Source organism: Nicotiana attenuata, chromosome 6 (genome assembly GCF_001879085.1).
Source record: "Nicotiana attenuata strain UT chromosome 6, NIATTr2, whole genome shotgun sequence".
NCBI lineage: Eukaryota > Viridiplantae > Streptophyta > Magnoliopsida > Solanales > Solanaceae > Nicotiana > Nicotiana attenuata.
This window is the reverse complement of record NC_031994.1, coordinates 40,839,222-40,979,151: the sequence shown is the minus strand read 5'-3', so window position 1 is coordinate 40,979,151 and position 139,930 is coordinate 40,839,222. Positions and strand designations below refer to the sequence as shown.

Genomic DNA, 139,930 nt, shown 5'->3' with positions numbered 1-139,930 from the left:
AAGACGACCTGTGTGACAAGATATGGGTCGTACGACTTCCTGGTCATGCCGTTCGGCTTGACCAACGCCCCAGCTACATTTTTGCACTCTCATGAACCAAGTCTTCCGAGAGTACATCGACGAATTTGTGGTGGTCTACTTAGATGACATTGTGGTATATAGCCAGACTTTGGAAAAACACCTAGTGCACTTGCGGAAGGTCCTAGCTCGATTGCGGGAGAATGAACTATATTCAAAGTTATCCAAGTGCTCCTTTGCTCAGAAGCAAATTGACTTCCTCGGACATGTCATCGAGGAAGGACGCATCAAGATGGACCAACAGAAAATTCAGGCCATCACAGATTGGCCGCCGCCTAAGGATGTCCATGCCTTGAGGGCGTTCCTTGGCCTATGCAACTTCTACCGGCGGTTTGTGAAGAACTACTCCCTTATCGCAATGCCATTGACAGAACTCCTCAAGAAGGTCACACCTTGGGATTGGGGACCAAGGAAAGCGGAGGCCTTCAACACATTAAAAGCGCCTATGTCTAGTAGCCCCGTCTTGGCCCTCCCTGATTTGGCCAAGCCGTTCGAGGTACAAACGGATGCATCTGACTATGCCCTCGGCGGGGTCTTGCTACAAGAAGGGTACCCTGTAGCGTACGAGAGTCGGAAGCTGAAGGATGCAGAGCGGCGTTACGCCGCCCATGAGAAAGAATTATTGGTTGTCGTCCACTGCTTGCGCCTTTGGAGGCACTATCTGCTGGGAACCCCGTTCGTGGTCAAGACGGAAAACACAGCTGTCAGCCATTTCATGACCCAGCCGAAGCTGAATGGTCGACAGGCCAGGTGGCAGGAACTCCTAGCTGAATTCCACTTCAACCTGGAGTACCGCAGTGGAAAGACTAATCATGTTGCTGATGCGCTCAGTCGGAGAGCTGATCTAGCATCGGTGTGCCTACTCCCCCCCCCCCCCTAAAGGGGAGCGAAGTAGCCACACCCATCAAGGACCAGATACAGGATCTACTCATCAAGGATCCTACTGCTCAGTATTTGGTTGATCTGGTAGGACAGGGCAAGACTCGCCAGTTCTACATGGAAGATGGTTTTCTGAAAGTGAAAGGGAATCGACTTTATGTTCCTAAAGGAGGAGATTTGCGGAGGAATCTTCTAGCGGAATGTCAGGATACTCTGTGGGCCAGCCATCCCGGTGAAGAACGCACCTTGGCGTTACTTCGTCGTGCCTATTATTGGCCTCAATGGCCGATGATGTCGCTCAGTATGTGAAGACTTGTCTAGTATGCCAGAAGGACAAGTCGGACCGCTTGACACAAGCGGGACTCTTGGAACCACTTACTGTCCCAAAGAGACCTTGGGAAAGCGTTTCCCTGGATTTTATCACCGGATTGCCCAAGGTCGGAGATCTCACAACCATCTTGGTTGTGGTGGACCGGGTTTCCAAGTATGCCACCTTTATTGCAGCCCCACAATATATATCAGCAAAAGATACAGCTCGACTCTTCTTCTCTCATGTCGTCAAATATTGGGGCCTACCCAAAGACATTGTTAGTGACCGCGACTCATGCTTCACTAGCAACTTTTGGACCCAACTCTTCAAGTGCCTTGGGTCAAAATTGAGTCACAGCTCAAGTTTTCATCCGCAATCTGATGGCCAGACGGAGCGGTTCAATGGTATGTTGGAGGAATATCTCCGCCACTTTGTAACCGGATCGCAGAAGAATTGGGTGAAGCTTCTGGATGCTGCTCAACTGTGTTTCAATTCACAAAAGAGCTCTAGTACCAACAAAAGCGCTTTTGAAATTGTTACCGGACAGCAACCGCTACTCCCACACACTGTGAATGCACCAAACATGGCTAAATCTCCTCGAGCTGCCAGCTTCTCAAAAGAGTGGAGGCGGAATTTGGAGATAGTGCGGAGCTACCTTGTCAAAGCCCAAAAGCGGATGAAGAGGCATGCTGATCAGAATCGTCGCTTTGTTGAATATCAAGTAGGAGACAAAGTGATGGTCAAGATTCCAAAGCGGTACTTATTTGCAGGGGTCCATGACCCTCGCCTATTGCAAAAATACATTGGACCCTTGTCCATTAAAAAGCGTATTAGGAAGGTTGCATACCGGGTGGATACCCCAGCTTGGTGGAAAATTCATCCTGTCTTCCATGTCAGTCTCCTGAAACCTTTTCGGGAAGACACGGAGGATCCTTCAAGGAGCCAGCTCACAATACCCAGTATTCGAGGTCCCAATTCAACCGGGAAAAGGCGTGTTGAAGCTATCCTTGATGACAGAGTGATTCATGCCTCAAGGAAAGATCACCAAGAGTTTTTGGTGAAATGGCAGGGCTGTTATGCAGAAGAGAATACTTGGGAGAGGGGAACAAACCTCAAATCCTACAAGAGCCTCATTGAAGATTATTTTGCAAGTAAGGCGCCGAGGACGTCGCCAACTCAGGTGGGGGAGAATGTCATGGGCGGCTTTCCAGCCATGCCCCATGACCCCTTGGGTGCACCCCGTGGCGTCCTAGCGAACCTCCCAATGTCTAGCGCCACGGACGGCCCCGTGGTCTTGGCCACGCCAAGTGACAAGCGCGTAGGTGCCTCTGTCGCCCCACCGATATCCCTCGCGAGCGCCAAGCCGCAGGCAGACGCCAACAGCGCCGCACGCGCATACCGTGATGCCAAAGACACTGCTGCTGATAACGGACCTACTGTTGCCTTATAGAAAACTAAGTCATTTTCATTGTAAATATAGAGTAGTTTTATTTCATGTACTTCCATTATGTTTCTCTAGCGTAATCAAGTCTAGTCGTGTAACTTTGGATTATTTTTTTTAAGTACTATTAGGGGGGATCAAGCAATCAAAACTTTATAGCAAGCAAGCAATTCTCTGTACTGGTGTCTCTCTTTCTGTAATAGCTTTCATTAATGCAATCGAGCTTTCTTTCATTCTGAATTCTCATTTCTGTTCTCTCAATTGCTCTTGATATTGGTTTTCCCGTACGGCACTGACAATCTCGTCTAGCGTACGGAGGGGACCTCAGTTGGCGGACAGCAACTGCACTGACATCAGTTGCCTAGCCTTACGTCGCCCTTCCAAGGAATCTCAGGAAGGCGCCACGTAACACTAAGTACGTAACTAGTTCTCTGTTAAGGTATTTGATAAAGATGTTAATGTTCGTAATATAGTAATACATGCATCTTCATGCATATGCATTTACCATCGAGCTACAGCCGGTTGGGCAGTTACATATTTACCACCGTGCTATGGCCGGGTTGGAAGACATGCATTTACCACCAGGCTACGGCCGGTCGGACAGTTACCACCGGTTGGGCAGTTATGTATCATTAGTTACCACCGGTTGGACAGTCATACAACTACCACCGTGCAACGGCCGATCGGGCAGTTACCGCTGATCAGTTGGGCAGTTATGCATCATATGATATGGATAATAGTTTCAAAGAGAAGCATTACATGTAAGTATAATAAGTATCTTTATACGGTGGCACTTGAGAGATTCAGGTTGATTCTTGTATGTCTTTAATTAATTTTGAATTATGGTTATGTTTCAGTTCTGCCTTACATACTCGGTACATTATTTGTACTAACGTCCCTTTTGCCTGGGGAAGGATCGGTAAGACTTCATCTCAGTCGGAGTGCAGCCGAGTCTATGAGTCATCGTGTCAGAGCTTTACTACATACTTATGGGTCAGCCGGTACCCTGTCCCATTTGATGTCAAATAATCTTAGAGGCTTTATATTTCTTACTATAATATACTTTACTATCATGGTCGTGTGGTATATTGCATAGCACTAATACATAAATACGGGATATTATAGCTTGGATTGTATTTTATCACAAAATGTCAAACTTTGGCGATACTTAATTTCTTCAATTCGTTAACCCTCTGACCTTTATAGCACTTACTTATCACTTGATACGAATAGCATAAATGCTTATAACCTCAAAAATAATCTCAATCCCGATTCTACGTCGATTAACTTACGACGAAACTTTAACGTACGAAATGTGGGATGTAACATCCTTCCCACCCCCCTAGAAATATTCGTCCTCGAATGTATAAACTTGCAAGATGTACATAACATACTCGTCAGTTATAAATGTATATACCTTCCTGGGCTATACTCCAATGAAACAAATATCAGGCTCTCACGGGGTCAGGAAATCATCCCTCCATAAAACTACTTCCTAATCCATTCGTCACCTACGATTCTGTTAATCAATCTTCTAGGCGTTGGCACCTACTAGTTGTAATCTTTATAATCGTGTTCTCAACTTTATATTCCATTATACTAACTTTCCCCAAATCTTGCGTACTATATGTTGTTTCCTCCTTTGGGCGTTAGAGCTATCGGAGTTCTAACTTCTTAATGTCCTAGGTTACTCCCCTTTCCTCCATTAGTCCATTATCCTCGGGTTCTTACAATTCTTTCAAGCTAGCCTTGGTTTCCCTCAACCCTTCAACCATAATGCCAACTCACTCTTATATTAATCATATTAATTGGGCAATTTACGTTCATAAGATCGAACGTTACCCATAGTCACTGTACCTGACACATCATCCGGTGTAGCCTTTTGGTATTGATGACCTGCCAAAGCATACATGCAGTTCTGACTACCGCCGGAGCTAGATGCTCTACCCCTGCCTCTACCTCTACCAGTTGAAGAGGAAGAAACTGTTATAGATCTGGTAGGTTGAACCATCCCGCTTCTGTCCTTCATAGGACAAACCCTTATGTAATGACTAGGGTCTCCATAGGTATAGCATACATTAGATCCCTGACGACATTGTCCAGAATGAGCTCTGCCACATTGACTGCACCGCGGAGGAGGCGCCCTCATCTCGGTTGAATCCCTCTGATTCTGAAAACCTAAAATTCTCGAGCCCTGGCCTGATTCAGAATAGACAGATCCCTCATAATGCGGCCTCTGCAACTGTCAGACACTATCAATAGGATATGGTGGCATAGGATCGCTCGGAAAATCCTGAGGTTGTCTAGCAGACCTAGCCTTCTTACGCTGACCCTCATCACGATTCTCGTATTGCTGCCGTTTTTGATCCCCCAGATTCTGAGCATAAGCCTGGATGCGGGAAATATCCATACTATCGAGCAGAGCGGCCGTAATTAATCAGGTGCGGCCCAAGTCCTACCATAAACCGATGCACTCGGTCACTAATCTCAGCCACAATCGAGGGGGCATACCTCGCCAAGGAATCAAACTGGAGACTATTGCCTCGCACACTCATATTCCCTTGTTTAAGAGCCAAGAGCCTGTCTACCCTTGCCTGACGAATCTCCGCCAGCAAGTAATGATGCAAGAAAGCCCCTAAGAACTCTTCCCATACCGTCCATCTAGACAATTCCCAAGTTTCATACCACTGAACCGCAACGTCCCGCAATCGGTAAGAGGCCAACTCTACTGACTCAGTGTCTGATGCATGCATCACCCTCAAAGTCCTCTACATCCTATCAATAAAGTTTTGCGGGTCCTCATCATTATTGGATCCGGTAAACACTGGAGGGTCCAGGTTGATGAAGTCTCGAACTCTCGCACTAATAACCCTGTCAACGTAACCAACACATGTACATGCCTGGCGCTGACCCTGAGCAGCTACCAATCTAGTCAACAAATGTACTGCACGCTGCATATCCATATCCGCATCCTGAGCAATAGGTGGGGGTACTAGGTTCCTCCTTATCTGTTCGGGTGCTAGCTAAATCGGAGAACTATGCAAGGGTGTCACACTTCCCCTCGGGGCCTCGCTCTGGCACTCACTAGACATTGGTGCTCTACTCATGCCCTCATCTACCACCGCTTTATCCTTCTGACTAGCTGTAGCTTTCCTGGTCATAGGCAACATTGTATATATAAAACAAATCAAAGGTCAAGGGCTTTATTCCCTACGACTCTGCTTTATTGCACGATCTAATATTAAGAAGGAAGGATAACCGGTCCCTAAATGACCTGTAGTTTCCTATTTATACAACCTGGTGCACAACACATTTATAAATAAGACTCTACTAGACACGGCTTGCAGACAACCCTAGGACATATCCGCTCTGATACCAAGTTTGTCACGACCCAAATCGAAGGGCCACGACTGGCACTCGGTGCCTACTCAACCGAGCGCCACGTACCTTATCCTTCTTTACTATAAGACTCGTCAAGGGCCATGATAGGCCACATCTATGTATATAATTAACAATATTAGAACTTAACTCACATAACTAATTCAAAAGGATTGAAATAGATACATAAGGGCCGACAAGGCCGTTGACATGTCATACCTAAAACTAAACACAGGACACTATCTGCAAAACCTCTAAGAAAATATGACCATAATATATAATTCGGGATAGGGTTCCCGACATCCACATAAAACAAAATAACAAATATAGAACGTGACTCGGCAATACTCCAGGAAGAAGTGGAGCTCACCAACCAAAAGTTGATATCTGGAGGCAGCCTACAGTGGATGGTCCTCACCTCGCCTATCTACACCTGCGTGGCATGAAACACAGCGCCCCAACGAAAACGGACTTCAGTACGAAGAGTGTACCGAGTATGTAAGGAAGAAATGAAACGTAATAATAAGATACTATCTCGGGGAGGGATAAGAGTCAACTTATAACCTTTGACTTACCGCTGAGGCCATAACTTATAGAATAAGACCCATCTCGTATATATAAATAAAACTACAATATAATAGTTCTGATTACACCATTCTCGTGACATTAACTGCCCAACTGATAAGTAGTAACTGCCCACCGGCCGTAGCGCGGTGGTAAATGTATGATTGCCCAGCCGACCGTAACTCGATGGTAAATGTGTAACTGCCCAACCGGCCGTAGCTCGATGGTAAATGATGATGCATATAATACCATTATAAACATTAACATCTTTAATAAATACCTCAATAGGGAACTAGATACATACTTAGACATGCTTGAATACCATTTAACAATAATGAATAATGTAGACTTTCTTAGTTACTAATAGTAGAACCATTTATGAAATAACATTACGTTTACGTATCGTTGCTTGGATCATGCCAAAAGAAAGAAGGATTAGCCTTAACATCCCTGAGCTGGTTCTCTTAACAATCCCTCTAATACACGTCTTTGCAAAAAACACGTCACGGCCGATCGAAGTAGGGAATAATAATAATCCTTAAGATATTTTTGATATCATAGCACGTTATTTCTTAGCCGAATAATATTCACTCCACGCTCTACATCATCAAACAATTTTATTTCGGCCTTCTTCTGCCATGTATTCCCAAAAATTCCTCCAAGTTCATTACCAATAATGAAACCAAGACAAAGGAAATTATCAAAGACAACATATGTGTTATTCCTCCAAAGACAACTTATGTTGTTCCTCCAATGTGTAAACAAAGCCACTTAGGTGTTATGACTCATTATACACCTTGGTGCCACAAAGTTACATGGCTTTAAGAGTCATTAATTTGGAATTGGGGGGGGGGGGGGGGGCTGCCTCGTTAGGCCTTGTAGGCCTTATTAAAATTTTAATTAACCTCCCACTAAAACTCATAAATTACCCAATTATCCACATAATTAAGAATTATTTAAAATTACTTAAAATACTACTCCTTTTTTAACACACTTTATGTTTCTTACTATAATATACTTTACTATCATGGTCGTGTGGTATATTGTATAACAACTAATCCATAAATACGGGGTATTATAGCTTAGATTGTATTTATCACAAAATATCAAACTTCGGCGATACTCAATGTCTTCGATTCGTCAACCCTCTGACCTTTATAACACTTACTTATCACTTGTTACAAATAGCATAAATGCTTATAACCTCAAAAATAATCTCATTGCCGAGTCTACATCAACTTACAACGAAACTTTAACGTATGAAATGCAGGATGATACAATTCAGGAGCTTGAGGAAAATGAGAACATCAAAACACCACCAAGGAGCTCGAAGCCATAATGTTATTTGATCACTGGCCAAACAAGAAAGTTTATGTTGGAGAAAATTTGATCCCCAAGATAAAATTAATTAAATTTTTACGTGCTAACGTACATTGCTTTGATTGGTCGCACTCAGATATGACAGGTATACCAGCGGAGGTGATGACTCATAAATAAATGAGGAACCATTACACCCGCCTGTCAAGCAAAATAAAAAAAGCAAAGATCCTTAAAAATTAAGTGATCCAAGTGAGGTACTGTCACGACCCCAGTTCACCCTCCATGAACATGTCGTGTGGCACCTAGTTCCTACAACTAGGTAAGCCTAACAATGCGGAAATTAATATCTTGCAGGAACATTTAATTAAATTAAGCAAAGCTAGAAGAAAAACGGTATATATGTGCCACTTGGCATATACAACTCAAAAACAGAATGCGGAAGTCTACAATCTCATCCCAAAATCCGGAAACTCACGGGAACCACAGGCTAATATAAGTACTGTAAATGCTCTAATCTCCAGAGTGTCTACATCAAAAGTATGATAGAATCTAAACTCTACTGATGGAATAAGGAAGGAGACTCTTCGGTCTGCGGACGCTGCAGATATAACTCGAAGTCTCCGTAGCTCTCCCCGCCTCAAGGATAGTGCGCCTGAGTGGAGGTACCTGGATCTGCACATGACAACATGCGCAGGAAGGGCATGAGTACACCACAACGGTACTCTGTAAGTGCCAAGCCTAACCTCGGTTTGGTAGTGACGAGGAAGGTCAGGGCCCTACTGAGCTAAAATATAGTAATAAATTAACAGTATGAAAAATAAGCAGTAATAGTGAGTACAACAGTGAGATAAGACAGGTTAAACAAGGCAATAGCAAATACACAAAGAACGGAACTACCACAGAATAAGTACAACTCAATACCAATGGTAACAATGAGGATCTCCCAGGATACCGTCCTGTAGTCCTTTTCTCAACCGTCCAGTGGATCTCCAAGGATACCGTCCCGTAGTCCATCATATGTGTATATCCGAAGGATCTCCTGGGATACCGTTCCGTAGTCCAACTATCAATGTGCAAGGGGATCTATCGGGAATCTAACCCGCAGTCCCAAAGTAAAAGTGCAGGGGGATCTACCGGGAATCGAACCCGTAGTCCCAAAGTAACAAACAAGGGGGGGAGCTACCGGAATCCCACATCCATAGTCCCAATGTAAATGCGCAATCACAACCAGAAGATACACAAAAATGAAGTACAAAAGACAAGCAACAGGTAGTACTAGCCTAGCATGCTTCACGTAGTACAGTCAAGGCAACTTAAGCAATTAGGCAAGTTAAATCAACTAAACATGCTTTCCTAATCTAGCACAGGTTATAGTTGCAAGTAGAATAAAGCAAATATGAAAGTAACTCAATCGCAATATCTTAAGTAAAACCGGATTTTCAACAATTGGCTCAAGTACGCACTCGTCACCTCGCGTGCAAGGCACTCAAAATACCAAATAACAATATCCTAAGGGGAAAGGTCCCCCACACAAGGTTAGACAAGCCACTTACCTCGAACCGGCTCAAAATCAACTAGAAATCACGCCTTTGCCACGAGTATCCGACTCCAAATGGCCCAAATCTATTCAATTCAATTACATATTGTGAATAACATCGCAACCAACTGGTTTTACTATTAAATTTAAAGTTACGGCGTGAAATCAGGTAAAATGACCAAAATGCCCCTTAGGCCAACGCATCGGAATCGAAAAATTCTCACATTTTCAGAACCCTCGTACTCTCACGAGTCTAACCATATAAAAATCTCCCAAATCGGAGGTCAAACACCCACTCAAAAACCCAATAGTTTAGCCTATGAAGTTTCACCCAATTTTCCAATTTTTGATCCCAAATTCGAATTTTAATGATGGATTTAACTACAAAATAATGAAATATAACTATAAGGGATTAAAGAAACGTTACCCAATAGTCTTCTCTTCAAAACCCTCTGAAAATCGCCCTTCCCCGAGCTCAATTTGATTTTTCTAACTTATGAAATCTAACCCTCGGAATTTCTATATCTGCACAGGCATTTCCGCTTCTGCGGAGCAAGAGCCGCTTTTGCGGTTTTCATTAAAAAGGTGGGGACCGCATCTGCGATAAAAGGGTCGCAGGAGCGACACCACATCTACGGGGGAACATCCGCTTCTACGGAAACTAAGGAGATACAGGAGCCCGCATCTGCGATGCCTGAGCCGCTTCTGCGGCTCCGCTTCTGCGAGAATAGTGCCGCTTCTGCTATTTCTGATGGAAAGGGGCAAAGCCACTTTTGCATCCACTTAGCCGCATCTGCGGTTCGCAAGCCGCAGATGCGAAAATACCAGAAGAGGAACACTTCAGCTGCTGCAACACTACAAAATTCTTCCGTTAACCACCCAAAATCACCCCGAGGCCCTTGGGACCTCAACCAAAAGCACCAATAACACCTAATACCTCATTCAAACTTGTACCAATCCTTAAACCACCTAAAACAATGCCGAAAACTCGAATTAAAGAAGGATTTGAGCCTAAGAACTTCAATTTTTATCAAAATACGCTTTCGATAAAAAACCTAACCAAAACACGTTCAAATGGCCTGAAATTTTGCACACACATCCCAAATGACATGACGGAGCTACTGCAACTTCCGGAATTCCAATCCGACCCTCGGATCAAAAACTCACTATCGGATCAGAAACTTCAAAAATTCAAACTTCGGCATTTCAAGCCTAAATGAGCTACGGACTTTCAAAATACATTCCGAACACGCTCCCAACCCCGAAATCACCTAACGGAGCTAACGGAACCTTCAGAATTCCATTCCGAGGTCGTCTTCACACTGTTCCGACTACGGGCCACTTTTCAACACTTAAGCTCTCATTTAGGGACTAAGTGTCCCAAAACTCTCCGAAACCCAACACCGAACGTCCCGGCAAACCAAAATAGCAGAAATGAACTTAGGGGAAGCAGTTAATAGGGGATCGGGGCGCTAATTCTTAAGACGATCGGCCGGGTCGTCACATCCTCCTACACTTAAACATTCGTTCGTCCTCAAACGAGCATAGAGAACATACCTGAAGTAGTGAAAAGATGAGGGTAACTGCTGCGCATATCCTGCTCGGTCTCCCAGGTCGCTTCCTCGGCCAGCTGAGCCCGCCACTGAACCTTCACTGAAGCTATGTTCTTTGACCTCAACTTTCTGATCTGCCTGTCTAATATAGTGGCTCCTCAACATAGGATAGATCCTTGTCCAAGTGGACTGAACTGAAATCCAACACATGCGACGGATCACCGTGATACCTCCGGAGCATCGAAACATGAAATACCGGATGAACTCCGGCCAAACTGGGAGGTAAGGAAAGCTCATAAGCAACCTCCCCAACTCGTCTCAAGATCTCAAAAGGGCCAATAAACCTCGGACTCAGCTTTCCTTTCTTCCTAAACCTCATGAAGCCCTTCATAGGCGAAACCCGAAGCAGAACCCGCTCACCAACCATGTATGAAACATCACGAACCTTCCTGTCCGCGTAACTCTTCTGTCTGGACTGGGCTGTATGGAGTCTATCCTGAATCATCTTAACTTTCTCCAATGCATCCTGAACCAACTCTGTGCCCAATAGCCTGGCCTCACCCGGCTCAAACCAACCCACCGGAGATCTACACCTCCTACCATATAAAGCCTCATACGGCGCCATCTGAATGCTAGACTGATAACTGTTGTTGTAAGCAAACTCCGCCAATGGCAAGAAATGATCCCAAGACCCTCCAAACTCAATCACACACGCACGGAGCATATCCTCAAGAATCTGAATAGTGCGCTCGGACTGTCCGTCCGTCTGGGGGTGAAATACTATGCTCAACACCACCCGAGTACCTAACTCCTGTTGCACGGCTCTCCAGAACCGCGATGTAAACTGAGTACCTCTGTCCGAAATGATAGAAACTGGAATACCATGCAGACGGACGATCTCCCGAATATAAATCTCCGCCAACCGCTCCGATGAATAAGTGGTACACACAGGAATGAAATGAGCGGACTTGGTCAGCCGATCCACAATGACCCAAATGGAATCAAACTTCTTCAAGGTCCGTGGGAGTCCAGATACAAAATCCATGGTGATGCGCTCCCATTTCCACTCCGGAATCTCTATCTGCTGAAGCAACCCACCCGGGCGCTGGTGCTCATACTTCACCTGCTGGCAGTTGAGGCATCTAGACACATAACCAACTATATCTTTCTTCATCCGCCTCCACCAATAGTGCTGCCTCAGGTCTTGATACATCTGCGCGCACCCGGATGTATGGAATATCGCGAGCCATGGGCCTCGGCTAGAATCATCTCTCAAAGACCATCAACATTGGGCACACAAATCCGGCCCTGCATCCTCAATACCCCGTCATCTCCAATGGTCACATCCCTGGCATCTCCACGCTGAACCTTGTCCTTAAGGACAAGTAAATGAGGGTCCTCGTACTGCTGCTCCCTGATACGATCAAATAAGAAAGACCGGGAAACCACACAAGCTAGAACCCGACTGGGCTCTAAAAGATCCAATCTCACAAACTGGCTGGCTAAGGCCTGAACATCCATCGCCATAGGCCTCTCTGAAGCTGGTAAATATGCCAAACTCCCCAAACTCTCCGCCCAGCGACTCAAGGCATCCGCCACCACATTGGCCTTGCCCGGGTGATACAGGATAGTGATGTCATAGTCCTTCAGCAGCTCTAACCACCTCCTCTGACGCANCTTTTAAGCTTTTTTAGACGCGTACTCAGGATATAATCAAATAAAAATAGATCCTTTAGATGAAAAAAAACTTCCTTTATCACAGACAGTGGGACTTATTATTACAAAGTCAGCCATTTGGCCTGAAAAATGCTGGAGCCCCATATCAAAGATTGGTGACGAAAATGTTTCAAGAACATCTGTGAAAACCCATGGAAGTCTACATAGATGATATGTTAGTCAAGTCAGAACAAGCGGGAGATTATTTTCAACACTTGTTAGACACCTTTGAAATTCTTCGCAAGTACAATATGAAGCAAAATCCGGAAAAATGTGCTTTTGGCGTGGCTCCGGGTAACTTTTTAGGTTTTCTTCTTTCTAACAAGGGTGTTGAAGTAAATCCTGCACAGATCAACACTATTGAAGAAATACAATATATACTCACTAGCAAGAAAGAAGTGTAGAGATTAACAGGCAGGATAGCTTCTCTCGGAAGGTTTATATCAAAATCATCAGAAAAAAGTTTTAAATTCTTTTCAGTATTGAAAAGACAGAACCACTTTAAATGGACTTATGAGTGCCAACAAGCTCTCAAGGATCTAAAGTCATATCTATCGAATCCGCCTTTATTAGCCAAACCAAAAAACGATGAAAGATTGCTCATTTACCTTGTTGTGTTAGAAGTAGCGGTAAGTGCGGTGTTGGTATGAGAAGATTAAAGGTAAGCAATCCCTAATTTATTTGGTGCAACCGAACCATAAGGCTGCCTACGTATCTTGTGGTGACAAGAATCAGGTCGAACATAGTTCAAAACTAATTCTTGTTTTGTTTTTTGGTGCTCTTTTTCTTTTCTTTTTTTTTTCTCTTTATTTTCTTTTCTCTCTTTTTTTCTTTTTTTTTTTGGAATGAACTTTCTAAAACAAACCTTATAGGGACATGATTTTTCTTGATATATTTTTTTAATGACTTTAACTTGATTGCAAAAGAGGTGAGGTCAAAGAAATCAGTACAGGCTCAAAGGGGTATCAAAGGGTATAAAGTGTTTGGATAGCTGAAAGAGGACCTCCCAATCTCTAATAATACCAAGTATAACACATGCAACTTGAAGATGAAAAATGAAGATCATGCATAGCATTTCTTTTGCAGCATCGCAATTATCCCTTCTTGAATTATTCTTTCTATTTCCCTTTTCAAAGCACGACAATCTTCAATGCTATGACCTAGGACATTAGAGTGGTACATGCACCGTATAGTAGGTTCAAAACCTTTTGTATATGGGTCCGGAGTATAGCCAAGGAGCGACTCAATCAGGCCAGAATGTTTTAACTTTTCAAACAAGATTGTGTAGGATTCTCCGATTGGCATGAAATTATCTTTTTGCCTTTGTTTCCCTTCAAGCCCCAGTTTTCTAGGGTTGTTGGATGCCCAAAAATGTTGTGAAGGCACACGAGAATTTAGGGATGCCGCTGCTCGCCCTAGGGAGTGACCCATAGGCTGGACAGATGGCCGGACGTTGTTCGGAGGATAATATTAGGGTGAATTATGTGGAGCTCGGGGATATTCATGGGTTCGTTATTGAGGCTGAAAGCGATTAGCAGGAATGCCCACTGGATCCTGTCGTTGGCGGGGCTCAGCAACATCTTTTCTATCAATGGGAGGACTGTGCCGAGCAACTTGTTTGTTCCATCTGAACCAAAACTCCCTAAAACCTTCCTTGGGTTTCTTTTCCATCTAAGATAGGGAGGAGCGGTATGGGATAATGTCTTCATTGTGCTGATAGTGCCGAACAGAATCTTGAGCCATGTCACCCCATGTATGCCACTTACTGACATCTGACGAGTATACCATTCCAAGGTTGCCCCATCAGGCTCTCACTGAAATGCGCCATCAGCAGCTCATCTTTCCCGCCAACACCTCTCATTTCGCTGCAATAACCCCTCAGATGGGCTACTGGATTTCCATGCCCGTCATACAAGTTAAACTTTGGTATTTTAAATCCTGCGGGCAAGTCAACGTCAGGGAACATACACAGATCCTTGAAGGCAATACTCTTCCAACCTGCCAACCCTTGCATGTTTCTTAAAGACTGCTCTAAGATTTTCACCTTCCTGGATATCTCATCTTGCTCCTCTTTTCCTGTGAACATTTCCTTTTCAACATGAGGCTCATTCCGAGGGCTATGATTGTATGAGTCGGGGACCTTGTGGGCAACCTCTGAGGGGTAATATTGGGCATCATGAGTTTTTAGTGGGTGTTCATTGTCGGATCAATGAATGAAAGATTGCTGAGAAGTTGTGATCGTGGGGATAGTGGATATGACAGGAGGGCAATTTTGGGAAAGGTAGTTGGAGGACAAGTGATGGAGCTACTAGGGTGGTTGGGAAAGCTGTAAGCGAGAGAATCTGGAGAGCATGGTGGATCATCTAGCGTTATGACCGGAGGTTGGGTAAGGGTAGCATCAAGGAAGCTAGGTGGTGGCGGGGGTGGTGCCTTCTCAGTCATCCAAGCTTGATACATGTCCGACATGTGTTGTCTTAACATCCCTACCTCTTCAACCAACCCATTGCCTTGTTCAACCAATTGCTTTTGGGCACCAGTATCAACCAACTCAATTCTATCGTCATCTGCCATTGCCTTCCGACTTTATGTTGTAGAGAAGAGTTACCACTTTAAACACCACAAACCAACCACCCTTCTGCTATAATGAAGATAACAAAGAGGAACAAAATAAAGTCATCACGTTAGCGTTAGGGCATTTAACATAAGATAATCTCACATTATGTGCAATGCACCTAGTCATAATTATCAGTTCTAAAATGACTTCGAGGGTATGAAGGTCATATGGCATCATCCCAATTTCACTCTTGTTGCCCCGGTTCCTCTTCATTTTCGTTTCTAGCACCGCTTGGTTTTTCTTTTGATTATCGCTCTTTTCTTTTGATTATCGCTCTTTTCTTTCCTCTCATTTCTCACTTCCCACAACTTTATTCTCTCTTTTTTTCTCTTTTTTTTAGAGATTATTCGATCGAACCCTATGTAGGTTGCCTACGTATCATGTCCCTTATGAATCAGATCAAGCGTAGTTCTGAAAAATCGAGAATAGACTAAATAAACTAACGTTCTCTTTTTTTTTATCTTAATGACTACTATGATGAGAAAAAAGAAGAAAATCTCTCTCTTTTTCTTTAGACTTAATATTCTATAATCTATTCTAAACTCAATCTTAAACGAGCATATATTTTTTCTTTTTCTTTTTTGAAACAGATACTCTATGAAAAATTATTAAGGAGAAAACCCTACAAGAGAAAAATATTTTTGATTCTTTTTTTTTAGGAAGGAAATCGAAAGAATGAACCAAAGAAAAATATTTTGAATTTTCGTTTGGTATCCTGAAGAAAGATTTCGAAACAAGAAATGAAAAAATAAAAAATATTTTTGGATTTCAGTTTCTGATTACCTAAGGGAGAAACTCTGAAGATAAACCAAAGATAAAGTACGTTGCTTTTTTCTTCTATGTACAATGTCCTATTGTTCTAGTGAAAATAAAAAGAATATTTTTTCTGTTTTTCATTAATTTCCCAAAGAAGAACCTCAAAAGAAAATCTTTTTGGATTTTTGGAATTGATATCTTAAAGAAAACTTCTAAAGAGGTATCAAAAGAATTTTTTTTTTTTGGAATTTTTAGTCTTAATATACTAAAGGAAATATAAAAGAAATTTTTTTATTTTGAGTTCTAGATTTTAATTTCCTAAAGTAAAACCACCTCAAATGAATTTTTTCTTTTCAATTTCTAGAATTAGTATTCTAAAGAAACTCCTAACGGAAATATAAAAACGCAAAATTTCTTTTTCTTTTTTGGATTTTTGATTTATAATACTTATTTTTCAAATACAAAATAGGAAGTACAATAACAAAAGACTCAAAAACATAACTAGACTATGAAAGACTCTAATTACTGTACAAAACTAGAAGGTGAAAGACGACATAAAAAGAAAAACAGACTCAAAACATAAAAAATAAATAAATAAATAAATAAATAAAATCTACTTAAGCAACTCCTGAATGAGCGATCCTGACTGGATGGTCCTGGAGCGTCTGACATGCTCAAACTCCGGTAAGTAGATCCACACCTGTATGAGAAAATTAAGACCACATAAAGTTAAAGACCTAGAACACTATGTGAGACAATAAAACTTCCTATCGGACACATGCAAGATATGATTGAAGCTATTTTTGCAAAATGGCTTATGTGGCCAAAAGGTGGCTAGAAGTGCAAGATTTGGCTAAGACCCCGCGAAGCCAAGAACCTAAGACTCACTAGGAAGACCGGACCCTATGTGGGCTGCCTACGTATCCTGCCCCGAGAGACGAGAATCGGGTTCGCGTAGTTCGGGAGGATTGGATACGGGCGGAAATAATAAAAAAAAACAATTGATTTGAAGAAAACACATCTTTTGTCTTTCTTTTATTTCCTTTAAAAAAATGATGGGAAAGTGCAAAATCTTTTTGGATTTTTCATTTTTCATTTTCTTTTTTCTTTTCTTGAAAAAGTTGTGAAAGAAAAATATAACTGGGCCCTACTTGCTTCATCTTTTGTCACGACCCAAAATCCACTAAGGGTCGTGATGGCGTCGGACTCTACTGTCAGGCAAGCCAACAATAAATAACTAGTAACTTCTCGTTTTAAATATTTCTGAAATCACTTCTTTTATGCGTTTAAACAATACGTGATAAATTCCACTGAATAAATGATTGAACATTTAACAATTTTAAATTTTTGAATAAACCCATAGACATCCCCAAAACCCGGTGTCACAAGTGCATGAGCTATTTCTAAGAAATAATACAATACAACATCCGTCAGGAATACAAATGGGCAGAAAGTAAATACAATATACTGGAAGGGACTATACTAGCTGCGGGCTGCCTCGAGGAAATACAGCTCACCTAGTCCCAGTATCATCCATGCTGCTATGCCCAGTAGGCCACTAGTAGTACATGTGCCTATGCAACAAAAATGCACAGAAGTGTAGTATGAGTACAAAAACAACGTGTACTCAGTAAGTATCCCGCCTACTCTCGAAGAAGTAGAGACGAGATGGCAACTTCGACACTTACTAAAGGTCCAGTAATAGTAATATTAATGCAATGACTCCCGAATTTATTAAGAACAACAGTAGATTCAAGTAAATTACTAAACAGGTAAGAGTTCCTCTTAATTAAAAGTCTCCGGATTCATAATCCATTAATTAACAATTATCTCAAGTCGGGAGAGCAGATATTAGTATCAACAAATATCAAAGCAAGCAATACAAGCATGCGCAACTCATGCCGAGGTCGTACGGCCCGATCCAACAATATTTAAAATGTGCACTGCCGAGGGTCGAGCAGCCCGAACCATAGATGCATCTATTACCCCGCTCGCGAATCATACATGCGACGCGGTCAAATTTAAATAAAGAATCATCCTGATCGCGTACCATACATGCGACGCAGGTACACATAGAAACACATGCTCAACAGCAAATTAAGAATTTTACGGGGAATATTCATCCCATTAGAAGCCATTTCTCTTTTAATGATTTAAGGAATAAAGTTTAAATCTCTCAGAATTTTATTTACTAATTCGATGGGATTTCAGCAATTCATATTGTCACTAACATAACAAGAATTCCAAGTACAGTATGCTTTTGGGTCCTAGACTACCCGGACAATAACATAATAGTGGCTACGCACGGACTCTCGTCACCTCGTGCGTACGTAGCCCCCACAAATAGGAGCACATAATTAATTATTTTACCTATAGGGACAATTCCCTCTCACAAGGTTAGAAAGGAGGCTCACCTCGCTACGAAGATCCATAACCGGCATTCCACGCCCTTCCGAATACTTGAATCGATGCTAAATACTCCCAAAACTAGCCAATGATTATGCAAATTCTTTAATATACGATAAACTACTCATATTAATCCAATTTATAACAATTCCTAACCCCGATCGAAAGGTTGACAAAAACGCCTTCGGGCCCACGTGCCCGGATTCCAAAATCTTTTGAAGATTAAGCTTACCCATGACTCCATGAAATCAAATATATGATTTTCTCTTAATTCCATACCCAAAATCATGGTCAAATTCCAAGAATATCACTTTTCTAGGTTTTCCCTCAAACCCCAAGTTTTCTACAAATTTCCATGTCCAAATCCGTATATAATCATGTATTTAACTCAAAACTAACATAAATTACTTACCTTATGCTTAGTGGTGAAAATTGCACCTCAAAGTTGCTCTAAATCGGCTCCAATGGAAGAAAATGGGGTTGAATTGAACTTAACCCCGATTTAAAAGAACCTCACTGCCTCCAGCATTTCCGCATCTGCGGTCAGGGGACCGCATCTACGAGAAATGGGCCAAAGACCTGGGACCGCATCTCCGGTCTCCAGGCCGCATCTGCGGAGCCACTTCTGCGGCTTGGGAGCCGCATCTGTGGTCTCGCACCTTCGGTCCACCAACCGCAGGTGCAGTTATGACAGAAGCAGCAACTTCAGCACTTCTCAAAATTCCCATTTTCGATCCGTTAACCACCCGAAATCCACCCGAGGCCCCCAGGGACCCCAACCAATCATACCAACTAGTCCCAAAACACATTACGGATTTGCTCGAGGCCTCAAATCATAACAAACAACGCTAAAACCACGAATTGACCTCCAATCCAAGCTTTATGAACTTTAGAATTTCAAACTTCTACTTTCGATCGTTAAACCTATCAAATCACGTCCGATTGACTTCAATTTTTGCGCACAAGTCATATTCAACATTACGGACCTACTCCAACTTTCGGAATCGGAATCTGACCCCAATATCAAAAAGTCCACCTCCGGTCAAACATCTCAAAAACCTTCAAATTTCTATCTTTAGCCAAATGACTCCAAAATGCTCCACGGACATCCGAATTCACTTCCGATCGCGCTCCCCACTCCAGAATCACCATACGGAGCTACTCCCAGATTCGGATTCCCAAACGGACATCGATAACACTGAAATTCACTTCAACCCAAACTTATAAAATTTCTTCCAAAATGCTAACTTCCACAACAGTCGCCAAAACACTCTCGGGTCATCCAAAACTCGATCCGGGCATACGCCCAAGTCCGAAATCATCATACGAACCTGCTAGAATCCTCAGATCCCGATTCTGAGGTCGTTTTCTCTGAAATCCAATCCTAGTCAATTCTCTCAACTTAATGCTTCCGAAATGAGAATTTCCCCTCCAAGTCAACTCCGAACTTCCCGAAATTTAATTCCGACCACACGTACAAGTCATAATGCCTGAATTGAAGCTGTTCATGGCCTCGGACTGCTGAACGGCGCGCTAGGGCTCAAAACGATCGGTCGGGTCATTACATCCTCCCCCACTTAAACATACGTTCGTCCTCGAACGTGCTAGGAACTATGCTGGGGTTGTCTGGAATCACTGCTTAATACCTCGTGCACCTACCCGTGCTACCAGAACTCAGTTGGGCACATCAGCTCGATCAAATCTAAAGATAACCTCTTTCATTTAGGCAAATAAGCCTTGGAGCCCAGTTTCAACATCCGAAATTCTCTGCCAGACCTACTTTCAACATATGAACACCGTATCAATCACCACACGCTGCAACAGAACATGACTGCACACCCTTGCTGAATTCACACCATGCACCCCATCATTTACCAGACCATAATAACACTCTTTGATCATAATAGTCGATATCTCCCGAATCTGATGCTCACAATGCACCCCATGACATATATAAGTCCTGTTCCAACTCTCGCAATGCCGCCACGATGGAAGGGACGTGTAGAAATTCATAACCAACTGCCGAATCAACGATTCATAGGTTCTATATTCCTGTCAAGAACCATCACCTCTTTCTTAACCAAATAATGGTCTTTGCTCCTCAATATACTTCATATGATCAGATCGCACTGATCCTAGATCCAGTAACCTTATCTTACCCTGTACGAACTGCTCAGGCAACAAGTCACCCCTGGCATGACTAAAAGTCTCGTATGATGCCACAACGCGCCAATAGGCTACCAACTCGAACGCGATATATAAGGAAAATGAACTCTGGAAGGAACTACTGACTCGCGCAACTAATATGAACTTCCCTCAGAAAATGGAAAACAAACACACATAAGATGAAGTATGAAAACTGTATTCAACATCACACTGTTGTGGCGCGCAACCCGATTCAAATAACATACCCATGGCGGCGTGCCACCCGATCCACACATAACACTCACCTAAGGAGATGCACACCGAGCTAAATTGCTCATTACCACAAAATATCGAATATCGGTCACAAGCACGCTAAGTGCATAATACCATCCCTGAGGGGGCATACAGCGCTATAAACTACAAAACTCAAGCACAAGTGAGGTGCGATATACGATCTGAATCTCAGGAGCCATTTTGCTCTTGTAACATCATCTCTACGGGGAACCTTAACACATAAGCAATTCACCAAGCCGCCTCACAACTCACACGACGCAATGTATCATTACATGAAATAACTTACGACGAAATAACACCCTGACTACTCTTCCATAAAGAGCGCATTACTGAGATGAACAATGTCTGGCCTGATATAGAACCAATATTCACATTTGAATCGATCCGCAGACCTCAAGTTGATTCTGCTCGCACTGAACTAGGCTGGTAACCCTTCAAATGTCCATAATAACTCTTTTTTTCTCATAACACATAAGAACAACCATCATAACCGGAGTGATCATCCACAGTCCACAACTCAATAAATCAAGTGCCCTCCAGGCATCAATTCCCAAACCATCGATATCACTACAATCTTCATACTTGGTTCAACTCTTCAATCACTCAAGTGACTACGCACCACCCATATACGACCTTCTCGTGGGGCACGCTCCCACAACCTTCCGTAACAGATAACAGATATGTACATCCAAACCATCGGCCGCACTAACACTAAAAAGCGACCAAGAATCCATAACCGGGATACAAAGGCTTTTTCACAAAACATCGATCTCAGGTGTCGCTGAAGGCAATATCAACTTACTTTAAACATCGAAACTACTTCCATGCTCACCCGAGCTCGTGACATCCTTGTTAACACCGAACTACAACCTTGATCCCCACTTTAAATTCCATATCACTCACTGCACCCCACACGCCAATATACGATAGAACACGATTTTCATTATAACTCCGGAACCACTAATAGATTAACACTACATGACATCAAAACTTTTCACTTAGCTCACTTCAGAAGAACCATTGCGACACATAGGTGAATTCTCATAATCGCAAAATACGCCAAATCTTTATGTAGTGGTCTTAAGCCACCATAGCCCTTCCGGGACCCGCCTACACATGACAGGCCATAACAGTAGATTACTTCTGAATAACATCAATTACGGCGGCCGACAAGCCTCACATGTACCGCCACAAATTATTTGCATAACTTGATCGCGCTGAAGGGCCCGATCACTGCCTCCAATATGCCAATTCAACTATGGCTAATCAATCTATCTTCTTCCAATTTATCCTTGATTGCCTTAGAAATAATAATAACTCCATTCAACACATAGCATACTCCATCCGCACTCATCTCGAGTGACATTGACTCACGAGACCATGCTGTCTCAAATACCACGAACCATTTCATACCTCCCAATTGCTACCCTGCAGGTCAAAACATCATAGAACCTTCTGGGCACCTCTTCATAAGCTGCTACAAGGTTTGATTATTAACTGTATCTATAGGCTCGAAGCCATTAGGCACACCACACTTTACCCCTTTTGAATCCACTAGGACCGTTGTTGAGAGCCACCCGCTCTGGCTTGGCCCCGAATATAATCAACCCCATAATCTTCTAGCACATGAATACCCTCTCGGCGAAGCACCCGGTAGACTCACTTCCCTTGAAACCCACATCGATACAAGGCATAAATCTTGAATCCTTCCCCAAGTCTGAACATGGGCCAACAAGGCCAACCACAGCACACCTTTAATAATTCTTTTGCTCAAATCACCGCTTATGTCCTTTTCGTAGCTGAAATGACCCATCAATATGCTAATAATCAGAAATCTCGCAAGTAGTTAACCATGCAACCTTAATCATAGGCGGTGGGACTCCCCCACTTAGCTTGAAGCCATTATTACAAAACTCTGGACTTCACCAGGATCCTTGATTTCTTATTGACATAGCCTTACGCAATCAACCGCAAAAATTCTCGGAATCTTTTCTGTAAAACCCCTTTTTATACCTCGAATCATCAACCACGTTCACACGACCGATCTCCTTGCTGCATAGCCAATAAACCCTTTGCAGAAACGTCGCCAACCATGCGACCGTCGTCCTGCTCACTGGAGATATCCCGCCTGTGGGATCTACGTGCCGACGTCTTCCAACACCGCTACACAGGGTGCAAACACCACGACATTAATGACCCATCATGAGTCCAAGCTCACCCTCTAGCTGCACGAGTCCATTCACCCCTCGTGGACATCAATTAAGTGCGGGGAAACATCCTTCCCATTGAAAGTTAGGTTGTATCCTTCTCCATTTCTAGCAGCTCCTTTCCGTTATATCAAATCCCCTGCTGCCTAATAGCCCACACTCCAAATTAATCTGTAGGCCTAGATCACCAAATCACTAAAATTCCCAAATCACTCCAAACTCTCCCACGTTGGCGAAACGCATCTCTTTAGTCGACTACTCGACCTTTGCTTCTTATGCCTGGCCTTCTAGAAATTTTAACTACCGCCTGACACTCCCCACATGTCCTTCCTCATCCTTTGCTGCTCAGTTGTTGTCTTAAATAAAGTCTATCTTCGTGGCACTTGAACCCACAATTGCTGCTAACTTTAAACCTTTCCGAAGATCATCTTCCTCGAACCGTCGACATTAGAAACACTGATTCAATCCGAAACTACCGCACGCCGCGATATCTGACAGCTGCATCTTTAATATTATTTCACAATATCTTGCTCCAAGGGAGAATTGTAGGAGATCATAACACCGGCGAACTTAGTACGTTCAATTGGGATAATGACACCTCATCATAGAAGAAAACTCCACCACGCTCGCAAATACCAAGTCTCGTTACTCCACCAGCCCACATCTGACCATTCTCAGTCCGCTTGCCTTTCCCCTGTCGGGAATAAAATACCGAATTTCTAGATCATGCACTGAGTAAACCTCCCTTCAAGTCATTCACTGCCCCGACACATAGGCTAACGTCCTGCCATCATATCAATACCGCGGAACAATCGTTCATAGTACCATGGCAACTTGTGCCTAGCCTTAGAGCTCTTAGAAGCACCGCTACTGAGCCGAAACGACAGAATATCCTTTCACAAGGCGACGATAATAGCCCAGACAACTATGCAGGGAGAAACATCCCGCACCACGCCAGTAGTACCATTACAATTCTTCAATTCTCGATTTATAACTAGTGATTCGCGTCGCGTAAGATTGAGTAGTAAGGAAGCAAGGGCATAAACCTCTAGGAATCACACGATGAAGAATCAAGAAGGGAAGTACTCCTAACAGTCCTGTAGCCTCCCGAAGATAAGTACAAACGTCTCCGTACCAAACCGCGGGACTCAACAAGACTTTCTCATGACTCGTGAGACCTACGGGAACCTAGTGCTCTGATACCATGTTGTCACGACCAAAAATCCACTAAGGGTCGTGATGGCGCCGGACTCCACTGTCAGGCAAGCCAACAACAAATAACTAGTAACTTCTCGTTTTAAATATTTCTGAAATCACTTCTTTTATGCGTTTAAACAATACGTGATAAATTCAACTGAATAAATGATGAAACATTTAGCAATTTTAAATTTCTGAATAAACCCATAGACATCCCCAGAACCCGGTGTCACAAGGGCATGAGCTATTTCTAAGAAACAATACAATACAACATATGTCCGGAATACAAATGGACAGAAAGTAAATACAATATACTGGAAGGGACTATACTAGTTGCGGGCCGCCTCGAGGAAATACAGCTCACCTAGTCCCAGTATCATCCATGCTGCTACGCCCAGTAGGCCACTAGTAGTACATGTGCATGTGCAACAAAAATGCACAGAAGTGTAGTATGAGTACAAAAACAACGTGTACTCAGTAAGTATCCCGCCTAATCTCGAAGAAGTAGAGACGAGATGGCAACTACGACACTTACTAAAGGTCCAATAATAGTAATATTAACGCAATGACTCACGAATTTATTAAGAACAACAGTAGATTCAAGTAAATCACTAAACAGGTAAAAGTTCCTCTTTATTAAAAATCTCTGAATTCATAATCCACTAATGAACAATTATTTCAAGTCCGGAGAGCAGATATTAGTATCAACAAATATCAAAGCAAGCAATACAAACATGCGCAACTCATGACGAGGTCGTACGGCCCGATCCAATAATATTTAAAATGTGCACTGCCGAGGGTCGAGCGGCCCGAACGATAGATGCATCTATTACCCCGCTCGCGAATCATACATGCGATGCGATCAAATTGAAATAAACAATCACCCTGCTCGCGTACCATACATGCGATGCAGGTACACATAGAAACACATGCTCAACAGCATATTAAGAATTTTACGGGGAATATTCATCCCATTAGAAGCTATTTCTCTTTTATTGATTTAAGGAATAAAGTTTAATTCTCTTAGAAATTTATTTACCAATTCGATAGGATTTCAGCAATTCATACTATCACTAACATAACAAGAATTCCAAGTACAGCATGCTTTTGGGTCCTAGACTACCCGGACAATAACATAATAGTGGCTATGCACGGACTCTCGTCACCTCGTGCGTACGTAGCCCCCACAAATAGGAGCACATAATTAATTATTTTACCTATAGGGACAATTCCCTCTCACAAGGTTAGAAAGGAGGCCCACCTCGCTCCGAAGATCCATAACCGGCATTCCACGCCCTTCCGAAGACTTGAATCGATGCTAAATACTCCCAAAACTAGCCAATGATTATGCAAATTCATTAATATTTGATAAACTACTCATATTAATCCAATTTATAACAATTCCTAACCCCGATCGAAAGGTTGACAAAAACGCCATCGGGTCCACGTGCCCGGATTCCGAAATTTTTTGAAGATGAAGCTTACCCATGACTCCATGAACTCAAATATATGATTTTCTCTTAATTCCATACCCATAATCGTGGTCAAATTCCAAGAATATCAATTTTCTAGGTTTTCCCTCAAACCCCAAGTTTTCTACAAATTTCCATGTCCAAATCCGTATATAATCATGTATTTAACTCAAAACTAACATAAATTACTTACCTCATGCTTGGTGGTAAAAATGGCACCTCAAAGTTGCTCCAAATCGGCTCGAATGGAAGAAAATGGGGTTGAAATGAACCCAACCCCCGATTAAAAGAACCTCACTGCCTCCAGCATTTCCGCATCTGCGATCCCGCATCTGCGAAAATGGGCCAAAGAGCTGGGACCGCATCTGCGGTCTCCAGGCCGCATCTGCGGAGCCGCTTCTGCGGCTTGGTAGCCGCATCTGCGGTTCCTGGCCTGGCCTGCCCTGGGCCGCTTGCACCTGCAGTCCACCAACCGCAAGTGCGGTTATGACAGAAGCAACAGCTTTAGCACTTCTCAAAATTCCCATTTTCGATCCGTTAACCTCCCGGAATCCATCCGAGGCCCCCCGAGACCCCAACCAATCATACCAACCAGTCCCAAAACACATTACGGACTTGCTCGAGGCCTCAAATATTAACAAACAACGCTAAAACCACAAATCGACCTCCAATCTAAGCTTTATGAACTTTAGTATTTTAAACTTCTACTTTCGATATGTAAACCTATCAAATCACGTCCGATTGACTTCAAATTGTGTGCACAAGTCATATTCAACATTACGGACCTACTCCAACTTCCGGAATCGGATTCCGACCCCGATATCAAAAAGTCCACCTCCGGTCAAACTTCTCAAAAACCTTCAAATTTCTATCTTTAGCCAAACAACTCCAAAATGCTCCACGGACATCCGAATTCACTTCCGATCACGCTCCCCACTACAGAATCACCATATGGAGCTACTCCCAGATTCGGATTCCCAAACGGACATCGATAACACTGAAATGCACTTCAACCCAAACATATAAAATTTCTTCCAAAATGCTAACTTCCACAACAGGCGCCAAAACACTCTCGGGTCATCCAAAACCCGATCCGGGCATATGCCCAAGTCCGAAATCATTATACGAACCTGCTGGAACCCTCAGATCCCGATTCCGAGGTCGTTTTCTCTGAAATCCAATCCTAGTCAATTCTCTCAACTTAAAGCTTCCGAAATGAGAATTTCCCCTCCAAGTCAACTCCGAACTTTCCAAAATTTAATTCCGACCACGCGTACAAGTCATAATGCCTGAATTGAAGTTGTTCATGGCCTCGAACTGCTGAATGGCGTGCTAGGGCTCAAAACGACCGGTCGGGTCGTTGCATATTTATATTTCACCCTTTTTTTCATTTTCCCTCAACTATCACTGGTCCGCCAAATAATCCTTTTACCCTTGAAGAATGCAACATGTAGCACATAGGATGCATCAGGATGGTCTTTTATTTTTTGGGGTACACCTGTCCTAGACGGACCCAACCCATGTGTTGAGTCCCCTAAGTCAAATGCACGTGATGCAAAAAAACGTTCCTACAAGGGATCCGGCATGAGGCTATGTTATTCTAGGTTTAAACCTGGGGTTATGTTCTAGAACTGGCTTACCCGAGCGGACAACTCGAACCGAGGTGGGGGCAACGTACCGGGAGCACGAAAGTCTACCCAGCCTTGTTGCTGACCCAAGCCTCGTTCTAATTGGTAGGACTTCTAACAGAAAGTGGGCCACGTGTACGTGTGCACCATATTTTAGAAGACTCAGAAGGGTGTCGTAAGAAGGCATTTTAATAAAATTCAAACAATATTGAAATGGTAAATAAACAGAAATTAGCACATTAGATTCACAAAATACAATAATATTAACAATAAATAAAGCCAAGTAAATATCATATTATAAAGCTCGAATTCTTGAACCCTGAACCAGAGACTCTAGGTTCGTTCCCCAGCAGAGTCACCAGAGCTGTCATACCTCTTTTTTCTACCCGAAAGGGGCATAAGGGAGTTTTTCCAATTAAAGTGACAATCGAAACGAGGTTATTTATCAAATTCAGAGGTGTCACTTGGGATAATTTATGGTGTCCCAAGTCACCGGTTTAATATCCCGAATCGAGGAAGTTGACTCTGTTATACAATCCGCGAAACACAGAAATCCGAGTAAGGAATTATGTTAACCCGGGAGAAGGTGTTAGGCATTCCCGAGTTTCGTGGTTTTACCACGGTCGCTTTAATCATACTTGACTTAGTTAAATTGTCTAATTTCTTATTTTAGAACCTATGTGCATTCACCTCTTTTATTAGGAAATTATCTTAAAACAGGTCACTCGTACGTGTACCCATTTGTTTGGCGCGTCAAAAATCATGTCACACGTACGTGTCCACAATTAATAACTCTTTATTATTATTAATAAAGTTTAGTCGAAGTTGCGCGCGCATACTCCGATTTTGTTTTTAAGATCATGATTATGTCACGCGAACGTGTACACAACCACGATGGTATATTAAACGTGCGTAAAGCAAGCTGCGGATATTCAATTACCAAACCAAACCAATTGTGTCGGGTTATTAAATCTAAAGACCAAACCAAACCAATAAAACTCGGGTTTTTCAATCTCGGTTTTTCTCGGGTTTTCGGGTTATTCGGTTTTTTGGATTTTTTCCGGTAAAATCTTCGTAGCACAAAACATATAATTTGTGCTTAAAATATTTCTTTAATCCTAGTAGGATACAATTATATAAGGTATTTTCCAAGAAAATAATACAAAATGCGAGATATGTCATGGCATTATCCTAAAATATTCAACAATAAAGACAATAAAATTATGTTATATAAATATTGCTAATTAAAAAGCCATAATAAAAATAAACATAATCTAAAAGTACTAAGTCATGCTAAAATAAATAGACCAATAAGGGAGTATTAATTACATGACTAAACGCTAAAGAAAAAATAAAAATAGGTTATGCATTTTTATCTAAATTATTGCAAATCAAAAAATAGATATTCAATATATTGTCATTCGTAGTATTGAATTGAATGTCTTTTGTTAGCATTAGTGTTGATTTGATTTTGGTTTGAGCTTTTGTTAGCATTATTTAAGTTACTAATATTTCTGGATATTTATGTATGTCATATACTCTATTATATTTAAATAAGTGTACTTATTTATTTCAAAAAAGTATTCATATTGAAGACTTTAATTGTTGTAGTAATATTTATGTATATGATCCATAATAAGTTTTAAATCACTTTTATATATATATATATATATGTAAGAAGTCATTTTTAAATAGGTGCTCATATATTGAAGAACTTTGTTGGGGGGGGGAGGGTTAGTACATTTAGTTTTGATAAATGACCAAAGACTCCAATTATATACAAGAAATATATTTAACACTACAAGAAAATAATAATAATCTAAATAAAATATGACATTTCTTAGCTACATAATCACGGATTTACAATAAATTTATGGTTTCATCACTAGCTAATTAAAAAATTTATATTTAAAAAATAAGTTTTGCAATGAAAATTAAATTTGTTGCTAATTTTTGCCCTAATATATGATGACAAATTTAGAGACGGGATCTTTATCAATAACATTATTATTTGTATTAACTTTATATAATTTTTTATATATAATTACACTAAGACATCTAAGTCCATATAAAAATTAATTATATAGTTATTCTGGTTAAATCAGTATTAGTTGGGAGTTCTAATTTTATTAAAAATATTGAATTATATCTAATTAATGTGTAAATAACTAACTATTGAGTATTAAACAACACTAATATTATACCAATTACATTGTATAACTGTGACGACCCAAAGGGTCACCACCTGTTTTCTCATTCATTCTGTAGTTCTGAGGCCTCGAAAACATCATTCAGGGTTGCCTCGATTTGCGTGCGCAGTCCGGGCGCGTAGCCGGAAAGCTTAATTATGAATTCCGTGTGAAAAATGCTAAATTTTGATATTAATATGAATATATTTGACTTCGATCAACATTTTGGGTAAACGGATCCGGACCCGTGATTTGACGGTCCCGGAGGGTCCGTAGAAAAATATGGGACTCGGGCGTATGCCCGGAATCGAATTCCGATGTTCCAAGCCCGAGAAATGAATTTTTGAGTAAAATTGTTTTTCTGAAATTATCAAGGAAATTGGAAATGAAATTTGATTAAAAGACTGTGGTATCAGGCCCGTATTTTGGTTCTGGCGCCCGGTACAAGTCATATATATGGTTTAAGCGCTTTCTGTAAAGTTTGGTTGAAATCGGACGTCGTTTGACGTGTTTCGGACTTAAAATGGAAAATTAATGTTTTATGAAAATTGGGAAGAATTCATGAGTTTTGAGGCTTGATCCGTTGTTTTTGATGTTATTTTGGCGATTTGATCGCACGAGTAAGTCCGTAGGATGTTTTTGAGGTTGTGTGTATATTTGGTTTGGAGCCCCGAGGGCTCTGGTGAGTTTTGGATAGGCCACGGAGTGCATTTTTGAACTTGGAAATTTGCTGGTGTGATCTGACCTGCAAGCTTCGCATTTGCGACGCCTGGCTCGCAAATGCGAAGAATCCTTCGCAAATGCGAAGGTGCTCACATTGCACAGGGATCGCAAATGCGATCATAGCATCGCAAATGCGAAAGCTGGGACTTTCGCAAATGCGAAGTCCCCAAATATGCCAATGGTTCGCAAATGCGAACTTTTGTCCGCAATTCCCAAAGTAACAGGTCGAGGTTCGCAATTGCGAACCCCAGTTCGCATTTCCCACATCTGCAACCTGCATTTTTCATACTTAGACGAATTTCAAGTCATTTTTCACCCCACTTTCAAAATACAACTCCTTAGGCAATTTTTCAAAAACAAGTTTCATCCCAAATCATTTGTAACTCGATTTTTACTTAACTCTTTCAATCATTAACATGTTTTCAACTTAAAATCAATGATTTTCATGGGAGAAATTAGGGGTTTTGGGTAGAACCTAGGTTTTCTATAAATTGGGGATTTGGACCTCAATTTGAGGTCCGATTTTAAAACAAATTGCATATTTGAGTTCGTGGGGGAATGGGTAACCGGGTTTTGGTTCGAACCTCGGGTTTTCACCACGTGGGCTCGGGGGCGATTTTGGAATTTTTGGGAAAAACTTTGGCAAAATTCATTTTTATGCATTCAAATTGATTCATTTAGTGTTTATTGACGTAATTAAGTAATTTGTGGCTAGATTCGAGCGGATTGGAGGTGGAATTACGGGGTATAGCCATAGTTGAGGCTTGACTTGATTTCAAGGCATCGAAGTAAGTGTTTGGTTTAACCCTAGCTTGAGAGAATAGGAGTTGAGTCTTATTTGTAACTTGCTAATTGTCGAGTACGATGTATAGGCATAGTGACGAGTATCTATGAGCATGACCGTGAGTCCTTATTTGCGGATAGTTTGGTTGTTATTATGCCTCCATGCTTAAATGATGACTTATATATATTGTAAAGACCTTGTGAAAGAAATTGTGATCTTGAAACTTTGTGGAGCATTGGCTCGGGTTGAAATACAAATTGTGAAGGTATATGAGATAAGTAACTCTTTGGAGCATTGGCTCAAGTGATAATGTGAACTGTGAGATGAAAGTGAAAGAAAGAAGAGAGTTCATGATTCATTCCCTTGCCGGGACGTTGTTGGTTATTGATATTGTGCCCTTGCCGGGTTTTTAATTGTTGTTTGTGTTCCCTTGCCGGGATTTTCATTATTGTTTATTTATTCCCTTGCCCTTGTTTCTGATTGTTGATTGGGTGAGGAAGAGTGTTAAAGCATGAAGGGTGATGTCGTGCACTGTTTGTTTATGGTAAGGAAAGAGTGTAAAGCACGAAGGGTGATGTCGTGCATTGTTTTCTTATTATAAGAAAGAGTGTTAAAGCACGAAGGGTGATGTCGTGCCGCACGATGTACCATTCAGTGCCGATTCTATTGATATATGTGAGGAATGAGAGTAAAAGCACGAAGGGTGATACCATGCACATGTTATTGCTTGGTGAGGATGAGAGTAAAAGCACGAAGGGTGATGCCGTGCACTGGTTGAATTCTGTTTCATTACGTACTATTGAGTTGTGCTGTATTCCTTTATTATTGGACGACTCTTATTTGAAATTTATTATACTCCCCACAGCATGTTTCCCCTCCCATATTGTTTATCTGTTTTGTATTTCGATTCCGCTGTGTTATATATATATATATATATATATATATGAAATTACACAGGTTTGTGTGGTAGTCTGGTCTAGCCTCGTCACTACTTCGCCGGGGTTAGGCTAGACACTTACCAGCACATGGGGTCGGTTGTGCTGATGCTACACTCTATGCATTTTTTTGCACAGGCCCAGGTTTCGAGCAGCAGCAGCAGCATTAGCACGGGAGCAGGCTTTCAGTATTGTGAGACCCGAGGTAGCCTTGCAGGCGTCCGCAGGCCCAGCGTCTCTCTCTTATTCTCCCTTTTAGACTGTTGCCTCTTTGTATTCGAGACAAACAGCTTATGTGTTCTTTCAGACCCTTGTATTTTGAAATTCTTAGCAGTTCGTTAGTATTGTGACACGAGTCTTGGGTAGAGGCTTATATTGACGACTCCATGTTTTATTCAGTTTCTATAATTAAGACTTCCGCTATTAATTAGTTTTGTTGTTTTATATTGTTGTCATAAATTGTTAAAAAGAATTGTTTATTAATGAAAAAGTAATCAAAATGGCTTGCCTAGCTACTACGAGTAGGCGCCATCACGACCCCCGAGGGTGGAAAATAAGGGTCGTGACAATAACAAATTATATATATGTTATTCTGGTTAAATCAATATTAGTTGTGAGTTCTAATTTTATTAAAAATATTGAAATATATCTAATTAATGTGTAAATAACTAACTATTGAGTATTAAACAACACTAATATTATACCAATTACATTGTATAACAAATTATATATATTTATTCTGGATGATAAAATACGATATGATATGGTTTTTACTATCTTAATAATTATCATAAATCAAATTATACACTGAGTCTAAAAATTAAAATTTTAATATCATTCTTAAACATGAAAGAGATCTAGTCTCTCTTGTGAGTATTATTTGTATTTAAGAATAGCTACATATTTTCACTATTATTATTCTTATTTTTGAGTATTATTTGTATTAAAAAATAGTTACAGATTTTCACTATTATTAAGTTTATTTTTGTAAAAAAGTTAAGAACTTAATATGACTGATATAGGAATATATAACAAAACAAACCACTATTAAGTTATAATTTATTTTTTGGTAAATAGTAAATATCATAATTCATATTAAACAAAGTATTACTTTAAAGTTTCAAAACTAATTTAAATACGTATAGTTAAACTTAAATATATTATATACTATTAGATTTAAATAATTATGTGCTTATTACTAGTTATATTCAATTTAGAAAGTATAAAAGTTATTGATTTAATAATCTAATACTATTTTAATAACTTAATAATTATCATAAACCTAACTTAACACTAAAAATTAAGAAGCTAGTATTATTGAAATATGAACATATAACAAAAGTAACAATATCATATAAGATGATAAGCTATAAAGAAAATATATTTTAGAATATCTTTATTTGATGCGAATAGCTGATTTTTTTTTATTTTACTTAAATGTAATATATTTATTCTTTTGTTTATATGTAAGTTTCTTACTTTTATTTGGATATATGGTATTTGTATTTTTTTTCTTGTATATATGGTATTTGTATTAAGAAGTAAACAAATCTTGAACCCAAAAAAAAAAAGTAAAACAAAGCAAAATATATAACAAAAGGACGAATTAAACCTAAACCACCAAACCAAAACCTAAATTTTTCATCTTCCTTAGCCGCCACTCTCCCTCCCCCTTTTCTTATTTCTTTCATCCACAGTAGTGGGCGTTACTTTAAATCTGTGCGAAAGACAAAGAGGAGTAAGAATGTATTTCCACTGCTTCTCATTTACGAACAAAAAAATTAACTTATTGGTTTGTCTCTTACCAAGTAAGCTGATGTCTCTATATCGTAGGGTTTTTGAATCTCCTTACACTTACTTGGGTTTGAGTTTTTAAGTTCAATTTTACGAGTTATTCCAGCAATTTGATAGATATTATGCCTTGTTTTTATAAGTGGTGAGTGCGATGTTGAAGATCTGATAGGTTTTGTGCCTTACACCTTATTAACTTGGGTTTTTGCTTCAATTGTTTGTTTTTTATTTATAGGGTGGTCAAGAGAAATGTGCCTTTGAGAAATTCCAATCTCTTCTAATGCCAAACTGTAAGCTTTACTTATTTCTTTCATCTCCTTAAGTTTATGATGTTTATTTAAATGCGTTTTCTTTTGTCTTCTATGTTGGAAAAAAGTTTAGAATTTTTTCACTTGATTCATGGCTAAGTATATTCTTATTCCATAACTTATTGAATTTTTTTAATTACTAACTGTGCATGTATCTAAATCGGTATATATTTTGATAATTCAAATATAAGTTTCTCACAAGATCATGCTATTTCATTATTTCAGTATATTGATTATGGAAAGTGCTTCATATATTCTTGGATGCATGAAGATCAAGGGTGCGATGAGGGTGGCCATATGGATCATCAAGCAAATACTTATGTTCATTTAATGTGAAATCATGTACATTATTTCTGATCTCTCTTACAATCAAGCCTCACATTGGCTAGTTCTTTTCTACAAATTTTAATTATTGTAGAAGACTTATCTATTGCAGATGCTATTAATTGATTAGTATAAATGTATATTTTGGAATTTATTTTGTGAAAAATTTTAAATGCCAATTTGTGCCGAATAAATTATTATTCAAGCTTAATATGTTATTAGTTTTAATATATTATGCACATCCACATAATAATTGAAATTTTTTATAAAAGAATCAATTAGCTAAGAAACAGGGAATTTGTGAGAGAAATTGTCACTATAATAAATTGTGATTTTTGTCAAAAAATTAAAATATAATAAAATAATGTAACCACGACTTTTGTATGATTTGTAGCCATGGAACTTTTAGTCCGTAGCTAAATAAAAATATTTTTGCCACGGACTACTATATGAAAGTAGTTACATATCTAAGTTTTTATGGCAAATAAAATTTAAGTCTTTTGCCACGCTATAACACTTTGTGGCAACCATATAAAGACAGCTACAAATTTATTCGTCGTGGCAAGAGTATAAAATTATTTGCTATAAATATATTTGTCGTGGTAAAAGTATAAAATTATTTGCTATATATATAGCTACAATAAAAAAATTTCGTAGCAATAAGTATTAATCCTTAGCCACGGACCATGTAAAGTTTGTAGCTAACTTTTAGCAACGCTACATTTTGCTACGAATGCTACGGAAAAAAATTGTGTAGCTAAAGTGTTTAGCCACGAAAATTTTCATCATTTGCTACGCTGTGTTTTGTAGCTATAAATGCATTATGTTGTAGTGGTCCCAAGTCACCGGTTTAAAATCCCGAATCGAGGAAGTTGACTCTGTTATACAATCCGCGAAACACAAAAATCCGAGTAAGGAATTATGTTAACCCGGGAGAAGGCGTTAGGCATTTCCGAGTTTCGTGATTTTAGCACGGTCGCTTTAATCATACTTGACTTAGTTAAATTGTCTAATTTCTTATTTTAGAACCTATGTGCATTCACCTCTTTTATTAGGAAATTATCTTAAAACAGGTCACTCGTACGTGTACCCATTTGTTTGGCGCGTCAAAAATCATGTCACGCGTACGTGTCCACAATTAATAACGCTTTATTATTATTATTAACAAAGTTTAGTCGAAGTTGCGCGAACGCATACTCCAATTTTATTTTTAGGATCATGATTATGTCACGAGACGTGTACACAACCACGATGGTATATTAAACGTGCCTAAAGCAAGCTGTGGATATTCATGTTTTAAACTAAGTTAAAGTTCAATCTAAAACTACTAATTGTAAGCATGCTTTGGATAATACACTAGGCTTTTAATTATTTTGAGAAGAAATGGGCCAGCAACAGGCCTAATTTGTTATCTACCGGAGTCATTAAGGGAAAACATGGCTGGTAGGCACTGGGCTCGAAATGGAGCCCAGGAGTGAGGACAAAGAGGGGCAAAACGGGCCTGGTCTAATCTGGCAGATCCGATTGGGCCAGTACCAGGCCTAACTTTCAAAAACAAGCTTTCAATGTTACAGTCCATTTATTATATTAACAAAAAATTTAAGAAAATGTGCTGATGATACTTGGGCCGAAATTGAGCCCAGAAAGTGAAAGAAGAACATAAACAAGTCATATGGAGCCTGGTTCAAACTCAGCTGCCTCATCTGGGCCAAGGCTAATGGGCCAGGCGGATTCCAGTAGATGAAATCCAAAGTCCAAACTGGACGGCCCGCATGGCTCCTTTGCTGAAATTCAATCTCTTCTAATACACAAATAACTACACCATTACTCAATTTTGAAATCGAATATGCTGAACTACTTTAGACTACTGATTAATCACGTTACATCACATGCATAAGCACTTTATCATTACTAAATCCTAAGATAGCAAATACGCATATCATTCAGCAATTGAACAATGATTTTCCTTTTGAAAAGTGTATGACCTTGGGCCTTGGACTTACACCATGGCTAGCAAAATACTCAAATGCCCTTTCAATGAGACAGACGAAAGAAAAAGGCTAAACAATTATGCAGTTATCTTGGATTTCCAGCAGGTCCAATATATTAAAATAAAACTACCTAAAGCATTCAATTCTGAACCTCCCAATATCTTTATACATCACATCTATTTATAGGAAAATTTTGTATCTATTTAACAGTAACCACGGACTTTGAATCATTGATGAACACTTAATGATTAAAAAGAAGATCGAACACGACTCAACCTAAACTATCAAAACCAAATATCCTAATGTGTACAATTAAAAATTTGGACCACAGTCTTTCATAAGGCTGCCAGCTTTTCCATACATGAGTAAAATTATGTTTCAGCTTTGAACTCACATGGATCTGACCATGTCGAGATCAGATCCATCAAGAGCATGGCTACACCCACGCTGATCACTGTATCATCACATAAACTCAGCCAATAAGACAAGAATATTAGACGAGAAGGAACAAATGGAACAGCATATATAACCCAAACCCGATAGATAACGAATATTGCATTTAAAACACAAGTAAACACATTTTTATAGCATCAGAAACACTAATTAACAGAGATTTACATGGTCAAGAAAACTCAAAGGTTATTGCACCTATGAAGATGAATTGCATCATAACAACCTATCATTCAAAAAAAATTTCTTGCATTCATGTTAAGTCAAATTTACAGAGGTTTTAGCACAAGGCAGGATGTGTACCTTGTTGCTTAAAAACTGCTCCAAAAGTGCTAAATAGATGCAAGTAATTCAAACAGCAAAGAGATACACTTTCAGCAAGAAATCAGTAGAAAGCAAGCAGCAAGAAACAACCAACCACATCCTCAAACTTAATCCATTTTTCGACTTGTGGAAACCAGAAATCCCAAGAAAGTTCTTAAATTTTTTTTTTAAATCAGAGGAAGGGAGGGTCAGCTCTAATGAAACAGTGTTGAACCTTTAGGAGTGTTTTAGGGTTCTAAATCTCTGACTCTAAAATGAGTGAAGAGAGACTCTTTTTATAGGCATTCAAAATGCCATGTGCTGAAAAAGAATCAGGGAATTATTCCCTTCAGCCACAAAGGCATCTTTTAACAAATTTGGACAGCTGGTTATCTCTCATTGGCTTCAGCATTTTGTGCTAACCAAATGAGGTCAGCTGCCCCCTATTCTAGAACTTTTCAGCATGGTCTTTATCCAATTTCATATTTACCCACCCTTCAAACAAACCCCTTAAGTTTCCCTTTTATTCAATTAGCCCCTAGAAATTTCTACTGATTTACAAATTAGGGTAAATACAAATGAGCAGGCCAATGAAAATCAAACAGCAAAAACTAAACAATGATTGAATTCTGCACATCTGAATACTAAAAATAAACTTAAAATGACCTAATTTCACGATGAATCTTTGATTTTAACAATCAGAAATCTAACTCAACGGCTAATGACAAACTAACTTAAACCACAACAAAATACTATATAACATATTGAATCTAAGAGACTAGCATGGGACATTCAAATCAAACAGGTAATAATAACACAAAATAATCTAAATAACCTAATGCATGCAACTAACGAAAAAGAATAAGAAGAGCAAAAGCAAGAAAAGGAAAACAACCCAAGGAATCTATCCTAAATATATTTAAGTAAAGTTACTGCTTAATCAACAAAACAAGCGAAGACAGAGATGAAATAAACCCTAACATCATATTTTTTTTCATTTTCTTTTAGTATAAAATAAAGAAACAAGGCAAAGGGTAATACCTAGTGAGATATAGGAAGAAAGGAACGGATCCCGTGTTCGGCTTCGATACAGCTTAAAATCGACCCCAAATTGTTGTTCTGGTCAAGAATAACCGTCTGGGCTGAATCTCAAAACTAATCGAACAGAAAGAAATGATGAAGAAGGGACCTGCATGACTCAGTGTTTCTTGGGATTCTTAGATCCAAGATTCAAGGAGTTGTAGGGGGTTTTGACGGGAAATGTTTGGTGATTTATGGTGAGGAGGAGAAGGGGGTTGTAGGGTGTGAGTATGGCGATGTTTGGGTGAACTGGGGTTTAGGTTTGATTTTCAGATCTAAAATTGATGGATTTGGGTGGTGATTTTGGGAAGATGGATAGTGGGTGTTTGGGAGGGCATTAGGATTACGGGGTGTGAATATGGAGCGATTGGGTGAAGCTCTGCCGCCGTAAGGCGATTTTCGGGCGGCGGAGCGAGGCGGAGCCGGAGAGGAGTTTGGGGCGGCTAGTGTTTTCATCAGAGAGAGAGAGACGAGGGTGAAATGAGAGGAGTTCATGGGGGGGAGGGGTGTCTAGGTTCGGACAGTTTTATTGCAAATGGTTGCCTAGTTTTGAGCCGTTGGATCTCAAGGATCCAACGGTTGTGATTGAGAGATAGTGAAACGGGGTCGTGTTTGTTTATTGGGGGACCTGGACCGGGTATAGAGATTGGGCTGGGGTGATTTGGGCGAGATTTTGAACTCAATTGGGCCAAATTGGCCCAGCCTGTCAAGGCCAACTTAATCCCCCCTTTTTTTCTTTTTTCTTTTCTCTTTGTTTTTTTTCTTTAATTAATTAAAATCCTAAATTAATCTAATTTGCAAAACTAAACTAATTATAATATTAACAAAAATTAGTTAGTCCTAAATTAATGAAGAGAAAAATACTATTCTAACATTTTAAAGCTAAAAATATAAATGAATGATATTTTTTTGTGATTTTCATTTTAATAATAATTAATTAACCAAATTAATCCTAAAATACGAACACACAACCTAATATGCAATGCATAGAATTTTGATATTTCTGGGGCATTTTCTATGCTCTAATGCATGCAAATAAAATGCAAACACTTGTACAAATATTCCTAAAAATTCTATAAAATTAAAATGACCTACAAAAATCTATTGTGAGATTCTGTAGGAGTATTTTGGGCCGGGCAAAAATCGTATGAGCAGAGTCGCCAGAGCTGTCACACTTCCTTTTTCTACCCCGCAGGAGATATAAGGGAGTTTTTCCAATTTAAGTGACAATCGAAATGGAATTATTATCAAATTCAGAGTCGCCACTTGTGATAATTTATGGTGTCCCAAGTCACCGGATTGAAATCCCGAATCGAGGAAGTTGACTCTGTTATACAGTCCGCGAAACATAGAAATCCGGGTAAGGAATTCTGTTAACCCGGGAGAAGGTGTTAGGCATTCCCGGGTTCCGTGGTTTTAGCACGGTCGCTTTAATCATACATGGCTTAATTAAATTGTCTAATTACTTATTTTAGTACCTATGTGCATTTACCTCTTTTAATTAAGAAATTATCTTAAAAACAGGTCACGCGCACGTGTACCCATTTGTTTGGCGCGTAAAAAAAATCATGTCACGCGTACGTGTCCACAATTAATCACGCTTCATTAATGTTAAGAAGGTTTAGCCGAAGTTGCGCGAACGCATACCCCGATTTTATTTTTTTAGGATCGTAATTATGTCACGCAAACGTGTACACAATCACGATGATATATTAAATCGTGCCTAAAGCATTTTCTACAAGCTAAACCCATATAGTTTAAATCCTAAATTCGCCTTTAGATTATGCAAATCTTTGTATCAATTCAAATGATTAATCTTTTTGGGCTCAGCTCACACAGACGTAGCCATATTTCATTAAATTTCTTCATACCGTTGAAAAGAACAAAACTAAAGCAGATTAATGGCCATTTACTTAATTATTCTCTTTGCCTGAACAGTGTGATATGGGTGTTGACACTTTGTATAGAATCTTCAAACTACAACAAAAATTAGCTAAAATCAACAACAGAAACTGAAATCCAAAGGATTGAAATCATGAATTGCAACAGTAAAAAATAAAAATAAAAATGAATATTAGCGTCCAAACAACAGATCCAAACAAATCAGTATGCAACAAGAACATCACTTCAACTTAAAAAATTCATATATTGACAACATATGTCATGGAAACAAAGCAGCAGAAATTAAGAAGAGGGAAACGGAACCTCTCGTTAAATGAACAACCCGAGCCGACGTACAAGAAGCAGAAACTTTATCAGACCATAGCTAGGACCCCGACGGAATTTGAATCGGCACCGGAAAGCTCGAGAATGAAACTATTATATTAACTACAAATCGGACTGCCACCAGAGCATTAGAGGAAATTGACGTTGCTACCACGGGTCACGCCGGAACAATGCCAGAAACGGAAGGGACGTCGCCGAATTTCAACTGTTCGGCCAGCTTTGAAAGAGACCTGGTAGTTTTAAACAAAAAAAATGGCCAGTATCAATGGAGTTTGTCGGTGCTAGCTCAAACGAGAGAGGGTGGAGTGGTTGAAGGCGATGAAGGAGCTAGGGTGGTGGCGAGTTTTGGCTGTGCGTTTTTCGGCGAGTTTGCCGCCGGTTGGTGAGAGGAGTTGAAAAAGCAGCAGCGACTGCTGTTTTAGAATCCAGATGAAGAAGCTTAGGTCTTGCAAATGTGAATGAGAAGAAGAGAGGTCTAAGTTAGGTCTAAACGGCTAAAGGTTGGTGGAGTTAGGGCTCTCTCATGGCTGCTTCTTTTTTGAAGAAGAAGGTGATACCCAGGGCCTTGGTTTTTTTTTCAGAAACGGCTGCTCCCTGTTTTTCTAGGTCTAGGGTTATCTAAAAAGGTTGTATCTAGGTTAGTGGAGGTTCCCCCTATAGGAAACAGCTGGTCCCCCCTTTTTGTTAAAAAATCTGATCTCTCTTATAGAAAAGGGGTCAAATTAGGTCTTAAGGTTAGGTTAGTGGGTCTTGGGCTAAGGGTAATTGGGCTTGGATTTAGGAAATTGGGTTGGACCATGTCTTTTGGGTTTGAATCTAGGCTAAGAAGACCAAATAGTGGCATGTATCTATAAAGTGTAAAAATCACTTTTAATTAAAATAAACTAATATAAAACTAAATACTTAAAAGCGAAACTATTTTTTGTATATTTTTAATTTTATGAAAGGCAGGCGAACTAAAAATAACTAAATAAAATATCAATTAGCTAAATAAAAGAAAATATTTTTGTAATTTTTATTTTTGTGATAAAATAAAGTAAAAGGATCAAAACTAGTTAAAATAGCGATATTAGCCCTAAACTAACTATTTACGCTAAAAATGTGTAAAGTTTTGGGGACGGTAAAAAATTACATGCCTACATCTCCTACTATATAAAGCTGGTGATTTTTATTCAAGAGGGATACCGTAACACACATATCAAGGCAATATAGACTTGTTTTCTCTGCTTCTAAGTTATTCAAAGATCTTATTTTTGCTCATAGTTTTTCATAAATATTTGGTTCCGAATCGAGGGCAGAGTGATCAATAAGCTTGTATCCGAGCTCGGACTTAACGTCACGACTGGTTTGGTTATTTATTTTATCTTTAATTCGCTTATCTAACATTATTGATTGCTTGTATTAAACTAATCCACGTATCCTTAAAACCACGTATAAATTTAATTGTTATCTATTATTAAGGGTAAATAGTTTGGTGTCCTGCGTGTTGCTAAAGATAATAGTGGTGGTTTGATAAAAATTTCCATAACACACTCTATTTTAAGCTTGTTCTTTGAGAGTTTAATTTCAGGTCAACCTAAAAATGTCAAACTCTCAGTCTGCTCACTTGAAAATTGATGCTGAGTCTGGCCATCATAGCGAAAACAACCATATGGTGCCTAGCAATGAGGTGCCCCTTGCTGAACCCATCAGAGTCCCAGTTGCAGACCTAGTTGATGCCAACTCGCATGTGGCCATCGACGCAAACCTGCCGACCGACCCTAAGAATAGCGTTCGTGGAGGAGCCCGACCAACGGCTCGAGGTACACCCCAAAGGTGAAGGTGACAGGATCAATCTGCGGGTGATCTTTGAAATGTTATAGGCCCAACAGGCGTCGATAGCACAGCTGCAGAATCAAAGCCGCGCACCCAACAGAATTGAGTACCATCCCGGGAAAACACCCGAATAAATGAGCAGGTCATAGAAAGGCCGGGTGAAGCTGAGACCGGGACCAACCCCGAAATAATGAAAATGCTTGAGGAACTGACAAAGCGGGTGGAATCAGAGGAGAAGAAAATTGAGGCCAACGACAAAAAAATGGAGAAGTATAAATCCAGGGTCGATCAAATACCAGGAGCATTCCTGATATTGAAAGGCCTAGACTCCAAGAAATTTGTCCAAAAGCATTTTCCTCCAAGCGCGGCACCGAAGCCAATTGCGAAGAAGTTTCGTATTCCTTAAATTCCAAAGTATAACGAAACCACTGATCCAAATGAGCATGTGACCTCCTACATGTGTGCCATCAAGGGGAACGACTTGGAAGATGACGAAATCGAGTCGGTTTTGCTAAAGAAGTTCGGAGAAACCCTGTCAAAAGGAGCAATGATATGGTATCACAACTTGCCCTCAAATTTTGTTGATTTGTTTTCTATTCTTGCATATGCTTTTGTGAAAGCGCATGCGGGAGCCATCAAGGTTGACACAAGAAAATCGGATCTTTTCAAGTTAAACGAAAGGGACAACAAAACGCTTAGGGAATTCGGATCTAGGTTTCAAATGGAACGGATGGACTTGCCTCCTGTTGCGGATGATTGGACCGTTCAGGCATTCACTCAAGGACTTACCCTCCGAAGCTCCTTGGCTTTGCAATGGTTAAAAACAAAATTTGGTAGAGTACCCGGCGGTAACTTGGGTCGACGTCCACAACAGGTACCAACCAAAAATCATAGTCGAGGACGATCAGCTCGGGGCCCCTTCTGGGTCCGTTTATCCCATCAGAACCAATGACAGGTCAAGGAAAGTTGTCGATCATGAGCCAAGACCAAGCAAAGATCGGTACCAACCATATAGTAGAGATCGAAGGGGTAACGGATCTGTGTATCACCATACGAGGAACAAGAAGAGAAGCGATCAAGGCTATAGTAGCCGGGGACTAATGAGTAAAAACGGTTTTGATAAGCCACTCGAGGCCAGGGAGGCACCAAGGTTATCGGAGTATAACTTCATTGTCGATGTTGCCAGCATCGTATCTGCCATCGGGTGCATCAAGGATGCCAAATGGCCTCGACCATTGCAGTTCGACCCTACCAAGAGAGACCCTAACTTGATGTGTAAGTATCATGGCACTCATGGCCACAAGACCGAGGACTATCGATAATTAAGAGAAGAAGTGGCCCGATTATTCAATAACAGGCATCTCCGGGAATTTTTGAGTGATCGAGCCAAAAAGCACTTCAGGAATAGGTACTCCAACAAACAGACCGAATAAGAAGAACCTCATCACGTCATCAACATGATCATTGGAGGGGTCGATATCCCCCACGGAACAATGATAAAGCGCACTAAAGTGTCCATCACAAGGGAAAAACAAACCCGAGAATATATCCCTGAGAGAACCATTTCGTTCAACGATGGAGACGCCGAAGGCATCGTACAACTGCATCATGACGCATTGGTATTATCTGTACTTACAAATAAATCTCGAGCTAAGCGTATGTTGATTGATCTGGGTAGCTCGGCCAACATCATTAGATCTAGGGTCGTGGAGCAATTGGGTTTACAAGCAATCCATCGCGTCGGTAATAAGACTTAGAGTAAACGAACGATTCAAGCTCCTTACAGAAGGCAGTTCAGCTTGATAACTCGATAAGCTGTATTGACAGAACAAAACCACTCTTTCAAAGATGGGATCAATCCCAACCTATTCTTCTTAGCCTAACAGTCTATTCGTGGAAGTAAATTATCCAAAAAGTCTCCTCTCATTACTTATGGATAAAGACATGGCATGCGAAACAACTAAAGGGGAGATAACCCTACTGGAGAACACCGGCGGGACCATCCAGGAAACAAAGTTTTATGTTATTGAGGGGGATATAAGATATAACGCTCTATTCAAAAGACCATGGCTTCACAACATGAGGGTGGTACCTTCGACCTTGCACCAGGTGTTGAAGTTCCCTACACCAGGAGGGATCAAGATAGTGTACGGAAGGCAGTCGGCTGCAAATGAGATGTTCTCAGTCGATGAAGTATTCCCGATACTTGCCGTTTTGACATTAAAAATCACGGAGCCGGCCAGAAAGGCCAAAGCTAAATAGCAATCACCGATGCCAGTCCCGGTCGGATCGGAGGAACGAAGAGTTGATGAGGAAGATGATTACGGAGTTTCGAGATCGTTCATAAATCCTGATGATACCGACGCCACCAAATTGACGGTCGAGGAACTAGAGAAAGTCAAATTAACTGAATACATACCGGATCGAAAGGTATACTAGGGCACGAGGTTAACCCTCGAGCTAAGGAAAGAACTCACTAGTTTCCTTAAAACTAATGTATCTTGTTTCTCTTGGTCCCATCTTGATATGATAGGGATCCCGCCGGAGATAACCACTCATAAGTTTAGTTTGGATCCAAAGCTCCACCCGGTTAAACAGAAGAGGAGACCTCAGTCCGAAGTCAAGCATGCATTCATCAAAGAAGAGGTATCTAAACTCCTTAAAATAGGTTCAATTCAGGAAGTTAAATACCTGGACTGGTTAGCTAACGTAGTGGTAGTGCCTAAAAAAGGAAATAAATTAAGAATGTGCGTAGATTACAAAGACTTGAACAAGGCATGCCCTAAGGACTCTTTTCCTTTGCCTAACATCGATCGCATAATCGATGCGACGGCAAGGCATAAGATACTCAGCTTTCACGACGCCTATTACGGGCACAACCAAATCCGGATGGACCCGGGCGATCAATAAAAGACTTTTTTATCATTAAATCCGGCACCTATTGCTATTATTTAATGCCATTCGGGTTAAAGAAAAATGCCGGAGCCACTTCTCAACGCCTAGTAAATCGGATGTTCGAAGAACAAATAGAGAAATCAATGGAGGTTTATATTGATGACATGTTAGTCAAGTCCCTGCAAGTAGAGGACCATTTGAAACATTTGCAGGAAACATCGACAAATTAAAGAGATACAATATGAAGTTGAACCCGAAAAAATGAGCATTCGGGGTCGGATCCTGAAAGTTCCACAGGTTCATGGTGTCCAACCGAGGGATCAAGATCAATCCCGATAAAAGCAAAGCAATAGAAGACATCACCGTGGTGGATAGTCTCAAGGCCGTTCAAAGGCTAATCGGCCGTATAGCCACCCTGGGTTAGTTCATATCTAGGTCCTCGGACAAAAGCCATCGGTTCTTCTCACTATTGAAGAAGAAGAATAACTTTTCTTGGACCCAGGAGTGCCAACAAGCTTTGGAAGAACTCAAATGGTACCTTTCGAGTCCACCCCTGCTCCATACCCCAAAGGTGGATGAACAACTGTACCTTTACTTGCCGGTATCCGAGGTGGAAGTAAGTGGAGTCCTAGTCCAGGAGGAGGAAGGTACGCAATTTCCTATTTACTGTGTTAATAAAACTCTAGGCGAGGCCGAAATAAGGTATCTTCACCTAGAAAAATTAGCGCTCGCTTTGCTAAGCGCCTTCAAAAAGTTAAAACCATACTTTTAATGCCATCCCATATGTTTCGTAACCTCTTACCCACTTAGGAACACCATGCACAAACCCAAGCTCTCAGGCCGGTTGGCCAAATGGGCAGTCAAAATTAGCGGGTACAGTATCTAATATTGACCCCGAACCGCCATCAAATTACAGATTTCGTAAAACATCGTGGCCGACTTTCGCCGGCCTTAATACCCAAAGTCAAAAGGGAATTATTGTTAACCTCGGGGATTACCTTGAGAGATAGGACCCTCTTTACGGATGGTGCTTCGAACGCAAAGGAGTCCGGGCTTAGTATCATGCTGAAACCACCTATGGGTAACATAGATAGGAAATCCATTAGAACTGTGAAATTGACTAACAACGAGGCCATGATTGCAGGTCTCGAATTGGCTAAAGCCCTGGGGCCGGGTGGTTGAAGTTAAGTGCGATTCCCTCCTTGTGCTAAATTAAGTCAATGGGAAGTTCGAAGAAAAAAAAGGAACAGATGCGAAGGTATTTAGACAAGTTGCAGGTAGCGCTGCGAAGGACTTTGTATGAAGATGTGACAACAGTCAGAGACATGCACCGATGATCCATCAACCCGGAGAGCTACTCCATTCGGTCTTGTCCCCATGGTTATTCATGAAATGGGGAATGGACATCGTCGGTCCCTTGCCGTGGGCACCTGGTAAGGCTCAATTCATACTGTTTATGACCGATTATTTTTCTAAATGGGTCGAAGCTCAAGAGTTCGAGAAGTCCGGGAAAAAGAAGTCAGTGACTTCATTTGGGACCACATAATATGCCGGTTCGGGATACCAGCCGAGATCGTGTGTGATATTGGGAAGCAATTCATCGGCAACAAGATAAATAAGTTTTTCGATAACCACAAGATTAAAAAGATACTATCGACACCCTATCTCCCTAATTGGAATGGACAAGCAGAATCCACAAACAAGATCATACTCCAAAACCTGAAAAGAGGTTGACCGATGCCAAAGGGAAATGGAAGGAAATTCTACCCGAAGTCTTTTGGGAATACCGTACAACTTTGAAGTCTAGTACCGGGGCCACCCCATTTTCATTGGTCTATAGGTTCGAAGTATTAATACCAGTCGAAGTGGGAGAACCGAGCCTCAGGTTCCGATATGGAATCAAAGAATCAAATGGTGAGGCCATGAGCACGAGCCTGGAACTATTGGATGAAAGGCGCAAGGCCGCCCTAGTCCGGTTGGCCGCCCAGAAACAGCGCATAGAAAGATATTACAAAAGAGCCAACCTCCGACACTTCAAGATTCGAGACTTGGAGTTAAGGAAAGTAACGCTGTATACCGGAACCCGAATGAGGAGAAGATGGAACCGAATTGGGAAGGACCATATCGAATCGTTGGGATAACTGGCAAAGGCTTGTACAAACTCGAAACAGGAAACGGTGTACAACTACCGAACAACTGGAACGTGACGCACTTAAAGCGGTACTACTGCTAAGGTTTGATCTCATTTACTTTTTTAATAATATTATGAATCATAACACTTACAGGAAACGGCCAAGGGAAAATGTGACTATTAGGTCTGAAAGCACGCGTTGCACTCTTTTTTCTTTAAACCGGTTTTGTTCCAAATGGGTTTTTTTTTAACGAGGCAACTGTAAATCGTACTAACTTAGATTTGAAAGCCAATCTTAAATTGGAGTCAATGGATGCAACAACAGTATCCGAGCCCTCTCAAGATCGGCCTCGAATACTAGGGACCATCACCCTCGGGTAAAGGTTCTTAGCAAGGAAAGAAGGAAACTTTGTATTGAATAGCTTAAGCTCGGTGGTTAGGATTTATTGTAAGGGCCAAACGCTCAAGTGAACCGTGCCCACATAGGCCACCTTAGCCATGATACAAGCTTTTACACGCTTACGATCATGTACTTTATACACAGAAATGAAAGAAAGTTTCTACCTTGCTATTATGCATTTTTGCCTCTTAAAACATAGATCCAAAGGGCCCATGGGCTACCCCTATTTGGGGACTATTAAGCCCAAGGGCTACCCCTATTCGCGGACTATCAAGCCCAAGGGCTACCTTTATTCAGGGACTATTAAGCCCAAGGGCTACCATACTCGAGGACTGTCTTCCGAAAAAATGTTCAGGCAACTCGGGCTAACAAATACCGGATGCACAAAACCTATTAGGTAGTTCCTAAACACAAAAGTCTACGACCACCCTAAAACCGGCTCGGAGACGTCTGAAGCTCGTAATCAGAACATAAGGCCTTTATAAAAATTCAAAACCTGCTAAAAAGTCACCCTCGGCAAAAGCATCGTCTGAAATCACTTAAGCATCTTGGAAAAACTTCCGGTCACACCGAGTTTTCAAAGCCTCGAGAAAATAAAGTTGCATCGAAGTCAGGCTCTGTTCGGACCTCTAAAAATTTAATGACTTATAACTACATTTGATTCTATGCTAAGGCATTAGAAATATTTGCAAGAATAGAAATTATGAAAATATGCTAAAAAAGTAGAGACACGAAATTGCCAAAAGGGAAATTTTATATATTCCGGAATGTATTTACAAAGGCCCAAAAAAAAAAATGGCCTCAAAATACACAAAAAACATACACAAGACAAAAGCTAAAAAAGTTCTAAGGCATTCATGCCTGGTCTTCACCGGGGTCCGACTCATCGCCAGAACCCTTCGAGCCTTCGGATCCCTCAGAACCCTCAAAGCCTTCGGCACCTTCAGGCTCGGAAAGTTTCTTCGCCTCGGCCTCAAGCTTTATTGCTTCCTCGATCTCGGCCGATAGGTTGAAGCCTCGGGCGTGAATCTCTTCGATGGTCTCCCTTCGAGATAACCGCCTCATATATTCAGCCTTCGTCTTCAGACGGGTCTCGGCAGCCTCAATATCGGCCTTGTACTGGGCCATTATCCCTTCGGCATCGGAGGAGATAGTGTCCAACTTGGACTTTATTGCTTTGTATTCTCTACCGAGGGTGTCATGCTCTACGGCAGCCAAGCTAAGTTGTGCTTGGAGATCGTCATTCAGTTGGGACCGCTTGTCAGCTTTCTCCTTTGCCACCCGAAGTTGGAACTCTACCGATGCCAGCTTTTCCTGGGCGGTTTCCTTCTCCAAAGCTAGCAGGTGCATTTTGCTTTTCCACCCATCTGCCATGGCCTGGACCTCGTTCATCTCGACTCGGAGTTGGTCGATCTAATCGATTTTTTGCTGGACCTGCGAGGTTTTGTCGTTAGACGCTGCGACTAGATCCTCGTTTTTAACTTCAAAGACCTTTACCTTTTCGACCAGGTCATCATGCTCCAGCCTCAGGGTCGAATATTCCCTCTGAGCCCTGTCTAGCTCGGCCTGAAGGTCCCTGATGGGCCCATCTTGTTGCTCATTGAGGAGCTGATACATATATTTCTTTCGAACCTTCTCCTTAAACTCAAACTAGAGCTGAGAGATTTCGAAGCAGAACCTAAGGAAAATCTCATGGTATAGCACTTAGGTATTGAAACTAAAGTGGAATCTACAAAGGCGTATTGATGCCTTACCCAGTTCGACGCCTGCTGAGCCTCGTTGAAGAGACTCAACCTGTCCAACTCATTTATCTTCGCCTGGTCCTCTTCAGTCACCAGACATCAGAGGTAACTGGCTATGCTAACTTGAGCAAATAAAACCCGAGCATCCTCTAGGATCATAAGAATGATTGTTCTCTTACGACCAACATGGTCCACACTCGGAGCGGGAATCTGCTTCATCAGTTTTGGGCTCGAGCTCGGACAGTCAGTTTTCGAAGGCACATCCTTCTTCGGGACCTCCAATTTGCCCAGACCGGTAAAGTCATCCAAATTGGACATATCCACACAATCAAAGAAGGAATGGAGGGGGTCATCTGCGCCTTGTCTCCTTCACATGATTTCTCTTTGCCCGCTTGGGCCTCGTCGAGCATAGAATCGGTATAGGAGGGCGTCTCAATGATGTCAATCACACTAGTAGCCTCCTTCAAGGCAGGAGCAATTTATTGAGAGGTCGCAGCCTCCATCTCGACTTCGGATTCTCGGACTGGTAGAGGCCCGACCTCATGACTCTTCTCCTCGGTTGCTGCCTGCTCATCGGGAGGGGTTGATCTGTTGGCAACAAAAATGTCATCTTCTTCCGACTCATCCCTGAGCTGGAGAGGCGAGTCGGAATCCATCACCCGGGAGTTGGTATTTTTCTTGGTTTATGAGCCACCTTCTTCTTTGGCTTTACCTCAGAACCCGGGGAGCGCGAAGATTTTCTTTTCCTCTTCTTCTCCTTTCTCGCGGCAACACCGGGATTCCCGTAATAGAGGGATCAACGGACAAGGACACATCCTCATCCCCTTCAAAAGGTCTAAGTTTAGTGCTCTTAGGCAGACCTATAAAAGAAATAAGAAAGGTCCGAATAACGTGAGTTAAGAGCACGGTAATAGCTATTCAAAGAAGAACCTGACCATGAGAATGGGCCTTCCATCGGCCCTTCAAAATCTTGCGCTCGAAGTATGACAGACCCTTGCTGATGCCTTCGATCCACTCCTTGAGCCGGGGGACCGGATTTGGAACCCGAGCAACCGCTGCACAACCACAAATACGAATGATGAGAAAGGAAATGAAGAAAAATTGACACTTAAGGAAATGTTGCATTTACGAGATGCATTCCACTTCTCAAGGAATGGCATGAATTCGGGAGGGTCAAGTCTTCAGTCTTCACCCAAACAAAGCGCCCTGCCAGCCTTAGTCTCGATCTTCGTCAATACTCGATAAGGGGGCCTTGTTTGCCCGGTGAGTCAGCTTGATTAATCCCCCTCGGAAAATAGGGACTATATAGATGGAGCAGGTGTTCGATGGTGAACCGGCGAGACTCGGTGTTATTCACAAAATAACGGGAGGATCACGATCCTCCAGAGAGACGAGTGGATTTTCCCAAGGCACACCTCATATCTCTTTCAAAAGTCCAAAACAACTGGGTCTACCGGGCCTAGTGTGAAGGGGTAAGTGTAAATACTTAAATATTCATCCACGCGGGTAGTAATAGCATCCTCAGGCCTGGGGACTACTACGTCCTTGCCTTTCCATTTACAATCCTCTGGGACCAATAGGAATGACATCTTCGGTAAGGAGCATATATACCTTGATGCTCCTTCACCCCGGTCCTGTTTGGATGATGGTTTCTCGACTTTAAAGTCATCCACGATTGAGAAACCCCCAGGTATAAAGCTAGGAACCTCTTATACGAAGGTTCAAATAAGCGCCTACCACCGGAGCCATCGAGACCACGCCCCCGGATCAGGTTGGAGCTCCAAGACCTCAGAAAGTATTACCAAACATCTGCACATGACTGACAAAGGGCCGTGATATTCGTGCCCAACCGGATATCACAGCATAGATCTCGGCCCGTATCGGCAGCAGATTAGTGATCAACGAAAAAAAAGATTTTTACCTTTCTTTGAATTGTATTAGGGATGAAACTCTCCTACTAAATAAAGGGGGGATTTTTATTCAAGAGGGACACTGTAACACGCATATCAAGGCAACATAGATTTGTTTTCTGTAACGACCCGACCGGTCGTTTTGAGCTTTTGCGCTTTGATCACCAGTTCTCGGGCATGACTTGCCCCGTGTAATGTGTTATGACTGATATAGATCGTTGGTTTTGGTTTTCACGGAAATCGGTATGAATTTGAAAGAACAGTCTCAGTTGAAAGCTTTGAATTTGAAATGTTTGACCAAGAGTTGACTTATTTGTATATGAGCTCGGATCAGAGTTTTTATGATTTGGTTAGCTTCGTTAGGTGATTTGTGACTTAGGAGCGTGATCGAAATTGGTTTTGGAGGTCCGGTGTAGAATTAGGCTTGAATTGGCGAAGTTAGTATGTTAGCGATTTCCGGTTGATAGGTGAGATTTTGATCCGAGGGTCCGAATGGAATTCCGAGAGTTGCTGTAGCTTCGTTAAGTCATTTGGGATGTGTGTGCAAAATTTCAGGTCATTCGGACGTGGTTTGATTGGGTTTTTGATCGAAAACGTATTTCGGAAGTTTTTAGAAAACTTAGGCTTGAATTAGATGAGAATATGATATTTTGATGTTGTTTTGAGTGTTCCGAAGGTTGGAACAAGTTTGAATAATGTTATGGGTTATGTTGGCGTGTTTGGTTGAGGTCCCAAGGGCCTCGGGTGAGTTTTGGGGTGGTTCCGGATCATTTCCAAGCTATTTTTAGCTGCTGGTTTTTGGCTACAGCAGTGTTCTACGCGATCGTGGGGAATATGATGCGATCGCGCTGAGTAAAATGCGAACAAAATATTAGTGCTTCGCGATCGCCGATGAACCATCGGGATCGCATAGAGTAAATAGTCTGCTGCACTGGTCCTACTTTGGAAGCTTATATCTCACAATCTATAAGGAATTTGGAGATGATCCAAAAACGAAAATTGTAGCCCTTTGTGTCTAGTTTTCAGAAAAATAAATTAATTAGCATTTCGATTTGTGTACAAAAAGTTATGGTAGTTATACTACAGGCTGTCCGGGGAGAGTTGGGAAATCTCTCCGCTGCACAGGGCTGACTTTTGTAAGCTTATATCTCGCAATATATAATGACTCAGGAAATGAAAAACCTATCAAATTGTAGCCCTTGGTGTCTAATTTTCAGAACATTAAACCATTTGTCATTTGGAGTTGTGTGTAAAAAGTTATGACCATTATACTGAAAGCTGTCCGGAAGATGGAACTTGTTCTTCACGATCGCGAAGCATTGTCCGCGATCGCGAAGGGAAAATATGGGGCTGAGAAAAGTTGTGCTTCGTGATCGCAAAGCATTTTCCGTGATCGTGAAGAGTATATACCTGGGCAGAAGCTTTATTTCGAGGTTTTGGCCATTTTTCTCATTTTTGGAGCTATGGAGCTCGGATTGAAGCGATTTTTGAGGCGATTTTCACCATATGGACTGGGGTAAGTGTTTTATATCCAAAAGTGATTATATTTAATGATTCCATGGTTATTTTCATCAAGTATTATTGAATCAAATGAAAGAAATTGGAGAAAATTTTGTAAACTCTTCAAAAACGAAAATTCTAGATTTGGAGGCCGAATTGTTGTCGGGTTTTGGTAAAATTTGTATTGTTGAACTCGTGAGAAGACGAGGAATCTAGTGATGTGAAAATTTCTGAGTTTTGAGAAGTGGGCCCGGGGCTCGAGTTTTGATAATTTCGGGATTTGTGTCCGTTAGTGATTGGTTTCGCTTGGGCTTTGTTCCCTTAGCATATTGTGATGTATTCGCTCTGATTTTGGATAGATTCGACGAGCGTGGAGGCCGATTTGAGGGGCAAAGGCGTCGCGAGCTAGAGATTTCGCCGGTTCGAGGTAAGTAATGATTGTAAATACTGTCCTGAGGGTTTGAAACCCCGGATTACACATCGTTGTGTTACTTTGAGGTGACTTACAGGCTGGATGACGAGCATGGGGTAGAGCACCACTGGGGATTGTGACCTAGTCCATCCCGAACGAGTACTTTAATGCGTATTTGATAGTTAATTGTTTGATGTTAGTATATTTTGGGTTGTATGCCATGTTTGGGGCCTTGTGCCGACTTGTTGAGACCCTTAGGGGCATTTTTACTATCTATCCTCACTCTAATTTTTTGAAAGCATGTCTTCAGTCATGTGTTACCTGTTTATAACTCAAATCTGGCTTTATCGCTATATTCTTAAAATGTGGAAACTGTTTTGGGCTGAGTTCCCTATTTTATTGAGATAGACCGAGGTTGTGATTGTGAGATTGATGACTGAGATATACTGAGATTCTAATGGTGAGGTTAATGAATGAGAGAGGCCGAGGGCCTAGTTGTGAGGATTATATATCTATGGATCGGGCTGCACACCGCAACAATATATATACATATATGGATACGGATCGGGCTGCACGCCGCAGCAATACTTATATGGGTCGGGCTGCACGCCGCAGCAATTTTGCGCTTGGGCCGTAAGGAGCCCCTCCCGGAGTCTGCACACCCCCAGTGAGCGCCGTCGACGAAGTATATGGATCGGGCTGCATGCCGCAGCGATATATGGATCGGGCTGCACGCCACAGCGGTTACTATATGATACCTATTGAGCGTGAATGCTGAGTACGAGTACTAATTGGTAAGAGTTGAGTCACGAGTGATAAAGAGGCTAGCCTGAGGGGCGATATATATATGTACATGCATACGAGTGATGTTTGTCTGAGAGGCATGTTTATGAATTTATTGATTTCACTCCTCTTTAAAGTGAGTTTCTATCGAATATGTTGATTTATTGACTGTTTTCACTTATCTTTATATTGAGCCTCTGTCGGAAAGTTGAACAAATGTTTTAAAATAACTTTTATTTAAACTGGGGTTTATGAGATGCTCAGAAATTAATCACTGATTTGGCATTTGGTTATTTTCACCGAGATTTTCAAGTTATGAAGTGTTTATGATTATTGTTTTGCCCGAGTGGCTATTTTGCGAACTATGCTTTGCCCGAGGGGCCGATTATGGCTTTAGTCTCTATTATTATTTTAAATGGTATTGAACCCCTATTGAAACTGCTGGAAAGTATTTCAAAATGATTTTTACTAAAAGCTGGATTTTAAAAGGGAAGGTTGACTCATATTATGATTTGAAAGCCTGTTGTGTTTATTGAGCATACGTAAATGTGGATACATTATTTTCTACTGCTCAGTCTTTATTTACTCTTATTACTTACTGGGTTGGAGTACTCACATTACTCCCGGTACCTCGTGTGCAAATTCAGGTATATCGGAACCCGGTAGCGGGTGTTGATTTGCTCAGACGCGGAGTCATCAGAGTTAGCAGGTGGCTGCATGACGTTCGCAGCACCGCTCCCTTCCTCACATTGCTATTACTGTATTTAGGACATTATTTTGGGCTTCTGTTTGTATTCAGACCTTGATAGATGCTCATGACTAGTGACACCCCGATGTCGGGCTTGTGTTTTTATTCTGCACTGTCATTTCAGAAGTTATTATGAAACATTGTTTAATTAAAGGCTTAAAAATGACTATTAATGCTTAAGAGGTTAATGTGAGTGTTGTGTCGGCTGGCCTTGTCTTCACGAGAGGCGCCATCACGACCGGCCCGGTTTGGGGTCGTGACATTTTCTCTGCTTCTATGTTATTCAAAGTTTTTATTTTCGCTCATAGTCTTTCATAAATATTTGGCTCCAAATCGAGGGCAAAACAACCACTATTCTCGGATCCGAGCTCAGACTTAACATCACGACTGGTTTGGTTATTTATTTTATATTTAATTCGATTATCTAACGTTATTGATCACTTGTATTGAACTAATCCACATATCCTTAAAACCACGTATAAATTTAATTATTATACATTTTTAAAGGTAAACATGTCTAATGTTCAAAAAAAAAAGTAGAGCAACAGCAATTTAACGAAGATAAAAACAATAATCATAGCATGATTAAACATGTTATTTTGGAAAAGATTATAGATCGCCTGAAGGACTAATCTTAACATAATCGTTAAAGAAAAATAAGTGGAGAATACAAGGCATTTGAAAATAAAGCATGTTATTTGCTACAACATGTATGTGACTTAATAGTGTAAAATTTTCTTTATGTTGTTGGTGTATATATATTGAACTTTTTTCCTACTCTTCAAATATTGACTACATTCCGGTATTTACCTTGGGTAATGTATTATTGGAAAAAGGACATGACGCGTGGATTGTCGGCAAGCTGACGAGGCATGATACGTGGAACATTGACATAAGGAATTAACAAGTGCAGGAAAAGGCAAGGGTGAAACACCCACAGAGTTATATTGAGGAGAGAACCGGACCTTACTGTTGTAAAGAGGGAAATAAGAGCGGAATGAATAAAGGCTACAAAGATGAAAAGATACACGAACCAGAATTAAATAAGGAAGGAAAATCGTTGCAATTACAAAGAATCCCTAGTCATAAATGTTTCTATTACAGTTACATGTTGTAACGGGCAATCAATACAATAAATCTCATTAATGAGCCCAAATTAAGTAAGGGAACTGTTAAAATTGTGCGCTTCTATATAAGGGCTGACATTTCATTTGTAAAGGGGCACCGATTATTATTGAAATCCATATTATTATTCTTTGTTTTATTCTCCAAGCTTTAAGCCTTAATTTTTGAGAGGATTATTGGTTCGTATCTTATTTTCTCAGTCAATTATTTTCATTCTTTGATCCATTTCATCTAAAATCCTTGGAAAAGTGAAGTAAATTTTGGTTATCAGTAACCCGATTTCTTCTAGAAATTGACTTTGATCGAGATTTCTATCTTTTGTTAAACAAATTGGTTCTGTTATCGCGAATCTTATGACCTATTCACTTTCCAAAATTCATTTTTCAACAACCAAGTATGTCAACCGTTAACGAGAACGATCAGCTGAACCAACAAGGTGGAACTCCACCACACCACACACATACGGGATCCCCTTGGCAATTCCGTGAGAATTCACCTGAAAGGTCTGCTTCGCGCACTGATGATCAGTAAGGAGACGAACAAACCCTAGAGCAGGACGCTTTAAAGCAGTTGATAGTAGAACACGTAAATAGTGCACTACAGGCTTTTGCCAGAGGATTACCTAATGCAACGCAAACTCCTCCGACAGTTAACATGACAACTTTGGAGAACCCGCGTTCAGGGCTTGATAACTCAGGGAGTGGAGAAATTCCTAATGAATCTCGTGGTGGAGGGTCAGGTATACCAAATAATTTTAATTTACAAAGTATAATGCTAACTTTGCAGAAACATATGAAGGAGCAAAACGATCGCAATGATCAAATACCTGGCGTACCACCATGGAAGCCGAGTGGAGCACCATTACCAATTCCTAAAAAGTTTAAAATACCTGATATTTCCAAATATGATGGAACAATTGACCCTCGAGATCATGTGACTGCGTTCACTACTGGTGTAAAAGGCAACGATTTAACCAAATAGGAAATTGAATCGGTTTTGGTTAAAAAGTTTGGTGAAACACTCACAAAGGGAGAATTAATGTGGTATTCTCTTTTACCTGAAAACTCTGTTGATTCTTTTGTTGAGCTTGCAAATTCATTTATAAAAGTACATTCAGGAGCTCAAAAACTAGAAAAGAGGATGGAAGACATCTTTAAGGTTAAACAAGGGAGTACGTAATTGCTCAGGGAGTTTGTAGATAGATTCCAGCGGGAAAGGATGATGTTTCCTATAGTACCTGATAACCTAGCGGCTACGACATTTGCGAGCAACTTGAACGACAAAAGTTCAGAAGCCACGAGGAGATTGAAGGAAAGTTTACGAGAATTCCCTGCAACAACTTGGAATGATGTGTACAATAGATACAGTACGAAGCTGCAGATAGAAGAGGATACGGTCGCACCTCCAAGGGCCAAAGGAAGATCAGGTTCGAGACACTCAGAATCAGAAAGGCGGTCTGGTAAAAACAGGTACGATCCATACATGGGACCTGCAGGACGAGATTCTCGGTCTAAAGGGGAGAATCCACGATTTGATCCGAGGTCAAGGAAAAAAGATGCGGGCTCTTCATCCAGATTCAAAAAGGAGCGGGATACCCGAAATAATGATTCTGATACTCAAGCAAGGATAGGGGATTACAGCTTTAACATTAGTACTTCTGAATTAATGGATGTTTTAAGAGGTATGGGAGATAAGATGCAATGGCCAAGAGAAATGAGGTCGGATCCGAACAAAAGAAACACGTCAGTACCTCTAAATTAGTGGCAATTTTAAGAGGTATGGGAGATAAGGTGTGTTGGTCAAAAGAAATGAGGTCGGATTCGAACAAAAGAAACCCAGATTTCTGATGTGAATTTCATAATGATCATGGCCATAGAATAGCAGACTGCAGGATTTTGCAAGGAGAGGTCGAACATATACTGATTTGTTAAGTGGGAAAGGAAGACAATCATACATGAACAACATGCAGGAACCCCCAAAACCTCCATCACCAAAAAGAACAGTCAATGTCATAACTGGAGGAGATGAGGTTAACGAAATAACATATATAGCAGCAAAAAAGACGTCAAAGATCATTCTTACTCACGGGAAGCAAGTTCTCCAAGTCTTGGACGGCGATAGTATAACATTCGTCGATGAAGATGCAGACGGCTTGATGATTCCTCACAACGGTGCACTGGTAATATCTTTGCTGTAAATGATACTAATGTAAAATGAGTTTTGACTGATCCAGGTAGCTCAGTAAACATCATCTTACTGAGGGTGGTGAATGAAATGCAAGCTAATGATAAGGTCATATCAAAAGCACGAACCTTGTCTGGGTTTGATAATTCAAGCGAAGTTACAAAAGGGGAAGTCGTACTTACCACATTTGCAAAAGGGGTCATCAAGGATACGAAGTTCCAGGTGATAAACGCGGATATTGCCTATAATATGATTTTGGGAAGGCCATAGATTCATGATATAGATGTTGCCCCATCCACTTTGCATCAAGTCATTGAATTTCCTTCACAATGGGGAATCTGTCAAATCCGCGGAGACCAGCAAGCTTCACAATATCAACTCGGTGGTATTTGCAATCACATAAGCCAATGATTCAAATGCGGAATAGCAATTACAGAATTCAGTTGAGGACGCTAATTTTAAAGTCTCAACTGAAGACACGCTAGGGAAAATTGATATCCACTCGAGACCTGATGTGATTCATATCACAACCCAAATCGGAGGTCTACGACTGGAACCCAGTGCCTACTCAACCGAGCCCTACGTACCTTATCCTTCTTTACTATAAGACTCGTCACGGGCCATGATAGGCCACATCTATGTATATAATTAAAAATATTAGAACATAACTCACATAACTAATTCAAAAGGATTTATATAGATACATAGGGACCGACAAGGCTGTTGACATGTCAGGCCTAAAATTATACACAAGACACTGTCTACAAAACCTCTAAGAAAACATGACCATAATATATAAGTCGGGACAGGGTTCCCAACATCCTCATAAAAAAATGACATATATAGAACATGACTCGGCAATACTCCAGGAAGAAGTGGAGCTCACCAACCAAAAGCTGATATCTGGAGGCAGCCTACAGTAGATGGCCCTCACCTCGCCTATCTACACCTGCATGGCATAAAACACAGTGCCCCAGGAAAAGGGACGTCAGTACGAAGAATGTACCGAGTATGTAAGGCAGAAATGAAACGCAATAATAAGATACTATCACGGGGAGGGATAAGAGTCAACTTATAACCTCTAACTTACCGCTGAGGGCCATAATATATAGAATAAGACCCATCTTGAATATATAAATAACACTACAATATAATAGTTTAGATTACATTATTCTCTTAAAAGGTAACTGCCCAACTGATCAGTGGTAACTGCCCGCCAGCTGTAGCGTGGTAGTAAATGCATGACTACCCGATCGACCGTAGCTCGGTGGTAAATATGTAACTGCACAACTGGCCGTAGCTCGGTGGTAAATGCATGATTGCCAGACCGATGGTAGCTCGGTGGTACATGTGTAACTGCCCAACCAGTCGTAGCTCGGTGGTAAATGATGATGCATATAATACCATTGTGAACATTAACATCTTTATCAAATACCTCAATAGGAAACTAGATACATACTTAGACATGCTTGAATATTACTTTACGTAGACCTTCTTAGTTACTAAGAGTAGATCCATTTATGAAATAACATTACGTTTACGTATCGTTACTTGGATCACACCAAAAGGAAGAAGGATTAGCCTTAACATACCTGAGCCGGTTCTCTTATCAATCTCTCTAATACACGTCATTGAAAAGAACACGTCACGTCTGATAGAAGTAGGGAAAAATCCTTAAGATATTCTTGATAGCATAGCACGTTATTTCTTATCCGACAAATATTCACTCCATATTCTGCATCATCAAACAATTTTCTTTTGGCCTTCTTCTGCCATGTATTCCAGAAATTCCTCCAAGATCATTACCAACAATGAAACCAAGACAAAGGAAATTATCAAAGACTAACTTATGTGTTATGTTACACCCCGTAAGTTTAACAACCTTGATACCGTTATATATATGTATTCGATATGGTGTTTTGAGTGGAACATTTTTGAAAAAATGAAATGGTTTGAAAAATATGATTTTATATAGTTATTAATATTACTACTTTCGAATATGTTTTAAATTATACGCATAATATGAGAAAATTTTATGAAATTTTCTTTATTATAAAGATATGAATTATTTATTTATTTTTATAGGAAAAGAAGGTTATCTTTTTTTTACCATTTTAAGAATTAAGTGTATGAAAATCTGCACTCTTTATATGAGATTAGGAAAATTATAAGTTGAGAAAATATTTTAATAAAATAATAGTGTATGAATTTATTTTACATGGTACCATATGACCGTAATAGTACGGTGTATAAGTGTACTAAAAATAAGTAGAATTTTAAGTAATTTGAGACAATTCTTAATTATGCGGGTAATTGGTTAATTGCCGGATAACAGGACATTACCTAATTAATTGGGATGTATTGAATAGGTATCAAAGAGCATGAGATGGCAGCCCCTCCATTCAAATCAAATGACTCATGACTTAGAATAAAAAGGTGGCAACTTGATTGATAATGGCAAGACAAATCAATTAGTAAGCCATCTGGATATTAATCAATTTTTTACATTTTATCAAAAAGTTTGATCAAGGAAAGCCTTTCCGTATTAGTTATCACTTATGAGGAAAAGAATCCTCTGGAGTAGCTGTGATATACATATTTTTTATTTTCTATTAGCTAATTGCAAGTGATGTTGATTTCTCATGTGCGTTTGTTCCCCCTTTACCCACTTCTTTAGGTTTGTTAGGAAAGGATGTATTATAATGGGATAGAGTTCTGCTATGAGGATACATGGAAAGCAAATTAAAGGTGAGGCCAATTTGGATACCTAGCCCTCCTCTTCAATTAAATGCTGGCTACTTGGTGATGTGGTTTTTAACACAAATTAAAGGTGAGAATAAGTGGATAACATACACCCTAGCAAGGAGCTGTTGTTTTAATGGTTACCATTTGTTTGCTTGAACATGGGGTTTGTATGTTTATACTGCTACAAAGGAGAGATACCGAAGACAAAGCAGTATGGAAATAAAGCAGTAGGTGTTCCACTAAGAAAAATGTATAGTTGTAAAAGGCGAAAGCTGTCCTCGGTTGTTACAAGAATATCATACGGATTTTTCCCTACTCTAATCTTGTTGTCACGTGTTTTGTCGCAATTAATGTGTGTTAGAGGATTGTCAAGAGAATCGACTCAGGAATGTTAAGGCTATCCCTTCTTTCTTTTGGCATGATCCGAAAAACGATACGTAAACATAGTGATATTCCATAAGTGATTCTACTCTTAGTAGCTAAGGATGTCTATGTTATTCATTCCCATAAAGTGATATTCAAGCATGTCTAAGTACGTAACTAGTTCTCTGTTAAGGTATTTGATAAAGATGTTAATGTTTATAATACAGTATTACATGCATCTTCATGCATATGCATTTACCACCGAGCTACGGCCGGTTGGGCAGTTACATATTTACCACCGTGCTACGGCCGGTTGGGCAGACATGCACTTACCACCGGGCTACGTCCGGTCGGGCAGTTACCACGGGTTGGGCAGTTATGTATCATTATTTACCACCGGTTGGGCAGTCATACATTTACCACCGTGTGACGGCCGGTCAGGCAGTTACCACTGATCAGTTGGGCAGCTATGTATCATGCGATATGGATAATAGTTTCAAAGAGAAGCATTATATACATGTAAGTATAATAAGTATGTATATACGGTGGCACTTGAGAGATTCAGGTTGATTCTTATATGTCTTTAATTAATACTGAATTATGGTTATGTTTCAGTTCTACCTCACATACTCAGTACATTATTCGTACTAACGTCCCTTTTGCCTGGGGACGCTGCGCTTCATGCCCGCAGGTATAGGCAATCAGTTCGAGGATCCCTCACAGAAAACGAGATTGACATTCAGCGAAGGATCAGTAAGACTCCATCTCATTCGGAGTGCAGCCGAGTCTATGAGTCATCGTGTCAGAGTTTTACTACATACTTATGGGTCAGCCGGTACCCTGTCCCATTTGATGTCAAATAATCTTAGTGGCTTTGTAGACAGAGGTTCATTTTGTACAGTATGTCAGAGGCCTTGACGGCCCGTATGTATTCATGTCTTAAGAAAAATGGTTCAGTGGTACAGTATTGCCCACTTATAGTTATACATTACGAGCTGTGGCCATGTTGGCCCATGATAGTTTCAAAAAAAAAATAAACAATTGCAGAGTGGTTTGCTCGGGCCAGTGCGGCACCGGGAGCCAACCACGCCTCCCAAGGTTGGGGCTGACATGTTATTACTCCAAAGACAACTTATGTTATTCCTCCCACGTGTAAACAAATCCACTGAGGTGTTATGACTCATTATACACCTTGGTCCCACCAAGTTACATGGCTTTAAGAGTCACTAATTTTGAATTGGGGGGGGGGGGGGTGCCTCGTTAGGCCTTCTAGGCCTTACCCAAACTTTTAATTAATCTCCCACTAAAAATTATTAATTACCCAATTATCCACATAATTAAGAATTATCTTAACTTACTTAAAATACTACTTAATTTTAACACACTTTATATTTCTTACTATAATATACTTTACTATCATGGTCGTGTGGTATATTGTATAGCACTAATCCATAAATACGAGGTATTATAGCTTGGATTGTATTTTATCACAAAATGACAAACTTCGGCGATACTCAATTTCTTCAATTCCTTAACCCTCTGACCTTTATAGCACTTACTTATCACTTGATACAAATAGCATAAATGCTTATAACCTCAAAAATAATCTCATTCCCAAGTCTACGTCGATTAACTTACGACAAAACTTTAACGTACGAAATGCGGGATGTAACATCCTTCCCCCCTTAGAAATATTCGTCCTCAAATGTATAAACTTGCAAGATGTACATAACATACTCGTCAGTTATAAATGTATATACCTTCCCGGGCTATACTCCAATGAAACAAATATCAGGCTCTCACGGGGTCAGGAAATCGTCCCTCCATAAAAATACTTCCTAATTCATTCGTCACCTACGATTCTGTTAATCAATCTTCTAGGCGCTGACACGTACTAGTTGTAATCTTAATAACCGGGTTCTCAACTTTCTATTCCATTATACTAACTTTCCCCAAATCTTGCGTACTATATGTTGTTTCCTCATTTGGGCGTTAGAGCTATCGGAGTTCTAACTTCTTAATGTCCTAGGTTACTCCCCTTTCCTCCATTAGTCCACTATCCTCGGGTTCTTACTTTGCTTTCAAGCTAGCCTTGGTTTCCCTCAACCCTTCAACCATAATGACAACTCACTCTTATATTAATCATATTAACTGGGCAATTTGCGTTAATAAGATCGAACGTTACCCATAGTCACAGTACCTGACACATTATCCGGTGTAGCCTCTTTGTCCTGATGACCTGCCAAAGCATACATGCAGTTCTGACTACCGGCAGAGCTAGATGCTCCACCCCTGCCTCTACCTCTACTAGTTGAAGCCTGAGAGCCTCACTATAGAGGGCGTACTGAAGAGGAAGAAACTGTTATAGATCTGGTAGGTTGAACCATCCCGCTTCTGTCCTTCATAAGACAAACCCTCATGTAATGACTAGGGTCTCCACAGGTATAGCATACATTAGATCACTGACGACATTGTCCAGAATGAGCTCTGCCGCGTTGACTGCACCGCGGAGGAGGCGCCCTCATCTTGGTTGAATCCCTTCGATTCTGAAAACCTAAAATTCTTGAGCCCTGGCCTGATTCAGAATAGACAGATCCCTCATAATGCGACCTCTGCAACTGTCGCACACTATCAATAGGATATGGTGGCATAGGATCGCTTGGAAAATCCTCAGGTTGTCTAGCAGACCTAGCCTTCTTACGCTGACCCTCATCACGATTCTCGTATTGCTTCTGTTTCCGATCCTCCAAATTCTGAGCATAATCCTGGGTGCGGGAAATATCCATACTATCAAGCAGAACGGCCGTAAAACACTCATTAATCAGGTGCGGCCCAAGTCCTACCACAAACTGATGCACTCGATCACTAATCTCAGCCACATTCGAGGGGGCATACCTCGCCAAGTAATCAAACTGGAGACTATAGTCTTGCACACTCATATACCCTTGTTTAAGAGCCAAGAACCTGTCTACCCTTGCATGATGAATCTCTGCCAGCAAGTAATGATGCAAGAAAGCCCCTGAGAACTCTTCCCATACCGCTGGAGGTGCATTTGTCCATCTAGACAATTCCCAGGTTTCATACCACTGAATCGCAATGTCCCGCAATCGGTAAGAGGCCAACTCTATTGACTCAGTGTCTGATGCATGCATCACCCTCAAAGTCCTCTATATCCAATCAATAAAGCTTTGCGGGTCCTCATCCTTATTGGATCCGGTAAACACTGGAGGGTCCAGGTTGATGAAGTCTCGAACTCTCGCACTAATAACCCTGTCAACGTAACCAACACATGTACCTGCCTGGCACTGACCCTGAGCGGCTACCAATCTAGTCAACAACTGTACTGCACTCCGCATATCCATATCCGCATCCTGAGCAATAGGTGGGGGTACTGGGTTCCTCCTTATCTCTTCGGGTGCTAGCAAAATCGAAGAACTATGCGAGGGTGTCACACTTCCCCTCGGGGCCTCACTCTGGCACTCACTAGACATTGGTGCTCTACTCATGCCCTCATCTGCCACCGCTTTACCCTTCTGAGTAGCTGTAGCTTTCCTGGTCATAGGCAACGTTGTATATATAAAACAATTCAAAGGTCAAGGGCTTTATTCCCTACGACTCTGCTCTATTGCATGATCTAATATCAAGAAGGAAGGATAATCGGTTCCTAAATGCCCTGTAGTTTCCTATTTATACAACCTGGTGTACAATAAATTTATAAACAAGACTCTACTAGACACGGCTTGCAGTCAACCCTAGGACATATCCGCTCTGATACCAAGTTTGTCACGACCCAAATCGAAGGGCCACGACTGGCACCTGGTACCTACTCAATCGAGTGCCACGTACCTTATCCTTCTTTACTATAAGTCTCATCAAGGGCCATGATAGGCCACATCTATGTATATAATTAACAATATTAGAACTTAACTCACATAACTAATTCAAAAGGATTTATATAGATACATAAGGGCGACAAGGCCGTTGACATGTCATACCTAAAATTATACACAGGACACTATCTACAAAACCTCTAAGAAAACATGACCATAATATATAATTCGGGACACGGTTCTCGACATCCACATAAAACAAAATTACAAATATAGAACGTGACTCGGCAATACTCCAGGAAGAAGTGGAGCTCACCAACCAAAAGTTGATATCTGGAGGCAGCCTACAGTGGATGGTCCTCACCTCGCCTATCTACACCTACGTGGCATGAAACACAGCGCCCCAAAGAAGGGACTTCAGTACGAAGAGTGTACCGAGTATGTAAGGCAAAAAAGAAACGTAATAATAAGATACTATCTTGGCGAGGGATAAGAGTCAACTTATAACCTCTGACTTACCGCTGAGGGCCATAACACATAGAATAAAACCCATCTCGTATATATAAATAAAACTACAATATAATAGTTCTGATTACACCATTCTCGTGACATTAACTGCCCAACTGATAAGTGGTAACTGCCCACCAGCCGTAGCGCGATGGTAAATGCATGACTGACCAACCGATCGTAACTCGATGGTAAATGTGTAACTGCCCAACCGGCCGTATCTCGGTGGTAAATGATGATGCATATAACACCATTATGAAAATTAACATCTTTATTAAATACCTCAATAGGGAACTAGATACATACTTAGACATGCTTGAATATCATTTTACAGGAATGAATAACGTAGACCATCTTAGTTACTAAGAGTAGAACCATTTATGAAATAACATTACGTTTACGTATCGTTACTTGGATCATGCCAAAAAAAAAAAGAAGGATTAGCCTTAACATACCTGAGCTGGTTCTCTTTACAATCCCTCTAATACACGTCTTTGCAAAAAACACGTCACGTCCGATCCAAGTAGGGAATAATAATAATCCTTATGATATTCTTGATATCATAGCACGTTATTTCTTATCCGAATAATATTCACTCCATACTCTACATCATCAAACAATTTTATTTCGGCCTTCTTCTGCCATGTATTCCCAAAATTCCTCCAAGTTCATTACCAATAATGAAACCAAGAGAAAGATAATTATCAAAGACAACTTATGTGTTATTCCTCCAAAGACAACTTATGTGTTATTCCTCCAAAGACAACTTATGTTATTCCTCCAACGTGTAAACAAAGTCACTTAGGTGTTATGACTCATTATACACCTTGGTGCCACAAAGTTACATGGCTTTAAGAGTCATTAATTTGGAATTGGGTGGGGGAGGGCTGCCTCGTTAGGCCTTGTAGGCCTTATCAAAACTTTTATTTAATCTCCCAGTAAAAATTATAAATTACCCAATTATCCACATAATTAAGAATTATTTCAAATTACTTAAAATACTACTCATTTTAATACACTTTGTGTTTCTTACTATAATATACTTTACTATCATGATCGTGTGGTATATTGTATAGCAACTAATCCATAAATACGGGGTATTATAGCTTAGATATATTTATCACAAAATGTCAAACTTCGGCGATACTCAATGTCTTCGATTCGTTAACCCTCTGACCTTTATAACACTTACTTATCACTTGTTACAAATAGCATAAATGCTTATAACCTCAAAAATAATCTCATTCCCGAGTCTACGTCGATTAACTTACAACGAAACTTTAACGTATAAAATGCGGGATGTAACAATTCAGGAGCATGAGGAAAATGAGAACATCAAAACACTACCAAGGAGCTGGAAGCCATAATGTTATTTGATCACTGGCCAGACAAGAAAGTTTATGTTGGAGCAAATTTGTACCCCCAAGATGAAAGGTAAGTTAATTGAATTTTTACGTGCTAACGCACAATGCTTTGATTGGTTGCACTCAGATATGAAGGGTATACTACCGGAGGTGATGGCTCATAAATAAATAAGGAACCATTACACCCGCCTGTGAAGCAAAATAAAAAAAGCAAAGATCCTTAAAAAATTAAGTGAACCAAGATGAGGTAAAAAAGCTTTTGAAAATTGGTTCAATACGAGAGGTAAAATAGCCTGAATGGTTAGCTAATACCGTTGTGGTTCTAAAAAAGAACGGAAAACGGCGAGTTTGTATAGACTATACTGATTTAAACAAGGCTTATCCTAAAGAATCATTTCCTTTACCAAATATAGATCAACTAATTGATTCTACTGCAGGTCATGAACTTTTAAGCTTTTTAGACGCGTACTCAGGATATAATCAAATAAAAAAGGATCCTTTAGATGAAGAAAAAACTTCCTTTATCACATACAGGGGGACTTATTATTATAAATCAGCCATTTGGCCTGAAAAATGCTGGAGCCCCATATCAAAGATTGGTGACGAAAATATTTCAAGAGCATCTGTGAAAACCCATGGAAGTCTACATAGATGATATGTAAGTCAAGTCAGAACAGGAGGGAGATTATTTTCAACACTTGTTAGACACCTTTGAAATTCTTCGCGAGTACAATATGAAGCAAAATTCGGAAAAATGTGCTTTCGGCGTGGCTTCAGGTAACTTTTTAGGTTTTCTTCTTTCTAACAGGGGTGTTGAAGTAAATCCTGCACAGATCAACGCTATTGAAGAAATACCATATATACTCACTAGCAAGAAAGAAGTGTAGAGATTAACAGGCAGGATAGCTTCTCTCGGAAGGTTTATATCAAAATCATCAGAAAAAAGTTTTAAATTATTTTCAGTATTAAAAAAGTAGAATCACTTTGAATGGACTTATGAGTTCCAACAAGCTCTCAAGGATCTAAATTCATATCTATCGAATCCGCCTTTGTTAGCCAAACTAAAAAACGGTGAAAGATTGCTCATTTACCTTGTTGTGTTAGAAGTAGCAGTAAGTGCGGTGTTGGTATGAGAAGATTAAAGGTAAGCAATCCCTAATTTATTATGTTAGTAAATCTTTACTTGATGCAAGACACGGTATCCACATTTGGAAAAACTTTCTTTAGCAGTAATCATGGCATCTAGGAAGTTACGACCTTATTTTCAGTGTCATCCTATTTCTGTCATAACTGCTTTCCCTCTAAGGAATATACTGCATAAACAAGAATTATCAGGTACCTTAGCTAAATGGAAAATAGAACTCAGTGAGTATGATATCATATATCAGCCTAGAATTGCAATAAATCGCATGTTTTAGCAGATTTTGTAGCGGGTTTTAGCACGAATTTAGTTCCTGAAGCAGAAAGGAACTACAGGTGTTTACCGGAGCTAATCCGGGGACTTGGACCCCGTTTACTAACAGTTCCTCGAACGTTAAAGGAGCAGGTCTAGGAATTGTTCTAATTCCACCTTCAGGTGAAGTCATAAGACAAACAATAAAATGTTATCCAATCACTAATAATAAAGCAGAGTATGAGCCTGTGATTGTAGGTTTAGAAGTCGCACGAGAGCTTGATAGTGAGAAAATTGTGATCAAAAGTGACTCGCAGTTGGTGGTTAAACAAATTCAGGGGACTTACATGGCAAGAGAAGCACGAATGCAGCAATACCGGGAAAGTGCGAGAATTACTTAGATAATTCCAGCCATGGAAAGCTGTGCAGATACCCAGGAAGGAAAATGCAGAAGCAGACGCGTTGGCAAATCTCGCGTCTATCACGGATTTAACAAAAGCAGAAAATGCTATTGTGATACATTTGTTTCATTCGGCACTCGATCAAACCAAGAGTGAGGTAAATTTTAATAATTGAACTTGGGATTGGAGAAACGACTTTGTGAACTTTTTGCAGTATGGTATCTTGCCTAAAGATAAGAATAATTCCCAATTGTTACAGCTGAAAGCTGCCTGGTATTGTTTTATTCGTGGAAGTTTGTGTTGTAAAATGTGTGGTGGACCTTTAGCACGGTGCCTTGGACCATCACAAACGGAGTACGTAATGAGAGAAGTACATGAAGGGCATTATGGCAATCACGCCTGGGGAAGATCATTGATGTAAACATTAATAAGGGCAGGATATTACTGGCCAAAATTGGAAGAAGAAGCTGAGAATTTTGTAGCCAGGTGCGATAAATGTCAACGGTATGCCAATAACATGCATCGACCGGCGGAGCTGCTGCACTCAGTTATTTCGCCTTGGCCCTTCATGAAATGAGGTATGGACATCGTAGGGCCCTTGCCTCAAGCTAAAGGAAAGGTACGATTCATGTTAATTTTGACAGATTATTTCTCAAAATGGGTAGAAGCATGTGTTTTTAAACAGGTGCGAGAAAAAAGAAGTTATGGATTTTATTTGGAAAAATATCATATGCCGATTTGGAGTTTCAAAGGAGATTGTATGTGACAATGGCCCACAATTCATAGGCGTGAAAGTCGCAGAATTCTTCTAAAGTTGGCAGATTAAATAAATCACTTTCGCACCTTATCACCCTGCGGTCAATAGGCAAGTTGAACGATGAATAAAGTTATAATCAATAACTTAAAGAAGAGATTGGAAGAATCAAAAGGCAAATGGATAAAAGTGTTACCAGGAGTGCTATGGGCCTACCGAACAACAGTAAAACTAGTACAGGTGAAAGTTTTGCTTATATACGGAGCAGAAGCTTTAATTCCGATAGAGATAGGCAAACCAAGTACGAGGTACACACATGTTACTGAAGCTGCAGATGAGGAAGAGCTACGAACGAATTTGGATTTGTTAGAAGAAAGGAGGGAAGCAACTTTAATATGAATGGCAGCTCAAAAGAAAATGATTGAACGATATTATAACAGGAAAGCCAATTTGAGGTATTTTAAGATTGGGGACTTCGTCCTCAAGAAGGTGTTCTGGTCAACGAAAGAGGCAAATGCAGGAAAGTTGAGTCCAGATTGGGAAGGCCCATATAGAGTTAGAGGCGTCGCTAGAAAAGAAGCATACGAGTTGGAAACCATGGATGGCAAGGCGTTACCAGCGAACTAGAATGTCGTCCATTTGAAGAAGTATTACTTCTAAACGAGGAAAATACCCACGGTGAGGTATCACGCAAGTTAGATTTTATTTTGTTCTTTTGAATTTTATTAACCATTTTAGATGATAGGCAAAAAGCTGGCACGTACCAAATGATGATTTTAAACCCAAAAGACACGAGAAAAACTAAATTATTCCCGGTCTAGGTTACAACTTTTCTAATAGAAAAAGGGTCATGCAGTCACCATCTAAAAAATTATCTCTGAGTCATGTTTGTATTTTCCTATTACAGGGAAAGGACCTAAAGAAAGGAGTTGATCCAGTGTTCGAGATTTCATACTTCAATGCTCCAACACTGGGAGGACTATGCACATAGAAGGTTACATAAGGAAGAAAAATGTATACCAAGGGCATAGTTCAACCTAAATCAAAACCTTGAAGAAACCCTTGAAAAGTTTTCAAAGGAGTTCAAACTCTCAAAAATAATGCAAGATGTTCCCATGAGTTTCTAGGTTAAGTTCATAAATTTAGTCGCGGGAAAATAGACCCGAATTTGTAAACCTGCTATAATGAAAGCAGTTATGAATATGTTGTATGAACACTTATGAATGATGTACGAAATTTAATTGAAAGTACAAAGCATAAAACTTCTTCATATTATTTCCCTTTTCATGTCACTTCATGTTTCATATATTTGCACCAATATCAAGATGAGACGTCATTTTCATCAGTGTCGATAATATAAAAGGGCCCTCTTTTATAAAAACTCGTGTATATCGAAGGCATGGTTTATTAAAGCATTCTTAAGTGCAAGTGAAAGCTCAAATATTTAAAGGGAAAAGGCATAAAATGCAGCAAAAGCAATAAAAACATTTATATATATTAACCCTAAAGAACAAGGGTGATATTGTTTGTTATCTAACCCCAAAAAAGACAAGGGCGGGCAAAAACAAGCCTTAATAAAAAAACCTTCCAAAAAGATGTTAAAATAAGGCAACATAGGGAAGTTTCAAGTAAAAGAGAAAAGCTAAAGAGCATCATCAACGGGAGAAGAGGGATCAACTTGGGGAGAAGAGGCCTGAACATCAGGTCCGCCAGGAACAAGTCCATCTCCATCATCTTTAGAACCTTCGTCTTCAGGTGTGGAAAAGCTTTGACGTTGCTGAGTTTGATCAATCTCTTCTTTAGCTCTAAAAATCTCAGCATCAAGGTCAAAACCATCCTGACTGGCTTCAGTTAAAGTCTCAAGGCAAGTGTTTAGAAAAGCCCAGCTTACATCCAGTGATAACTTATCCTCGAGGGTCTCACAGTCTCTCACCCACTGATCAATTTCGACTCTTAACTCTTCTTTTTCTGCTTCCGAGGCTTCATAAGCAGTCTTCAAAATGGCAAGAGAACATTCCAAGAACTGAATTCTATCTGTAGAGGTACGGAGATCTTCTTGAGCTCGGATAAGTGTTGGAACCAATTCACCTGCGTAAACCTCTTTTTCATTAAGGGAGTTCTTTCAAACAACTTATCTCTTCAGTAGCCTTGGAAAGTTGCTCAGCAAAAGAGGATTCCAGTCTATCTTTATCCTTCTCGACCTGACTGGAAGAAGCTTTTTCAAACGCTTACTCAATGGAAGTCGTTCTCATTTGTCGTTCTAAAGCACTTTTCTCTTCTGCAAGAACATCCTTCTCCAATTAAAGACCTTCGGATTGTTCTTTCTAATTGTCAGCCTCCGTACGCAATTCAATTATCTGTTTGGTCATCCCGAGAGACTCTTTTCATAAGCTCTGTACCAATCAGATTGATCTACAAAAAAAGAGGCAAGAGAAGAAGGGTTACGGATGTGGAAAGGAAAGGAAGGAAAATATAAGTAAACTTATACCTTCAGAAGAAATAACAATATCATTCATTAAAGTCAATGAACAATGGCCTTCCAATTTCTGCTTCTCCACGGGTCCTAGCAATGGTATTAGCCATATATCAGCTTGACCAGACTTCCCCAACAAATTTCCACTTTCAGGAACCTCAGCTACAACTTTTCTCATCCCCTCCTGCTGTTGGAAGGCTCAGCTTCTACGTGAGAAGTAGCAACGGGGGCAACAACTGGAGTAACACCAGGTAAAGACATAGGGGGGTTAATAGTAGATGACACTGAAGGGAATCAAGAGGCAATTCTTCAGAAACAGGCTCGAAACCTTCTTCACCCTCGAAGCCATGGGCAAACAACCCTTCAACAGGACTTGATGGGGGATTAACATCAGGGATTTCCAAAGGAATATTTTTTTGGCTCATCAACAAGTCTGAAAGGAATTGAACTCGAGGGTGGATCATGAGAAGTGGGGGTTTCATCGTCGGAGATCACACATCTCCTAACATCTGGTCTTCTCACCAAAGAACCCTCTTCAACTTCCTCTTCATTATCAGACCCACGAGCTTCAACATTTTTCCTCTTAGAGGAAGAAGCACTTAAAATTCGTTCTTGAGCAAGGCTTACAGAAAGCCTCGTTGATGGAACAGATGCGGGACTGATGCCACGAATGGAAAACCCTAGTAAAAAAGGGATGATGAAAAATTTACATGTGAACAAGTAAAAGAAGAAGAAGAACTACGAGAGTGAAGGGTACCGTGCGTCTTCACTTTCCAACCAAATTTTTGAGAAAGAAATTTCCATGATCTCTTGTCCATAGGAGCAGCAGTCAACATCTTTTCTACCAAGTATGGAAGTCAGGAATTTCTTCAAAGACTTCCATAGTTGGTGAAAAGATGGGTATATGATTACATGAAGGAATTTATGGTATAAAGAAAAAGAAGAAAACTTATGTGCAAAGTTCTATTTTTCTAGAAAAGGCATGTTCTCTTCACCCATTAACCCACTAGTGGGAGCAGCAACAAAACGGGCATACTAGCCACGGTCCCTGTCATCCTTGGGGCTAACTAACACTCTTTTACTTCTAGCCACAAGGAAAAATACTCCTTCACGAAACAACTTGGGGAGTTAAGGTGAAGTAAGTGATGAAAGGTAAAAGGAAGGAGACCAAATCCGACAAATAACAAAGGCATGTTATAGCCCTCCACACTATGGGACCAATCTGGCGAAGACACACATTAAAGTAGCGACAAAATTTAATGAAAGGGTTAAAACCTAAACTGAAAGGGTAGGTATAAACAAAAGAAAATCGGCATGGTAAGAAGTGATTCTTTGGTTAGCACCAGGGATTAAAATTGGAAAATCCAATTTCCTATAACATTCTCGTCGAACTAAAGAAAGAAGGTCAGGAGTGATTAAACTTGGATAAAGATCAGCAGGGTTAAGGGAAGCATAGAAGAAACTTGATTTCTCATGGTCTCACGATCAGATACAAAGATATTTCTTGAGTAACAATCTCAGCAACTGTAGGCTCGGGCACAGGTTCATTATGGTCTTTATTTCTAGAAGAAGATCTAGGGGTCAAAGGAGCACTAGGTTTGAAAGAAAATGTCCTTACATAACCACTTTGAGAAGAGGAACCACGAGTAGATAATGAACCAAGGCTACAAAGTCTACCATCTCTCCTACTTCTAGTAGGGGCAGTAGAGGGAGCAAGTTCGTCAACGATCACAACTTTGCGAGGTTCTAGTATTGATGAAGACATGTTTAACAAAGGAATTATAGAGAAAAGGTATCGCGAAGGACTAAGATAATGGATACAAAAGGAAGAAGGTTTCAAGAAATCAAAAAGTATGAAGTATTTATAAGGAGATACAATCGACGTTAAAAATTGTTCATTATGAAGCGTCATAATGGAACCGTCACTTCATGACTGACGAAGCCGCAAAAAACCCAAAACAACGTTGAAGAAACTGCAGATCCAATCATAAGAAGCCACGTGGCATGGTATTAAATGAATATGACATGTGTCGCATCGATTCTGAGGAAAGCATAATGATACTCGAGAAACGACGGCAAAGAGTTCCCGCCAAAAAAACTTACCACTTCCCTAATATTCAGTTGAGAATATTCAGAAAGTGGGGGGACTATCTGTATTGGTGGAAAAAAAGACATGACACGTGGATAATCAGCAAGCTGATGAGGCATGATACGTGGAACGTTGACATAAGAAATTAACAAGTGCAGGGAAAGGCACAGGAGAAACACCCACGAGATTATATTGAGGAAAGAACTGGACTTGACTGCTGTAAAGAGGAAAACAGGAGCGGAATGAATAAAGGTTGCAAAGATAGAAAGATACACGAACCAGAAGTAAATAAGGAAGGGAAATCGATGCGGTTACATGGAATCCCTAGTCATAAATGTTTTCGTTATTGTTACATGTTGTAACAGGCAATCAATACAATAAATCTCATTAATGAGCCCAAATTAAATAAGGGAATTGTTACAATGGTACGCTCCTATATAAGGGCTGGCATTTCATTTGTAAAGGGGCAACGATTATTATTGAAATCCATACTATTATTCTTTGCTTTATTCTCCGAGCTTTAAGCCTTAATTTTTTAGAGTGATTATTGGTTCATATCTTATTTTCTCAGTCAATTATTTTCATTTTTAGATCCATTTCTTCTAAAATCCTTGGGAAAGTGAAGTAAATCTTGGTTATCAGTAACGCGATTTCTTCTAGATATTGATTTTGACCGAGAATTCTATTTTTGGTTAAACAGCTAATGATTCTAGTTTTAGAAAATGTAATTGGATTTAACATCTTTTAACTCTTCGTCAAAGAATGAAAATAGAGTAAAATACAATTGATTATCCTTTTCTAAATTAAATGTGCATATTTTAGTATTTGTCATCGACATTGCTTGACTGTGACAGGTTTGTAAAGCTCTCTCCCATATATCGTAGGCTGTGTTCAAATTCCCCTTCTCTATCTAAAGAAAAATAGAACTTGTTTTCTTGTACATTTAGTTCGCACTGTACAAGCTCACCCACTAGGGAGCTTCTCCTATAAATTAGGAACCCCGCATTCCCATTTTCACCATAGCTCGACTAGGTTTAGTTATTGAGAGACGGACTAAAATTAACAAAAAACTTAGGAAAAGAAAATTGGAAGGAACTTGTAACAACCGTAGCCATTTCCAAACAATTTTTCTTCTTTTAGTTGCCTTCACTTCTTCTTCATTCATGGAGTCAGTTTCAGTGGCAAGGCCAGCCGCCGGAGAAACAAATACGGAGTTTATAAGAACATCATGCAAATCAACTACATATCCAAACCTCTGTTTCAGCTCATTATCAAGCCGTTCAACTGCCACTGGAGTTTCCCCTCAACTTCTTGCCCATGAATCCCTCACCGTCAGCCTCGAAACAGCGCAGTCTACATCCGCCACGATGGTTAAGTTGGCACACGGCCAAGGCATGATGCCAAGAGAGGTGCAGTCATTGAAATGAGAAAGGCTTTGGGGGAAATGAAGCAGCTGAGGGGCAAAGATTTTGACCTCAAAATGAATGATATTCAAACTTGGTTCAGTGCTGCCTTGACTGACGAGGACACCTTGTTTACCTCAAAAATGCGAGCAACAATTAAATTTGATTTGTGGTTTTAAAGATATGTGATTTAGTTCAATACCAATTAGTAATCAAGAAATATAAAGTAGGGATGGAAAAAGACAAGTGAATCAAACCAATAACACTTGACAGTGGTGACCTCGAGATGGTGACCTCGAGATGGCTAAGAGCAATAAAGTAAGAAAAGTAAAGTAAGAACAATAGAGCTTAAGGACAATGCTGATGAACAATAAGCGAAAAGGCAGAGAGTATATTTCTTTCTCAGTAAACAGATGGTCTTACAAATGATTAGGGTCGCCTTTTTATAATTGAGGAACCCTAAATAAAGAATATTTCTATTTACAGTAGGGAATATTCTTGTTACAGCTGTCTAACCGCCTAGTACGGAATTGTACGATCTTATTCCGGAATCTGCGCCATGATCTTAGGGACATGGCAGGAGTCTAGCTCGCTCTGGTACAAATCCATAACGGTACTATTTCGAGGTCGAGCACACTTGACCTCGGTATTCCTCGAACTCCTGCCTCCGGGCATTACACTCTGTCTTCGAGCTCGAGCCCGGTCCACCTGTTTCGAACTTGACTTCTCCTGGACTCGGACCTAGGGTGGAATCTCGATCTTCTACACCAAGGGCATATAATTTTGACCGTATACAGATAGTCCCCGTGTTTCTTATAATAAGATGATAAAAAACGATTTTCACCTCGACTTCCCCGAGCTTCTCATGATGATGCCACGCCCGTGATGTAGGTGCTTGAAATGACCGGAAATGTCACGTCGGCGCTCTTCCCTAAAATATCAAATGCATATCAGTGTTGGTCAGCCACTTGCGCCGCCTTTCTATATATAGGAGGCTATTCTGTTGAACAAAGAACTGTGCTTTTTTCATCTTTATCTACTTTTGATCTCTTCCCTTCTTTGCTTCCTTCTTTAATCATCTATTTCCATGGCTTGAACCTGTGAACACAAGGTCATATGGCAGCAACTTTACCAGTTATGCCAAGATTCCCTTTTTCAAAGCTTTGATTCGAAACAACGTGAGAAGGGCGCCGAATCCTTCTCGCATCAGAAGATATGTGAACTTTACACTGCTGCTCATCTCTCTTAACTTCAACCTAGTGTAGCACTTCATTCCTTTTGCTCTCCATGGAATGAGGTGTCACCACCGTCTACTAACTTTTGCATCCCACCCCGGAACAATGTCCCAAGGATAAATATTCTTGGATCGTTGCTCGTGCATCTTGCAACCCTTTTGATTTTTCTTGTGATGAAAGGCGAAGCTACATCTTCTGGTCTTCCCTTCTGGTCTTTTTCTTTTGCTTCTCTTTTCTAACGGATTATGGCCCAAAATTTCAACGGAATGCTCAATCCCCGTTGCTGGAAATATAGTTACATTCATCGAGGGTTTTTTCCCCTAAATCTCTTCGGGCGTACAGAAATTTTCAAAGATCAAAATGGGGTCCCCGAGGAGGAGGTTCCCGAAGATGACGCTCTCAAGGAAGTGGCCATAAAAGTAGATTAGGTTCTTGGCTTTTGTATCTTGCTTCTTTGTTCTTGTGTGAATACCCTTCGTAGATATTGTAGTTATATTTTGTAACCGTCTCTCGTAAATATAAAAGGATCTCTATGTCTCATTTTTGGCTCGTGTTGAATTTCATTCCATCTTCATCTGTGAAAAAATTCGATAGCATTACTTTGGTGATTGGCCCAAACACCAGACTCAAGACATGATAAACCCTTAGGTTTTTAATCGATTAATATAATACCCCTTAAGGTTCTTGTTAATCCTCGAGCCGAGCTCAAATCGATTTGATGCAAATTCAGAGCATTGGGATTCCCGAGCCCGGGTTAGATGAGAGAACGGTCTCGAATTTGAAATAAAGTTAGCCCTTAGGCTTTTTAGTAGTCGAGCTAGCTCTTGCTCGAACTCGAAATAGGTCAATAAAAAAATGATTAATCTTCGACGCCTCGATTTTGATGCCTATCTCGTGACATCAGCGGCTGTAGTGGCCGAAAGGTTACTTTTTGTGCAGTTCCCAAAGTTATTAATTGGAGGCGGCTGACGGTCGGCCTTTTGGCTTCCAAAGTACGGTTAAATGACCTCTATAATTGGATAAACTTCATAACTTTGCAAACTTTATTCTCATATTGTTCTCAAAGTTTCAATTTCTCGGAATTCCTCATTCTCTTCTATCTCTCTATCAACACTCTCCATTTTCTTTGAATTTCCGCATCGCAATGGCTAAAACCTCTAAACTAGTTCCCCAAAAGAAAAAGATTCTTCATCTTCTCGACCGACCAAGAGCAAACCAGTAGTGCCCCCTCGTATTTAGGAGTGCATCCCTCCACCATGTGAAATAATATCCGATTTCAAAATCGAGAAACCTGTGTTGACTCCAGGCCGATGCGAGCCCATGTCTCGATATGTTTGCTTGATAACCAAGCACGAGCTTGTGCAAGTAGAGGAGGACTACAAGTGGGAGAACAAAGAAGTAGTGATTCCTTCCTCCGAGGAGGACATCACTACATATAAAGTTGGGTACTTAAGCGTATACACCTACCCATTTACTCTGGGTCCTGCAATTCCGGCTCAGGGTCCCATGTAATCTAGTTATTCATGACTTTTGCCAAAGATACCGAGTGATGCTTGGATAGATCTACCCCTCATTCTAGCGAATCGTTTACTTGATTAGGTTCTTTTCGAGCTAGGTCGAGGGGATGTCTTTTACCCTCGGCCATCTGAGCAGACTGTACAGCCCTCGACTTTATCGCGGTGGCTTGATAAAACTGCAATGTCGATCCTTGAAATCTCTCTTGTGTAGTATTGACGAGGACAAAGATCGAGGGTGGATGAGCCAGTTAGTCCGAGTCAGGACCTCCGACCTGATTCCTGCTAATTGGATGTCGTTCCCCGAGGAGTGGAACACGAAACGTAAGCATATGGCAGGTTTATACCTTGCTTTATCTTCTTTTTCTCAGCTTTACCCTTTTCCTTGGTCTAACCCCTTTCCGATGGTGCAGCCACTGCTTGGTTTCCTGGTGGGGTCCCGGACCTCGAAGGCTGGGTTTGAAAGTTGGGTCCGAAAGCTGGCTTCCACTTCCTCTTATTCGGAGCGTTGCTGGCGAGATCTGGTCAAGGGTCGATGGGAGGCCAAAAACTATGGTGGGTTCTCTTGTTTGCTTTCTTGTACTTCTTTCATTGAATACTTATTTCGATTTTGTGTAGGTTTTGGAGACGTCGTTGGTATGCAGCCGGCCCCGGCTAAGGAAGAAGAGATTCCCAAGTCTTCTAAAGAAAGAAAAAGAAAAGGAGAGTTATCTGCAAATCCCTCGAAGCCTAAGAAGAGCGTGGCTTTAAGGGCCAAGGCTGATACGGCGGCCTTATCTCCGAAAACGGACCAACGCCTTCGGGATCAGGAGGAAGAAAAAGATGACGACTGCCTACTGGTAGCTTCTGAAAGAGGAAATGTCGGTGCTTCAAAGTCTGAACCGGTGATGGTTGATGTGGCTAATCCCAAAGCCGAAGAAATCTTCGAGGGGAGTTCAAACAGAGTCCCCGAGCCATCATGCAAAAAAAAGGTACCTCGCCTAGGGGCCATTTGGTGGGCGAGGTCGAACGGCCCGATCCCGAGCCTCTACAAATAAAAAGATAACACCCCGAGTGGATCACTTGGGGTAATCAATGTGGACGACTCACCGCCTGGCCCCGAGTTCTCCGAGGGACAAATTCGAGATGCTCAGAATATGAGGTCTTCGGAAGTGGAAGCGAGCCACGAAGGGGATGACATCTTTCGAGAATGCCTTGCAGGACTTGAAGATGGCCCCGACCCAGATGCTTCTTTCATTTTTGATGAGGCTCGTCGACTCTTCAAACAAGTGAGTTTTTCGTTTTTTATGCCTGCGTCTTTGTTTTTGTTGTTCTGAATCCATCTTTTCCCCCTTTTTCATGAAGACTGTGGTGCTCCATAAAAGGGAATTTTTCAAGTCTCGAATCGATCTTGCTCGATGTGAGGCTGAGCTTAAGAAGGTTTCGGAAAAGAGGGACAGTAAGAAAGAGGTAGAGATCAACGATCTTCGAGTTGAATTGACGCAGGCTTGCCAAGGACGGGCCGAGTTTGTTGAAAAGGTAGCATAGCCTTCGAGGGTTTGTTATGTACTTGTTTGTTTCGACGATTAATACTTTTAATTTTGCAGTTTCATCAGAAGGGCGAATTGGTGATACAGCTTCGGGAGGAGCTTAAGAGGAAGGAGGCCGAGACCTTGGGGTGGAGGCAAAGCATGGACAATCTCGCCTCTCAGAAAGAAACTCTTCGAGAAGAGCTGGTTTCACTCGAACGTCAGTTTCAAAGTGTGAAGGAGGAGAGCCTAGCTCGAGGCCGCGAAATCGAGGAGCTTAAAGCTAAATCCGCTGACGAGTTGGCCAAGGCCAAATCAGACGTTGAGGCAATTATGTCTTCGTACCGAGCCAATGCTGAAGCAGCTAATGCTCGGGCCAAGGAGATTTCCTCTATAGCAGAAGTTAAGTTATCAAGTGCACTTGACCATGCTAGGAAACAATCCCGGAGGGTAACCCTCGAGGAGGTACACGCTCGCGGCTTCGATCTCTCAGCCGATATCGAAAGGGCGAAGATTTTGGAAGAGGCCGCCGCTCTACTTTCTGATGAGGATGATTCTGCCAGTGGCTCCGAGAGTAGAGGAGATGAAGACGAAGTCCTCGAGGATGAGGCTCTCGAAGATTCAACTGCCGAAGATGTGACTCCGAAGTAGTTTTAGGTTTCCTTATTTTGTTTTTGTGCAAGTATCCTTTGTGTAAATATTCCTTGTAATCATCCTTTGGAAATACAAGAGGAACTTTTTATCCCATTCTTGACTTGTGCTGAATTTCATATTGTCTTTATTTATGGAAAACTTCGTTTGGATGATTGGTCCGAGAATTGGTTTGAGTTCGGTATATAATAAACCCTTAGATCTTTATCGATAGATATAATAATCTTCGAGCTAAGTTTAGATCGATCCAATGTAAGCTCGGGGTATCGTGACTCTTGAGTCCGGATTGAAATGAGAGCGGAGTCTCGAACTACAGGTTTTTGGCCCTTAATCCTTTCGAAGTTGGACCTAGGCTCTTTGAATTAGCCTTAGGAATTTTAAGTTAGCCCTTAGGCTTTTTATATTGGGCCAATTCGGCCTCTAGAATGGCTATGTAATTTTTCCCTCATTTCGGCTAAAAGACTTAGTGAAAGTTTAGTTATGCCATAGCATGTGTTTTTTGTACCCGTTGGGTTTTTCGAAGGTTTGACGTATCGAGACCTTGTTTATGTGCTGATAATCGAATATCTCTTGAGGTTTTATCGAGGGCTGATGTTATCGAAGCCTCTAAATTATTCAAGGGTTGAATTTATCGAAGCCCATTAAATTGTTCGAGGGCTGAATTTATCGAAGCCCATTATATTTTGCTTTTGCCGAGGGTAGCCTGATTTAACTGGTTTTTACAAAGTGTTTGAAGGCCTTTAATTTATGGCGAAAGTCGGACGTCTCCGAGCCGCATTATTTCGGTCGTAGCCTTTTATATGACCGTAGTCTTCAATATGGCCATAGCCTTTAATTTGGCCTTCGGGTGTGTCTCTTGGACTTGTTCCTCGATAACTTTTCGAACTTGTTAGAAAAGTTAGTCCCCGAGTATATTGGCCTTGGCCTTTGTTTTGGGGGGATGCCTCTTTGAGGTCTTATGAGTCTGAGTTTTTGGTGACTCGGATGCATTGACTACCAATGACAGGCCCCGAGTATTCGGGGGTGCTTTTATGATTTGGCTTTTGATCTGTTCCCCATAGGGTTATAACTGTAGAGCTCGTATAATAGTAGACTTCTTTGAGACGCAAAGTGTTTTTGATATAAATAGAATGTTTCTTTAGGTAATTCGATACATACGTACATGTTCTGTCGTCGAGGCTCGACTATTCTATATGGACACGGTTTATCTGACCGTTTGGCCCATTACAACGTTTTCCTATTGAGGTCCTCTTAGGCGTGAAGTGTTTTCCTTGAAAATACAATCTCTGAGGGTGATGCCCCCCAGTATTCAAGGTTGATGGAAAAGGAACCTTGAATACTGTTGAGTTCTCCTTATGTAGCACATAATTGTTGCCTCGTTAAAAACATTGCCGGTAAAACTAATTTGGGACAAAATTTGGGCTAAGGAAAAAAGAGTGCAACGCATGCTTTCAAACCTAAGGCCTTCGTGTAAAAAGGTGTGTCTTCGAGATCGCGCGCCTTTGAGAGCTTCCATCGTGCCGAGCTTGTAAGATCCTTTACCAATAAATCCGAGGGCTCGGTACGGTCTTATCTTGCTATCCGCGATCGTGATATCTTCGAAAGCCTTGATTTGGTCGGGGATGATTTTGATATCCCGATTTCACATCATGAAGCCAAGAAACTTACCCGAGCCGACTCCGAAGGCACATTTCTCTGGGTTATGCTTTGTGTTGCATTGTCTCGAAACTTTGAATGTTTCCTGCAAATGAATTAAGATAGTCCTCTGCGCACAGAGACTTAACCAGTCATATCATTAATATAGGCTTTCATTGTTTTACCTGTTTGTTCTTTGAACATCCTGTCAAACTGACGTTGGTACGTAGCTTCTCGGACTGAGGCCTCCCTTTTTGCTTCACTGGTTCAAACCTGGGATCAATGCTCAGCCTATGTGTGGTGACTTCCGGCGGAACCCCTGTCATATCCAAATAGGACCAAGCAATTCAATCCATATTATCAATAAGAAACTAAATGAGTTTTTTCCTAAGTTCGGGGGTTAATCCCTTTCCCAGGTGCACCTTTCTCATAAGCGGTTGACTTGGTAGTATCGGACTCCTCGGAAAAAACGAAGGTTCGAGGAGTAAGGAAGTTCTCTTCTTCACCTTCGGTTACCTGTTATTCCGATTCCGTTGAGGCTGGGGCTGTGATTGCTACTTAGCCGCATGCTTACCTTTGGAGCTCAATTTCTCTGAGGCCATGGGTTCTGCTATCGGCACCACTTACTCGATTGCAAATATCTCTTTTGCAGCATGTTGTTCTCCGTGGTCTGTTTTCACTCCTTTCTCTGTCTGGAATTTCATCATCTGGTGGAAAGTAGAAGGCACTGCCCTCATGTTGTGTATCCATGGTCTCCCAGGGAGTGCGTTATACCTTATGTCGCCTTTGATGACATGGAACCTGGCGTCCTGTATGGTCCCAGCTACGTTTACTGACAAGATAATCTTTCCCTTTGTTGTTTCACTTGCCATGTTGAAGCCATTTAGCACTCGAGATGCAGGCACAATCTGATCTTGCAGGCCGAGTTGTTCCACGACCCTTAATCTAATTATGTTCGCCGAGCTACCTGGATCCACTAAAACACGTTTAACTTGAATTTTATTTAAAAGGATAGAGATTACCAGGGCGTCGTTATGAGGCTGAGATATGTCTTCTGCTTCCTCGTCGCAGAATGACAGGACGTCCTCGGGCACATAGCTCTGAGTCCGTTTCTCTTTTGTGATTGATACTTTGGTGCGCTTGAACATAGGTCGTTGAGGGACATCGACTCCGCCAATGATCATGTGGATTACATGTTGTGGTTATTCTTGCTCATTTTTCCTTGCGTCTCTCTCCGTGAAGTGATTCTTAGCCCGATCACTTAGAAACTCTCGAAGGTGGCCCTCGTTGAACAGCCGAGCCACCTCTTCCCTTAGGTGCCGGCAATTTTCTTTCCTATGGCTATGTGTACCTTGATATTTGCACATCAAGTTTGGGTTTCTTTGAGAAGGATCGATTTGTATAGGCCTGGGCCGCTTGGTGTCTTTGATTTTCCAATAGCCGACAAAATTCCTGATGCGTCCACGCTAAAGTTGTACTCCGATGACCGACGAGCCTCCACGGGATCGGTATGCTTGTCAAATTCGTTTTTATTTACGAGTCCCTGAGAACTTTGACCCCGATCATTTTTCCGATCATTTCGAGGGGCATTTCGACCCGAACCGTGGTTTCTTCGATCGATATACGGTTGCTACCTTTCCCCGATCGGTCTCGATTCCCTGTTCGCATCCCTCTGGGGCTTGGCTACAAGCCTGTTAGGATGAACTGAACCCGAGGGGTCTCCCAATTGGTCGTCCTCGACCCTGATCTTTGAATGGTAATAGTTGTTCACATCTGACCACGTCACAACTGGATACTCGATCAAGTTCTGCTTTAGTTGTCGAGAAGAAATCGAGCTTCACTCATTCAAACCCTGCATGAAGGCCTGTACTGCCCAGTCGTCAGAGACCGGCGGCAGTTCCATTCTTTCCATCTGAAACCTGGACACGAATTCCCTCAACATCTCGTCGTCCCTTTGTTTTATTTTGAAGACATCTGACTTTCTTGTGGCCACCTTTATAGCCCTGGCGTGGGCTTTAACGAAGGCATCTGCTAACATAGCAAATGAATCAATAGAGTTAAGAGCTAAGTTGTGATACCAAATCGTTGCTCCTTTTGAGAGTGTTTCCCCAAACTTTTTCAACAACACTGACTCGATTTCATCATCATTCAAATCATTTCCTTTGATTCCGCAAGTGTACGAAGTGATATGCTCGTTGGGGTCGGTTGTTCTGTTATACTTGGGTATATCGGGCATGCGGAAGTTCTTGGGGATGGACTTCGGAGCTGCGTCTGAGGGAATGATTTTTGTATGAACTTCTTAGCATCTAAACCTTTCAAAACTGGAGGTGCACCCGGTATCTGGTCTACACGGGAGTTATAAGTCTCCACCTTCTTATCGTTATCCTCAATTTTCTTTTCTCCGGACACGATCCTTTTAGTGAGCTCTTCCAGCACTTTCATAATAGTGGGCTCAGTCCCGAGTCATTTCCATTTGGCCCTTCGGGCGTTGGTTCAGCGCGTCGGTTGTTCTCGTGTTCAGCTACACTCGGGGTCTTGTATTGACTTTGAAGTTGAGCGATGGCGATTTGCTGAGCCTACAACATCTCAAATATCACCTGGAGGCTGACTCCCCCATCTCCTGCTCGTGGTGTTCCTTGGTCCCCTGGTCGAACGTCCCTGCACACACTCCCTTCGGGATCTGTGCCTAGGCTGGTGTTGATAGCAATATGGGAACCAACATCAACTGGTTCCATGTTTGGCACTTCCCTAGGGTTTACCAGTGGTACACCGACCCCTACATTGTTGTTTTCTCCAAGACCCTCATTGTCATGAACAGGTGCATCTTGTGTGCTAGACATGTTTAAGCCTGAGAATCGAAAAATCTTGACATGAAAAAGTGTAAAGATAACGTGCGTAACGAGAATCAGTAAAGAAATAATCACAATTATCTTTAGCCCTACGGTGGGCGCCAAACTGTTTACCTCGAAAATGCGAGTAACAATTAAATTTGATTTGTGATTTTAAAGATATGTGATTTAGTTCAATACCAACTAGTAATCAAGAAATATGAAGTAGGGATCGTCACACCTCCTTTTTTACACACCTACCCCGAAGGATAAATGTATAAGGGAGTTTTTCCAATTTAAGTGACATTATTCGAAATGGGATTGTTTATTTATTTTTAGAGTCGCCACTTGGGATAGGATTGGCTTCTGGTGTCCCAAGTCACCGGTTTAACTTAAATCCCAAATCGAGGAAAATTGTCGACTTCCCAATTGGAGTTTGCGAACCAAAATCTGAATAAGGAATTCTGTTGACCCGAGGGAAGGTGTTAGGCACCCCTGGATCCCGTGGTTCTAGCACAGTCGCTTAAATTATTATAAATGGCTTAAATCTGATTTTTATATATGTTCCAACCTATAATGCAATTTTAAGACTATTTACCGCTTTTAGTTAACTTTTTAAAGAAAGTGAACGTCTTTTAAAAAACGTGTTTTTGGATCACGTCACATGAAATGCACTCGGATCCTCGACACATTCTTATTCAACGTTTTTGGATTTGGATTTGGGTTGCATGAAATGCACACCCGTGTTTAAGAAGGTAAAAATTATTAAAAGCGCGCCTAAAGCGACTAGCGGGTTATTATCTTTGCGGAGGGCCGTGAAATCCGCTAAACGGCACGCCCCGAATTCTAAGTATTTTTATATAAGCATTTAATGAGGGCCCTACTGTAAAATTAACATGAAGAAAAATTAATCAAATGAGAAGAAACCCTACTGACTTAAAACGAACAATCAAAAACTTAAACTAGACCTAGAGCACTGGACAAGAGCTATGCCTAAACTAATGACAAAATTAAAAGAACAAACTCATGTTATCGATTAATCATGAAACCAAAACAATCATGGAAGAGAAATTAATTCAGAACAACAAGAAAAATTAGGAAACTCACTGATTTTTGTCTTTGATTTGGGCGGACCTCGAATTTGATTTTCAATTAATGTTATGCGTTTATTTTGTCGAAATAAAACCTATAACATTAATTAAAAATTATCCGAATTCTTGAAATTCCAAAACAGGTTAAACTATGAAAACCCTAGATCTAAAATTGAAGGCGTTTTGTTTGGATTTCAAGAATTCCAGTTTGGGCTTTGGGAAGAGAGAGGTTAGGGGAATATAGGGTGTGAATTTGGTTGAACTTGGAAGAGTTGAGGTTTTGGCCGGATTTTCGATCTAATATTCGAGGAGATTGGTTATGATTTGAGGGAGATGGTTTTGGGGGTTGGAAAGAGGAGAGGGAGAGGATTCAGGGGTGTAATTTTGGGCGGATTTGGAGCATCGCCGCCGGCGGAAGTGATTTCCGGCCGGCGGCGGACGGCGGAGACACGGTGGGGACGGTGGTGACAGGGGTGGACGATGATGAGTACGAGGAAGATGGAGGATTGTCTCTAAAATTATTGAGGGTTTATTACACTTTTATGTAATTTTCTTTGATGGATCTGGACCGTTTGATCATGGGGAATGGACGGACAGGATCGATTGACGCCAAAACGACGTCGTTTTGCAATGGGGGGGCTGGACCGGATCAGGATTTTAGGTTTGGGCCATTTTGAACGGGTTTTCGGGATTTTTGGTTTGGGCTGATGCATATTTGGCCCAAAACTAGGTGGTCTGATATTTTTTCGTTTATTTTCTTCTCAATTACTCTTTTTCTTTTATTTAAACTCCAATCAATTTCATTTCATTTCTTTTGATTTTTGTTTTTTTGTGTTAAAAGTAAAATTAAAACTAACAAAAACCTGGATTAAACTAAAATTAAACTAATTAATTTTCCTAAAACTAACTAAATCCCAATATAAATGGAAAACTAAACAAAAAATGTGAAATGACTATTTTTGTTATTTTTCTCTTATTTTAATAATATTAAGTAACTAGTAAATTAAAAATATAAAGTCGAATTCTAAATGCAAATGCACTATTTTTGTACCTTTTTCTATGAATTATGGCAACTAAAAATGCACACAAAAATGCAAACAAGGCACAAAATCATGCAATTAATTCCTAAAAAATTCAAATTAAATAAAGAAAAAGTTCTAATTCTAAGGAATTTTATAGGAGTAATTTAAGCGTGGCAAAAATCACGTGCTCACAGCTGCCCCTTTTTGCTCGAAGACACGAAGGATTTTCGGGTAAAGATAAATGAGCACCATGAAGGATTTTTGCCTGCTCAGCACTCCATGAGAAGCATTTTGAAAACCGTCTGACCGTACCCTGCTTCAAAGGTTGCCTACATATCCTTGGCTATAAAGGAATCAGGTCAGTGTAGTTCTGGAAGGTTTGGTAGCTGGGACTACCAGGAGCTGTGAATTTCACTGCTGTTGCTGCTGCTAACTCTAGATCATGAACCGGATAATTCTTCTCATGGATCTTCAACTGACTCGAAGCATAAGAAATGACTCTGCCATCCTGCATACACCAAGCCCAGATACGGGAAGCATCACAATAAACTGTGTAAGGCCCTGAACCCATGGGCAAAACCAACACCGGTGCCGGGGTCAGAGCTGTCTTGAGCTTCTGAAAGCTCTCCTCACACTCGTCTGACCACCTGAACTGGGCACCCTTCTGGGTCAACCTGGTCATCGGGGCTGCTATAGATGAAAACCCCTCCACGAACCGACGATAATAACCTGCTAACCCCAAGAAACTCCGAATCTCAGTCGCTGATGCTGGTCGAGGCCAGTTCTTGACTGCCTCAATCTTCTTCGGGTCCACCTGAATACCCTCTACTGATACAACATGACCCAGAAATGCACCCGAACTCAACCAGAACTCGCACTTCAAGAACTTAGCATACAACTGACTATCCTTCAGAGTCTGAAGAACCATTCTGAGGTGCTGCTCGTGCTCCTCCCGGCTGCGGGAGTACACCAGAATATCATCAATAAAGACTATCACGAACAAATCTAGATAAGGCCTGAACACTCGGTTCATCAACTCTATAAATGCTGCTGGGGCATTGGTCAACCCAAATGACATGACTAAAAATTCATAGTTCCCATACCGAGTGCGGAATGCTATCTTAGGGACATCAGACGCCCCATATCCTCAACTAATGGTAGCCAAATCTCAAGTCTATCTTTGAAAACACCTTGCTCCCTGAAGCTGGTCAATCAAATCATCAATCCTTGGCAGTGGATACTTGTTCTTTATCGTCACTTTGTTCAATTGCCGGTAATCAATACACGTCCGCATCGAACCATCCTTCTTCTTCACAAATGAAACCAGCGCACCCCAAGGAGAAACACTAGGCCTGATAAAACCCTTCTTTAGTAAATCCTGCAACTGGTCCTTTAACTCCTTCAACTCTGGCGGGGCCATGCGATACGGCGGAATAGAAATGGGCATGCGTGCCCGGAGCTAGATCAATATAGAAATCGATATCCCTGTCGGGCGGCATACCCGGCAGGTCTGAAGGGAACATCCAGAACTCACGAACCACGGGCACAGAATCGATAAAGGAAATCTCAGTACATAGAATCACGAACATACGCAAAGTAGACCAAACACCCTTTCTCGGCCATACGCCGAGCCTTCACATACGATATAGCACTGCGGGTAGAATGACCCGATACGGCGTAAACTAAGACCGAAGCTTCTCTACTACAAGCCAGAACAGTACCTGCACCTCCACCTCTCGCATCTCTACCTCCACCTCTAATACCTTTACCTCCACCTCTCGCATCTCTACATTTACCTCTAATACCTTTATCTCCACAAAGCCTTCGAAGACGTAGCTGATCTATCACTGGTCTGAGTTGCTGCTCAGCTGAAGAAGCGGTACATGACCTCGCCATTAGCGAAAGAACAGAGTAGAAATTCAATCAGCATTTGAGAAACCAAATCGCACGACAAGAAGGAACAATGAGAGGTTTTCCTAACTCAGTAGCCCCTGGGGAGCGAGTACAGACGTCTCCGTACCGACCCCTCAGACTCTACTAAGTTTTTCCGTGAGTTGTGAGACCTATGTAACCTAGTGCTCTGATACCAACTTGTCACGACCCGGATTTCCCACCATCAGAGCCGTGATGGCGCCTACTCGTGGTAGCTAGGCAAGCCAACTTATTTACCTTTTCATCAATAAACAATTATCTTTACAGTTTGTAACATCAATATAGAACATGAAATTTACTAAGAATAATAGCGGAAGTCTGATTTATAAATCTGAATCAAAACGCGGAACAGTTAATAATAGCCTCTACCCAAGATTTGGTGTCACATCACTCACGAACCACTAAGAATATACTAAATACAAAGGTCTGAAAGAAACATAGAAGCTATCTGTCTCGAGACAAGGAGGCAACAGTCTAAAAGAGAACATAAAGAAGAGACGCCGGGCCTGCGGACGCCTGCAAGGCTACCTCGGTCTCGTGATAATGAAAGCCTGCTCCCGTACTAATGTTGCTGCTGCTCCTCAGAACCTGGACCTCTGCAAAAATGCACAAAAGCGTAGCATCAGCACAACCGACCCCATGTGCTGGTAAGTGTCTAGACTGGACACCACATAAACCGGTGCAGTTATAAATATATAGCGAAAATCGAATACAAAGCAATTAAGAATATGGGAGGGGGAAACATGCTATGGGGAGATACAATATTAACAGTAACCCAGGGTAATAAACTAAAGCAACTTAGATCCACCATAAACAAGGAATCAATACTCAATATAAACACAGGGCATCAAATAACTGTTGCGGCGTGCAACCCGACCCATATCATTTATCATGTATCATTGTTGCGGCGCGCTTGACCACCACAGCTATAACCAACCTATTACCACACTTGACCACTTCAACTATATCTAACCGACTACCACACCCAACCACCCCATCTATAACTATAGTCATCATACGACACAAGGAAACATTAACCTAAGCGACCCTAGTATCCGTTAAGAACACAATGTAGAGGAATCACAACCCAACAATAGCCCGCCAAGAGGGCAACATAATGATCTCTCCTCTTTCTCATTTTTACTTCACAATTCTTTTCAGAACTCGAGCAGATGCTCCAGAGGTTCAATTATCACTTATACTTTCGCAATTCGTTCTACAACTGGAGCCGACGCTCCTCAATGAATCAAGTCATTTCATATACGTTCAATATTCGTATCGCATTTCGAGCCAATGCTCCTAGGAATCAAATTATCATATCACCATTCACATGTTATTCACAACATATAGAAATACTCCAATAAACATGAAATTCACAATCAGTTCATGATAATCACATTATAAGGACTCACGGTCATGCTAGACACTAATGTATAGGTACTCGTCACCATGCCTATACATCGTACTCGATCACATAGCAATTAGCAACAAGACTCAACTCCTATTCCCTCAAGCTAGGGTTAAACCAAACACTTACCTCAAAGCCTTGAAATCTACTTAATCCTCAACTATCGCTTTACCTCGCGGTTCCACCTCCAATTCGCTCGAATCTAATCAAAAATTGTTCAATTACTTTAATAAACATTATATGAATCAATTTGAATGCATATTTCCCAAGTTTTTCCCAAAAATTCCAAAAATGCCCCCGGGCCCACGTGGTCAAAACCCGAGGTTCGAACCAAAACCCGGTTACCCATTCCCCCACGAGTTCATATCTATGTTTTGTTTTGAAATCGGACCTCAAATGGAGGTCCAAATCCCCAATTTTAAGAAAGCCTAAGTTCTACCCAAAATTCCCATTTTCACCCATGGAAATCCTTGATTTTAAGATGAAAACATGTCTAACGATGTTAAAGATTGAAGAAGTTAAGTAAAAATTGACTTACAAATGATTTGGAGAAGATAGGTTTCTTGGAAAATCGCCTATGGAGTTTGGGTTTTGAAAGAATGAAGAAAAGAGGGTTAAAATTCGTCTAAGTATGAAAAATTGGAGGTCTCAGATGTGGGAAATGCGAACATGGGTTCGCAATTGCGAACCCAGCAGGCTTGGGAATTGCGAAAATGGTTTGGGAATTGCGAACATGGGAATTGCGAAGAAAGTTTGGGAAATGCAAACAGGCTTGGGAATTGCGAAAATGGTTTGGGAATTGCGAACATGGGAATTGCGAAGATAGTTTGGAAATGCGAACAGGCTTGGGAATTGTGAAAATTGGGAAATGCGAACCTGGGAATTGCGAAGAAAGTTTGGGAAATGCGAACAATCCTGGTAATTGCGAAATATGTTTGGGAAATGCGAAACCTGCAGACCTGCAATTCCTTAAGTCCAAAATTTCACCCCGTGGCCTATCCAAATCTCACCCGAGCCCTCGGGGCTCCAAACCAAACATGTACAACCTCAAAAACATCCTACGGACTTATCCGTGCGATCAAATCGCCAAAATAACATCAAAATCATTTAATCAAGCCCCAAATTCATCATTTTTCATTATAACTTCATAAACTTCAAACTTTAGATATTTGGGTCCGAAACACGTCAAATGACGTCCGATTTCGACCAAATTTTACAGAAAGCGCTTAAAACATATTTAAGACTTGTACCGGGCGTCGGGACCATAATACGAGCCCGATACCACAGTCTTTTAATCAATTTTCATTTCCAATTTCCTTAATAATTTTAGAAAAATAATTTCACAGAAAAATTCTTTCCTCGGGCTCTAGACCTCGGAATTTGACTCGGGCACATGCCCGAGTCCCATATTTTTCTACGGACCATCCGGGACCGTCCAATCTCGGGTCCGGGTCCGTTTGCCAAAAATGTTGACCAAAGTCAACTTTAATCATGTTAATATCAAAATTCTTTAAATTTTTCTCAGAATTCACAAATTTCAACATAAAAATTTTTCGGCTACGCGCCCGGACTGCGCACGCAAATTGAGGCAAGTAAAAATGAGGTTTTCAAGGCCTTGAAAGCACGGAACCAGTGAGGAAACAGGTGATGACCCTTTGGGTCGTCACATCCTCCACCTCTAAAACAACCGTTCGTCCTCGAACGGACAAAAGAAAGAAGTACCTGAGTTGGGAAACAGATGTGGATAACGGCTCCGCATGTCAGACTGGGACTCCCAGGTCGAGGCCTCAGGGGGCTGACCTCTCCACTGAACACGAACAGAGGGAAAACTCCTAGATCTCAACTGACGATCCTGCCGGTCTAGAATAGCTACCGGCTCATCCTCATATGACAGATCCTTGTCCAACTGGACCGTGCTGAAGTCTAACACATGGGTAGGATCGCCGTGATACCTTCGAAGCATAGACACATGAAAAACTGGATGCACGGCTGATAAGCTAGGTGGCAATGCAAGTCTATAAGCCACCTCTCCTACTCGATCAAGAATCTCAAACGGGCCAATGTACCTAGGGCAAAGCTTGCCCTTCTTTCCGAACCTCATCACGCCCTTCATAGGCGACACCCGGAGCAATACCCGCTCACCAACCATAAAATCTACATCTCGGACCTTACGGTCTGCATAACTCTTCTGCCTAGACTAAGCTGAACGAAGCCTCTCCTGAATGATCTTGACCTTATCTAAGGCCTCCTGAACTAAGTTTGTACCCAATAATCGAGCCTCTCCCGGCTCGAACCATCCAATAGGAGACCGACACTGCCTACCATATAAGGCCTCATAAGAAGCCATCTGGATGCTCGACTGGTAGCCATTGTTGTAGGCGAACTCTGCTAAAGGCAAAAACTGGTCCCACGAGCCTCCAAAATCTGAATAGTCCGCTCGGACTGACCGTCCGTCTGAGGATGGAATGCTGTGCTCAACTGAACCTGGTTGCCCAACTCTTACTGAACTGCTCTCCAGAAGCGCGAGGTAGACTGCGTACCCCGGTCCGAAATGATGGATACCGGCACACCATGAAGGCGGACAATCTCCCGGATATAAATCTCGGCTAACCTCTCGGATGAATAGGAGACTGCCACTGGAATGAAATGCGCTGACTTGGTCAGCCTATCAACAATGACCCAAATCGCATCAAACTTCTTCCGAGTCAATGGAAGTCCAGTAACGAAATCCATGGTAATCCTCTCCCACTTCCACTCGGGGAGCTCAATCCTCTGAAACAAAACATCGGGCCTCTGATGTTTATACTTGACCTGCTGACAGTTCAAACACCGAGCCACATACGCAACAATATCCTTCTTCATCCTACGCCACCAATAATGCTGCCGCAAGTCCTGATACATCTTCGCGGCGCCCGGGTGAATAGAATACCGAGAACTATGGGCCTCCGCTAAGATCAACTCTCGAATCCCATCAACATTGGGCACACAAAATCGCCCCTGCAATCTTAAAACACCATCATCATCTAAGGTCACCTTCGTGGCACCCCCACGCTGCACCGTGTCTCTCAGGACACACAAATGTGGATCATCAAACTGTCGATCGCGGATACACTCCAATAGAGAAGAACGAGCGACCGTGCAAGCTAACACTCTGCTAGGCTCAGAAATATCTAATCTCACCAATCGATTGGCCAAAGCCTGAACATCTAAAGCAAGCGGTCTCTGGCTGGCCGGGATATAAGCAAGACTACCCATGCTGGCTGACTTCCTACTCAACGCATCGGCCATCACATTGGCCTTACCCGGGTGATACAAGATAGTAACATCATAATCTTTCAACAACTCCAACCACTTCCTCTGCCTCACATTCAACTCCTTCTGCTTGAACAGGTACTGAAGGCTCTTGTGATCCGTGTACACCTCACACGTCACGCCATATAGATAATGCCTCCAAATCTTCAAAGCATGAACAATAGCTGCCAACTGTAGATCATGAACCGGATAATTCTTCTCGTGGATCTTCAACCGCCTCGAAGCATAAGAAATGACTCTGCCATCCTGCATCACTACTGCACCAAGCCCAGATACGGGAAGCATCACAATAAACTGTGTAAGGCCCTGAACCCGTGGGCAAAACCAACACCGGTGCCGTGGTCAGAGCTGTCTTGAGCTTTTGAAAGCTCTCCTCACACTCGTCTGACCACCTGAACTGGGCACCCTTCTGGGTCAACCTGGTCATCGGGGCTGCTATAGATGAAAACCCCTCCACGAACCGACGATAATAACCTGCTAACCCCAAGAAAATCCGAATCTCAGTCGCTGATGCTGGTCGAGGCCAGTTCTTGACTGCCTCAATCTTCTTCGGGTCCACCTGAATACCCTCTACTGATACAACATGGCCCAGAAATGCAACTGAACCCAACCAGAATTCACACTTCGAGAACTTAGCATATAACTGACTATCCCTCAGAGTCTGTAGAACCACTCTAAGGTGCTGCTCGTGCTCCTCCTGGCTGTGGGAATGTATCAATATATCATCAATGAACACTATCACGAATGAATCCAAATAAGGCATGAACACCCGGTTCACCAAGTCCATGAAAGCTGCTGGGGCATTTGTCAACCCGAATGACATAACTAAGAGCTCATAATGCCCATACCAAGTGCGGAAAGCTGTCTTAGGGACATCGGATGCCCTAATCCTCAACTGATAGTAACCAGATCGCAAGTCAATCTTGGAAAATACCCTGGCACCCTGAAGCTGGTCGAACAAATCATCAATCCTCGGCAGTGGATACTTATTCTTGACCGTTACCTTGTTCAATTGCCGGTAATCAATACACATTCTCATCGATCCGTCCTTCTTCTTGACAAACAACACCGGCGCACTCCAAGGCGAAACACTGGGTCTAATGAAACCCTACTCAAGCAAGTCTTGCAACTGCTCCTTCAACTCTTTCAACTCAGGCGGGGCCATACGATACGGCGGGATAGAAATGGGCTGAGTGCCCGGAGCCAAATCAATGCAGAAGTCAATATTCCTGTCGGGTGGCATGCCCGGCAGATCTGAAGGGAACATCCAGAACTCACGAACAACGGGCACAAAATCGATAAAGGAAACCTCAACACTAGAATCACGAACATACGCCAAGTAGACCAAACACCCTTTCTCGGCCATACGCCGAGCCTTCACATACGATATAATACTGCAGGTAGAATGACCAGGAGTCTCTCTCCACTCTAAACGAGGCAAACTCGGTAAAGCTAAGGTCACAGTCTTGGCATGGCAGTCCAAGGTAGCGTGATAAGGTGATGACCAGATACGGCGCAAAATAAAACCTAAGCTTCTCTACCACAAACCAGAACAGTACCTGCATCTCCACCTCTAATACATTTACCTCCACCTCTCGCATCTCTACCTCCACCTCTAATACCTTTACCTCCACAAAGCCTCCGAAGACGTAGCTGATCTATTGCCAGTCCGCTGCTGCTCGGCTGAAGAAGCGGTATATGACCTTGCCATTCACGAAAGGACAAGAGTGGAGGTTTCAATTTAGCATTGAGAGAACAAAATCGCACGACAGGGAAGAATAGAAGTGAAACTTTTCCTAACTCTGTAGCCTCTGGGGGATAAATACAGACGTCTCCGTACCGATCCCTCAGACTCTACTGAGTTTGTCCGTGAGTTGTGAGACCTATGTAACCTAGTGCTCTGATACCAACTTGTCACGACCCGGATTTCCCACCATCGGAGTCGTGATGGCGCCTACTCGTGGTAGCTAGGCAAGCCAACTTATTTACCTTTTCATCAATAAACAATTATCTTAACAGTTTGTAGCATCAATAAGAACATGAAATCTACTAAGAACTGTAGCGGAAGTCTAATTTATAAGTCTGAATCAAAACGCGGAATAGTCAACAATAGCCTCTACCCAAGATTTGGTGTCACATTACTCACGAACTGCTACGAATTTACTAAATACAAAGGTCTGAAAGAAACATATAAGCTGTCTGTCTCGAAAACAATGAGGCAACAATCTAAAGAGAACATAAGGAAGAGATGCCGGACCTGCGGACGCCTGCAAGGCTACCTCAGTCTCGTATAAATGAAATCCTGCTCCTGTACTACTGCTGCTGCTGCTCCTCAAAACCTGGACCTGTGCAAAAATGCACAAAAGCGTAGCATCAGCACAACCGACCCCATGTGCTGGTAAGTGTCTAGCCTAACCCCGGCGAAGTAGTGACGAGGCTAGACTGGATACCACATAAACCTGTGCAGTTATAAATATATAGCGAAAATCGAATACAAAACAATTAACAATATGGGAGGGGGAAACATGCTATGGGGAGATACAATATTAACAGTAACCCAGGGTAATAAACTAAAGCAACTTAGATCCACCATAAACAAGGAATCAATACTCAATATAAACACAGGGCATCAAATAACTGTTGCGGCGTGCAACCCGCTCCATAATTACCATTGTTGCGGCGTGCAACCCGCTCCACAAATACCACTGTTGCAGCGTGCAACCCGACCCATATCATTTATCATGTATCTTTGTTGCGGCGCGCAACCCGACCCTCACATATTATTGTTGCGGCGTGCAACCCGACCCTTACATATTATTGTTGCGGCGTGCAACCCGATCCTCAATATCATTGTTGCGGCGTGCAACCCGCTCTACCAAGATCATATTTCCTCATCCAAACCACAGTCACAAATACGGGGCAAGAGAGTAAATAAACAATAAAGAAAATCCCGGCAAGGGAATACACATGACAAACAACTTAATAATCTCAGTATCCCGGCAAGGGAGAGAAAAAAACCAACAACAGAATCAACAAAACGTCCGGCAAGGGAATAACCAGTAACTCTTTCCCTTTCTTTCTTTTCTTACTCCACGATATCACTGGAGCCCACGCTCCAAGAAATTCTTATCTCATATTCCGTCACAAACAACAATATAACGACATCCCAGTGAGGGAACAAAACATTATCTCAAATATCCCGGCAAGGGAATTACTATACCCACATTAGTTCCAACATCTAACCACCACATTAGTTCCAACATCTAACCACCACAGCTATAACCAACCTATTACCACACTTGACCACTTCAGCTATACCTAACCGACTACCACACCCAACCACCCCATCTATAACTATAGTCATCATACGACACAAGGAAACATTAACCTAAGCGACCCTAGTATCCGTTAAGAACACAGTGCAGAGGAATCATAACCCAACAATTGCCCGCCAAGAGGGCAACATAATGATCTCTCCTCTTTCTCACTTTTACTTCACAATTCTTTTCACAACTCGAGCAGATGCTCCAGAGGTTTAATTATCACTTATACTTTCGCAATTCGTTCTACAACTGGAGCCGATGCTCCTCAATGAATCTAGTCATTTCATATACTTTCAATATTCGTATCACAGTTCGAGCCAATGCTCCTAGAAATCAAATTGTCATATCACCATTCACATGTTATTCACAACATATAGAAATACTCCAATAAACATGAAATTCACAATCAGTTCATGATAATCACATTATAAGGACTCACGATCATGCTAGACACTAATGTATAGATACTCGTCACCATGCCTATACATCGTACTCGATCACATAGCAATTAGCAACAAGACTCAACTCCTGTTCCCTCAAGCTAGGGTTAAACCAAACACTTACCTCAAAGCCTTGAAATCCACTTAATCCTCAACTATCGCTTTACCTCGCGGGTTCCACCTCCAATTCGCTCGAATCTAATCACAAATTGTTCAATTACTTTAATAAACACTATATGAATCAATTTGAATGCATAAAAATGATTTTCCCAAGTTTTTCCCAAGAATTCCAAAAATGCCCCCGGGCCCACGTGGTCAAAACCCGAGGTTCGAACCAAAACCCGATTACCTATTCCCCCATGAGTTCATATCTATGTTTTGTTTTGAAATCGGACCTCAAATGGAGGTCCAAATCCCCAATTTTAAGAAAACCTAAGTTCTACCCAAAATCTCCATTTTCACCCATAGAAATCCTTGATTTTAAGATGAAAACATGTCTAATGATGTTAAGGATTGAAGAAGTTAAGTAAAAATTGACTTACAAATGATTTGGAGACGATAGGTTTCTTGGAAAATCGCATATGGAGTTTGGGTTTTGAAAGAATGAAGAAAAGAGGGTTAAAATTCGTCTAAGTATGAAAAATTGGAGGTCTCAGATGTGGGAAATGCGAACATGGGTTCGCAATTGCGAACCCAGCAGGCTTGGGAATTGCGAAAATGGTTTGGGAATTGCGAACATGGGAATTGCGAAGAAAGTTTGGGAAATGCGAACAGGCTTTGCGAAAATGGTTTGGGAATTGCGAACATGGGAATTGCGAAGAAAGTTTGGGAAATGCGAACAGGCTTGGGAATTGCGAAAATGGTTTGGGAATTGCGAACATGGGAATTGCGAAGAAAGTTTGGGAAATGCGAACAGGCTTGGGAATTGCAAAACATGTTTGGGAAATGCGAACCTGGGAATTGCGAAGAAAGTTTGGGAAATGCGAACAATCCTGGTAGTTACGAAAAATGTTTGGGAAATGCGAAACCTGCAAACCTGCAATTCCTTAAGTCCAATATTTCACCCCGTGGCCTATCCAAAACTCACCCGAGCCCTCGGGGCTCCAAACCAAACATGTACACAACCTCAAAAATATCTTACGGACTTATCCGTGCGATCAAATCGCCAAAATAACATCAAAATAATTAAATCAAGCCCCAAATTCATCATTTTTCATTATAACTTCATAAACTTCAAACTTTAGATATTTGGGTCCGAAACACGTCAAATGACGTCCGATTTTGACCAAATTTTACAGAAAGCGCTTAACACATATTTAAGACTTGTACCGGGTGTCGGAACCATAATACGAGCCCGATACCACAGTCTTTTAATCAATTTTTATTTCCAATTTCCTTAATAATTTCAGAAAAACAATTTCACAGAAAAATTCTTTCCTCGGGCTCTAGACCTCGGAATTCGACTCCGGGCATATGCCCGAGTCCCATATTTTTCTACGGACCTTCCGGGACCGTCCAATCTCGGGTCCGGGTCCGTTTGCCAAAAATGTTGACCAAAGTCAACTTTAATCATGTTAATATCAAAATTCTTCAAATTTTTCTCAGAATTCACAAATTTCAACATAAAAACTTTTCGGCTACACGCCCGGACTGCGCACGCAAATCGAGGCAAGTAAAAATAAGGTTTTCAAGGCCTCGGAAGCACGGAACGAGTGAGGAAACAGGTGATGACCCTTTGGGTCGTCACATGACTACAATCAGATTTTGAGCAATCCGCACCCTTGCTTGCTTCACTTTTGAGTTCATTTCTTTTTGTCCTTTTCTTCTTTTCTTGACTCTGGATTGAGACTCATTCCATTAGTCATCTCTCACCTTGCGTCTTGAGGTCGACCTGCTTAAGATACCAAAACAAACAAACAAACGAAATTTTCTGCCCCAGTTTTCACTAGGAAAATTTCGTGAGTTAGTTGTGACACATATCTAAGCGATCAAATCAGGATTGTGTATCCTTATGAATGGATCCAAGTTATGACCGGGTTATGCCAAAAAAAGAAAAAGGGTCTCGGGTTATGCCGGGACGGAAAGAAGAAAGATCCTCGGGTTTTGCCGGGATTTGAAAAGAAAAAGCTCCTTGGGTTATGCCAGGGAGATCCTCGGTTTTTTTGGCCTGGATTTGAAAAGAAAAAGCTCCTTGGGTTATGCCAGGGAGATCCTCGATTTTTTGGCAGGGATTTGAAAAGAAAAATCTCCCTGGGTTATGCCAGGGAGATCCTCGGTTTTTTGGCTGGGATTTGAAAAGAAAAAGCTCCTTGGGTTATGCCAGGGAGATCCTCGATTTTTTGGCCGGGATTGGGAAAGAAAAAGCTCCTTGGGTTATGCCAGGGATCAAATCAGGATTGTGTATCCTTATGAATGAATCCAAGTTATGATCGGGTTATGCCGGAAAAAGAAAAAGGGTCTCGGGTTATGCCGGGACGGAAAGAAGAAAGATCCTCGGGTTTTGCCGGGATTTGGAAAGAAAAAGCTCATTGGGTTATGCCAGGGAGATCCTCGGTTTTTTGGCCGGGATTTGGAAAGAAAAAGCTCCTTGGGTTATGCTAGGGAGATCCTCGGTTTTTTGGCCGGGATTTGGAAAGAAAAAGCTCCTTGGGTTATGCCAGGGAGATCCTCGGTTTTTTGGCCGGGATTAGGACAAAAAAAGCTCCTTGGGTTATGCCAGGGAGATCCTCGGTTTTTTGGCCGGGATTTGAAAAGAAAAAGTTCCTTGCTAACATGATTTGTTTCTCTTTTGGGGTTTTCATTTTCATTTCTTTTCTTCTTCTTTTTATATTTTACTTTTTATTTTCTTCTTCTCTTTATATTTTACTTTTTATTTAGCAAGCGCATGAAAGAATTTAGGGGGAGAAACTTCCTTTTTGGTCGTTTTCCTGCTGCAAAGCTGTTTCAGTGCTTGCGCATTTCATTTCTTTTTGGGTTGCACCTGCTTCTTGCACGGTTGCTCTGAATAAGACCTGTTTTCAACAAAGAACAATTTGTTATTTTGAAACGGTGGTTGGTTTTGTGGCCTTGATCATCCCAATCGCTTGATCCCAGCCCTATTTCCGTTGAAAAGTTTGTTGTTTGTTGGCCTTGAGGGTGAATCTCTTTTCAAACCGACCGGGTTCAAACTCTCAGGGTTTCATTATGACTCGCCCGGGTGGGCTCTGGCCTTTTCACGTTATTCTGCCCTTGCCTTTGATTTTCTTTCTTTTCCAATGTCTTTGCTTCGAAAGCATCAACGACTATGGTCAGTCGGGATTGGACTGACGCACTCGCTGAGGCTGAGCCTTGTCTTTGACTCTTGCCAGGCGAAGCCCTGTGAAACCGGTCCTGCCACCTTTTCTTTGTAATAGTCCCGGAATCAGAGTTAAACCGAAAGGGATTCAAGAAAGAAGTATACAAAAGGCAAGCAGATGAGTTTAAAAGAGAAGCGTCCCGGTTTTCGGGGGGGGGGGTAGGGGGGGGTACAAGGCTTAGCTGGGATGTCTGCTGACTTCGAAATGAACNAAAAAGCTTCTTGGGTTATGCCAGGGAGATCCTCGGTTTTTTGGCCGGGATTTGGAAAGAAAAAGCTCCTTGGGTTATGCCAGGGAGATCCTCGGTTTTTTGGCCGGGATTTGGAAAGAAAAAGCTCCTTGGGTTATGCCAGGGAGATCCTCGATTTTTGGCCGGGATTAGGACAAAAAAAGCTCCTTGGGTTATGCCAGGGAGATCCTCGGTTTTTTGGCCGGGATTTGAAAAGAAAAAGTTCCTTGCTAACATGATTTGTTTCTCTTTTGGGGTTTTCATTTTCATTTCTTTTCTTCTTCTTTTTATATTTTACTTTTTATTTAGCAAGCGCATGAAAGAATTTAGGGGGGGGGGGGGGACTTCCTTTTGGTCGTTTTCCTCCTGCAAAGCTGTTTCAGGGCTTGCACATTTCACTTCTTTTCGGGTTGCACCTGCTTCTTGCACGGTTGCTCTGAATAAGACCTATTTTCAACAAAGAACAATTTGTTAGTTTGAAACGGTGGTTGGTCTTGTGGCCTTGATCATCCTAATTGCTTGACCCCGGCCCCTTTTCCATTGAGAACTTTGCTGCTTGTTAGCCTTGAGGGTGAATCTCTTTTCAAACCGACCGGGTTCAACTCTCAGGATTTCATTATGACTCGCCCGTGTGGGCTCTGGCCTTTTCACTTTATTCTGCCCTTGCCTTTGATTTTCTTTCTTTTCCAATGTCTTTGCTTCGAAAGCATCAACCACTATGGTCTGTCGGGATTGGCCTGACGCACTCGCTGAGGCTGGGTATTTTCTTTGTCTTTTGCCAGGCGAAGCCCTATAAAAACAGTCCTGCCACCTTTTCTTTGTAACAGTCCCGAAATCAGAGTTAAACCGAAAGGGATTCAAAGAAGAAGTATGAAAAGGACAAGTATACGAGTTTAAAGAGAAGTGTCCCTTTCGGGGGAAAAGAAGGACTTATCTGGGGGTGCATGCTGGCTTCAAATGGACATGACATGCTTCTTGGACTGGATGCCCGACCCACACAAACTTTCCAGCTTCTCATGAACCCATTGATCCGTATTTCAAAACCAGGGAACCTTGCCAGGACTCTTTTAGTGATGAGATGTCTTCTTTTCGGCCGACATCGCCCTTTGCGGGTTTTCGCTAATCGACCTCTCTCATTTCTCTTCTCACCGTCGCCTGATAGTGCTCTTTACGAGTTTTCACCAAACGGACTCTCTCATTTTCAAATTCTCTACTCACCGTCGCCTTATGGTGCCTGAGGGTTTTCACCGATAAGACTCTCTCATTTTATTTCTCTCAATTTGGACTTTATCAGATCCCAACAATGTTGTTTTTCGATTCCCACGCCTTTCCCAATTGATCAAAAGGACTTGGACAAGGTTTTGGGTAAAAAGGTACTATGTCTAGGCCTAGACATAGTACCTTTTTATTGCATCTGTATTAGCTGCTGCTTCGGGATCATTTCCTTCAATGTCTCCCAGATACACTGCTCCTCTTGGCAGTATTTTCGGATGATGTGTGTTCCCTTCCAATTAAGAGCAAGTTTTCCTTTTGCTTCTTGGTGATGAGGAAGAATGCGTCATAACACCAGTTGTCCTATTTCAAGATTCCTGGGTCGCACTTTCTAGTTGTAAGCATGGGCCATTCTTTGTTGGTACAACTGCCCGGATGTTCCCTGAGTACAGCACACTCTTTTGTTGTAATGTACGGACCTTTCCAATCCGCGAACCAATTTTCCTTCAATTGTTCCAATTCTTTGTTTTATTTCCTCAAGGTTACCTTCTTTGCATTTTGACTTTTGATTCATTATTTCGAAATCTGACAGCGTTTCGGGATCTAGGCATGAAGTCCGCAAGCATGTCATGTTATTTAAAGCTGCATTATTAGAACTAAAGAGAAGAAAATGAAGGAGAAAAATAGCAAAATCAGAAAGAAAAATGAACGAAGAAGTTTTGATTTCATTTTTTGGAATTTTGAAGATAACAGGATTCACATTCGGGAATTTAAAGACAAGAAACTACAGGAAACATCCGAGTTACACCCTGAAATAACTCGGGATGCAGAAAAAGTGGCAGGGCTAGTTTACCGGGACTCCCGCCTGATCGGGAATGGCGTAGCCTTTCAGTTTTGAAGCTTGGAGCTTGATCCCATGTATAGCACCTCAGCAATGCTAGCCTTCTCCCGGCTGGACCATGTGGGTTTCATAGAGCATTTTCCTCATTGCCCCACGTAGTTCCTCAATGTCTTCAGCCATGGAAACCTTATCATCTTCCTCTTTAATGTACTTAGGCTTGACAAAAGTTTCATACAAATGTACCACCTCATAATCGGCCATTTTCATTTTTTGAAAGAACACTTCTGCTTCCTCAGCACTCACAGGCTTCTTAGGCGGGAAACGCCTTCTGGTGGCATTGTTTACCTCCTCTACATTTGAATATTTCTCAACAGGGGGATTTTCTAGCAGCTCACCCAAGATCTCTTTACCCTTGTACGCAACCACCGTCTGATGATGATTCCCTGCTACCGCAGCTGGGCTCGTCATAGGCTTCTGTGGTACGCGTCCAATAACCACTGGCTCATTCAGTCGAGGTGGTTTGATTGTCCCCCGTACCACATAGGCTTGCTTGGGTACGTACATTTCTGTTCTTTTTTTTCAAATCAGCTTTCTTTTCCGGTTCTGTCTTAGTGATTTTACTCTTCTTTTCCCCTTTCTCTTGCTTCGGGGCCATCTTAAGCTTTCTTTCTACATCGGCGATAACAATTATAGCTTTTAAGGCTGGATCGAATTCTCTGTCCTCACAGATCATCCCAATTATTGGCCCGTTGTTGTGGGTTGGCAGTGGATTATTGGTCACATTTGGGATATCCTCATCCCTCAGCACTATTTTTCCTTGCTCTATTAAGTTTTCCACCGCTTGTTTAAGGGTCCAACAATCATTTGTATGATGACCTTCTACCCCGGAATGGTATGCACACCTGACACCAGCTCTGTAGGCAGGCGATGCCGAGTTTTGTCTGTTTGGAGGTATGGGCTGCAGCAAATTCATTTGAACAAGCTCGGGAACAGACTGGAATAGGGTTCACCGATTGGTGTAAAGTTTGGTCTCCTTGGTGGTTCTCGAGGACGGAAGTTATTCTGCGGAGGTCGAGGATTATAGTGGTTCTGGTGGGGAGGCTGATTTCCTGGGAACGGAGGTTGATTTCTATTGGCATGTGGCTGCGGCCGGGCAAAGGGTTGAGCGTTCATGACCGCGTAAGGTGGAGGAACATAAGCCATGTCATGATGAGGGTAGTAATATTGAGGGGTTCTGTCCGAAAACATGGGTCTGGGAGCGCGATGTCTCCTTGCTCCTGAGGCTGCCATAACCGTTTCTTCTTTCTTATTACCTTTGGCCATTCCTCCAGACCCGGCTTGGATGGCTTGGGAGGTTGCTCTGATGGCCGACTGGCTCAAGATTCTGCCCGTTTTCAGACCATTTTCTACCATTTCCCCGATTTTAATCGCCTCTGCAAAAGGTTTGCCCATGGCCGATATCATGTTCTGGAAGTAATCTGCTTCCTGGGCCTGGAGGAAGACAGTGACCATTTCTACCTCATCCATGGGAGGTTTCACCCTCGATGCCTGTTCGCGCCACTTAATAGCATATCCCCTGAAACTTTTCGAGGGCTTCTTCTTCAAATTTGCCAAGGAGTTCCTGTCTGGCGCGATGTTGATATTGTATTGAAACTGCCTTACAAAATCTCTGGCAAGATCGTCCCAAATGTGCCATCGGGAGACATCCTGGTCTATGTACCACTCTGAGGCAATGCCTACTAAGCTTTCTCCGAAGTACGCCATCAACAGCTCTTCTTTTCCGCCGGCACCGCGCAGTTGATTGCAATACTTTTTCAGGTGAGCAATGGGATCGCCGTGCCATCATACTTTTCGAACTTTGGCATTTTAAACCCTATGGGCAAGTGCACGTGAGGGAACATGCACAGATCAGTATAGGAAACACTCTTCTGCCCGCTTAAACCTTGCATGTTCTTCAGATTCTGCTCAAGGCTCCTCATTCTTTTTGCTATCTCATCCTGTTCAGGAGCTTTGGGAGTTTTATCTTGCCCTGGTGTAAGCTCAAATGGCCGTGGCTGAGGGTAAGTGTATGTGGGATATTGAGGAGGATCTGCTTCAAAGATGGGATTTTGGGAAGTGAAGGCCGATGGATCAAAAGTGGGCCTTGGAATTGAAGGTTGTGTGGTGGCGGAGCAGTAAAAATATTGTGAGTTGCTCCTGATGTGAACACCTAGGGGCGTACCTCAGAAGGTGTTCCTACGAAGTGAGCAGACGGGGTATTCAGGTGACTGATGGGGATGTTAGAAGTACCCCCGGTTCTCGGGAACAATTCAGGAAAGCCAGGGATAGCACTTGGAGGCTCCCTGCCATTAGTCCATGCGTCCCACATCTCCATCATTCGGAGACGTAATATCCGATTTTCTTCAGTTGTGGCAGACTTGGAGGTCGGGATCCCTGAGATGGGGCTGTCTTCGGTGATGAGAACTGGTGGCAAAGTCATTTCAGACGACATTTCTGTACTTCCTTTTGATCTGGTAAATATCGATGCGATGCCAGTTTACCAAAAACCAACCACCGTTTCTAAAAACCTAAGCTGGAAATTTGACAGCAACCACGGTTAGTTTGAGCCAAGTAACAGATAGGTAACCGCACCTTGGGGTGTGATGCACCTATACAGTTAAATGAGTGTCTACATGTTTGCCACGGTTGCATGCGTCATCCCGGCTTTTCTTTTCTTATTTCTCTTCTTTTGATTTCCACTCTTTGTTTTTCTTGCTTTTTCTTTCTCTTTCTATTTTTCTCTCATTTTTCTTTTCCCTCTGTTCTTCATCTCCTGCTTTTCCCTTTTCTTTTGCCATGGATTTTCTCTCGATTCCTTATTTTCTCTTTCTGCGTTTCTTTCTCTCTTGTTTTTCTTTTATTTCCTTCCTTCGTACTTCTTTTTTTCCTTTCTTTTTCTTAGGGTTACGGTCGAATCCTATGGAGGTTGCCTACGTATCATGACCCCGCATGAATCAGACCAAGCGTAGTTCTTGCAAATAAGGTAAATAAGCTAACTCTCTTTTTTTTCGGAATTTTGAAAGAAATGCTTTAAAAGAAAAAAGGGAAATATGTATTTTTTGATTTTTGATTTTGATTTTTCTTTTGAATTTTTGAAAGAAAGACTTCTAAACATTTCTTTTCTTTTTATTGGAACTTTGGGAATTTTTAGAAGTAAAAAAGAAATATTTTTTATTTATTTTTTTATTTTTTTATTTTTTTATTTTGAAAATTGCCTCTTAATTTCGGAAAAGGGACGTTTAGAAAAATGTTTTGGATTTTTGAGCAAAAATATATTCGGACTCAATTTTCAAAATTTGTATTTTTTTTATTTTTTTTTTTAGTTATGAAAGAAAGACATCTCGGGAGTATTTTAATGATTTATTTTGACCTAACAGGAAAAGTGGCCCTAAAAGGAAAAGTGGCTATTTTTTCAAAAATTTTATTTAAGCAAAACAAAGACTCGGTTTTGTAGATACGACCTTTCAACACTTCTGGGAGGAAGATTTTTAAGGCTGTGCCCGCAAACCATTTAAAATGACTCAGGGTGGCTGTTCTTGCAAAAACAGCCTTCCAGCGTCCTTTTTGGGGACAATCGGCTTATTTTAAAATAAGAATGGCATCACCCGACTTATTTGACAAAAATTAAAATTTTGGTATTTTTTGGCTATTTTTGCAAAAGGATGGTTGGACTCGATGAGGGTTGCCTACGTATCTCACATCCGGTGAGAATCAAACCAGCGTAGTTCGGTAAGATCGCGAATAGAGTAAATAAACTCTTTCTTTTCTTTTCTTTTCTTTTCTTTTTTTTTTGTTTACTTTTCTAAAACTCAGACCATGAAAGCTTTAAGGCAAAAGATAAATATTTTTGATTTTTTGATTTTTTTTTTTGGAATTTTCTAAAAAAATGCTTTAAAAGAAGAAAGGGAAGTTTTTTTTTTTTTGGATTTTTGATTTTGACTTTGATTTTATTTTTGAAAGAATTCTCTTTTTCTAAAGAAAAAAGAAAATATTTTTGGATTTTGGATGTAACCTCTTAATTTCGAAGAGGGACTTTTAAGCAAATATTTTGAATTTCTGAGCTTTCGTTTAATTACAAAAGTACTTCTAAAGAAAAGCAAAAATATTTTTTGGACTTCAATTTTTCAAATTTTTTTTTGTTGACATTTATGAAAGAAATACATCTAAGGAGTATTTTTTTGGATTTTTGTTTCTGATTTTTTTTTTTGGATTCTTTTTTTTGGGAAAAATACTTCAAAATGAGAAACCCATATTTTGGATTTTGATTTTTATTGATTTTTCCTTTTTTATTCGTATGAAAGACATTAGAAAGAAGGAAACCATTTTTGAGTTTAAAAAACTTCTCTTTCTTTTTTGCTTTTTTTTTTTTGAATTTTGAATTTTCTATGGAAAGATTTCAAAAAAAAGGAACTAAAGGAAAATATTTTTGGATTTTTTGAAAATTGGGGTCGGAACCGATGAGGTTTGCCTACGTATCTCACATCCGGTGAGAATCAGACCCGCGTAGTTCGGTCAGATTGCCAAAACCAAATATATTTCTGAAACAACAATCTTTTCATTTTTCAAAAATTCGGCAGCATTTCGGTACTATTTGGGCATTGGTTTTTCAAAACACATGGTTACCCTCACTTAGTCCCAACATTGCTATTTTTCTCAATTTTCTCTTATTATATACAAGCCGGTCAACATGCAAAGCCGAGCAAATAAATGCGCAAGTAGCACGTAAGATGCATCAGGATGGTCATTTCAATTCAGGTCACCTGTCCTAGACGGACCCAACCCCTGTGTTGAGTCCTCTAAGTCAAATGCACATGATGCAAACAAACCTCCTACTAGGGATCCGGCATGAGTTTTTGTTCTTCTAGGTTTAACCCTAGGTTTATTGGTCTAGACCTGGTTTACCCGAGCGGACAACTCGAGCCGAGGGGGAGGCAGCGTACCGGGGATACAGAAGCTCCGCCGGCTTAGCAACTTATCCAAACCTCGTTCTAAATAGGGAAAGACTCTAAACAGAAGAGAAGCTACACGAAGTGCACCCTTCTCCATGATGTAGAAGACTCAGAAAGAGGAAGGGATTCGTAACAGTTTATATACAATTCAACAAATAATAAAGCGGTAAAACATTTAGCACATATAGCATGGAACATGTAGAAAAATCAGATAAAGCCAAATATAAAAATTATGCTAAGCTCGAATTCTTGAACCCTGAATCGAAATTCTGGGTTCGTATCCCCAGCAGAGTCGCCAGAGCTGTCACACCTCCTTTTTTACACACCTACCCCGAAGGATAAATGTATAAGGGAGTTTTTCAAATTTATGCGACATTATTCGAAATGGGATTGTTTATTTATTTTAAGAGTCGCCACTTGGGATAGGATTGGCTTCTGGTGTCCCAAGTCACCGGTTTAACTTAAATCCCAAATCAAGGAAAATTGTCGACTTCCCAATTGGAGTCTGCGAACCAGAAATTCTGAATAAGGAATTCTCTTGACCCGAGGGAAGGTGTTAGGCACCCCCGGATCCGGTGGTTCTAGCACTGTCACTTAAATTATTATAAATGGCTAAAATCTGATATTTATATATGTTCCAACCTATAATGCAATTTTAAGATTATTTACCGCTTTTAGTTAACTTTTTAAAGAAAGTGAACGTCGTTTAAAAACGTGTTTTTGGATCACGTCACATGAAATGCACCCGGATCCTCGACACATTCTTATTCAACGTTTTTGGATTTGGATTTGGGTTGCATGAAATGCACACCCGTGTTTAAGAAGGTAAAATTATTAAGCGCCTAAAGCGACTAGCGGGTTATTATCTTTGCGGAGGGCCGTGAAATTCGCTAAACGGCACGCCCCGAATTCTAAGTATTTTTATATAAGCATTTAATGAGGGCCCTGCAATTTATGTGTTTTGTTTGGCGAGGCTCATCTCATTTTTATTTAAAGGTCAACCTAAAGCAAACTATGATTTTTCTATTTATTTTGTCTCTAAAAGGCCTAATTAATTCACATTTATAAATTCGAGCCTCGAGTTCAAGTCTGAATTCAAACAAAAGGGATAACCCTCTTAATTTGAACCCGCTACCTAACTCGAAAACCTAAGTTCACATTGTAAACTAATTCCCATATTCCTAATATAATTTTTGAAGGATTTTTGAATTCTAACAATTTTTGGGCTCGGAAAGTTTAGCCCGGCCCAGTAAAATTCATTTAACTCAAGCCTGTAGCGTGAAGCCCAAACCATACAATTCAAGATCCAACTCCTATCTAATTAGTGGTGGAATTCTTAGTGTTAACTGAGTGTGGATTTAATTCACACGGATACGAGTTCACATCTGGACCAACCAAACAATGGGAACGAAATTAACAGCTCATTTGAGGACTCTATATTGTGCTAGGGATCTGATTTTTGTTTACATTAATGATATGCCAAAACAAGGATGAAAACTTTATTGCAACCGCTCTTACAATTAGGAACAAACAGTCCAGGTCTAAAATCTGCTTAATTATTAACCACAAATGAAAATCTTACAATCAGCCAATGCCAATAGTTAACCTAATTACTAAACACTATTGTTTTAAGCTAATTAATAGTCCAACACGAATTAACAGTCCCTAAACAATCCGAATCAATTTTTTTAACATTCCTAATTATACAATCCATGTAATTAAGCAGTCTTAACTATTATGCCCAGTCCAAAATAGTTCTATTACAATAACTACATATCTATCCCACAAATCATGATAAAATTACTGAAGCAAACTGGAAAAACACAACAAACGTTTCATATTTTTCAACTGGAAATCTACATAGTGATGAATCTCAGAACATGTACCTTGAATCAAAGGGCAACAAGAAGGAAATAATGTCAGCAATGGTGCAGCAAATCACAGCAACAAGATCAGCAGTAACACAGCTCACACAAGGCCAATTTTTTAACCCAGATCAGGCCACAATACCCAGGGAGAAATGACAGAAGAGTACAGCAACAAAATGACCCAACATCACACTGATTTTCACTCAAATTTGGTTGAAGTTGAACCAAGAATACTCAGATCACTTCAACACTTCAATGTCTAACCCAAGGATGAAAATTAAAGCCTAGAACACAAAAATCAGCCTAGAGAATTCAATTGAAACAATGTTTTTTGGAGTTTTCTGCTGTATTTTTTGCTAGTTTTTGGTTTTTTCTTTGGAAGGGATGAAGATCTGAAGAAGTTCTAATTATATAATTCAGATTTTTGAATTTCTTAGAATTTGAAACTCAAATTTGAAGATCAGATCTGCAGAGAATGGATTTTGGGAAAATTATAAGCTGGGAAGGTTTTTTATGAATTTTCAAGGGTGTAAAAACCTTTGGGAATTTTTCAGATTGTTAAAACTTTAGGAATTTTTCAGAGGGTGTCCACTTGTAATCCAAGGCACTAGACATGCCTTTTATAGGTAGAAAAAGGGGCAGAAGGTTCTGGAAGTTTTCACTCATTTTCCCCCTATTTTTCTTTCAGAATTTAATTATTAATCCCTAAATTTGTGGCTTGTTGCCCAAGTTACTGCATTAAGAATGCAGAAACTTACACTAAGACCCCTTTCTAGAAGGACCTAGGATATTCTAGCTTTGTTTTCTACCTATGGTATACCTATACTACCCTCACTTCTATTCTAAAATTACTGATCCTTAACAAACCAGCCCATTTTAGATGCCCAAACTACCCCTGACTACCCCTGAAATTACTAACCCTGGTTAACTAACCCAAACCCTCTTACCTTGGTTAGTAACTATAGTTAATTACTCCAAAGAAACTGAAAAGTTCAGCTAAGTCCATACACATCCTAAAATTGAACAAATTACTCAAACCAACTAATCAAAACCTGGAGATTAAATCTAACTGAACTATTAATCCAAACTAGATTTATTTACTAAACCAATAAGCAATTCAAATGAAATTGAACTAAGGTCAAATTATCAGTAACAATCATGAAATACTCAATCGAGACCAAGCACAAAAGCAAACCAACAGAAAATCAAAACAGAACAAAACTAAACCAAGATAAAAGACTAAAACAAAACAACATCAATTAACATGAAGAAAAATTAATCAAATGAGAAAAAACCCTACTGACTTAAAACGAACAATCAAAAACTTAAACTAGACCTAAAGCACTGGACAAGAGCTATGCCTAAACTAATGACAAAATTAAAAGAACAAACTCATGTTGTCGATTAATTATGAAACCAAAACAATCATGGAAGAGAAATTAATTCAGAACAACAAGAAAAATTAGGAAACTCACTGATTTTCGTCTTTGATTTGGGCGGACCTCGAATTTGATTTTCAATTAATGTTATACGTTTATTTTGTCCAAATAAAACCTATAACATTAATTAAAAATTATCCGAATTCTTGAAATTCCAAAACAGGTTAAACTTTGAAAACCCTAGATCTAAAATTGAAGGGGTTTCGTTTGGATTTGAAGAATTCCAGTTTGGGCTTTGGGAAGAGAGAGGTTAGGGGAATATAGGGTGTGAATTTGGTTGAACTTGGAAGAGTTGAGGTTTTGGCCGGATTTTCGATCTAATATTCGAGGAGATGGTTTTGGGGGTTGGAAAGAGGAGAGGGAGAGGATTTAGGGGTGTAATTTTGGGCGGATTTGGAGCATCGCCGCCGGCGGAAGCGATTTCCGGCCGGCGGCTGACGGCGGAGACACGGTGGAGACGGTGGTGACAGGGGTGGACGACGGTGAGTACGAGGAAGATGGAGGGTTGTCTCTAAAATTATTGAGGGTTTATTACATTTTTATGTAATTTTCTTGGATGGATCTGGACCGTTTGATCATGGGGAATGGACGGGCAGGATCGATTGACGCCAAAACGGCGTCGTTTTGCAATGGGTGGGCTGGACCGGATCAGGATTTTGGGTTTGGGCCATTTTGAACGGGTTTTGGGGATTTTTGGTTTGGGCTGATGCATATTTGGCCCAAAACTAGGTGGCCTGATATCTTTTCTTTTATTTTCTTCTCAATTACTTTTTTTCTTTTATTTAAACTCCAATCAATTTCATTTCATTTCTTTTGATTTTTGTTTTTTTGTGTTAAAAGCAAAATTAAAACTAACAAAAACCTGGATTAAACTAAAATTAAACTAATTAATTTTCCTAAAACTAACTAAATCCCAATTTAAAAGGAAAACTAAACAAAAAATGTAAAATGACTACTTTTGTTATTTTTCTCTTATTTTAATAATATTAATTAACTAGTAAACTAAAAATATAAAATCGAATTCTAAATGCAAATGCACTATTTTTGTACCTTTTTTATGAATTATGGCAACTAAAAATGCACACAAAAATGCAAACAAGGCACAAAATCATGCAATTAATTCCTAAAAATTCAAATAATAAAGAAAAGTTCTAATTCTAAGGAATTTTATAGGAGTAATTTAAGCGTGGCAAAAATCACGTGCTCACAGGGATGAAAAAAGACAAGTGAATCAAACCAATAACACTTGACAGTGGTGAGCTCGAGATGGCTAAGAGCAATAAAGTAAGAACAATAGAGCTCAAGGACAATGCTGATGAACAATAAGCGAAATGGCAGAGAGTATATTCCTTTCTCAGTAAACAGATTGTCTTACAAATGATTGGGGTCGCCTTTTTATAATTGAGGAACCTAAATGAGGAATATTTCTATTTACAGTAGGGAATATTCTTGTTACAGCTGTCTAACCGCCTAGTACGGAATTGTACGATCTTATTCCAGAATTTGCGCCATGATCTTAGGGAAGTGGCAGGAATCTAGCTCGCTCTGGTACAAATTCATAACGGTACTATTTCGAGGTCGAGCACACTTGACCTCGGTATTCCTCGAACTCCTGCCTCCGGGTATTATACTCTGTCTTCGAGCTCGAGCCTGGTCCACCGGTTTCGAACTTGACTTCTCCCGGACTCGGACCTAGGACGGAACCTCAATCTTCTACACCGGGGGCATATGATTTTGACTGTATACACACCTGCACCGAGGGGTTTGCCTGAAAAGTTATGAACGGGAAAGTTAAGAGAGTAGTAAGGGGAAGGATTCTGGAAGTTGCGCATATGACGAGCAATGCCTTGGCTTTGATCAACAGCCTTGCCGCTCTTCACGGCTAAAGCAAAAAGGCAATTACACATGTACACTCCTATATAGTGTTATTTCTCGTCTTTCTCAAAGTGTACTTAGTTCTTCCTTTGTTGATCCCTAAAGTTACCAGGGCCGTCAGCTTTAGGTGATTTTATTATTTAAGTCCGTTCCATATGCATTTATAGAAAAGGTAATTTTAGTGCATGATACACGGCACAACACAGTAGTATAATCTTAAGGGGTCGTTTGGTAGGGTGCATAAGAATAATGTTGAATATGATGTATTAGTAATGCTGGTATTAGTTATGCTTGCATTAGTTATGCTGGTATTAGTTATGCTGACATATTTTTTATTCATTGTTTGGTTTGATGTATTAAAGTATTGCACAATTCTAAAAAGAATTGTTTGTTAGTAAAATACCCTCAAAAACGAGTCCACACTCTAACTTTTAAAAGAAACATATGTTGAGAAATAATTTATATGAAAAAATTTAAAAAATTAATTTTAATTTGTTCTACCTATATTGTAAATAAAACTAAATAATTTATTTAATAAAAAGTAAAATAATAGCTAAGTATTTATTTATTTACTTAGGATATAATTTATTTCTTCTACTATTTGAATTTATTTTGTAACTTGTCATTAATATACTAACTAAGCATATTTTAATCTAAAGCAATAAATTTTAGTAAGGTAACAATTTTAGTTCTTTCTACTAAGCTAATGCATGCATTAAAACCCATTGCATTGCTAATACCATTGTTTTCTATGCATTAGTTATGCATAGGCTAATACCAAATAGGATGTATAACTAATGCTTGCATAACTAATGGATAGGTTCAAAATGTCTACCAAACAATATATTATTAATACACAAAGCTAATGCATGCATTAATACACAAAGCTAATGCATGCATTAGCTTATCTAATGCATCCTACCAAACGACCCCTAAAAGTATTAATGGCGATAATTCGTCGATCATTCTTAGTTGCAACAGTACTAGTGAGTAAGATCGATCAATTCAAAAAAATGATTTGAAGTGCAAATGTGGCAATAGAGTGATTAGGACTGCGTCCACAATCCGACTAAAGACATCTCAAGAGTTATGAAAAAGAAAAAACCCCGACCAAAGCGAGTATATGACTTTAGGTTTGGGGGGTAGTTTTCCAGTTTTCACAAACATTATTAAATTCTTCTTCTTAGTGTTTCGAAGAAAAATAATTCAAAACAAGTTTCCAACTTTTTAAAGCAAAGACCAGCTTAAGATTTGATGACTATTCTACTACAAATTTGGACAGGACAGCCGTTTGCTTCAAAATTGGAAGCATTTTTTCTATTTTTCGCAAAAGCTATTTCTCAACCAAACACCAATAAAGAGAAGTGTTTCAGTTTGTACAAAAATTAAAAGCTACTGAACTTTCTATATTTTGCAAAATCTGAAAAAAAATTCCTTTTTTGGTGTTATCTGCCCTAAGGAATAGGCCATATATTACGCAAGAGCCAATCTCTAACTTGCGTATAAAAATTTCGGCACATGGATAGCCAACTCTATCCAATAATTCTCCTCTTCCAGTAGCTTTCGAGAGTAGAGGGGCCCTCGAGACAGAGTAGCATCACGCTATCAGCGCTTTACACCAACAGACTTTGTTTGCATTAATAAGATTGGGTACTATCAAATCGCATGCTACGCGATATTTTGTTTGTCGAATAGCGTTTCTTAACTATAATAGCAATATTCATTAGACGCACCGTGTGTGTGTGTGTGTGTGTGTCTCGTATAAACGCCCATACAGTTATGTGGATCCTCCATTTTATGTTGCAGAAAAGCACTACCCAGCACTATTAATTGAAACCAAAAATGACTTCTGGCTGATGGGCATAAGCAAACCAAGGAAAGGTTTAAATGCCTCTGCTTCAAATCTATACAAACAGGTATAAATCGGTGATTACACTCATGTATTTACATGATCTGAACAAAGGTGAAAAAGGAAAAAATATTGAATTACTAAATTTGATTCATATTAAATTACTTGCTGGCAGAACAAGGCATAAATTTACTGACTAGCAATCTTTTCAGAAAGTTTACCTGTAGTATTTGTAATTAGCATTGTGAATTCCCGCAAAACAAGATTAAATTATTTATGCATCATTCATGTCGTAATATCTTTTTGCATATTCACACTCAGCAAACAATGATAGCCAAAAAGGTAACTAGTAACATGATTAGCAAATGGTCAAAAAAGAAAGAAGGCCTAAGATTCACTGAGAAGGAAAAGGAAAAAACAAAGGCTAGGTACATCCGGACTGATACTCTAAAAAGCTATGGTTGAACATGTCAAAAGCTCAAAAGATAATGTTAATCGGAAAAGCTTGCAAAAATAGCATTGATAAAGGCAACTTACAGCAGCATCTCCGTCGAATCAGAAGTATCTAAGAACCCTCTTTAATCAGTCAAAGAAATTTGGAATAAGACCAGAGTTACACTAAAAATCAAGAAGCCCTCTTAGGAGGTGCCATATTTTTAATAAGAGAAATGGTTGTACCAATAGCGAAAAATTGTACCACAAATCCTGCAGAACAAGGACCTGGTCAATACACCAATTGCATGCGCCTATGCGGCATATGATGAGAACCAAATTTGCAATATGAAACTTACCTAGTAGGACAGCTGCAATCTTTAGAGTCTCCAAACTTGTAAAATGTTGAAAAGCCTACACAGTAACATCATTAGATTGTTTTTAATCAAGCCAAAATGATAGCAATAAATCATAAAGAAGCAAATACAAAATAACATCAATAGATCACTTTTAATCAAGCCAAAAGGATTGGAAGAAATCAAAGAAGGAAGCAAATACACAATAACATCATAAGATTACTCATAATCAAGCCCAAATGATAGCAAGAAATCAAAGAAAGAAGCAAAATCACATAAAATCAAAAGGACCAACCAACTTATTGCAAAATGCAAAGGAACATTCCAAGTGGTTTGACTAGTTTTAAAGGAAGGTAAAAGTGGGTTGTCTGAAAGATAGTGCTTTGTGAACTCCAAACAAGTTATCATACTTATTGCTTGATTCCTTTCCTTTATCTTAACCAATCAACCCCTAAGAAAGCTATTTGAAAATTCGAGAACAGTCAAAGCCACTTTCCGACATGATCGACAATGAGATAGAATTATCAAGTGGTGAATTTGATGCTAAAGAGGAACCCATAAAGCGAAAGAGGGAATGAAGAGACGGGTGAACACAGAGCAGGGGATCTTCGACAAAAGATACAGAGGGAATACCAGGTGGTGAGGGTTATAATAAGTAGGGGCAACAATAGAGTAATAAGGAAGAGGAAGAGATAAGTAGAACCTTTTTTTCTTTTTCCTTTTCTCTTTGGGCATAAATAGAGAAAAAAGCAACCATAACAAGTTACCTTCCTTCAAGCAAGAATTGTCACAAACAGCCAGGATATATGGATGTTGAGATACTTTGGTCTCTTTGTGGATTAGTGACTCAGGTTAACTCTCTTTTTTCTTGGGAAGGGGTTGTGGGGGAAGGACTAGCATTATCAACTTATCTATTTTTGACTACAAGTTGACGAGCAACTACCAGAAAGACCATACTATTGCAATAAAATAATCCACTCTGTCAACGGGGAGATAAATGGACTGGCTACGACCCTGCTGAAAGATCAATTCCCTGAACTGTTAGCAATTTCCCAACACAAGGAAGCTTCTTTGGCTTCTCTGAGAGAAACGTAGCTGGAGGATACGATTCATAAGGAATTTTAACGATTGGGAACTGGATAGGGAGACTGACTTTCTTGCAACTTTAGAAACTTTCCAGCAGCTATTCAATAACGAGGAAAGAATTGCATTAAGCCAGGAAAAAATGGAGTGTTCTCAGTCAATTCTTACTACAAACTACCCTCTGGAAGCACATAACAGAACTCACCTTGGCCATGGAAAAGAATATGGAAGACAAAGGCCCCATATGAAAGTTGCTTGTTTCGCATGGTTGGTAGCTAGAGGTGCATGTCTAAGTCAAGACAACCGACAGAAAAGGGGCCTAAACTTATGTAACAGGTGTTACCTTTGTGGCAAGCAATCAAAGAGTATAAGCCACCGGTTCTTACACTGCTCCAAAACCACCCAATTTAGGAAACTATTTTTGAATATCGCGGGATTACATTGGGTCATGCCTGGATCAATAGCAGAAGCCTTGAGGAGCTAGATTGGAAGGGGAATGACAAAATGTCAATCGAAATTGTGGAACACAACCCACCCACCCCCAACCCCCCTCCCCCCAAAAACCCAATGCATTTGGTGGACTATTTGGAGGGGAAGGAACTTAAGTTGCTTTGGAGACAAACTCAACCCCATTCACAAGATCAAGTCAAATTTATGACTGCAGGTAAATGAGTGTATGAAAATGATGCAGAATCCATCTAAGAAATCATCAATACCCTACAAGAATAGGCTAGATATCTTTTTTTGGGGCTCTATCTATGCTTATGATATCCCTTTGATATATTTACCTGCACTTTTTTACTGTCATGTTAATTATATACTATTGTCTATCTATAATTAAAAAAAAAAAAAAAGGTATTCCACAGTGGATATGGAGAAAAACATCTCTTACAAACTTAAGAAATATAAGTACTGCTTCTTATGATTTTAGGTGCCGTTTAGACAACATTTGAAGTTGAAATTGGGAAAAAAACTTTTTGAAGTAGAAACTGGAACTTGGTGGAAGTTGAAATTCTGTTGAAAACCGTAGTTTTTTATGGTAAAAGAGTTTGTGGAAGTTGAAAATTCATGAGTGGAGGTTGAAAGATTTGAAAAACTTCACTTCAAATACACTTTGAAACCACAAGTAAATCTAGGTTCTCTAATTCTTCACTGGGTGTTGATATTTTTATAACTCTTTCAGCCAAAATTGTGCATTCGACTCCGAAGAGAATGTTGCAACATCAGCGCCAGTAGTATCTCATTTTTTTGGATAAAAAGTGCTGGTAGTATCTCGTATAGTCTGATGCAAGTACATTCTGCTACACGTGACAACTTATCATGCAGCAACAGCTGCACCTCTTGAAACATAAAACAAAAGAGATAAAGTGAACCCAACCTAGTAAGTCTGAACCCTTCTAAATCCAGCATTGTTGTGCCTACACCAATTTACGGATAAGTGCAGAAACACCGGTAGCAAGAAACATAGAGGGCACTTTTTTACTTGAGTATTTGTTTTCTTCACAACTCATGTATTAAGTCTTCATACACCAATCTGGTGCTTAGCTTGCTAAATGTTCAGCAGCAAATAGACTTCCCAAAACATGCATTCATCAACTGCCTATCCTGGATTTCAGAGGGACAATGGAGGAGAACACATCTTTACACTACAATTAGTCTTGAAAACCTCCTTATCAAAGCCACGTACCAAAAAAAATGTATGTGCTGCAGATTATGGGTGAGCGGGAGAAAAAGAAACCGCAAATGTTTGAGTACATAGAGATAGAGGAAGCATTTCATGTACTAATATATGTACCAACTAGCATTTTGGAAAAAAGAAAAAAAAACTGAAGGATGTATACAATTTAGACACCTTTTCTTGACTTCGTATCTTATTTTTAGGATCTATAAGGGAATATAAAATCACTTTTTATAAATTGCAGCCCTTCCGATACATGTCAGCACTCCCTTAATTCTCTCTCTTATTCAATTAAATAATCCATTATCGAAAAGCGAAAAAAAACCCCCCCCCCCCCCCCCACCCCCACCTTTTGGGATGAGTTAGGGTTAACCAACAATTGTCAGCATCCAATGTCCAAATTGCAGTATAGTGTCATGAGCCGTCAATGAAGAAAAGAGAGGCAATTTTGTAACTTAGAAGTGATCAAATTCTAATAGCAGAAGGTATAAGTATTTTAGTTTTTTAGGGCCTAAGATAATTCCATAGTCAGATACAAAACAAACTTGTTATTTGTTGCTCATGTCCCAAATTTCTTGTGTTAGTATTTAGCAAGCTACAGGAAGGTTGAAATAAGTAAAACAACCATATTTGTTGCAGCAATTTTGATACTAACTCAATCATACCGAAGAATTAATGAGGTCCCTATTCAGCATAATTAAATATAAAGCAAAAAAACGTCATAGATAAATTTCTGTCAGTAATAACAACTGCATCAATATTCTCGTCGGAGTGAATTAACAAATAACCATACCTCCAATGAGAGATTGCTCATAGCAAGATATGCCACTGACAGCAGGATCGCCATGGAAGACCCAAAGACATAAAACTTCAAAAAGTTGGATCTGCTTCTCTTTCGACCTAAATATAACAAGAGAAAATGTCTCATTAAAAGGTGAAAGATCAAAATAATTAGGTCATAAATGAGATCCAGTAGCAAACCTAGTTCCCCTGCCAGAAGAGAGACCAAGCCAATTGAAAGGGAAGAAACAGAAACTCTATCAGGAGACTCCTTCTTTGATAATGAAATAAATACATTAGCTGCTATCATCAATTGAGTGACTGCCTGCAGTACATGATACATGTTTATATTCACAGTGGCAAAATTCAAGTCAAGATCTTGCTGATGAATTAGTAATATCTTAATGAGCAACTAACTTATTCAGCTTATCTTAACATCAGAAAAATAGGCTTGAAGTAACCAATTCCGATTAAACCAGAGATTTTTATGCAACAATAACAGAAATTCAATCTAACAAACCTGAGCGAAGATCAATTTGGCAAGACGAGACTTTGCCTTTGCAACTTTCGTGTATCCTACCAGAAAAATTTTAAAACAATAATTAAGAAGATCAAATAGAAAAAGAGAGAGAATGAGAAAGGGAGTTGGGGAAATGGAAAAGGGGGGAGAATGTACTGGAATCGACGACCATGCGGTAGGAGAAATCAGAGCCATCGGTACCGGACGGCCTCCCTCTTCCTGCTGCCCTTTGATTCATCCCGATCTCCCCCTCTTTCCCAATCCCAGCAGCGTCTCTGTTGCTATTTTTGGCCCAAAGCCACACACGCAGAGAAGAGGTTTAATTAAGAGGGAGGCCGTAATTTAGAAAGTGTCCCTGCGTGACAAGTTGGACGACCTAGTCCCACTTTAATTGTTTTTTTAGTCTTTTTTTTATGGTCTATTTTCATATATTAAAAACGAGTTAATTTCTGTTTTTGTTAAATTATCTTTAAAGTAAAGAGCCTAGGAGTATAAATTATATTTTTAATAAAAAAAATTAAGATTAATATGGTCAATTTTATGTTAATTAATGCTAAAATATAAATTCGTTAATATGTATGAAAATAACTAAAAAAAACCAATTAAAGTGTACCGATTGGAGTAGTAACCGAGTTGCCTAGAAAACTTTTTACAATGTAGTGGACACAAATTACATTTAAAATAAATAAACAAACTATTTTCAAGTGATTGTTCTCATTAGTTAGAAAAATATAAAAAATCATTAAAATACAGTTTTCGGCTTGAATAAGGTCTTTAAATTACTCCATTGTTCCTACCTCTTAGGATAGTTAGTATTTTATTCTTATTTGTATAGAATTCTTGTGCGGATGTTCTATTATTATGATCTAATATTTATTTTTGCCTCAAAATTTTGCTTATTTCGGTGCCTCATATATGTTGCCTTGTTTTGTCGCAATAATAATAATAAGAAAGAAAGAAAGAAAGAAAGAAAGAAAGAAGAAGAAGTAAGTCATATCTAATAGTAATATATATGGGTTACATATATGCTAAAGAAATAGACAAATAGTGATGGGACAAACATAGAAACGGTCAAGTAAGAATAGCTTTATGCAATAGGAATTAATTATTGTACGTTTCTTCAAATTTTGCCATTGTATATCCTTCAGTAAATCAGGTGCACGTATATGAGGTCAGTAAGTTACAAAAATCTTACATTCCAACAGAGTTGAGAAAACAAAGACACAAAGCTATACAAATTTCAATCAGGAGTTGATCTTTAATTCCTTGTACTACAAAAACACACAAGTGATGAAATACAAAAATCAAGAGTAAAAGATCTTTGTACTGAAGATTATCAGCCAATCCTTAATTCTAAGTTGTAACCTTTCTTTCTCCCTGAAATTCCAAATGAATACAATTTAGGCGAAAGAAGATTCAATGATCTACTACAAATTAAAGTTAGTTATTTTCACAAGTATTGAGGACTAGGGATGTGCTTTAAAATAAGCCAAGAGGCCAACAAGTGGTGCATTTACATACGTAGCTGGTTCTGACTGGGAAGAACTAAGTCTAGAATCAGCAAAATAATCTTTGATATCAGGTCCTCCAACTACTGCCCCTAAATGCAAGTTGGGATTTGGGTTTTCACTTAGGAAATATGGTGTCCCTTCTTTACATCCTATCTTCTCTGGATATTGATCAATAGATGGCAATGAAGCCCCTCTATGGTGTATTCTTTGAGGAAATTTTGCTCCAAATCCAACCATGTATGACATGTTCACTGGATTTCTCCCAAGAATATAATTCACCTGCAGCCATTATATATATACCTCCACCAGTTTAATTTCATTCGATACATTTTCAGTGTCATTGTAATATGTAACACACAGTATATACAATACCTGGCTTCTTGCAAAACGTATTAGCATCTTTTGAGTTACATCAATGTTGCCACAGCGAATTATCCTGGTTTTCATGTAGCGCGCATAGGTAAGAAGTAGAAACGACAGAGCTGTTGGATTTTGCATATTACAAATCCCCGCTTTGTACACGAGTCCACCTGCATAAAATTGAGGATGACAACAATTATATGCGCAACATTCACAATTGTATTTTTTTGCTTTTTAAGGGGAAATAACTATACCTGGAGTGTATCTAACTGTACTGGTAGGAGATTCAGGTAATACACTGCAGACGAATGTATCAGCGTAAGGAAGGAAGGGGTTTGCATTTGAAGGGTTATCGAGAACAAACTGCAATAATATCCAGAAATGTGAAAGATATCAAATTGAATCAAAGACCAAGAAAATTACTCTAGTAATTATGTGTGCAGAATAAATAAGAGCCTAATTTGGTGGAATATGTAACTAGTGAATAAATTAATTAACCTTGGAGATAAGCACATTGATACCAGCATGCTTGGCATCCCATCCAAATTCTGATAATCCACTTTCGATGTCCGATTTGAAGTTTATTATGTTTAGCTTAACGTAGTTCCAATACATAGGTTTCCTTGTAGCTTTGAGCAGCCAGGCTGCAGCCCAAAGCAATTCATCCTGTTCAATTTTTTCATCCTTGTTAGGACTAAGAACTTGTTGAATTAATGTCAATACCATTTGAAGATTATCAAGCCTTCATACTTACATTGTATCCGTTGTAGTTACAGTAGAATGGGCACACCCAAGGTCCTATGCTGTCATTGTAAGATCCCCTGTATTTATCCGCAAATTCAAAAACCTGAAACCCGCGCAAAAATAATAGAATTATTATCACCTCAACTATTTGATAGTCATACGGAAATTGCAACACTCTATATATAGTTATCCTATATATTAATTAATACACCTTCTGGTTCCAAATATAAGTCGTTCTGGCAAATTAAATTTGTTTCAAAATTTTTGATGGTAAGCAACATAATGTTACCTGGATGGCTCTGTTAACAAGCAATTTGGAATATGCGGGATCAGAAGGCTTAAACACCACGGATGCAGCAGCAAGAGCAGCAGCAATCTCAGCAGAAACTTCAGAACCAGGAGCTTGTGCAGTAACTGCAAAAGTAGTACGCGGCGTGTCCATATCTTCAGGCCTTTCCCAGCAGTTATGATCAGCCTCGGCGTTACCTACTTGTGCAAATACTACGTTGGGAATGTTTGTAGCCTTTAAGAAATAGTCCGTGGACCACTTGATTGCCTCCATGGCGTGTTGTAAGTCTGATCCCATTGTATTTTTGAACTGCTCCACACTCCAAGCTAACATGGTCGTAGTAAAAGCCATTGGAAAATGGAACTTGATATTGTCACCAGCATCATAGTAGCCACCTACCAAATCCACCTGAAATTTTTTCTTGTTTCTTTATATCGTTGTATGTAGTTCTCCAATATATAAATTTTGTTTATAAAACTTAAAAATTCTATGTATGAATGTGCGGTCAAAATTAAGAAGTTTGACTATTGGAATCTAAATTGCATCAGACAAATTGGGACCGAGTATTATGTATACTTACACCCTTGTCAGCTCCATCGTGAAGAGCAGAATCTTTTCTCCAAGTCATACGCTGGTTAGGGGGTAATTTGCCAGACCTTTGTCCCTCGAAGAAGAGAATGCTCTTTGTTAAGGCATCAGCGTAATTAGGATTATTAGGAACCTTTGCCGCCACCGTTGCTGTCAAGCAGACAAATGATGCTATTATTCTCAGCACTTGGCAAGGAGTTTTTCTGCAACCAATCATATTTCTTAATGGTCTTGTTCTAGGTACGACGTTTATTGTTTATTTGCCGGAGAATTTATTTTGACAATATATATATGTACTTTTCCCCAGTGCACATCTTCAGTACCTAGAATATTGCTTTTCCATGAAGATAGGAAAAGCAAGCCTTGAGAGTTCATATTCATTATATTCTTCCGGGGTAAAGTTAAAATAATCATCTCTGATTGAAGTCATCTGGGGATGGCACAACATGTTCAGCAAATTGAGACTACAACTTTTTGACCCCCTTAATTAATACGTACTGTATTATTCACATCTGCATCATATTGTACGTTTGCAAAACCTTTTATTACTGCTGCTAGCTATGCAACTCACGCATCCTTCCTTCTTCACGCCCATTTTGTTTGGCAAACAGATTTGGATTTTTTACGTTATGGCGAATCTATCTAAAGTATTACGGAAGTATGAAGTTTCTATTTTTGTATGTGCATGCATACTGTGGGCGGGAAGTTTTGGTAGCAACTTGTCATATTAGTATTAATTAGGTCATGAAAAGAATATCACAAAACACCTGCAGTTTAAAGTAATACCATTTACCACAATTGGATCTGATTGCTCGTTATGCTCGTATACGTACATCAGTCTTACATATTTAAACGTACTCCCTCCGTTTCAAATTAGACGAGTCAGTTTGACTCGGCACAGAGATTAAGAAAAAAAAATATTTTTGAAACTTATGGTCGTAAAAGTATAAGGATAAAAGCTTTGTGGGGTCATGATATTTGTGTGGTTATAAAAGTTTCTCGTTAAGGATAAAATGGATAAAATAAAGAGTTTAAAATTAAATTATTTCTTAATATAAAAATATTTTATTTTATTTGGAACGGAGTAAAAAGAAAGTACCACATCTAAGGGAATGAAAAGGATTGCATTGATAGTTAAAAATTGTTTTGAAAAAATGGCACAAGGTTTGATTAGATTATACGATTCGGAAAGAGATTTGTTTCTTGGAAATTGTAGCCGAAAGCTGAAAGAGATGTAAAACCCAAATATAATAGCCGGCTGCCTCGTTAATTTTCAGAACAAGTTAATTATTGGTTGACCTTCAAGTTCCTTTCTGTCTAAGCAGCTTTCGTCTTTCCCCAATCACACCAATTGGAGCAAGTCAAAAGAACAAGCGTATTAGGCCTTCTTCATTACTCTTGAGTCTTAACTACCAATTCTAGCACACACAATAACTCTCGCATTCACTTTTGAGTCAGGATTTTGACTTTATAAAAATTTAAATTCTGGGGATAGTGTCATGAGGCATTTTAATTTTTGCACATTTTGTGAAATTTTTAGTATAAATACAGATTTTTGACTTAAACTATTGTCACGATCCGGAATTCCCACCTTCGGGACCGTAATAATGGCGCCTAACATTTTACTTGCTAGGCAAACCAACGTTAGAGTAATTCTTTTACAAATTTTAAACTCTTTGAACAATTTAACCAATTAAACAGAAATGAAGGCCAAAATAAAGTAAGAAATAGCATAATAATCCAATCTCTAGTACAATCCGGATCTGGAGTCACAAGTACACGAGCTTCTAGAGTTTCTACAAATAGGGTTTGAAATAAGTACAACTATCTCGAATGAGATGAACAGTAAATAAGGAAAGAGGAAGGGGACTTCAAGGTCTGCTGACGATAGCAAATCTACCTCGAGTCTCCAAATGCTAATCCGAGCTGAATGCACCTCACATACAGCTGGGACCAGTACCAAAATCTGCACAAGAAGTGCAGAGTGTAGTATGAGTACAACCGACCCAATACTCCGTAAGGGTCGAGCCTATCCTCGATGAGGTAGTGACGAGGCTATGACAGGACACCCACGTTGTTAAACCTGTACAGACAAAAATACATGTACAACATAACAACAATTAAGGTTTTAACATGTACTATTGGGAGGGGACATGCAAAAAGGGGTACAAGATACGATAGCTACAACAGGGAATGACAACATGAAACAGTCAATAAACCTTCAGCCAATAAAACGGATAAACATAATGAATAAAAACTGCACGGCATCACTCTTCGTGCTTTTACTCTCAATCTCTCCATAAAATGATAAATACGTCACGACATCATCCTTCATGCTTTTACTCTCAATTACATCATGAAACAATCAATACGGCACGACATCACTCTTCGTGCTTTAACTCTCTTCCTCACTGTGTATTAATCAATAATTGCAACAACAATCGGCACGACATTACCTATCGTGCTTTAACACTCTCCCTTACTGTGTAACAATGAACATATAACAATTGGGAGATAGAATAAACAAGAATAAATCTTACGTCAATAATGGTTCCACAATACCAACCTCAACTTCAAAAACAATACTCATTATCACAAATAGCCCATAAATACGGAAAGAACGTTCAATTTAGTAACAAACTAGTCTAAGCATGGATATCACAATCAAGAAAGAAATAAATTACAAGAAATAAGTCACACCCGCATGCTTTAACCCAACAACAACGCATAAGTACTTGTCACCTCACATATATGTTGTACCCAATACCTAAACATGTCGCAAATAGGCAAACAAGTCCTAATCCCTCAAGTCAAGGTTAACCACGACACTTACTTCGCTCCAAAAATTGACTCGAAGCTCAACCACGCATTTGCCCTTAGAACAAGCCCCCAAACCAACCAAATCTAGCAAATTATCAACCAAACGATTCAAAATAAGCCATAGGAACTACCCCCGAATAAAAAAGGTTCAATTTAGATCATTATTGAAAAAGTCAACAAAAGTCAACTCCCGGGCCTGCTTGGTCCAAACCCGAAATTCGGACCAAACCCCGATTACGCATTCAACCCCGAGCCTGGTTATGTAATTTATTTCGAAATCCGACCTCAATTTGAGGTCTATATTCCAATTTTACAAAAATCCCTAATTCTACCCAAATCCCCAATTTCTACCATGAAAATCCTAGATTATGTTGAAATCTTATGAAATGTAATAGGTAATTGAAATAAAGTAGGTTAAAATCACTTACCAACGAATTGAGGAAGAAGAGCTCTTGGAAATATCGCCTCTAGGGTTTCTAGGTTTGAAAATTTGAAAGAATGAGAAAAATCCCGTCTGCTTTTGACCAGACCCAGATGTCGCACTTGCGACCTGGGGTTCGCAATTGCGAACCCCGCAAGATGCGACATTTCCTTTGCAAATGCGAAGTCCCCACATTTCTGCTATCATCTCATTTGCGATGATTTGTTCAAAAATGCAAACTGCACCCTACCGCAAATGCAACCCAATTGATCGCAAATGCGAACAAGCTTTCCCCAAGTCCCCATCGCAGATGCGAACAATTTGTTCACAAATGCGGACCTGACTCATTCGCAATTGCGGCAGAGTACTCGTAATTGCGAGAAACCAATCCCTAGCCCATGCTCGCAAATGCGATGATTCCTTCGCAAATTCGAGGCTCGCATTTGCAAGCCAGACTTCGCAATTGCAAAGTCTGCAGCAGACACCAGAAGCATAAAGGCTTCATTTATAATTCTAAGTCCAAAATCCTTCCTTAGCCTATATGAAACTCACCCGAGCCCTCGGGGCTCCAAACCAAACATGCACACGAGTCCAAAAACCCCATACGAACTCGCTCGCGCGACCAAAACATCGAAATAACACCTTGAGCTACGAATCAGACACCAAATAAAATGAAACTTTCAATGAAACTTAAGAACTTCTATTTTAACAAACGGACATCTGAATCACATCAAATTACTTTTGTTTTGCACCAAATTTTGCAGACAAGTCATAAATATGATAACAGGCCTATACCAATTTCCGAAACCAAAATATGGACTCGGTAGCAATAAAGTCAAACATTGGTCAAATTTATAAAGTCTTCAAACTTTTAAACTTCAAATTTTCAACAAAATGGGATAACTCGAGCTAGGGACCGCGCACATAAATCGAGGAAGGCAGAAAGGAGCTATTTGTGGTTTTGAAATACAAAATTAAGGTTTAAAACTCTAGATGACCTATCGGGTGATCACATTCTCTACCTCTAAAACAACCGTTCATCCTCGAACGGACTCAGTAAAGTACCTAGACTGGTGAAAAAGGTGTGGATATCTACTTTGTATGTATGACTCGGACTCCCAAGTGGTTGCGTCGACCGACTGACCTCTCCACTGCACTCGAACTGAAGGAGAACTCTTAGACCTCAACTGTCGAACCTCCCGAGCTAGAATAGCCACCGGATCCTCCTCTTAAGTCAAATCCTTGTCCAACTGGACTAAACTGAAATCTAACACATAGGACGGATCGTTGTGCTACTTCCTAAGCATGGACACATGGAACACCGGATGAACTTCTGAGAAATTAGGTGTCAATGCGAGCTTGTAGGCCACCTCAACCACTCTCTCAAGAATCTCAAAAGGTCCGATATACCTATGGATCAACTTGACCTTCTTTTCGAACCTCATCACACCCTTCATGGGTGAAACCCGGAACAATACCCTCTCTCCGACCATGAATACAACATCACAAACCCTATGGTCAGCCTAACTCTTTTGCCTAGACTGAGCTGTGCGAAGTCGATCCTGAATAATCTTGACCTTATCCAAGGCATCTTGTACCAAACCTATACCCAACAAACGAGCCTCCCCCGACTCGAACCATCCAACTAGCGAACGACACCGCCTCCCGTATAATGCCTCATAGGGAGCCATCTTCATGCTCGACTGGTAGCTGTTGTTGTAGGCAAACTCCGCAAGTGGCAAGAACTGATCCCAAGAACCTCTGAAATCTATAACACAAGCGCAAAGCATATCCTCCAATATCTAAATAGTGCGCTCTGACTGCCTGTTTGTCTGGGGATGAAATATTGTGCTCAACTCAACCTACGTGCCTAACTCACATTTTACTGCCCTCCAGAAGTGAGAGATGAACTGCGTACCTCTATCAGAAATGATAGACACAGGCACACCGTGAAGACGGACGATCTCGCGGATGTAAATCTCAGCCAGCCGCTTTGAAGAATAGGTAACTTCCATAGGATTGAATTGCACTGACTTGGTCAGCCTGTCCACAATAACCCATACCGCGTCGAACTTCCTCTAAGTCCGTAGGAGTCCTACAAAAAAATCCATAGTGATACGCTCCCACTTCCACTCAAGAATATCCAACTTCTGAAACAAACCACCAGGTCTCTGATGCTCATACTTTACGTGCTGACAATTTAGACACCGAGCTATATATGCAACCATGTCCTTCTTTATCCTTCTCCACCAATAATGCTGCTGCAAGTCCTGATACATCTTGGCGGCACCTGGATGAATAGAATACCGAGAACTGTAGGCCTCCTCAAGAATCAACTCACAAAGTCCATGTACATTGGGCATACAAATACGACCCTGCATCCTCAACCATCATATTCAATAGTAACCTGCTTGTTGTGTCTCTAAGGACAAGCAAATGAGGGTCATCATACTGCCGCTCTCTGATGCGCTCATACAAGGAAGATCGAGCGACCGTGCAAGCTAGAGCATGAATGGGCTTTGAAACATCTAACCTCACAAACTGATTGGCCAAGGCCTAAACATCTGATGCAAGCGGTCTCTCACTGACTGGAATATACGCAAGGCTACCCATACTCACTGCCTTTCTACTCAAGGCATCGGCCACCAAATTGGCCTTCCCGGGATGATACAAGATGGTGATATCATAGTCTTTCAATAGCTCCAACCACCTCCTCTGCCTCAAATTGAGATCCTTTTGTTTGAACAAATATAGTAGACTCCCATGATCCCTGAATACCTCACACGACACAATGTAAAGATAGTGCCTCCAAATCTTCAACGCAGGAATAATGGCTGCCAAATCTAAGTCATGAATAGGGTAATTCTTCTCATGAACCTTCAACTGCCGTGATGCATATGCAATCACCCTGCCATCCTGCATCAATACTGCACCAATCCCAATAGGAGATGCATCATAATACACCGTGTAAGATCCTGAACCTGTGGGCAACACCAACATTAGCGCCGTAGTTAAAGCAGTCTTGAGCTTCTGAAAGCACGCCTCACACTCGTCTGACCATCTGAACGGGGCACCCTTTTGGGTCAACTTGGTCAATGGGGCTGCTATGAATGAAAACCCCTCCAGGAACCAGTGGTAATAACCCGCCAAACTCAGGAAACTCCGGATCTCTATAGCTGAAGTGGGTCTAGGCTAGTTCTGAACTGCCTCAATCATTTTAGGATCCACCTATATGCCCTCTGCCAATACGACTTGCCCCAAGAAGGCCACTGGGTCCAACTAAAACTCGCACTTTGAAAACTTGGCATATAAATGGCTATCTCTCAGAGTCTGAAGTACAATCAGAAGATGTTGCTCATGCTCCTCTCGACTGCGAGAGTAGATCAAGATATCATCAATAAACACAATCACAAAGGAATCTAGATAGGGCTTGAACACTTGGTTCATCAAATCCATGAATACTGTTGGGGCATTTGTCAGCCCAAAGGACACTACTAGAAACTGATAATGCTTATACCGAGTCCGAAAAGCTATATTAGGGACATCGGATGCCCTAATCCTCAATTGATGGTAGATAAACCTCAAATAAATCTTCAAAAACACCCTGGAACCCAGAAGTTGATCAAATAAATCATCAATCCTCGGCAATGGATACTTGTTCTTAAGGTGACTTTGTTCAACTGTCGATAATCTATGCACATCCTCATCGATCCATCTTTCTTCTTCACGAACAATACAAGCGCACCCTAGGGCAAGACACTAGGTCTAATGAAGCCCTTATCAAGCAAATCTTGCAACTGCTCCTTCAATTCGTTCAACTCTGGTGGGGCCATACAGTATGGCGGAATAGAAATGGGCAGAGTGCACGGAGCCAAATCAATACATAAGTCAATATATCGGTTGGGTGGCATCCCTGGTAGATCTGCAGGAAACACCTCTGGAAACTCACGAGCAACTAATACTGAATCCATGGACGGAACCTCCGCACTGGAATCGCGGACATAAGCCAAATAAGCTAGATACCCCTTCTCAACCATACGTCGAGCCTTCACATAAGAGATAACCCTACTGGTAGAGTAGCCAGGAGTCCCCCTCCACTCTAATCGAGGCAACCCCGGCAAGGCTAAGGTCACCGTCTTGGCGTGATAATCAAATATAGCATGATAAGGTGACAACCAATCCATACCCAAGATGACATCAAAATCTACCATATCGAGAAGTAGGAGATCTACGCTAGTCTCGAGACTCCTAATGGTAACCACTCACGAACAATAGACACGATCTACAATAATAGAATCTCTCACAGGTGTGGACACATACACAGGAGCACTCAAAGAATTACGAGGCACAACCAGATATGAAGCAAAATAGGATGACACGTAGGAGTAAGTAGAGCCCGGATCAAATAGAACTGAAGCATCTCTATGGCAAACTGGAACAATACTTGTAATAACTGCGTCAGATGACTCGGCATCAGGCCTATCTAGGAAAGTATAAAATCGGGGCGGGGCCCCTCCACTCTAAACTACATCTCTAGGACGGCCCCTAGCTGACTGGCATCCACCTCTAATGGCCTGACCTCCACCTCTAGATGCATGACCCCTATCTTTAGCTGGCTGAGCGGATGGTGAAGCAATCGGTACCAAGACCATGGCACGAGAACCCTGCTACTGTGAGCTGCCCGGTGCCCAAGGGCAAAATCTAGCTATGTGCCTCGGATCACCATAAATATAACAAGACCTCGACTGTTGTGGCTGCTGACTCTGAAACTGACCCTATCGGCCTGAGTAATCACCCTGAAAACTCTAGAGCAGAGGTGCACTAATAGGAGCTGGTGGTGCACTGTAGGCTAGCTGGTCGGGATGAGACATATAAGGGCTGCGACCACCTGAAGCACTGTGAGATGCCTGGAGCGCTGAGTGAAATAGCCTGGAGGATGGCCTCTACCAAAAGTACCCCTGTCTCCAGAAGAGGCACCACTGAACCCACCGAAATGACGAGGCCTTTTATCAGACCCCTGCCCTCTATCTTGTTCAAGAACCATCTCAATCCATCTAGCAACATTAGCAGCCATCTGAAAGGAAATATCACCCCCGGTCTCTTTGGCCATCTGTAGCCTGATAGGGTGAGTGATTCCATCAATAAACCTCCTCCTATCTCTCTCTCTCTCTCTCTCTCTCTCTCTCTCTCTCTCTCTCAGTAAGAAGCAATAAAAGAGCATGACGGGCTAGATCCATAAAACGGGTCTCATAATGATTAACAGTTATACTGCTCTGCTGGAGACGCTCAAACTGCCTGCGGTAATCCTCTCTCAGTGTGATAGGAAGGAACTTCTCTAGAAATAGCTAAGAGAACTGGTCCTAAGTAAGAGCAGGCGACCCATGTGGTCTGGTCGATACATAATCCTTCCACCACCTCTTGGAAGAACCCGTCATATGAAATATAGCAAAATCGACCCCATTGGTCTCAACTATCCCCATGTTCCGTAGCACCTCATAGCAGCGGTCAAGATAGTCTTATGGGTTCTCAGAAGGTGCACCACTGAAGTGAACTGGGAAGAGCTTTGTAAACTTGTCCAACCTCAATAAGCCCTCAGAAGATATGGTGGGCCTATCACCGGCCTGTGCCGCAACAATCAGCTGAACTACCCCAGCTAGCGGGGCTACTGGTGTCTGATATTGGGGAGCCATCTGCTCCGAAGTGTGAGTAGCGGGAGTCCGTGCTCCTCCGCCAGCCTGAGAAACGGCTAGTGCCACAAGAAATGTGCCAGCCCGGGCCACACTCTTCATAAGGCCCACCAAACGGACTAGAGCAACCTAAAGCATTGGGTGGTGATGAACTTATCTGGCACCTGAGCTGGTCTAACAGGTACAGTCTGAGCTGGAGCCTCCTCATCAAAATCCACCTGAGGCTCCACTGTTGATGCTGCTGCTTGAGCTTTAGGCTGAGATCTGCCTCGACCTCGGCCTCTGGCGCGACCTCGGCCTCGTCCTCTTCCCCTAGTAGGAGATGCCACTAGGGGTCCGGCTGCAATCTAGCTGAAGATGCAGTACGTGTTCTCACCATCTGCGAGAGAACAAGAGTTCAATTAAAATCGCACGATAGAGAAGAATAGAACTGAAATTTTTTCCTAAACTCCATAGTCTCTGGAAGATAAGTATAGACGTCTCCGTACCGATCCTCCAGAATCTACTAAGCCTGCTCATGACTCGTGAGACCTAGGCAACCTAGTGCTCTGATACCAACTTGTCACGGCCTGGAATTCCCACCTTCGGGACCGTGATGGCGCCTAACATTTCACTTGTTAGGCAAGCCAACGTTAGAGTAATGTTTTTACAAACACTTTCAACATTTAACTAATTAAACAAAAATGAAGTCCAAAATAAGATACGAAATAGCATAATAATCAAAACTCTAGTACAACCCGGATATGGAGTCACAAGTACACGAGCTTCTAGAGTTTCTACAAATAGGGTTTGAAATAAGTACAACTGTCTCAAATGAGATGAACAGCAAATAAGGAAAGAGGAAGGGGATTTCAAGGTCTACGGACGCCAGCAGATCTACCTCGAGTCTCCAAATGCTAATCCGAGATGAATGCACCTCACGTACAGCTGGGACCAGTACCAAAATTGGCGTAAGAAGTCTAGAGTGTAGTATGAGTACAACCAACTCATTGTACTCCGTAAGTGTCGAGCCTAACCTCGACGAGGTAGTGACAAGGCTATGACATGACACCCACGTAATTAAACCTATACAGATGAAAATATACATACAACATAACAACAATTAAAGATTTAACATGTACTGTTAGGAAGGGACATGCAAAAAGGGGTACAAGATACAATAGCTACAATAGGGAATGGCAACATGGCACAGTCAATAAACGTTCAGCCAATAAAACGGATAAAAATAATGAATAAAAATTGCACGGCATTACCCTTCGTGCTTTTACTCCCAACCTCACCATGAAACAGTAATAATAGCACGACAGCACTGTTCGTGCTTTTACTCTCAATCTCTCATTAAAATGATAAATATGACACGAAATCACCCTTCGTGCTTTTACTCTCAATTTCATCATGAAACAATCAATACGGCACGACATCACCCTTCGTGGTTTAACTCTCTTCCTCACTATGTATTAATCAATAATTGCAACAACAATCGGCATGGTGTCACCCTTAGTGCTTTAACACTCTACCTTACCATGTAACAATGAACATATAACAATTGGGAGATAGAATAAACAAGAATAAATCTTACGTACTCGTCAGAAACAATAAGTGCGGAAAGAACATTCAATTTAGTAACAAACTAGTCTAAGCATGGATATCATAATCAAGAAACAAGTCCCACCAGCATGCTTTAACCCAACAAAAATGCATTAGTACTCGTCACCTCACATATACGTTGTGCCCAATACCTAAACATGTAGTAATAGGAAAACAAGTCCTAATCCCTCAAGTCAAGGTTAACCACGACACTTACCTCGCTCCAAAATCGACTCAAAGCTCAACCACAAATTTGCCATTCGAACAAGCCCCCGAACCAACCAAATCTAGCAAATTATCAACCAAGCGATTCAAAATAAGCCTTAGGAACTACCCCTGAATGAAAAAGGTTCAATTTAGATAATAACTGAAAAAGTCAATAAAAGTCAACTCCCGGGCCCGCTTGGTCCAAACCCGAAATTCAGACCAAAACCCGATTACCCTTTCACCCCCGAGCCCGGTTATGTAATTTGTTTTGAAATCCGACCTTAATTTGAGGTCTATATTCAAATTTTACAAGAATCTCTAATTCTACCAAAATCCTCGATTTCTACCATGAAAATCCTAGATTTTAGGTTGAAATCTTATGTAATGGAATGGGTAATTGAAAGAAAGTAGGTTAGAATCACTTACCAACGAATAGGGGAAGTAGAGCTCTTGGAAAATTGCCTCTAGCGTTTCTAGGTTGAAAGAATGAGAGAAATCCCGTCTAACTCAGCTTTTGACCAGGCGCAGATGTCGCACTTGCGACATGGGGTTCGCTATTGCGAACCTCACAAATGCGAAGTCCCCACATTTCTGCTATCATCACATTTGCGATGATTTGATCGCAAATGCGAACTAGGCCCTACCGTAAATGCGATCCGATTGATCGCAAATGCGAACAAGCTTTCCCCTAGTCCCCATCGCAAATGCGAACAGTTTGTTCGCAAATGCGGACCTGACTTTTTCGCAATTGTGGGAGAGTACTCGCAATTGCGAGAAACCAATCCCCCAGCCCACGTTCGCAAATGCGATGATTTCTTACAAAATGCAAGGCTCGCATTTGCGAGCCAGACCTTGCAATTGCAAAGTCTGCAGCTGACACTAGAAGCACAAAGGCTTCAGCTATGATTTTAAGTCCAAAATCCTTCCGTAGCCTATCCGAAACTCACCCGAGCTCTCGAGGCTCCAAACCAAACATGCACACAAGTCCAAATCTCATACGAACTCGCTCGCGGGACCAAAACACCAAAATAATACCTTGAACTACGAATCGGACACTAAATCAAATGAAACTTTTAATGAAACTTAAGAATTTCTATTTTAACAAACAGACGTCCGAATCACGTCAAATCACTTTCGTTTTGCACCAAATTTTGCAGACAAGTCATAAATATGATAACGGGGCTATACCAAGTTCCGAAACCAAAATACGGACCCGGTAACAATAAAGTCAAACATTGGTCAAATTTATAAAGTCTTTAAACTTTTTAATTTCAAATTTTCAACAAAATGCGATAACTCGTGCTAGGGACCTCCGAATTCGATTTCGGGCATATACCTAGGTCCCAAATCACGATACGGACCCACCGGGACCGTAAAATACGGATCGGATCCTTTTGCTCAAAACGTTGGCCGAAGTCGACTCCAATGGATTTTTAAGGCATAATTTTATATTTTTATCAATTTTTAACATAAAAGCCTTCCGAAAAAAGACTCGGACCGCGTAAGCAAATCAAGGAAGGTAGAAAGGAGCTATTTGATGTTTCGAAACACAAAATTAAGGCTTAAAACTCTATATGGCCTATCGGGTCATTACAACTATTTGGTTCGGCAAATGCGAAGCTAATCTTCTAGCTCCGCACACGAACTTATTGATTATGGTAGTTTTTGTTAGGTTGCCGTACTTGTCCTGAATCTTCATATCTCTGACTATGGATCGTTTAGCGTACAGAAAATATGTACTAATTTAATATTTGACTTCTTCGTGACTGCTTCATTTTCATTTGCCATACGGCGTTTAAGTAATGCATTAATTCTTCAGTACCCATATTAGAGTTAGTTAATCACCCAACTCCTGATCCCTGGCAACTTCGGGTATCCTGATTTTTTTTATTATTATTATTATTATTTTTTTTTGCAGCATTGCTTTCCAAACATAGATCATGAAAAGGAAAGGGCTTGAAATGACCTCTGAATTATAAAATGATCTTTCATATTTTTACTCAAAAAAGTTAAACCTCTTTGTGTGTGTAAAGAACGTCGAACCTTTTTGTTTCTACTTGCCAATTCATGCAAGTATTTGTTAGTTATTTTCGTCAAAATAACATTACCTTGATTTCTAATTGTGAGATTATTTTGGAACACGTGCGAGATTATGGTAATTTGTGCAGACAAATTCGCAAGACTTAGGAAAGCCAATGGAAGGGAAAAACAGGACAGGCTTTTCATGAGTTGAAAGTTTAATGGGCTAATTTTGAATCCAAAGTGGGTTGAGGAAGATAGCTGTTAGCCCAATGCCCACATCAGTCTCAACTCACTCACAGAAAAAGTCCAGGATTTGAGAAGTAGGGAGAGGAGATCTTGCATTTTAAATAGGCCAAATTGCCAAGAAAATCAAAAAGTATTAAAAATTTGGACCACTGCATTAGTTCGTACAGCACTTACACGTGACAAGTAGGAAATAAATAATTCAACTTGAACTATTAACAAAACATATATTTTCAAATGATAGCTGATAATTCTCTGGCCATAACATGCTTTATATTTGGGATTTTTACATTCCTATACCACATATGAAACCTTATTACTCTCCATGTTTAAGGTTTGATTTAATTACAAACCCGTATACCAAATTACCAATCCTATACCATACTTAATTAAGGGTCTAATTAATGGGCTGTTTTTACTCCTTAATTAAAGGTATCCATATCTAATTAATGGGCAGTTTTTACTCCTTAATTAAAGGTATCCATATATCTCACGTTTCTCTCTCCTTACCCCTCACCCCCTCACTCACGTTTTTACCCATACCCCACATTCTTTTTACCATTTTCCCTCTTCTGTAACCAGACAAAATTCCCTCTTTCTGAAAAATGATTTGTTTGAATTCCGTTTCGACATCACCTGGTCGAAAGGTTGCAGGCATCACCATCGTGGCCATCAAGATTGCAGGCATCATCATCGTGGCCATCAAGTGTCATAAAACAGCATGGGCGATATGTTAGTGTCGATCCAATTAATGGAAAAAGACGTGATAATAAATCACTTCTAAACTTCTTCTCATATTTCTTGATTGGAATGTTATGAATTACTATTTTGGCAGCTTTTATTTGTAGTTTTTTGTACAAATTTTGTAGATGAAGAGCCAATTGTAGAAATGTGACATCCACAATTAATCTGCAAATTGTCTGCAAAATTTTACAAAAACTACAAATTAACTACATTTAACCTACATTATAACTAGAATCTGGAAACAATATACACATGGAAGTTCTTCAAGTTGGAATTGGCCACAACTACATTTTTTGTTTTCTAGACACACAATGTACCACTTCACACCATCCAACACAGTATGTATATGATCTGTTGAAGCCCTCACCTACATTTTCAGAACAAACACAAAGAAAAAAAATTTACAATATTAAACATATAGTATCTACAATATATCTATATTTTATCTACAATTTATCTACAAATTAACTACAAACTATAAGTAAACTACAATTTGCCTACAATTTATCTACAATCTGGAGACACTGTATATTAAAATATTTTTTCCCTGCACCAAATAAAGAAATTGTAGTCAAATTATAGATATNAAAGTTAAAAAAGTAAAGTTAAAGTTTTGTTTAAACGATTTAAATTAGTAATTAAGTTAATTTAGTAAGTTTTAAAATTTAGGTTTTAAATAGTTTAAATATTTAACTTTAACGAAAACTTTTTAAAACGAAAGTTTTACCGATTTTTTCGACGTTTTTTGACGTTTTTTTTTTTACTTACGTTTTTCATTTTTTGTTTTGTTTACTTTTACTTAGACTTTTAGTTATTTTAGGTCTATAGTACTACTATTTTGGTATCTTAGGTCCTGTAAGAGAGTTTGGTAATAGGGGTTGAGTCTAGTGAGGTGGGAGGGAGTACAGAGTAAGAGTAAGGTAGTAGTGTAGAGGGTGGTGGATCACGGATCCTCAAAACTCCCCTAAATCCTGCTAGTCAACGGAACTTTGGTATTGAAGTACTCTACAAACCTCCCGTAGATAGTAAGAAAACGTACGAAGTAAACTAGATTTTTTTTTCAAACTTTGTAAGTTGTTTAAAAACTCGAAAAATTTTGAATTTAGTTTCGTTCTTTTTTTTTTACGAGAAATTTTGAAATTGTAAGTTTTGGAGAAAAATTACGCAAAATGAGTAAATCTACCTTTCCTTTTTTAAAAATTAAATTTAATGTAAAATCAATTAACACCAAGATTCTCTCCATATTTTAGGGAATATTCTGCCCTTTTAATGCCTAATAGTCGAATGGTACAAAATTTGTAGGCAAAACGTGGACTGGGCGGGTAATTAACAAACAATGCACATTTTTGGTAATAAGGTTTCATATATGGTATAGTTAGGAAAAAATCCCTTTATATTTTATAAAATTACTTGGCCCAACGAAAGTAACAAAATACACAAGTACCGGATAAAATTCAAAAATAGCCAGATTTATAACTGGTCGTTCAAAAATAGCCCAGTTTTAAGAGTAATCAAAATTTAGTCACTTTTCATGTAAAGATAAATCTGAGCGAAAACACTGTTCAAAACCCGGAAAAATACGCCAGTATATTATGCTGGAGTTCCAGCATAAGTATACTTGAACTCCAGCATATTATACTGGAGTTCCAGGATAAGTATGCTGGAACTCCAGCATAATATGATGGAGTTCCAGCATAAGTACACTAGAAGTCCAGCATAATATACTGGAGTTCCAGCAAGTACACCGGTCCAGCATAATATACTGGAGTTTGGAGCACGGGTGCTCCAGTCTCCAGTATATTATACTGGAGCAGTAAAGTATGCCGGTGCAGCATAATATGCTGGAGTTCATACACAGGTGCACCAGACTCCAGTATATTATGCTGGACCGGTCTCTGTTGCAGCAAAATAGTGGCTATTTTTCATTGACTTGGTAAACGCTGGCTATTTTTGAATGACCAGTCCGAAAACTGGCTATACCGTGCTATTTTGACACAAGTACCCTTGATGTGATCACACAAAATATTTCGGGGAGAAATTTAAAAATAAACAGATTTACAAGTGGTCATTAAAAAATAGCGACAATTTTAGAAGTCATCGAAATTTAGCCACTTTTCATGTAAAGATAAATCTGAACAAAAACACTGTTCAAAATCCGGAAAATACTCCAGCATAGTATATTGGAATTCCAGTATAATATACTGGAGTTCCAGCAAAGTATACTGGAGTTCAAAGTATACCAGTCAAGCATAATATGCTGGAAGTTCATGCACAAGTGCATCGAACTCCAATATATGATGCTGGACCAGTCTCTGTTGCAGCAAAATAGTGGCTATCTTTCAATGACTTGGCAAACACTGGCTATTTTTGAATGACCAGTCCGAAAACTTGCTAGCCCGTGCTATTTAACAATATTTCGAGGTACAGCCATATGCAACTAATTGATTTTTTTGAACCTGTAAACAGATAAATCTTGAAAATAATCTATATCTATCTATATTTATATCTAGGGAAAGGTCCAAAATTTCTCCTCTACTATGGTATATAGTTTAAGTTTGTCCTCCGTTATACTTTTCGTTCAGATCCACCCCTACCGTTAACAAACTTTCTAGAATTGCCTTAACCCAAACGGCCCTCCACCGTGGCACCCAATCCCTCTACTAATTTTTTCATGTCAGCTGCCATATCAGCAGGTCCCATACACTAAAAGTCACAGAAAAATATTTTTTCACTTCCCCCCCCCCCCTCTTTTTCTAT

General features: G+C 40.5%; 2 protein-coding genes, 1 long non-coding RNA gene and 1 pseudogene across 3 annotated transcripts; 2 read left to right on the top strand and 2 right to left on the bottom strand.

The window, feature by feature from the left end:
* On the top strand, nucleotides 33,767-34,676 carry LOC109228246. Its single transcript, XR_002068348.1, has 3 exons — nucleotides 33,767-33,934; nucleotides 34,153-34,207; nucleotides 34,451-34,676. It is a non-coding gene; the product is annotated as an uncharacterized LOC109228246 (long non-coding RNA).
* On the top strand, nucleotides 73,888-113,514 carry LOC109227794 (annotated as a pseudogene).
* On the bottom strand, nucleotides 115,433-120,302 carry LOC109226882 (protein jagunal homolog 1-like). The gene is made up of 6 exons (XM_019391773.1): nucleotides 120,107-120,302; nucleotides 119,951-120,006; nucleotides 119,632-119,755; nucleotides 119,444-119,550; nucleotides 115,893-115,947; nucleotides 115,433-115,806 (listed from the first exon to the last, which is right to left on the bottom strand). Exons 1-6 carry the CDS (start codon nucleotides 120,186-120,188, stop codon nucleotides 115,727-115,729), a joined length of 504 nt encoding a protein of 167 aa, XP_019247318.1. The 5' UTR covers nucleotides 120,189-120,302; the 3' UTR covers nucleotides 115,433-115,726.
* On the bottom strand, nucleotides 121,258-123,901 carry LOC109228245 (endoglucanase 8-like). The gene is made up of 7 exons (XM_019393403.1): nucleotides 123,435-123,901; nucleotides 122,855-123,262; nucleotides 122,576-122,668; nucleotides 122,320-122,487; nucleotides 122,076-122,184; nucleotides 121,834-121,991; nucleotides 121,258-121,740 (listed from the first exon to the last, which is right to left on the bottom strand). Exons 1-7 carry the CDS (start codon nucleotides 123,657-123,659, stop codon nucleotides 121,417-121,419), a joined length of 1,485 nt encoding a protein of 494 aa, XP_019248948.1. The 5' UTR covers nucleotides 123,660-123,901; the 3' UTR covers nucleotides 121,258-121,416.

Bases quoted from the DNA above. Each gene is read 5' to 3' on its own strand.
- LOC109228245 (XM_019393403.1), bottom strand. From the start codon at position 123,659: ATGATTGGTTGCAGAAAAACTCCTTGCCAAGTGCTGAGAATAATAGCA. The intron at 122,669-122,854 runs GTAACATTATGT...CGCGGGTTTCAG, and splicing joins TTGTTAACAGAGCCATCCAG to GTTTTTGAATTTGCGGATAA. The intron at 121,741-121,833 runs GTATTGTATATA...TAATGGCTGCAG, and splicing joins TACGTTTTGCAAGAAGCCAG to GTGAATTATATTCTTGGGAG.
- LOC109226882 (XM_019391773.1), bottom strand. From the start codon at position 120,188: ATGAATCAAAGGGCAGCAGGAAGAGGGAGGCCGTCCGGTACCGATGGC. The intron at 120,007-120,106 runs GTACATTCTCCC...TTTTTCTGGTAG, and splicing joins CCGCATGGTCGTCGATTCCA to GATACACGAAAGTTGCAAAG. The intron at 119,551-119,631 runs GTTTGCTACTGG...TGTTATATTTAG, and splicing joins TCTTCTGGCAGGGGAACTAG to GTCGAAAGAGAAGCAGATCC.